This window comes from Gymnodraco acuticeps, unplaced genomic scaffold (genome assembly GCF_902827175.1).
Source record: "Gymnodraco acuticeps unplaced genomic scaffold, fGymAcu1.1, whole genome shotgun sequence".
Lineage (NCBI taxonomy): Eukaryota > Metazoa > Chordata > Actinopteri > Perciformes > Bathydraconidae > Gymnodraco > Gymnodraco acuticeps.
In genome coordinates, this window is record NW_022990023.1 from 4,084,534 (window position 1) to 4,228,712 (window position 144,179).

At 40.7% G+C, this 144,179-nt stretch overlaps 7 protein-coding genes across 10 annotated transcripts in view; 6 read left to right on the forward strand and 1 right to left on the reverse strand.

Moving 5' to 3' along the window:
* Positions 1 to 12,313: 12,313 nt before the first annotated feature.
* On the forward strand, positions 12,314 to 36,803 carry si:ch211-183d21.1. Its single transcript, XM_034214730.1, has 13 exons — positions 12,314 to 12,406; positions 12,517 to 12,793; positions 14,245 to 15,107; positions 15,753 to 15,933; positions 16,520 to 16,659; positions 21,974 to 22,539; positions 23,216 to 23,489; positions 24,156 to 24,351; positions 29,912 to 30,099; positions 31,045 to 31,140; positions 31,559 to 31,723; positions 32,589 to 32,682; positions 35,966 to 36,803. The coding sequence occupies exons 3-13, from the start codon at positions 14,285 to 14,287 to the stop codon at positions 36,027 to 36,029; spliced, it is 2,787 nt and encodes a 928-aa protein (XP_034070621.1). The 5' UTR covers positions 12,314 to 12,406; positions 12,517 to 12,793; positions 14,245 to 14,284; the 3' UTR covers positions 36,030 to 36,803.
* A 1,328-nt stretch (positions 36,804 to 38,131) lies between these two features.
* On the forward strand, positions 38,132 to 59,271 carry nlrc3 (NLR family, CARD domain containing 3). The gene is given in 24 exon segments (XM_034214723.1): positions 38,132 to 38,349; positions 42,004 to 42,172; positions 49,349 to 49,612; positions 49,803 to 50,771; positions 50,774 to 50,862; positions 50,864 to 50,902; positions 50,904 to 51,146; positions 51,149 to 51,406; positions 51,408 to 51,556; positions 51,636 to 51,722; positions 51,900 to 51,983; positions 52,209 to 52,292; positions 52,391 to 52,474; positions 52,574 to 52,657; positions 52,947 to 53,030; positions 53,197 to 53,280; positions 54,314 to 54,397; positions 54,816 to 54,899; positions 55,834 to 55,917; positions 56,098 to 56,181; positions 56,324 to 56,407; positions 57,046 to 57,129; positions 57,272 to 57,355; positions 58,494 to 59,271. Coding segments are annotated over 23 exon segments (3,405 nt in total). The 5' UTR covers positions 38,132 to 38,349; positions 42,004 to 42,048; the 3' UTR covers positions 58,585 to 59,271.
* A 2,922-nt stretch (positions 59,272 to 62,193) lies between these two features.
* LOC117545100 (glucagon receptor-like) lies at positions 62,194 to 65,370 on the forward strand. The gene is made up of 9 exons (XM_034214784.1): positions 62,194 to 62,557; positions 62,761 to 62,917; positions 62,994 to 63,153; positions 63,423 to 63,483; positions 63,602 to 63,671; positions 63,748 to 63,839; positions 64,023 to 64,161; positions 64,279 to 64,320; positions 64,779 to 65,370. The coding sequence occupies exons 1-9, from the start codon at positions 62,469 to 62,471 to the stop codon at positions 64,848 to 64,850; spliced, it is 882 nt and encodes a 293-aa protein (XP_034070675.1). The 5' UTR covers positions 62,194 to 62,468; the 3' UTR covers positions 64,851 to 65,370.
* A 1,413-nt stretch (positions 65,371 to 66,783) lies between these two features.
* On the forward strand, positions 66,784 to 101,338 carry wdr90 (WD repeat domain 90). The gene is made up of 43 exons (XM_034214714.1): positions 66,784 to 67,097; positions 67,552 to 67,643; positions 68,018 to 68,194; positions 68,999 to 69,137; positions 69,263 to 69,433; positions 70,099 to 70,225; positions 70,764 to 70,831; positions 71,190 to 71,302; positions 72,400 to 72,633; positions 72,762 to 72,824; positions 72,908 to 72,976; positions 73,593 to 73,703; positions 74,802 to 74,947; positions 76,028 to 76,085; positions 76,327 to 76,445; positions 76,842 to 77,003; positions 77,090 to 77,220; positions 81,618 to 81,734; positions 82,681 to 82,916; positions 83,449 to 83,585; positions 83,872 to 84,002; positions 84,374 to 84,504; positions 85,255 to 85,416; positions 87,237 to 87,365; positions 87,586 to 87,719; positions 87,810 to 87,850; positions 87,955 to 88,080; positions 88,827 to 88,979; positions 89,910 to 89,992; positions 90,077 to 90,179; positions 90,792 to 90,913; positions 91,510 to 91,666; positions 92,040 to 92,230; positions 92,738 to 92,906; positions 93,356 to 93,479; positions 94,139 to 94,310; positions 95,717 to 95,839; positions 96,443 to 96,611; positions 96,942 to 97,072; positions 99,781 to 99,924; positions 100,400 to 100,516; positions 100,601 to 100,685; positions 100,787 to 101,338. Exons 1-43 carry the CDS (start codon positions 67,085 to 67,087, stop codon positions 100,942 to 100,944), a joined length of 5,538 nt encoding a protein of 1,845 aa, XP_034070605.1. The 5' UTR covers positions 66,784 to 67,084; the 3' UTR covers positions 100,945 to 101,338.
* Positions 101,339 to 102,411: 1,073 nt separating this feature from the next.
* On the forward strand, positions 102,412 to 117,338 carry rhot2 (ras homolog family member T2). The gene is made up of 19 exons (XM_034214750.1): positions 102,412 to 102,661; positions 103,376 to 103,434; positions 104,179 to 104,260; positions 104,387 to 104,430; positions 105,996 to 106,049; positions 106,156 to 106,208; positions 110,300 to 110,408; positions 110,590 to 110,691; positions 110,824 to 110,922; positions 111,014 to 111,122; positions 111,212 to 111,332; positions 111,565 to 111,649; positions 111,802 to 111,947; positions 112,063 to 112,163; positions 113,769 to 113,899; positions 114,020 to 114,100; positions 114,189 to 114,311; positions 115,244 to 115,446; positions 116,076 to 117,338. Exons 1-19 carry the CDS (start codon positions 102,625 to 102,627, stop codon positions 116,191 to 116,193), a joined length of 1,857 nt encoding a protein of 618 aa, XP_034070641.1. The 5' UTR covers positions 102,412 to 102,624; the 3' UTR covers positions 116,194 to 117,338.
* Positions 117,339 to 118,718: 1,380 nt separating this feature from the next.
* LOC117545114 (histone H1.0) lies at positions 118,719 to 120,072 on the reverse strand. Its single transcript, XM_034214797.1, has one exon. It carries the CDS (start codon positions 119,824 to 119,826, stop codon positions 119,239 to 119,241), a length of 588 nt encoding a protein of 195 aa, XP_034070688.1. The 5' UTR covers positions 119,827 to 120,072; the 3' UTR covers positions 118,719 to 119,238.
* Positions 120,073 to 140,802: 20,730 nt separating this feature from the next.
* The window catches only part of rhbdl1 (rhomboid, veinlet-like 1 (Drosophila)), a 48,193-nt gene continuing 44,816 nt past the window's right edge, over positions 140,803 to 144,179 (forward strand). For 3 of the 4 annotated variants that reach the window (XR_004568767.1, XM_034214769.1, XM_034214770.1), the window contains exon 1: positions 140,803 to 141,261. Coding sequence is in view for 3 of the 4 variants with exons in the window: in XM_034214769.1 (XP_034070660.1) it covers positions 141,223 to 141,261 (39 nt within the window). In the remaining variant the exon portion in view is untranslated. Of the gene's footprint in view, positions 141,474 to 144,179 lie in introns of all 4 variants that reach the window. The other variant, XM_034214771.1, reaches the window with a different exon arrangement.

The window sequence follows — 144,179 nt, forward strand, 5'->3', positions numbered from 1 at the left end:
TTTCTGTAGTGCCCGGAGTCTGTCTTTTTATTTATTTTTCCTCCCAAACCCCATCCCCTCAGGAAGCCTTTGCCTCCTGTCAGGTCATCATTGTAAATAATAATTTGTTCTTAATTGATTTTCCTGGATAAATAAAGGTTCTACTACTACTACATTAAACATTATTGTCATTGCTGTGAAAAAGTTCAGTCAGTGGCGTTGCTTTAATTGGGATAAAAGGAACTAGCTGGTTTTAAGCAAACGCTCTGATTCAGGTGCACCTCTATGCTACTTTTTCGGCCCACTTTCCTCCATTTTGTGGATATATTTTGCCTGGGCCAGAATTTTCCCATGAGCCTCCGCATGTAGACAGGAATTTATTACCCAGAATGCCCCACAGGGGAGCACTGTCCCCTGCCCTGTCTCGGCAGAATCAATTAAATATGGAGAGGAGAGGAAAGACCAAGACAGAGATGAGATGTACCTATTTTGGATCTGCAGCGCAGCCAGGAGAGGAAGAGAATATCTCATAAGCACAGGAAATGTAGAGACAAGAGGAAAGGGAAAGATAAAAGTCTTAAGATCCTCACGTTATTTTAGATGTATTGTTACATGAAGTACACATAAGCTCTATTCATACAGGTGTCAGTTTTAAGCTATAGCATGTTCCTACACCTAACTCACAAGTTAACTTTGGTTGAACCCAAGGTAGACATTTGTATGGTGTCCAGACAATATTTTACATCAACAACACATGACGTCGCTAGTATTGATGAAACCACGACAAGTAGTCTGACTCTGCAGCTTCCCTGTAATTATCTTCTGAGCATCCTTATGTTTTCTGGCCAACAATGCTCCTGTCTTCATTATTCAACTTCAAATATCACAGGTAGCTACTCAGCAATAAGACATATTAATGTATGTGTTGATTAACTATACTGACTTTGACTAGCCTATAGATAATAAATAATGTCAAATTAGTTTTATGGAGAAAGATACCTACCTCATAGTTATGTTCAGCTCTTGAGTGAATGTATGTTGTAACTTTAGATCGCGCACTGCCATGTAGTAGTTTGGCAGTTTACTATCAAAGTAAACAGTTCACATGGCTCTGATTGATTTTGAACAAATTGTATTTCTCTAATAACTATTTGTTGCACATTGCAAGTAATGGCATCGTTAAATGTCAGCATATCTCCAATAATACCCTCATAAACCCTAATGCAAACACAGCTTGTCTCAAAGTGACTTCAAGCCCTTGTTGACACAACTCATTGCCATCTTATCAAAAGATGGTGGAAGCTTCTCCTGGCTCCTCTGTTTGTTCTTGCCATCTCCCATCAGACACTACAGAGCGTCAGTAACAGATGGTTAGTGCGTGTTTGTGTACATACAGCACATATGTAGGTCAGGTGCGCCACGGTCGCTGGTTGCCATGGGAACTGGGTATCAAACATAACTGCTATCTCTCGGAGAAATCGACTTGTGGCCAAACTCCTGCTCTCGTACCTCCTCGTGTTCAGATTATGTGAGAATATTCTCTGGGGGGGAGTTAAGATCTTAGAAATAAGATCAGAATGAGCCTGAGGGGGTTTTCCCTGATGGGAGAGATGAAGCACCACTTTAGATCAATAATCCAACACACATCTGGTCAGCCGGTCATTGGTGATGCCTTCACAGCCATTAACCTAAATGTAGTGCTCAACCCTAATCTCACACTCTGACCTGGAACATGATCACCACCTCACACTTGGCGCCTGTCTCCGATCTGTTCTCGAGCGCCTATACATGACCTTGGGGATTCACAGTGAACACAAAGGGATTCTCCCTGCCTGTCTCTGCCGGTCTGCACCCATCTCACACACACACACACACACACACACACACACACACACACACACACACACACACACACACACACACACACACACACACACACACACACACACAGTATGGTAAGCGCACGTGATTGGATGCAGTGAGCTGGTGATGCATGTTGAATGCTGATGAGGTTCTTTGGGTGCGATAGAAAGCTTCCTCTGTGCCTGCAAGACAGAGTGGAAAGAGAGGCGAGAGAGAGAGAAAGGGGGGGGTGGGGGAGAAAACAGACCTACCAGCATAATTTATCAACGTCAAACCCTGCCCTCACCTCCTGGTTAGACACGTGCACGTGAGCCCAATCACATATCGACAAGGAGGAAAAACCTCTACATGTGACTCAGTGATGCATTGCTGCCCGTTCTTATCACATCAGTCATTGTCATTACGTCTTTGAGAAGTGTAGTGTATAAACACTGCAGTACACATGGCCTCCCGTCTCCGTTGCATTGTCCCGTGCCTTTTTCTGTGTTGAACGTAAACACAAACCTGCTTTGTCCTCACAGTGTCCCACTTTTTTGTGTTTAGGCTAATGAGGTGAAAAATTAGCTTGAAGCACACCAGGGAAGCTTTTAGGGTCAGCAGCATGCAAAGCAATTGTTGGTGTGAGATAGCTGCAGGTAGGGCATTGCGTAGTTATGTATAAAAAGAACTAAAGATCGTTAAAAGGCCATTGACATCCATGTTGTCAACAAAAGTTCAGAGGCCAATGTCTTTCAAAGCAGCAAGTCTAGGGATGTTGTATATGCATCTTGTTGTGAACAAATCCCATTAAAAGAGCAAAACAACTAAATTAAGTATTTCCTGATACAGCTTATTGTCAATGCCATAGACTTCCATTGTTTTTCCAAGCTATTAAAAACAAATCAATGAGCCACGTGCTGTACCGACTAATAACTGCCTCCATTATGTTCAACAGGGGCAATTTACTGTAGTTTATTTTCAGTCATGTAAGCCATGTTTTAAATACTCACTAAAACACTGAATTTGTATTAATCCCCTCCAGAAGAAAGTCCCATGTTTCCATCTGTTTGAGCTGCATTTGCTAAAAACTACAGTGGCAGCTGTTTCTAGAACAAGCCTTGGGAAAATGTAAACACTCAGTTTAAATAAATGGACTTAGGGCTGAGTTACATGGACAGTAGTGTGTAGTAGAGAAGATGGGGAACATGATAAATGGGACCAACACTTTTATTAAGGATTTCTTGAAGCACAAAACACTAGAAATAAGTCCTAACCTGATCATTTAATTATTGACGACTTTATATGTTGCCCTAAAATGTGAATAATAAGCTTTTTGTTGTAAATAAGAAACCTTGTCCCCCTAAATGTGTTAGGACACTTGGACTCAAACGCACGACTCAAAAGAGAGTTTGTTCAAAAAAAGTCTTTACTTTGTAAAAGTATAAAGTTCAAACAAAAAATCACTCCTGAAAGGCAAAACGTAGTAAAACAAATTACAAATTAATAAACTTGACTATGGTCACAAAGTACATTAATCTCTTGGCGAGACAAGCTGGCTCTCTAAATGGCACAAGGCACAAGACGAACTGGCACAGGACAAAGGGAGACAGGACTATTTATACATGAGGTAAGGGGGAACAGGTGGAAACAATCAGGGGCGGGGCAGACGCTGACGATGGCGAGAAAACACACAAAGGGAGGAAGTAAGGGGGCCTGAAATGAGAGACAAGAGGTAAGTACAAAATAAAATAGGAAGTGCAATGACAGGACTAGACAGGTGAACATGTGTGCATCTGGACCCGGTGACGACATTACCTATTGACGCAGTAACCACTGTAAGTTATATTCTTGTTTAATTAGACTTCTCTGTTTCATTTATTCGACTCTGTATAAATTGTTATTGTAGCTTAAACGGCTAAATCGCGTTTGAGAGATTTTAAATCTCAGATCTGCTCAGGCGAAACCTGCTTTACAGGTCTCAGCACTCAAGCCTGCATTAATATAGGCACGGCCAGTCTATTGTCGCCCATCAGCTGTAGATAGTTAACTAATTAGAGGGCCGTGGCCCTACAGCTGTGAGAACTGAGCAATCAGGCGTCCATTTTGGGTAGCTCTTTCCTGGAGTGTCAGCTTCAGCCGAAGACTGACAAAGACATTGGAGTCCTGCGGGAGTCAAAGACTGACAAAGACATTGGAGTTCTGCGGGAGTCACGAGGGAGGCAAAGAGGAGGCAAATCCTACTCTGCTTGCGCTGGTGTCTTATTTATCTTTTCTTTAGTTTTCTAGCCCCTCATGCTATAATCATGTGTATTTTCTCCATTCCTGTTCATGTGTCTTCTCGCAATTATCACTGGCCCCGTGTATCTCCTAATCGATATAACCGGCCTGCTCTCGTCTATCCCACGTGCTCCACTGAGATCCAACATCTAGTTTCTGGTGGCCTGTGGAATTGCCAGTCAGCTGTTCCTAAGGCTGACTTCATCTCTGGCTACGCCTCCCTGCAGTCTCTGGATTTCCTTGCTCTCACTGAGACCTGGATTACTCCATCCAACACATCCACCCCAGCAGCTCTCTCCACTGCATATTTCTTCTCCCATACACCCAGACCCACTGGCAGAGGAGGTGGCACTGGTCTCCTGCTCTCTCCCAAATGGAGCTTTTCCCTCTTCAAGCTACCTAACTTCACACCTTCCACCTTTGAATTCCATGCCGTCACAGTAACCCATCCTATACAGTTAACCATTGTTGTTCTCTACCGTCCACCAGGCGCCTTGGGGGACTTCTTGGAGGAATTAGATAATCTCCTCTCACTCATCCCTGAAACTGGCCCTCCCGCTGTACTTCTCGGAGACTTCAACCTCCAGACGGGGAAGATAGACGAACTAACATCTCTGTTAACCGCCTTTGCTTTCTCACTGTCTCCGTCCCCACCGACTCATAAAGCTGGCAATGTCCTTGATCTCATATTCTCAAGGAACTGCGCTACTTCTAACCTCTCTGTAAACCCGCTCCACATATCCGATCACTTCTTCATTTCATTCTCTCTATCCCTTTCCAAACATAACAAACTAATCTCTTCCCATCCTGTACTTGTCCGCCGTAACCTTCGCTCCCTCTCCCCCTCTACCTTTGCCTCGTCGGTGCTCTCAGCCCTCCCTTCCTCTGATTCGTTCCAACTCCTGCCTCCAAACTCTGCTGCAGAAACTCTCCTCTCTACTCTCTCATCCACTCTGGACTCGCTCTGTCCTCTCACATCTCGGCAGGCTCGTCAGTCCCCTCCTGCTCCCTGGCTAAATGATGCACTGCATGCTAATAGAACCGTCCTTAGGGCAGCAGAGCGGAAATGGTGGAAATCCAAACACCGTGACGACCTCCTAACCTATCAAGCTCTCCTCTCCTCTTTCTCTGCTTCGATCTCTCAGGCAAAAAGCACTTTCTTTCAAGATAAGATCCAATCTTCCTATTCCAATCCTAAAAAACTATTTTCCATCTTCTCCACCCTCTTGGACCCTCCAAAAGCTCCTCCCCCCTCCTCACTTCTGTCAAGCGACTTTGTTACCCACTTTGAAAAAAAGGTTGATGATATTCGCTCTTCTTTTTCTGACTCACCTTTACTCACCGCTGGGTCACCAGACCCTCCTTTCACCCACACACTAACCTCCTTTTCCCCTCTCTCTCCAAGTGAGGTTCTTACCCTCATTACCTCTGCCCGCCCTACCACCTGTCCTCTGGACCCTATCCCTTCAAACCTCCTTCAGACTATCGCTCCTGATATTCTACCGTTTCTCACCCATTTCATCAACACTTCTCTAACTTCTGGTCACTTTCCAAACAGTCTCAAGGAGGCAAGAGTAAACCCTCTTCTAAAGAAACCCACTCTCAACCCGTCTGATGTTATAAACTACAGGCCTGTCTCTCTCCTCCCGTTCCTGTCTAAATCACTTGAACGCGCTGTCTTTAAACAACTCTCCTGTTATCTCAATCAGAACAACCTTCTGGATCCGCACCAGTCTGGTTTCAAGGCAGGTCACTCCACAGAAACTGCTCTCATTGCTGTCACGGAGGAACTGCACACTGCCAAAGCAGCATCCCTCTCCTCTGTCATCATCCTGTTGGACCTGTCTGCTGCATTCGACACGGTGAATCATCAGATCCTCCTTCGCACTCTCCAAAAACTTGGAGTTTCAGGCTCTGCACTTTCCCTCCTCACCTCATACCTGAAAGACCGTACCTACAGGGTGACTTGGAGAGGGTCTGAGTCCGACCCTTGTCAATTAACTACGGGGGTCCCTCAGGGCTCTGTTCTTGGTCCCCTCCTCTTCTCCCTGTACACAAACTCGCTCGGATCAGTCATTAGCCCGCATGGTTTTTCTTACCACTGCTACGCTGATGACACCCAATTAATTCTGTCCTTTCCCCGCTCAGAGACCCAAGTCGTTGCACGCTTGTCTAGCTGACATCTCTCAGTGAATGTCTGCTCACCACCTCAAATTCAACCTTGACAAGACTGAGCTGCTCTTCCTCCCGGGAAAAGATTGTCCCACTCTTGACCTAACAATCAACATCGGCACCTCAGTTGTTTCCCCGACTCAGACTGCAAGGAATCTGGGTGTGACCCTAGATAACAACCTGTCCTTCACTGCAAACATCGCTGCTACAACCCGTTGCTGCAGATACATGCTTTACAACATCAGGAAGATACGTCCCCAGCTGACTCAGAAAGCGACTCAGGTTCTGGTCCAGGCTCTCGTCATCTCACGCCTAGACTACTGCAACTCCCTCCTGGCTGGTCTACCTGCATGTGCCATCCGACCTCTGCAGCTCATCCAGAATGCAGCGGCTCGTCTGGTCTTCAACCTTCCTAAATTCTCCCACACCACTCCGCTCCTCCGCTCCCTTCACTGGCTTCCGGTAACTGCTAGAATCCACTTCAAGACACTGGTACTTGCTTACCATGCTGCGAATGGATCTGGCTCTTCCTACATCCAGGACATGGTTAAACCGTACACCCCAGCGCGTGCACTACGCTCTGCATCAGCCAAACGACTCGTTGCGCCCTCGCTGCGAGGGGGACCCAAGTTCCCATCGGCGAAAACACGTGGGTTTGCTGTCCTGGCTCCAAGATGGTGGAATGAGCTCCCCATTGACATCAGGACGGCAGATAGCTTGCACATCTTCCGGCGCAAACTGAAAACTCATCTCTTTCGACTCCACTTCGAGCGTTAGAACTATTAACGAAGCACTTTTATACTAATAAAGGACTGGCTTACCTAAAGCCAGTTGAGTAGCACTTGAAATGTTTGGCTCTATGAAACCTGATGTACTTATATGATTCTGTTTTCTTCAAGGTTGTGTCTTCCTGGTCGAATGTACTTATTGTAAGTCGCTTTGGATAAAAGCGTCAGCTAAATGCAATGTAATGTAATGAACAAAAAGACTTGACTACACATAAATCTAACCTGGGCGATGAACTAATCGTGAAACAATAACATGAACCTGATTAACATGACATAAACAATTTAGCAGACATGACGGGATGTTACAAAATGTTAACAAAATATAGTAAGGTTGGTCTATTACATTGTATTCTGTATATTGCTATGGTGTATTTCTAAGGACACTTTATATAGATATACAGTATAAACTGTTTACATGTATATATTTACCAACCAACTATGTGCCATATGTGCAATATATACCTGGCTGCTAAATCCTAAGAACTGTTACAGGATGTGTATTTTGTAAATTGTGTAATTTTTTATTATATTATAATTATTTATTTTTTACTGTAATACTTGTTTAATGTATGTAACATATGTAACATTAAGCTGTCTGTGTCTCTTTTTCTGCTGTAACAACGTACATTTCCCCTCTGTGGGACTAATAAAGGTATTCTGATTCTGATTTACAGTTTATTTTTATTTTATTGAAGTTTTAAGTTGTCTTGTTAACATGCTGCTGTAAAAAAACAATTTCCCACTTTGCGATCAATGAAGTATATCCAATCCAATCCAAGCTATTCACTCATTGACTCGACATCTCAAACGATTTTAGAAAATAAGCCCAAGGAAATGTGTTAAAAAATAAAAGCCTACCAATATAAAATCACATGGTCTTAAATTATGTCAACATTGCTTCTGTGTTTACATAAATGTCTTCAGGCTAATCCATCTGCATGCAAGCAGAACTCCATGCATTGTGAGTGGATATATATATATATCAGTACAGTATATGGCATTACTGCAGCGTAATATTGCTATATCTCAGCCTGCAGGTGGTCTTTCATGTGGAGTTAGGAACAGGATGTTCTGTGGTTTTATTTGACCGTGCCGGCTCGAGTAAGTTAGTCTCTTACTCCCAGCGGGTGACGATATCCTCCCAATCCTGCTCCTGAAATCCATCTGATGGTTGACTCAGGGATGATGAGGGCGTTTTACACTTCCAATAAAATCACTCAACACTCACATTCAGATGCTGTCACGCTGAAACGAGTGACATGACAGCTCATTTTTCTGGGATAAAATTAAATTAAAGCTTGCAGCCTGCTGTGTTTGTCACCGCTGGCATGCAGATCCAGATTGCTTTGAGGGACTTCATATTTTTAACTGATACACAAAACAAAGAAATGTGTGGGTGCAGGGTTTATTTAGATGTGAAGCTATGTACATTTCTGGACTGATATTCACTTAATTTGATGTATTAAACTACTAGATTGTAATACACTTTGTTCCTGTTGATTAATAGAGTGTCAGGTTAGATTCACATTCCCCTCATTCAGCTGGGATTATTAAATTAAACTCCAATTTATTCTACAGGACAGATGAGCCTGTATTAAATCACCAAATTAATAAAGTTGGTCTCCATGTTTCACTGAGTATATCACCTGCAGGAAAGAGTTTCTTTACCACAAGCAGGTACCAGTGGGGATTCAGATCTGATTAGTGAGGCATGTAAACAAACCAGACAGATGAATTAGATGTACCTTGTCAACGAGGTTGTTGACTCTTGAAAAGCAAGCGCCTTTTTGGCAGAAATTCAATTAAATGTTCAAGTACCTGGAGCAGCAGCTTCATGCACACGCTATAAACAAAATGTGCACATCATTAACATTTCAGCTGACCTTTACTCAGTGTCAAAATATACCCAATCACGTCAGATAGCAACAAATAAACACCAGAAAATCAGAGAAATATCTTCCTGCATGCAGAATCACATATAAACAGTGTAACCTCAGGGAGCTTCACTGATAAGAGGCATTACTGCGTATTTTCCCTGGCTGACAGTTGAATTATGTCCACATAGAAACAGATAAAGCACACAGCCATGCTTATAGGGCCATCTTGTGGCTATACAAAGCATTAGAGTCAGTCACACAAAATGACTATTAAATACAGAACTCAAAAATAGGTTGCATTACAGAGGCTTTAAATACATAGATTATATCAAATCAAATCAAGTTTTATTTATATAGCACATTTATAAACGATTTTTGGTCGAGCCAAAGTGCTGTACATATAATACAAATAGCCTACAGTAGAGACACTTTACAGCAAATCCAACAGCATATATCAGTTAGTCTGTTGATCATACAACATTTCATTAAGAATGCCTAGCATGTTAAAGATGACACATGTATAGTGTGTGATAAACAATGTCTCCACTTCCTTTCAACAAGTAAAAGCAAGTTTATGTAGGGTCTTTTTATGACACTAAAAGCATATTTTGTTCCCACCTCTCTCTCACTTCCTAAATGGATTGTACTAAAGGGAGGCTAATCTCGAGTGAAGATTAATATAGGGGCCTCGGTGTGAAAAAAGGGATTTGTTTTGTGATGTTACGCTTCTTAGACAATAGACATACAATACAGACAAAAGGCTTTCACATTAAGATGCCACAGTGAGCACACATGCAACTTTATCTCATATAGGGATAATAATAGAAAAACAATAATGATAAAAAAAATGTGTGTCCTTTTAATAACCTCAGACACACTAGAAAGCTTTTTCATAGACATAAGGAATTAGGGACAATATTTTCAGTTCCTCATTATGTGACATCTCACATCACTTTCTTGTTACTGTTTCTCCACCACAGAGGCAATTTGCCTGTGAGTGTGTGGTGTTTGACAAATATCTCAATACTGATTGTAATTAAGATAGCTGAATGACTCAAACTGAAATAAACACTACCTCAGCGACTTTAGCTCGGGCTTCTTCTTCTCTTCAACGAACCAAAACAGAGTGCAGATATTGAATAATTTATATTTGTTTGATACTTTACTTTACCACATGCCAAGTTATCATTAATTTGACTGTATATTAGAGATGTCCTCTTTGAAAAGTCATTTAAACCCCACACACTTGGAATAACTGTCACTTTATGGACTGAACAGACTTCCTTGTTTCATTTAGACCAAAACTAATTCAAAAAATTGCAGAATTAAAGTGTAGCACAGTGTTTTTAGAGTAAAAACAACATTCAAGCTACACAAGATTTCAAGATTATAAATAAAAGACTATGTCAAGTCTAATATTACAATATTAATAAGTTCATTCACCTCCCAGGTCAAGTAACTAAATATAAACAACACTTTTCAAACTAATTGTGAGAGTAATACTGATACATTAACAGAAATATATTATGATATGTTAATGGTTATACAATGACTAACTAGTAAAAAATCATGAGTATGTTCATTATTGGTTATTAAAGAAAGACTTAATAAACACATTTTTGTTCCTGAAAAACACAATTTAGCAAACTCTAAAAATAAATGGACTTGTTGCACAACATATTGTAAATTCCCTAAGCCACAGATCACTCATGTGGCAATATTCAGCCTGGTCAAGAGCAGAAATGAAACTTAAAAACTATTGGATGGGCAAAACCATATCCCTGGAACACTTACACTTATGATAAATGGCTTTAACTTGTGTTTAAACAATGTAGTATTTGTCCCTTTACTAAATGAAAATATATTCCTTCCATCCCCAGAGGAGTGAGGCTGAAAGGGTCTGACAGTAACTCAGTAATCTTTTAGCCATGTTTAGGGGAAGTAATGCAACATACTGAATCATTTGTCACACATTCTTCTATTTCCCAAGGGAGGCATAACTCAAGGCCCCGACGATAGTAAACCTATTACTGGAAATGTGTTGGCCTTAAGCAAATGACAATAAGTAAACCATTAATATAGTCAGTTGTGTGTATTCTAATACTGCTAATAGCCAGAGCTTAAAATGCCCCAATGAAACAAGATTATAATATTCTCAAACCTTTTTATTGTAGTATTTTCAATGAGTTGTATCCTGTGGAAACCAAAAATATCTTTGTTTTGATATTTTACATATTTACTTTTTGAGGAAAATGCAATTTTAGGTTATTATGTGTGTCAGTGTAGCCTATTTCTTTATTCATACATTATTAATTAGTATATTCTATTTTCTGCGCCTGGCACGGAAACAGTATGCTATTATTCATGCTCTGTCAACACTGTTGTTTTTCAGCGTCACCGAAAACGCGTTTGCTTCTTCTTTTGTTAACATGTTGATATAGTGTTGTTGTTCTGAGTTTGATTCTTCGTGTTTTATTGCACCTATTGTAATTCGCTTTGGATGAAAGCATCAGCTAAATGCAATGTAATGTAACGTTTATTACTTATTGGAAAAGAGGATACCTAGAATATAAAACCTAATCAAACAGCTTTTCTAAAATGAATTGTGATACAAGTTATAAGAAGTTGGGACCTGTAGGTGTTACAGAAAGAAAGTATTTTCTTCTTCTTTTACCTTCACTTTTTGGAAAAGAGGACCTGTTCAGTTTAAAATATAAAACCTAAAATATTAAAACAGCTCTTCAGAAATACAGAAGAAACCCTGACAAACTAAAATGAGTTGTGTTGAAAGCTATGGGAAGTTATGAGCTTTAAGTGTTACACAGATAAAGATGTTTCTTCTTCTATACCTTTACTTGCATCATGTATTTCTGTTTGCCATGTATATAAATGTTATGTTCATAAATGTTATATGTGGAAATTAGCTCAAAGCTTAAATCCGGCTCATTTACATTTCAAAGTATTATTTTGTTTAAAATGTTCATTAATGTGCATTGACCCGGTTCAAATAAACGATTAAATGACATGAAAATACTTCTCAGAAAAGAGGACCTGTTCAGTTGAAAATACAAAATGTAATATTTTGTTTGTAAAGCTACAGGAAGTTTAAGTTTAAATGTTAAATAAAGATTCCTATATTTAACATTTAAACTAAAGATTATTAGTAAATAAATAAAGATTCCTTTATTTAACATTTACCACTCATTCGCAGGCAAATATTTCTGCTTTATTTTTTACTTTTTGGAGAAGAGGTACCTGTCCAGTTTGAAATATAAAACCTAAAATTATAGTCAGATTAAACAATGAAAATTAAAATGTATTTTTTCTACAGGAAGTAGTGACCTGACAATGGGCGGGACTTCTGCTGTCATTGAAGTCTCAGTGAACCCGCTCTCCCCTAATTCACAAACTGGGGTCAGGGGCCCCCTTCAGGTCTTTTATAAGGATTCTTGGGATGAACTCATTGCCACGGTATTATCTTCCTCTAAAAAACATAAATAACCAGTTTTAGAGTGCAGATATTTCTGTGTCTTTGCAACACAGCGTGGGGGGTCACACTTGTCTTTTAATTGGTTTCTCAGGGTGCTGCTGGTGTTTTATCTTCAGCTGTGGATGGCTGAATGGTGAGCCGTAAAAAAAGAAAAAGAAAGGAAGCTTCCCCTGGCAGGCATCTTCCCCCTCAGTCAGTCTGACCGCCCACAGTCCGGGGGGAGAAAGTGCTGCTTTGTGAATGAAGGGAGCGGCGGAGGGCAGAAAACAAACTTTACCAAAACCATTTCCGACGTTTTCACTTCCAACCGGACACGTTTCGACGGTGCAACAGGCGACACCTGGCCGACTAGCAGTGAAGAAAACACGGTAAGTCACGACGTGTTTTTAGGATCTTGTGTGGCAGTGATAGAAAGCAGATTGACAGGGGGTTTTTTCGACGGAAAGATGCATGCATTGCAGGCTGACCGTGACTGGAATAACTGCCATGAGATGGGAGATAATTCCAGGGCAGAATTTTAACTCCATAGTCTCTTTTTACATCCTAAAACCTCTGTTTTTGTCCCAACGTGGTATGCTTACAGAGTGCATATCGTGCAAACTAATGGAGCTTCTTTAAGGACTAATTTGTGTCGCTATCCTTAAATCTGTGACGATTTTAAGATCTTCAGGGATGAAAGTGGGTTGCTAAACTGCATGTAGTGCTCAGCTTGTTGCTAAAAAATGACACATTTGCATTGTATTTTACATTATGTGCACATGTATCCCGTTTATTTACAGCTAAAAGCATTTTGGCCGTTTCATACAAAACTTCCATCTGCTTTGCCAGTGTGAGTTTCGCAACATTGCATGACTCATGCATAAGACGTGCATTCCCAATGTCACCACAATAGACTCATAGAAGACTCATTCATGATATTATGAGGTTTCTCTTCCAGGGAGTCTGGTCTGCAAGTGGTAAACATAAGATTTGATTACAGTACTGTGAACACGCTTTGGAAACAGTAGCCAGCCCTTTTCTGTGGCTCAGATTGTGTGTCCCTTCAAATGAAATCCCAGTGCTGCTTCAGTTTAATAAACCACAGTGTTGACACTTTTATATGACTGAGCTTTATTAGCTTTTAAGATGACGAGGTTTCACAGGTTTTAAGAATATTTCTATATTTCCTTGAAACCTACTTGCAGATAAACCTGTTTCTGATGTGGAAGAAGGCTGGGTGACAATATCATGATATTTCTGATGTAATACCCCACTTTGTCTGAATCAACACTTTTATATTACTGAGGTTTTACTTTTTTAGCCAAGATTACCAGGTTTCACACGTTTTAAGAACATTTTTATATGTTCTTGTTAGTGTAAACCTTATTGGCAATGATTGTGACATGGAAGAATGCTAGGTTATAGCAAATATCATGATATTTCTGATTCCCACTATTGACATTATAACAATAATAATAATACACTTTATTTAAATAGCACATTTTAAAACATAGTTACAAAGGGCTTTCACATAAAACAGAACAACGGTAAAAATACACAGAGCAAGTGAACTAAACATCAGCATGTTAAAGCAGTTTAAAAATAAATGAAATGTAACAAAAAATAAAAAGCAATTATAAGAAAAGGGAGTTTTTAAATGTGACTTAAAAGAGGTTTTAGGTTTCGCAGGCCTAATCTCCTCACGCAGATCCTTCCGTCGCTAAGAGCAGGAACATTGAACCTACAATATCTAGGGTTGACTATTTGTGCATTGAGACAATATTTACACAATGAGATTTCATCAGTAATGTTTTCTGAGGAATGCAACTTTTTTTTGTAGAAGCTCCCTTGCTGAGGTTATTTCGGAGAAGCTGTAAATCATGGTGGTCAGTCTGGCCTGTGTGGCCTGTCTCTGCCTGGTGGTGGTAGTCCGAGGCGACCCCTGCCTCATCATCAGCGAGATCAACGCTGACAACCCCCGACTGGACACCACTGAGTTCGTGGAGTTGTATCACACGAGTGGACAACGCTCCTCCCTGGACGGCTACACCCTGGTGTTCTTTAACGGAAACGGAAACATAGCCTACAAGGTGCTGGACCTCAAAGGCCACAGCACAAACGACAGGGGGTTCTTCCTGGTGGGCTCGGTGGACATGTTGCCCAAACCCGCCATCCTCCTGCCTCCCAACACCGTCCAGAACGGGCCCGACGCCATCGTCCTCTACCACACGTCTGCATCTCGCTACAACGAGAAGATGAACGTCACCGCCTTCGGAATGGTGGACGCCGTGGTGTACATGACCCGGCGTACTGGAGGGGCAGAGTTCCTCGCTGAGACTCTGACCCCAGGTGAGCCGGCGTTTGTGGAGGATGAATCGACCCTGGAGGGGGACGAGTCCATCGAGAGGTGCCTGCTGTCTGAAGATCGCTGGGGCTTCCAGGTGTCCTCCCCCTCCCCGGGTCAGAGGAATAACTGCACCCCTCCTGCCGCTCCAGCCACCATCCCTGTGATCACCGAGCTGAAGCTGGGAGGAGGGCAGGTGGACGGCTTCGTGGAGCTGACAGAGGCTCCGGCTGCGGGTCCTCTGGCGCTGGTTGTGTTGGACGGGAGAACGGACAGGGTCAGCGTGAGCGTGGACGTGAACTTGGAAACATCCAGGAACGGGTTAATCTCCGTGAACATAGAGAAGAGCTTCATGAAAGGTCAGTGTGCTGTGGGTTTGTTGGGATCTTATGCTGGAAAATGCTATTTTGTTTATGATTGCTTTTGGGTTGAGCTTTCTATTTAATCAGGTTTCACAGGCGGAAGCGAAGAGGAGCTTTGGGGAATTTTGGTACCTTTTCATTTGAGTTTATTTAAAGAATAAGCACTTTGAGATGAACCATATTGTTTTGAAAGGAGTCCTTAACAAAAAAAGACACACATATAGACAAAAGCTCTCCCATGCCTACTAATATACATATCCTGAATTACATGTAATACTACAGCGCTATACACAGTATAAATGAGCAATGCATCAACACATTTAGAAAGAGATGAGAGAAAGAGAAAGGAACCAAAATCATGATTCTTTAAATGAAATTAGAAGCAAGAGCAGGTCGTTTGAAAGTGAAAAGAGATGCTTTTAAGAAATTAAATGATGTGAGAGATTTTAGTGAGCTGGGAATTTGTTTTAATCAGATGGAGCTTTAAAATTGCAAGTCCTTATGGACTCTTAGGAAGAAAAAAAGGGGTCTCGGTGAGCCTCAGGCTATACGATGACCTATATGGAATAAATTACTCTTTTAATTATTCACTCACTTTTGTTTTATTGTAAATTATTTGTTCCTGTTTTGATTTCTTCTCAGGAGATGATTCTGGGGCAGTGGCTATTTACAGTGGCAGAGCCATGGACTTCCCCCTGGGCAGTCCACTGAGCCAGATTCAGCCTCTAGATGCGTTTGTGTTTGCTGGACCTGGAAACAAGCCAAGCGCCAACCTCACTGAGACTCTCATCCCCGGCAGAGAGCCCTACCAACTCAGCAACAGGCAAGACACTAAGAGAGTCTCCTCCATCAAGTAAAACCAAACCAATGTGACTGCAGTACAAAACAAGAGTTGGGGCGCAAGTGTTGCAAAACACATTGAAGCATTTCTCTCTTAAGGGTCAGCTTGTGACCATTGTTCCTCTTTGCTGATACATTTTTTACAGTTTGGTGCGTCATCCCTGTGGAGCAATCGTCACAAGTAGACTTTCTTTCACACTGAGTCGAAGACATAGAAATTGATTTTGAAATTGCAAGTTTAATTTGCACGTCACTGATGAGAACTGAAGGTTACAAAACAATACTGAAAGGTGTTCAGTTACGCTAGCATCATCGTGAGGCTTTACTGAAGTGCAACTGCTTGGAGCAAAATGCTGAAGACAAACATGACAAAGAGAATGTTTAATGTTTAACATTGTTGGCAACAGCTGGAGCTGATGTGGGTTTTATTAGTGTTGCAGTCATTTAGTCTCAAACCAAAATTTATGGACCTTTATTAGAAGCCATAAAGTCAACCAGCTGGTTGCACTCGGATAAAATAAAGGTTGATTCATGGGGTTTGTTTTTTAAATATTTCATTTTTGTTTCAGTTTAAGAGAGGGGGGCTACTATCTGAGTCGCTGTGGTGTGGCCACGTGGGCCAGAGACCCTGGTGTCTTCTGGGAGGCCCCGCTGACCCCAGCTCAGCCAAACCAGTGCCCCTGGCCAAAGATCTGCCCGCACAGCATGGGTGAGTGCTGCATGACTGTTATTTATAGTATATACCGAACATTATTAAGATCTGTATTTGGTTTGATTCAAAAGAAGATTCTTCCTGCAGTTTGCATGCAGTAAGAAAGGGAATAGGTCATGATTGACAGGCAGTGTGAACGCCCATCTGATTCAGACATTGTGCAAATTATATAACGTTTGGCCATGATAAGTAGGCATGAGAACAAGATCATTAAGTAGTGAAAATGACTCAACAGTAAAGAGAAATAACGTGTGGCTGTGAGAAAAACAGGATGAGTCATCTGCAAGGAGAGACTGTTAATGTTGAATACTTGGCACATTAGGAGCTACATGTGTAGGCATGCAATCATGGATCATTTCTAGTAAATGTCTTATTAATCTTGAGGAACAATGGAATAATTCTCAGAAAGACATTCGTCATCATGCCCGTCCTACAGTCTGCTGACCGCGGGGGAAATTGTTTATTTTATCATTGGTCAGGTGAGGAACTAGGGAACTGACACAAGTATTGTGTCACATCACTGACACAAATATTACAAATTAAAGAACTGAGATCTGGTGATGGATGTTGCTTCAATAATTAACCAACATTAAGAGAAATTAAAGATAATAATAAACTCAGAGAATCAGTTTCCTTGTGGACTTCTTCCTCTTTTCCCTTGAAAAGATTTATGTAAATGGATTGGAAACATGCAGCTAGATTTGTCAAAATATGAAAGTGAAAAATATGCAGCAAGCAGCCAGATATGATTTAATGTAGGAACACTTGGATATAGGGCTGCACGATATTGAAAAAAACTGACATCGCGATTTCCCCCCCCCTGCGGTATATATTGCGGTTTTTTTAACCTGTTAAGCCCCAAAGTCCCGGCGGGTACTTTACTTTTTTTTTTCACGACACTGTGTCTCAGGGGATCTTAATATTTAAGAACCTATTAATGTGTTACACCAGATTAACGGAAATAATCTCAGCTAACTGACGATACAAACCATTTTTACCAAAACAAAACACAAGTCTCATAAGAAGCATCTAAATGACCCCTGAGCGAAAAATGCTAACGCACTTTGGCACAGAACTCAAGATAAAAGTACCCTTATTACTTATCGTAGCTGCACATATAAGATATCCGATTAAAGCTGAGGTTCCACAGATTATTTAGGTATATAGTATCATCACTGAGTGATCCGAACTCGGACAGGGGAAGCAAACACAGATATCACAACACGTACCTTTACGTAGCTTCTAGGGGAGATGTCTCACTGTAGCTGTCAATCTGATCAAAAGACGTGTTCAATGGCATTAAAACGAGAAAAACGCGGCTGAATCGGTTAATCCATAGGTTTTTAACGTCTCTGTATAAAAAAATTATTTCATTTATAATCCATAATTCCATATATTATGTAAAAATCGCAGAGCAAAAGTTAGTAGCTAATGGTAGCCACCAGAGTGGTTGCTGTTTCCGGTCTTGGCTATGCGGCAGTCCAGCGCGGTCTAACCATGAGTCTAACACAGTGGTTCCCAAACGGTGTGCCGTGAGGCAAGTCCGGGTGTGCCGTGGGATTTTGTGACAACCATACGTTATTATTGCAATATACAACTACACACAAATAATTACTTTTTAATTTACTATATCAGTACTTTGTAGGTTTATATGTACGTAATCTGCGCGACTTGCGCGTCCACATCTCCACGTGCAGTGCTGCATAAACATGGCTGAGTCAGCGTTAACTTTCGAGGGGTGGAGGTATGCCCATTATTTTGAGTTCGTCCGAAGAATAGACAGGAATGTGACGGTGAGGTGCAAACTGTGTCCAGGCCAGAAGCTGTTATCCACTGCTGTAAACACCACGTCAAACCTCAACAAGCACCTGCAAAGAACACATGCTAAGGTGAAGCTAACGCACACGCTATTTGTTGTTTGTTGATATCACGTAGTCTGTTCTTCTTCTCTGTCTTCCGGTTGTTGTCTGTATTGAATGACAAATACACACTACCGCCGCCTGCTGGTAAGGAAAGTTATTGCCACTCACGCATGCGCAGTTCGTACGTGCTCGGCGAGTAAAGTAATGAGTTACTTTATGTAGATAGTAACGAAGTAGTGTAATATATTACTTTTTAAAAAAGTAATATGTAATATATTACATTTTTTTAGTAACGACCCCATCTCTGGAGTTGGCGTTCTCTACTCTGGTTTACATGAAGAACAACAGGAGGTCACGGCTCTCTGTTGAACAGGACTTGCGAGTGGCCCTCTCCTCAGTGCCACCAAGGATAAAAAAATTCTGCAAGCCCCGACAGGCACATGTATCTCACTAATTTGTAAATCGGCAAAATATTTACGATAGCACATGTTTCAATGCTGATTGCTGAAATGTTACATTTATAATTTGTAGTTCAGGACCATGGACAATGCAGCTTCCTTGCATTGACAGTTCTCTGTGCTGAATTTCTGCTGAGTTTCCTTTGCCTCATTTTTCATTTTGTGACCTGTCTGGTTTAAATGAGTGTGTTGCTGCTTTGATGAAGCCTAATTTGATACAGTTTCAAATTAATTTCTGAAATATTTCGTTAATAAATATTTCACGAGTAATAGGCTATAGTTGTCTTTGTCACATTTTATTTGGCATTAGTAAATAATTATGCACATTTACAGATATTTTACATGATATGAGTGATAACACGTGTTATAAGGGCTATTTTGCACAATAGGTGTGCCTTGAGATTTGTACTTGTCCTTTGGTGTGCCTTGGGCACAAAAAGTTTGGGAACCACTGGTCTAACACACACACATTACCAAATAAGGAGTGACAGTGACGCGTAGCCAAAACCGGAAGCTGCATACACTCTGGTGGCTACCATTAGCAGCTAACTTTTGTGCTCCGATTTTTACATAAAAATTGAATTATGGATTATAAACAATTGCTTCAAAGCCACAGATACATTATCAACCTATGGATCAACCGATTCAGCCGCGTTTTTTCTCGTTTTAATGCCATTGAACACGTCTGTTGATCAGATTGACAGCTACGGTGAGACGATCTCCCGTAAAAGCTCCGTAAAAGGTACGTGTTGTGATGTCTGTGTTTGCTTCCCCTGTTGCGAGATCGGATCGCTTAGATACTATACCAGACCCGGCGCCAGAACAAATCTAAAGGGAGGGCCTATGATTTTCATGGGAGGGCCCACAAAACCGTCACGGCCTGCGGCACAATATATATCAAACAGCAAGGCCAACGGCATTGCGCAAAGACGCACACTTATCGCAAACATACACAAATAAAGGGCAACGTAGAAACCACTTTGAAACATTGTGTGCTTGGCAGCACAGACACTGGTAAATCACGAGCAAGGCACACTGGTTAAGGATGGCAGCTTCCTCATCGCTGCACTCGGAGAGAAATAGTAGAGACGGAGTCGATGAGCTGTTTAGCCCGCCTTGGGCATGGTTTATGTTCCGATGCACTGCACTCGGACATGCTGTGGAGTGAATCGAGTCACCTCTGAGAGGGAGTTGGTTGACAGCTAAAAAAGCTATAATATCAACGACAGCTGACACGTAATAACGGTTCCGTGCAGCTGATCTGCACCAAAGTTCTAATTTCCTTATTTGTTTCCTCGCGTATCTGTCTCTCTCTCCACACACTCTCACATGAAATGTGTTCTTTTGATGCGGCATGCCTTAGCAGTCCTTTATCAGTCTGTAATGCGTGTTTCCAGTCGCAAAAACCTTTGACAGTAAAAGCCGCATCAGATGAAGACACAAGGCTGCGTCTGCTTTTAACGAATCTTCAACAGACCGGCAAAAGTGCGGTTCTTTCCTGAAAACAATCTCCCTGGATAACGATCCAGCTTCACCTGCTTGGGTTTATTAACCCCAGATCATAGCTAACTCAGCCCGGGGTTTGCCGAGGTCAAGCTTGTGACATTAAGGCGTGCTGCTGCAACGGCAGGTGCAGGGTCGCCAGCAGCACCATCGGCTGCAGTTCTTTCATCGCTATTTCGTTTTAATACATTCTTAGACCTTTTAAGCCAATTTTTTTTTCAAACAGAAATGGGAGTCTACAGAATGCACAATAAACAAATCCAGAATAGGCGGCAGAGTGTGACGCTGTGATTGGTCTAAATGGGGACGAATCACAAATCACAACAGACACATGCATTTATTTGACGTAGCCTGGCGCCTGCGATTTTTTTTTAGTTCTGACATCACATACATCGTAGCATAAAAGTTCACAGTTTATTTATAATTAAAAAAATAAAATAAATATATTTTTTAATTTGTATAAATAATAAAAAAACGTGTTTATTCGGGGAGGGCAGGAATGTCAAATGGGAGGGCCTGGCCCTCCCACGGCGCCGGGCATGTACTATACTTAAATAATCTGTGGAGTCTCAGTTTTAATCGGATATATTGTATGTGCAGTTTCGATTAGTAATAAGGGTATCTTTATTTTGAATTCTGTGCTAAACTGCGTTAGCATTTAAAAACAAAAATGAATAAAACCGCACTTCCCTGCGGTGTGAATATCGCGCATATCGCGGTTATCGCCATGACACGGTATATCGTTCAGCGCTACTTGGATACATTGACTTTTAAAGATTAAACACCTTATTTTTATTCTTATTCTTATTATAATTTATTCTTATTATTAAAGCTCCAGAACAGCTACTGAATGGACCTGGTGGTGAGATTTCTTTCTCAACTTCTTTTCCCAAGTTCAGGAAAAGATTTTAAACCTTAAGATCCTCAAAATCCTGACAGATTCTGATTTTTATTTATTACAATATTAAGCATTGGCTGTCCACTTTGCCTTAGGTTACACCCGGAAAAGACTTCAAGGTTAGCCAAACTTTAATGGAAGAGAAAAAAAACGTTTATGTGGGAAATACTTCTTCTAAATTCTCATTGAATTGATTCCTGAAAGATGATACTGCCATCTGTTGCACTTTATAGGTATTGTGTTACTGTCCCAAACATAAAATGAGAGCATTAATATAATTAACGTTCTTAATGTCCCTTTATATTCAAAAAAATTGCTTAATAAGCTCAATCGCGTTTTTGCCAATAATAAAATAGACACCACTCTCAAACATGCCTAAACAAATATGAAGTTATGGCCAGCAGACACTTAGCTTAGCATAAATTATTTGAAACAGCTAGCCTGATCATGTCCAAAAGAAACAAATTCTGCCTAAAATAATCTGTAAAGTTATTTTATTAGCATGTTATGTGTCTGTTAATTCAACAAAAATACCACAGTGAAATTATTCCTTTAACAGCAGCAAATTCAAACTTTTCCTTATGCGTTAGTGACTCCAGGAGGCACCGATTCCCCTCCCCACCTCCCACCCTGGGGGAACAGTGACTTCCTGATCAACGAGCTGAACACGGACACCCCCGGCGCCGCTGAGGACGGCGAGTACATCGAGCTGTGGCACCCGTCGGGGCGCCGGGTGTCCCTGCAGGGCATCTGGATCCTGCTGTTCAGCGCGCACAACAACAAACCCTACAGGGAGATCAGCCTGAGTGGACACTACACCACCTCTAAGGGCTACTTCCTGCTGGGCAGTGACAGGCTGGTGCCGGCCCCGTCGCTCCGCCTGCCCCCCAACACCATCCAGAACGGGCCTGACGCTGTGGCGCTGTATCGAAGCCCCTACGGCCCCCCGTCCGCCTCACAGAGGGGCATCCCCACCAAAGGGCTCATGGATGCGGTGGTGTACCGGCAGAGGGGGTCGGATAAGGAGGCGCAGGATCTGAGTAAAGCTCTGACCCCGGGACAGCTCCCTCTGCTGGAGGACCCCGAGGTTCTGCCCGGAGACGAGGCCCTCAGTCGCTGCAGGGGCCTCTACCCGTACGACCTGTCCGCTTTCTCAGTGAGTGCAGAGGTTTCTCACAGCATGATGAATTCAAACACTTTTTTAGTACTAACTCTGATGTGGCCAAGTGGCAGAAACACAAGATTGTGGAAAACATCTTTAATTAAATAATGTAGGGAAAGGGAAGTTTACTTATTCACCTTTTTGCTGGGAAATAGATGAGAATACAGCTACCGCTCATATTTATGAATATGATGCAAAGTCAGGTTGGCCTAAGTCAGCACAAATATGCAGGCAAAGAAAATAATCATGGTACGTGTAATTTTAGTATGTACAAATGTTAAAATATAGAAACGTACAAATAAATAAACACAAATACAAATTTGACGAAAAAAATCAAAAATAACTAAATGAATAACTTTAGAAAAAACTAATCATACATACAAAGTAAAAATTAAATAAAGAAAAGAAAAATGTATAGAATTTTTAATAAAAGAAAGAAGGGATAAATCCGGTTTGCAACAGACTCAGTGTCAATAGCCGTAAATTGCTTCTATAACTTTCCGGAAATGTATTTTTTTTCACCAAAGGCGAAAGGAAGTTTTTAAACAAAACCTTAACAAAGTGTTTTTTCTGTTATTGCACCCATATCCAAAGTGATGCAGCTGTTCCTTATGGGATTCTTTCAAGACATTTTTAAACCATAAATGTTTAAATTCATCAATCTCTGCAGGTGGCTCCGCCCACCCCTCTGAGGGAGAACATCTGCCCCCGCCCGCCTCCCGCCCCTGAGGGTGTGGTCATCAGCGAGGTGGCGAGCAGCCATTGGACCAATCACAACCAGCAGAGGAGCTTTGTGGAGCTGCACGGCCCCCCCAGGACGGACCTGCGGGGCCTGGTGCTCTCCGTGTTCGATCAGGAGCACAGCGGCACCGTCATCGCGATGCCTCTCACCGGCTCTGTGGACGACGATGGACTCTACGTGGTGGGAAATGTCACCGGAGCAGGTGAGGGCAGGAGGAGGTCTTGTTGTCTTTCCTCTCACTTTATTAATAATAGTGCACTCTGAATAGTCTCTCCCACACACTCTCTCTGTGTCTTTGTTTTCTTATTTTACTTGTTTTGAAACTATACCACTGTTGTGCAACGACACTGCTCATGTGCAATAAACTAGTGCTGAAGATGAATCTGAATATTTTCAGAAATTGCAAAATGGACTTGTGCAATATTTAAATGTATTGAAACACAATTTTTTATAAAGTTTTGAAGCTGGGGAATTATCCCGGCCTGCAAATCATATTCTACAGACTCAACAAAACCGAATTGTTTGCAAAAAATCCTTTAAACAAACGCACCGTAATAATTTAATGTAATTTGGAATCATGATAAGAGTTAGGATTAAAAAAACGACCAATGTTGTGAATCATACCGCAATTGCAATATCAGTAATCAGTTTTTCTTTAAACACGTTATTATTGTAATCACTGCTTGCCTCTTTATGTATACCATAGTTGTATGCCTATTTTAATATGATAACGTGTGTTTTAATAGATATGTTAGCTTATTTATTTTGTATTCATTTAACTTTTTTCCTGTAACAATGTAAATGTCCCTGCTAGGAATCAAGGCTTTCTGATTGATGTCTCACCACGCCTCCCCTCTCTCCTGCTTAGATCAGACGTTTCTGGAAGGTTCTTCAGTGCCGGCCCGAGGAGCGGTGGTCCTGTGCTACGACCTGTTCAGTGTCTGCAGAGCCGGCACAGCGCTGACCAACTCCAGCCTCAAAGACGTGCTGGTGTTCAGTGAAAACCAGCAGCTGCTCTCCTCTCTGTCATCCAGCAGAGGGAGACAAGTGATTCCAGCTGCCAGGTACACAGCATGAATCACTGAGAGCTGTCACGTTTTTTTTTTTAACTTGTACAATAAGTCTTAAACTCAATTAGGGCTTTAATCAAACTGCTGTAGAGGCGTTAACCTTATTATCTTTTCACAGCTTCTTCTCTTTTAACCAAAGATTACCATGGCAACTTGTTCTGCAGTTCTAACTAAGGCACGCTAAGCTAAAAAAAAGACAAAACCCATTAGATTAAAACAAATCCACTCACCTACATACCTGTCAAAACATCGTCAATCTTATTTCTTTAAAAGACAAGACAAGGCAAGTTTATTTATATAGCACCTTTCAACACAAGGCAATTCAAAGTGCTTTACAAAAAACGAAAGACATTAAGAAAATGTGTTTATTGGTTATATTTAGAAACATTTTCACCCCAATATTCATTTCACTATTTGAATTATTCCTAACTTTTGAGATCTATGAAAATCTTAATCTACAGTTAACATTACTATGTCAAAGCCAGCGTATGCACTTTATTTTAGAAACTTTTATTTTGTTTTACTCCTTAAGGGTGCATTCACACCTAATAGTCCGTTTTCTGGTGCGCACCAGACGACAGTTTGTTACATTGTTTCATTTTTCAGAAGGTTCGGTTTGCTTTCACACGGGCAAAACTCAAACGGACTATAAACTTTAAACACAAGTCATGTGCACGGAAATGCTGTTCAACCATTGGTCAGACATTAAGGGGGTAAAAACGCGAATCCCGGCAATTTCTAGCGGAGCCTCCGCCATGGAGCATCGGCACTTTCGGCAGGTTATTCTCATGCTGCTGTTAATCTGGAGATCAACAGACTCTAGCGGCCCGCGCATATGATTATATAATCAGACAGCGTCCGTTAAAAAACATTATAACACATATAATGAGACGTTCTGCAGTAATGAGGGGCGTTTCACCGACGACAGGTGTTCTTACTTTTATGTAGCTGACGGAGAATTTTTACTTTACACGACACTGTTCAACACTTCATTCTGCTTCACTCTTTAACTAAACAACCGCGGATGTCTTGAAAGACTCTTTCGCTAAAGATTTTTTAAGACATCCGCGTTCTTGTGACACGTAAATACTACACTTCGTATGTTTTGGTGCGGACTGCGTTCACACCAGCAATGAACCGCTCCAGAGTTCACAAGCAAGCGCTCCGAGACCACCTATTTTAGCGGACCAGAGTCCGGTTGTTTAGTTCACTTAAGCCAGGGGTGCCCAACCAGTCGATCGCGGGGAGATTCCCAGTCGATCGCGATATGTGTCTAAAAATAGAACAACAATATTCTGTTTTATCGTTAATGTCCTATGACATAATCTTCCTGTGCCAGAATAATGCACTTGAACGCATCAAAGCTTTGTGATTGGCCGGCGTGACCCCATGTGTCGGGGCGTGGCTGGTGGGCAGTGGGCACTATTTCGCTGACGTTGTCCGTGTCAACAGGAGTGACAGTCCGCACACACACAAGACCGCAATTATGGCAGAAGCAAAAAAGCCCAAAATATATAATTTTCACTCCGACTGGGAGGATGATTATTTTTGTATCTATTCCAATTCAAAGTCCATCTGTCTCATCTGCAATGCGAGCGTGGCTTTATCGAAGAAGGGTAATTTAGGAGCGGCATTTCAAAACAGTCCACAAACGCCACGAGACGGAATTCCCTCCTAATTCTGCCCTACGCTCCAAAAGGGGAGGGGCCTGAAAGGACAGCTAAATGCACAGCAGTCCATTTTCACCAGGCCCAACAACAAGAGCAAGGCTGCTACCATAGCATCTTATCGTGTCAGTCACATTCTTGCGAAACACATGAAGTCTCTCCAGGCTTAAATTACTGAGGGGGCTGTTCAAAAATCCGAGGGGGCGACTTTTTTTTCACAACAACGAAAAATACTGGCAATGTAATGAATTGACACACCAAGTTTTTTTCATTCTCACTGCTCTACAATCTCTTTGCTTCTTTATTTGTATTCCGGATTGACCCCTCTCATTCTGTTCTTTTCCTCTGATCTTTAATAATAGATAGTACTTTATTAGATGCCTGCACTTTGTTAGTCACGTTAACAGACTAACATTGATTCCCTCAATTTATAAATGGACAGGCTCTGTAATTATACCATAACCTTTTCTCCTCTATCCCTTAACTCGTCTTCCTATACAGATTTATTATTTACTATCTACTCTAGTCATGTCAGGATTAAATACAAATTAATCTGGTTGATTTTTTATTTTCAGGATTGAATGTTCAAACCAAGACCTAAAACCTGGCATTCCATAAGAAAGTGACTAATATATAAACCAAATGTAATATTGGATCAAATACTACACCAAATGGACAGACACAGATTACAAATCCGTCGCTAGATGTCGCTCATTGTACCAATACGGTTTATATAATAACATATTATTATAGTAAAAGGGCTCGCTTTGGCAAAAACCTGATCCATACAGGCAGCCCTAAATAATAACAGGTAAGCATCATGTGTGGTGCTATCTGTAGTTGTCTTATTTTTTGTCGATTTCATCTTGTTTTCACAGAGCTGTGGAAATGAATTTCCCCCTGGGGACAATAAATCTAATCTAAACTAATTTAATATTCAATCCCACACTTGGCAATTGAGAACATACATTCGTAATTTACCTCGTTTAAATTACTTTTGTTCTAATACTATGGATTTAGTTGACACTACTAGCCGACTTTCTTTTGTCCAATATTTTGCGGGAAGGTACATTGAATTAGTAGCTTCTTATTATACATCCATGGGTAGAAGAAGAAGAAGTAGAGGTAGAAGAAGTAGAGGTAGTAGAAGAAGAAGAAGAAGTAGAGGTAGAAGAAGAAGAAGTAGAGGTAGAAGAAGAAGAAGTAGAGGTAGAAGAAGTAGAGGTAGAAGAAGAAGAAGTAGTAGAAAAAGAAATACACTAACGCTACAAACAGGCACAACACTGTTACTCTGTTTTTACTGACATGTAACATTTTATTTCACCTTGCTCTATGTTTTTTAACGCACATTCCGAAAATGGGGACTTTGCCCGGAAAACAGGGACGTTTTGGTCCCCCATCCGACTGCGTTTACAGCTAAGCACACATGCTTAATTAAGACTACAAGCTCACTTGGGGTTGAGGCTTGTTTACACGTTGCTTGACTGCCTGCCCACATATCTGATCTAAATATAGTAACGTGTGTTGGGGAAAATAATTATTTAAAGTTATTTAATAATTGTGACATTTATTTAACTTTTCGATGGCTGAATGATGCTCAAAGTGAGGGGGCAAATAAAACAACTTAGGGGGCAATGCCCCCTTTTGCCCCCTCGTGGCGCCAGGCCCGAGTCTTTCAAAGACGGCGAAGTTGTGAAAGAAGCATTCCTGGAGGCTGCCGACGCGCTTTTTGGGGACAGTAAATATAACAGAAGCATTTCAACAGGTTTTTGATATAATAAAAACTCAAGTTAGATACCGTTATTAATCAGCTGTAAGTTTTTGTTTGTTTGAACTTATTCATTATAATTATTGTACAAAATGGTATAAGGCAAGGCAAGTTTATTTATATAGCACTTTTCAACACAAGGCAATTCAAAGTGCTTTACAAAAAATGAAAGACATTAAGAAAATGGCATTTAAAATCAGTCATTAAAAAGAAAAGCTAATAAAATAAACATTAAAAGAAAAAATACATGGATAAAAGTTACAGTGCAGTCAAAGATATGAATAGTTCAATTAAAAGCAGCGACAAAAAGAAAAGTCTTAGCCTGGATTTAAAAGTAGTCAGAGTTGCAGCGGACCTGCAGGTTTCTGGGAGTTTGTTCCAGATATTTGGAGCATAATAACTGAACGCTGCTTCTCCATGTTTAGTTCTGACTCTGGGGACAGAAAGCTGACCAGTCCCTGAAGACCTGAGAGATCTGGATGGTTCATAATTTAGCAGGAGGTCAGAAATGTATCCTGGGCCTAAACCATTCAAAGCTTTATAAACCAGCAGCAATATTTTGAAATCTATTCTTTGACACACAGGAAGCCAGTGTAAAGACTTCGGAACAGGAGTGATGTGATCCACTTTCTTAGTGTTAGTGAGGACTCGAGCAGCGGCGTTCTGAATAAAAGTTATAGTCTATTATCAATTCAGGTTAAGTTAAGAAACTAGTGTTGCTTGCATCCTATTTTAAAGGCATTTATTTTTATACTCTACTAAATGCAACAAAAAAAGGGTTTGATTCTATTAATTTTTTTCTTTTTATTGCACTTTGGCAGCAGATTCCTGTAGCTTCAGATCTGAGTTGTCTTATTAGTAAGCCTAATTTATACTTTTGTAGCAACACTACTCAGTTTTACACAAGTAGAAGTGTGTATTTACCTGGTAGTAGGCTGTCAGTAATGGCTACGCCTGGACGCTTGGACTGGTAGATCTCGGCAGACTGGCAACTTTAAAAGTAGCTCTCGGTTCAAAAAAGGTTGGGCACCCCTGACTCTCGGACTGTGTTCACACCGACCCAAATGAACCGCACCAAGCGGCTAAACGCACCAGGGTTCGATTCAACCGGACTATACAAGGCAGGTGTGAACGCAAAATTCTCTATATCCAAAGAGAAATTAATGCTCTGAGCGAAAATATGAATACATCCAGTATTTGTACGCCTTTGACAGGCCCGGTAATGACTTATTTCAGCTGGCATTGAATGATTGCCTACCAACGCTCCCGGCCCTTGCAATTATTGCACTTAATTGTTATTATTGTAATTGTAGTCTTCCACAAGGTTGCTGTGAATAATAACAAAAGTAGTGTTCATTCTTAATGTTAGATGTTTGATAACATGTTAATGACACATGAGGATACTGTGAGAATATTGTGCTGCATGGCTCTCCCTAACGCTCTCGTCTCGTCCTGCCACATTGCTCGTTTGTTTTGGGGGATATTTTTCTGTGTGGTACTTTCAAAATCTAGCTTATTCTTGCTGGTTGAACATTTCAGCTTTACTTGATTAGAGCAGCGTGAAACTGTCAGATAAACACCTTCTTCAGGGGTTATTTGCAGGTGGGGGTAAAGAATTCAATCAGTCACAATCACCTGGCGATGTGACCCCTTCTATTAACCAATTTCCTGCGGTAAACTCTGGATTTCCGATGGTGATTGGCTAGTTTTTTTCCTATTTACAGCAGCAATCATATTCAATCACCAGATAACAGACTGCTTTGTACATAGTCATTTAAAGTTCAGGTTAACAGGGTTAGGGTTAACCCTTTAGATGATTACCCAGGGTTAACAAAATTAGACTCAATGACAAACAGACTCATTTTGTGACATATATGTATTTTATACAGAGTGTAAATATTGCAAAGTGCAGTTAATCATGTTTGTTTATTCAAGGAATCCATGTAGGCTTCATGTTTTGTGTTATCCATTTTAAATGATGCAAAATACATGATGGCCTTACACTCATTTGTGTGCATGGAAACCTTCATTCTGTTTGACTTGATATCTTATTTTTTGCCTTTTTCTTGCTTTTCGCTAACACACAAATGTTTGTATTTAAAAAAAAAAAATGGTGCAGGTCAGTGGAAGACGGTCCCGTGTCGCTCAGCCGGTGTTCGTGCTGCGAAGTGAGGAGCCCCTCCTCCTGGACCACCTCCTCTCCCACTCCTCACAGCACCAACCTCTGTCCCAGCTCCGCCTTCTCCAGTCACATCGACCTGTGCCTCGGCCCCCTGCCCAGCGACGCACAGCCGCAGCCGCCTGGAGGTGAGAATACAATGTAGAAAAATACTATGGAGCAAGAATAGAGGGTGTAAAGCTCATTGAGGCATTTCTTCACACAAAAAAATGCACATACATAGTCTTAAATGGCATAAACAACTTTAAAAGATATAGCTATGAAGTGTGACCTGGTGCCTTGTGACTGTGGAGCTCTCTCCCTATAGTCATCCGCTCTGCAGTCTCTGTAGAAGCTTTTTTTTAAAACTACTGAAAACCTATCTTTTTACATTGGCTTTTGTTTCTACTTGAAATGTGTGTGATGTGTACTTTCAGGACTTCACGTGGTCTATGTTTTGTTTTTATGTTGACCTTACATGTCTGCCTCATGTGGTTTTTGTATTCATGTTTCTGTGGTCTTAATTTTAACTTTTGTTATTACTTGTGAAGCACTTTGAATTCTATTACTGTGAAAGGTGCTATAATAAATAAACATTATTATTATTTTGTTAAAAGAGACACTTTACAACTAGGTACATCAGACTGATTACCCAGGGTCACACAATTAGGCTCAAGGGGTGCAATAAGTGTGGTTTCAGACCTCTGAATTATGTATTTATATAAAGTTTAAACGATGCATAGTGCTGTTGAATGGTAACCATTTCAGTTTATTAAAGGAATACATGTAGCTTTAGTTTTGCCATATTAACATTTCTATGATTATATGCAAAATTCATTATGGCTGTAACGTAAATGGTATGTGTTTCCTGTCTTAATCTTAATTGTACAGTTTCTTATAAAGGTTAAAATGCCCAAACTTTGTCTTTTAGGAAGACAGCAAAAACAAACCAATAAACACAGACCCTAAATGTGTGAGAATTTTAAACCGAACATGTTGGTAATTTTTCTGACAAAATGTTACAGTATCTGTTCGGTCAAAACACAGGAAATGTCTTTTTATAAAAGTGTTATATTTGTCTCTGTTTCTCCCAGAATGCAGTGGTCTGATCCAGGGGAAGAGGGTCGCTGAAGTGGCCGAATACCTGGAGCAAAAGTGTCACTGTGGCATCTCCGCCTTGTATCTGCAAGGTGAGGAACTTCCCCTCAGGATAAATCCATCACATAAGGCAGATTATTTTGAATGCAAGAAATGTGTTTTTTCTGCGAGAACACGGAGATGATTACAGACCTCTGACACTCAGGGGCTCTTGGGGAGAATATGAAAGCAATCAACCTCACGTCACTGTTACCATGGAGCTCTAAAGTTGTCCTAAATATCTGTTATTATGTTCAGGCAGACGCTGTTGGAGAGTACGTATTTAGGATTTCAAATTGTAGAGGCCGTTATACACCTGTGGAAACATATAGGAACTCACTAGCCCTGCTGCGGCTACTTCTCGTGTAACATTATCCGGCAGCGTTCATATATAAGTACTTAGTTGTGTATTTATGGGTTGAACTTACTTGCACATGTATTTAATGAGAGATTGTTCCGTTTGTGCTCAAGGAGCCAACTTTTCCTGTGTGTCTGGATGGCTGCGAGTGTGGGGGAACATCCAGGCGCTGTCGGACCACCAGAAGGCCCTCATCATCCAGACGTCCCACACCAGTCCTTCATCCGCTCAGGGAGACTTCTGCTCCGCTCCAACCACGGGACGCTACTCAGGCACAGGTTAGCACCAACACATCGCCACTGCAACAACAAAAATCAGTTCTTCTTAATGTGCATGTTGTCTAAAATGTTTGACTTCTCCCAATATGACTTACGGGAGATGTATGTGCAGTTCCCTTAAATCTGAGACTCAAATGTACCCCCGCAAGCTTGATTTGGTACATCCCAATAAAAAAAACAGAAGACTGTGCCTTTTCTTGCAAGTAAACATCCAAAATCATATGCTCCTGTCTCCAGGCTTTTCCTTGAGATATCCAGAACATTATACAACGATTGGTTTTAGGGGACACAACACCAATTTCTTTCTTTGTCAATGTGCTCTTAACACATCACCGGCATATCGAACCTGAAACCCTCTGGCGTAGAGCAAAGTTGTCAGTAGAGAGAGTAAGAGTTTGTAATAACATGATTAACGTTTTTTCAGCAAATCTGTACATGGAGCCAATATTTTCCTTCCATATCTCCCCAAACTCCTACTAGATATTCATGTTTTACAACCAGTTGTGCTTTATTTGCCACTGTTATAAGCTAAACAACACAAACAAATGTAAGATGGCAACTACACTAACCATTCACATACTCCTGCTAGCCATAACAAAGTCATCACCTGAGTAAAAATGTTTTCGCTGAATCTCTCTGATGTTTACTGAGAAAAATGCACAAACCCACTGCTCTGGATAATTGAGTAATTGAGAAAGAGTAGATAGAAAAAAGAAGCAGGGGCAAGTGTGGAATTGGAATAGTGGTGTGAAGGCATTTAGGCACAAACATGCAATATCTGTGCTGATTGAAATAGATGATTTAATTGCTATTTAAACGTGTTATCTTGTTTATAGAAATGTAACCAGATGTTTCTTTCTCCTAGCGTCCGCCCTAGGCTTACAGATCGGGCTGATCGTAGCGGTGCTCCTGCTGCTGGGACTGGGCGCAGCTTTATTCACATATTTCTACAGGAGGAGGTGAGCACGCTTTACTTTCCTCTGCTGTCTTCCTCTCTCATTGTCTGCTGGACGTGCAGCATTTAATTCCCTTATTCTCTGATCATTTGCCAGGCACCATCACAAAGCCAGATGATTAACATTTGTTTAATCTTTTGACATCAGAAATGAAGAGTGATGGAGTGTTGTGGACAGCATATTTAGAAATAAGTGTTGGTAATTAAGATGAAATAACAACAATTTAGCTCCATTTGTTGGGAGTCTGGCGCTGCAAATGTGTTGCTTTGTTTCTTTTTCACACAGTCATTGCCATTATTCCCGTCTTTAGACGACTTCTTCAGAAAAGACTTTGGGTCTATCATAGAAAAGTCACACTCAATTTGTGCCTTTTTCTTGACGGGTTGCACACGTCTGAATTCTCAGTGGAAGAAAATATAAAGTAGCAGCGCAAGGGAGATAACATCTTTAGTCATGCAATGTAAAATATTGGAAATGCTGTCATAACAACATGATATAATATACAGTATAACGAAAAATATGCACTATATGCAACATATACATGATTTATACATTTATTTGACTTCTGAGTGTTAGTACGCCAGGAGATGATTAGCTCTTTCTACCGTATATAGACTGAAATAAGGAGTAAACGGCTAATTTAAAACCTACACCACTTCATAACCTACAGCTCTGGAAAAAATTAAGAGACCACTGCAGCATTAACAGTTTCTCTGGTTTTACTAATTAAAGCAGTGCTTCTCAAAGTGTGGACCCCCTAGTGGTCCGTGAGTATATTGGTAACATTTCGCATTTGAAATTAATTAATTAATTGAAGTTTTCCGCACTCTCGCGGGAATATCTCCGCAATGGAGCGAGGTTAAGTTTCACTTTCGATTGCATGATATAGCCCAGCGCAACACCTTCATCACACATGTTGCCACTTGTTTGTACCAATTTCAGGCGATTTGTAATCTGTTCTAGAAAAACGATGTGTTTTTGGATATGTGTGGAGTTAGGTGGTCCGCAAGTGTTTTTTTATTGGTTAAGTGGTCCTTGGTATGAAAAAGTTTGAGAAACACTGATTTAAAGGTATGTGTTTTTAGTAAAACTAAATTTTTCTTTTTATTCTATAAACAATACGGACAACATTTCTCTGTGTTAGTGTTATTCAACAGACACTGGAATGGAATGGCTGCCATAAATGTAGAGATTGAGATTTAAGAAACATTTGGAGTGGACTTCCAGACCTGTAGCTAACCTAGAGCAGGGGTCGGCAACCTTTACTCTTAAAAGCATTTCTCTCCTCCTGCCACCAAACTAAGTTTGTCTGGTGCCTCCTAACATATTTGATAACAGAGCTTATTTAAGGTTTTATATATAATTATACTTTGTTTGTTGCATCTATGAACTTGTTACGTCCCCCTCTAGGGGTAGAGGAAAACAACACACACCAGTTGGAATTGGTATAATTATAAAGGGTTTATTTTAAATAGCCGGGTAAACAAAATGGCAGGCATGCAGCCTGGAACAAACAAAAAGGCCAAAAGAGCACAGGTTGATAAATAACCAACAAAAGGAGGACTCTAAAAAAGGAGTCTAATCGCATACAGGGGAAATAAATACTCATACACTAAATAAAGAACGAAACAAAACCTCACTTTAAAAGTGGTACAACTAACAAAGGGAGCCTGTAAGAAAACACAGCTAAGGTAGAGGACAACAGTCAAACAATACTAAACTAATCTAATCACAACAATACTGACAAACACAGACCACACGAGTTAACCACTGTTAACAGATTTGCACACAAACTAGCGAGAGGCATCCGCTCACACAGCAGAGCCTCCAGAGTGATGATTGCCCCCAGGCTTTGTAGTCATCTCCAGCAGGTGTGCGCCGTCTGTGCGCTGCGATTGGAGTGCGTCGGGCCCGGCGTGCTCCAATCACAATCTTCAGGGGGCGGACCAGGAGATGGCAGCCAATGACGTCAAGGCAACCGCACAGCTAATTTACATATCACACAGATTAACACAGTTAAAACGACCAGGAAGGCAGCAGCCGTAACTATTTATAGATCAAAAATATGCAGAAAGTGTATGTAATTATCCCAGTAGAATATCACAGTTTCAGGAAGTGCGAAATGTCAGCAGCAAGTGTCAGAATGAAAGAGCATGACCTTCTTTCTTGTCTTATCATTTTACACAAATGTAATGGGGAAGAAGTCCATGGTGAATGTACTGTACAGATTTCTCCCACACGCTTACTTATTCTTTATTCTTTATATTTATTCATTCTTATTTACATTACATTTTAATCATCATAACTCCCAGATTGCCTTAAGTTACTTGAAAAACTGTATGAGAAAAGTTTTGTATTTATATTCCTGTCCTCTCAGCTCTGTGTCAATACGCAGCCATTGTCTTGAAATTGCACAATGATTATGAAACCATTGCTCTCAGTCCAGTCAATAATAACCTCCCTGATGCGCAAGGGAAATGGAATTGTAGATGAGATGTGAAGCATAAAGTAGCTTTGATGAAATATGATTATTTTGAGCTTGGATACGAGTAGGTTTCCTGTCAGAATCGCCCGTTGCTCATGGTTGGAATTGAAATGTCTAAACGTTGAAGTGTTTATAAAGAAATAATCCCCTCGACTTTTCATAGAATATCTTTATTGTCATCATACATCGGTATAACGACATTTAGTTGGCATCTCTCACTGCATTAATAGAAATAGACACAAATACATAAAAGCAGTGATACAAGCAGAGGTAGCAGCGATGGCAATGCAATGAGAAGCCAATGAGATTAAATTAAATGTCAACGACGTACATATTTACACATTTTACAGACTATAAAATTAAAATATACCAAGATACAACATTTTAAATATAACTGTTCGTAAATAGATGTTAAAAGTAACCATAGATGCTTACATAAAAAAAATAAAAAAATACATTTAATGGCACTTTTTGTTGGCAATTTTATGATATTTCCCCCCAATTTAAATATTTAGATTTGTTCACCTAAACATTTTTTTTTACATTTTTTGTATTTCTAAAAAAAATGGTTTCCTTCAGATTGATGATAACTGCTAACCCTGGGAGTAACTAACAACATGTCCATAGTATTTACACTTCTGGCTGTACTTTCCCCCTAATAAATGAGGAATCAGCTGATCAAATAACACAGAAGTAAATTAGGCACAGTAGAAGTTTCTTAGCCACAAAAAAAAAAAAAATCCATTCCTAATTTTCTGTCAAAAAAGTGTGTGTGTGTTTTAACGTGGTCTCTATTTCCAGGCGCCCCATGGACTACTACACCATGGAGCTGAGTGAGCACGCAGAGGGACTGTCAGATCTATAATCCAGGCGTCTGGAGGTGCTCGTGTGCGTGGGAGGACTTCATCAGAGGGAGCGGGCGGTAATCAGAGGTTAATCTGACCTAGAGGTTAATCTGACCTAAACGTAACTGATTATGCGGTTGTTAAAAACAGGTTCCACCACAAGTGTCCTTCTGAGTGTCTTTTGAGTGGATCCCTGATTAAATGACTCGGGATTGTCTTGTTAACAGCCTAGTTGTGTCGAGTCTGTGCGGTATATTACATGGCACTGTTGACATTTCGACAGCAATCCATGAATCTAATAAGAAACGCCAGATAATACCATATTTTTATAAAGGTCGATGTGCAACCTTTGCCTGTGAACAGTGCTGGTTACTACTTTTAAAGGAAAAGGAAGACGAAAGGGAGCATTTTCTTTTTAATACTTGAGTCATTTTTGTTGACTTGTTCATGTTGTATTTAAAAATATAAGAACCACCATGCTATGCAGGAAGCTCTATCAAAATAATGACTTTCATCACATTCAGATGTTATAACCAAGATAATATTTGTGACGCTCACATTTAGTCTTCAAAACGGTCCACTTCCTGCTTCGCTCTCCTGCTACATGCTGTAAAAACGTTAGGGCGTGATTGTGTTTTTAATGTGAATGTCTTTAGCTAACATGTGATCAGCGTCTGTAACCACTTTTGTATGCTTACTTCAAGCAAACTGTTTACATTTTTCTTGAATGGAAATTAGAAAGGGATGCGAGAGAGTAAATGAATAAAGCGTATTTGTTTTTGAGAAATGAAAAATTGCTTATTAAGAAAATCAAAAAAAAAATATTTGTGATTTTTTTTTTTTGTGGCTAAGAAACCTCTACTGTGCCTAATTTACTTCTGTGTTTTTTGATCAGCTGATTCCTCATTTATTAAGGGGAAAGTATCCGAGGGTTAGCAGTTATCATCAATCTGAAGGAAAAATATTGTAGAAATACAAAAAAAAACATCTATTTTCAAAGTTTTGATTCAATTATATTTAAATTTGGGAATTAATCATAACATTTCCAATACAAAGTGCCATTACATAATCATCTCAGCCTGGATATGATGTTCTATTTCTAATATTGCTTACCTTGTAATGTTGCATCGCTCATCTGCTGTAGTGCAAATCATTTCAGTTACCTTGTAAATACATTTGAAAAGAAAGCTAGATTTTAAAACGAAATCCTCTTTTGTAAGGGAACCCCCCGCCCCCCTGAAATTATGCTATGTATAAATGTATTTTATTGTAAACTTCTATATTTCTAGGTTGTATGTAAAACGGTACATTAGAAAAAAGAAAAAAAAAGGGAAGGAAGAAATTGCACTCAAAATGATATGTTGTAGTGGAATTAAAAGTGATGTGTTCGCACTGAAGAAGCTACACAATGATGAAAAATGAAACAAAATGTGATGAAGCACGTGTTCACATCAATCATAAGTTGAAATCTAACTGTAGGAGAAACCACAAACTTTTCATGGGTACGAAAAGTCTCTCATAGCAGCAGAGAGAAAGAACATTTGAAATAACATGCTTAATGCTTTTCCACCCTGGGACACAATTTAAATGCTTTATTTGTGTTTCTTTGCCGTCTTATTTTCCTTCCAATGTCATGCACATGTAGCAGGTTTGAAATAAAACACTTCAGCTGATGTGCAATTTGTGCAGCCTCCCAGTCCTTTTTCAGCATGTCCTGTTTTACGAATTACCTCACGCTGCTCTCGGGGCGAAGAAGTACCTACATAATGGTTTTGTTTTTGTAGAAAAGCATTCCCTCTCTTCCCTTCTTCTGTGCAGTACCTACACATTATGTATAATATGTTTTGAGACTTCCTGCCAAGATAAACGTGGAGAGCTTTTTTCTCTACAATTTTCAAAACACCTTTATACTGTAATTATGACCTCTCTGCATGTAAGTGTGTTTTGCTCTTGTAAGCTTACCAATCATATAGTGTGTCTCTTCTCAGGTCTTATTTGTGGTTCAACATCGCCTGCGTTTAAGGCCTAGCGTGCACAAGAACAAGGCAAATGATTTGTTTCATTTTTCACTGTTCAACCTGCAAACCACAACACAGGAAGTCAGATTAGGTAGACAGGAAGGAGCTGCAGCATGACACGCTTTCTCGAGCAGCAGCACTGACTTCAGGACGTTTATTTGACGTTTGTCCTCGGCCAGGTTTCACTCCTTTTTAGATTCCTCCAACTCACACTTTCTCCTTCAGCTGCTTCCAGGACAATAATGGCGGTCGTCCACAAAGCATCCGTGTGGGCAGCGCTTCACATCCTTTGACGCCTACAGACCGCTTCACCAAGCCTGAGGTGAGTTATCTGAGCTTTTCTTATTGCACAATGCACTTTATAACTGTCCCTTTTGACTTCAGCTGTTTTATTATGTTTCCTTTCAACCACAGCCGTGAGCATCCAGGACAATGAATATGGGATAAAATAATTGCCTTACATTTAAAATACAATACATCTGACATATTTGCACCTCATGCGTCAACTGGCTTATTTTTACAGTGTGTTGCTTGAGGGTTTTTTCCCAGACTTGTCTCTTGTAAATGTTTGGTCTCCCTATCACACTAACAACACATTTCTACAGTAACCGTATGTCATTGAGTTGTTTATGGCACTGAGACAGTCTGTAAACTTGGCAACGGATGCGTGCACGCTGTCTGAAGTACATTTGAGTTTTTGAATCGGCTTCCTTTATGAAAAGAGACGTGATCAGCGATAAACCACACAGGAAGGCCTTTGACATTTCTCATTTTGTGTCAGTGAAACCTCAAAACATACTTTTCATTTATATATCTGCAGTTCATGACATGAAATCACACTTATAATCAACCCTATCAGTAGAACATTTACAAAATAAATGTAATACAATATGCTTTGCAGTGATGGAAATTAAACAGTTTAGAACATATATCATATAATGTAGGATGTGTGTTTTAGTTTTAACAGCCATCACCCTAACAGTAAATCCTTCTGACAGTAAAGAGTGCAATGTGTTAAAGAGCCCCTGTTATGCTTTTTGGGGGTTTCCCTTTCCTGTAGTGTGTTATAAAGTATTTTGTGCTTGTAAATGGTCTGCAAAGGCTAAAATCCCAAAGTTCCCTCCCTCCCCTTCCCGAAACGCTACCTTTGGATTCCTTTGTTTACTTACGTAACATAATGACATAATTATGTAACACTCGTGCTCCTACTGGAAAGCGCTCCAACACTTTGTACATGATAGACTAAGGGGCGGGACATCTCTAAGGGGTTGACCAATCACAAGGTGTCCCCCAAGGTTCAGTTCTCGGCCCCTCCTCTTCATCCTCTACCTGCTTCCCCTTGGTCACTTAATCCGCCGTCATGGACTTCAATTAATAATAATAATAATAGCTTCGATTTCTATAGCGCCTTTCAGGGGACCCAAGGTCGCTTCACAAGTAATAGTGCAAAGACAAACATAACAAAACAAAAGACAGACAAACAGAACAACAGATCGATTTAGGGGCCGAAAGCCTTGGCAAACAGATGGGACTTGAGGGCCCTTTTGAAGGCTTCAAGTGTGGGGATGTTGCGTATCTCCGCAGGGAGAGCGTTCCAGAGGGTGGGGGGCTGCCACACTGAAGGCTCTGTCCCCGTAGGTTCGCAGTTTGGTGCGGGGGGGTGGTAAGCAGGCCAGAGTCTGAGGACCGCAGGTTCCGGGGTGGGGCATGTGGGTGAAGGATGTCCGATAGGTACTGGGGAGCAAGGGCATGGAGGGATTTGTAGGTAAGGAGGAGGATTTTGTAGGATATGCGGGACTTGACCGGCAACCAGTGTAGGTGGATGAGGGTGGGAGTGATGTGCTGCCACGGTTTTGTGTGCGTGAGTACCCTAGCAGCACAGTTTTGGACATACTGGAGCCTGTCCAGGGTTTTGTTGGGAACCCCGAACAGGACACCATTGCAGTAGTCCAAGCGGGTGGTGACAAATGCATGAACTAGGGTTTCAGCAACCGACTCCGAGAGTGACGGTCGGAGTCTGGCAATTCCACTGCTTTGCCGACGAAATCCAGCTCCTCATCTCCACCAAGTCCATCTCCGCTGCTACCCACTCCATCCTGACAAACTGCATCACTGAAATAAAATCCTGACTCTAACTCAACTGCGATAAAACAGAAATAATCATCATTGGACCAAAAAAGCTCACCACATCTATCCATAACTTCACCCTCAACTTAGACGGTTTCCCAGTCCAAACCTCCCCTCACATCCGGAACCTAGGCATCATATTTGACCAAACCCTCTCCTTCAACAAATACATCAAACATCACCACACCAAGCCTTCTTCCACCTCAAAAACATCGCCCATCTACGTCCATCCCTCTCCCCCACTGCTGCAGAAACCCTCATCCACGCCTTCATCCCCTCCCGTCTGGACTATTGCAACAGCCTCCTCTATGGTTCACCAAAAAATCCTCAACAAACATCAATACATCCAGAACTCCGCCGCCAGTCAACTCACCCACACCCGAATCCGTGAACACATTACACCCGTCCTCATCAAGCTCCACTGGCTCCCCATCCCCCAGTGAATTCAGTACAAGATCCTCCTGATGACATACAAAGCCCTCCATAACCTGGCCCCATCCTACCTGACTGACCTCCTCCACAGACACACTCTCACTCACTCACTCCCTCCGCTCTGCTGCTGCCAACCTCCTGTCCCTCCCCACCCGGACCAACCTCAAGTCCTGGGGCGGCAGAGCCTTCTCCGTTGCTGCACCCACCCTCTGGAACTCACTACCCCAATCCATCAAAGACTCTTCCTCCCTCACCGCATTCAAAACATCACTCAAAACCCACCTGTTCAACACTGCATTCAACCACTGACCCCCCCCCCCCCCCCCTTATTTTCTGTTTTTGTATTTTTTTTCTTTGTTGTTTTTTACTCTGTCAAAGCGTCTTTGAGTTTCTAGAAAAGCGCTATACAAGTCTCATGTATTATTATTATTATTATTATTACAACAGAGCCGGCCAGCTAACCAATCAGAGCAGACTGGGCTCTGGTTTCAGACAGAGGGTGAAAAGAGGTGCTGCAGCACAGGCAGTATGAGGAAAATAAAGTGCTTTTTGGAGACATGTCACAGTAGAGGAACACCCATACTAATATGAAACCTGGAAATGAGCAGAAAAGGTTCACTTTAAACACCTTGGATCATGAATACATGTTGTTCTATAAGTGCTATTATTCAAGGCTGAATCATTTGAAAACCGTTTGACGTATTTCTCAGTTTGTTCGTTTTTTGTCGGAGTTTCTTATGAAAAGCGCTGCATTACATTTAGCACATGAGAAAAAGAGCCTTCAAAAGGGATCGTCGCTCTGGTATCAGCCATCTGGCGCCTCTTGTAAATTAATGATAGATTCTCAGTGCATATGCAGAAAGATGAATAGCCATCTGTTGATTAAATCTGTCTCTCTAAAATAGATGTTAACATTATCAGTGAAAGCTTTAGAGTAATAAGTCCATAAATCTAATTTTGTAAGTCATCTGTGTGGCTTTCAAAAGACATTCTGAATCAGTTTTGCATCACCCAATTGCAATATAAACTCACATTTGGAGCATTAATTAGACTGAGGACTGACATTTCAGGTTGAAATTAAGACTTGTTTTCAATATTAATTATACATTTTAGTCCATGAAAGGTAAGAAAATCATCCAAAATATCTATGAGAGTTTCACAAAGTCCTAGGTATTGTCTTTAATGTCTAGTTTGTTCAGTTTATAACCCAAAGATTTTCAGTCACATGATACAAAACTGAGAAAAGCAAGAACATCTCCATATTTGAAAGGTTTAAAACAACATTTTCATGAAAAACAATGACTTGATCAAAATAGGCGATAATGCTTCTGAAGATGAACTAATCGTTGCAGTTCTAGTTTGTTTCCTCACCTCTTTTTATCCTCACTGTAAGTAATGCTGTTTTTTTATTATGTAGACTAAACCAGGAGCATCTGGTGGGCAGAACATATTCAGATTCCTCATGGAGAGGAGGGCCCACTACGATTCTATCCTGGATCGAAGCAAACGCATCACGTGGCAGGACGACTGCTACGTGGACCTTCAATCGACACCCTGCTCCGTCTCTTCAAAAGCAGAAACAGAGGGTACGAGTTTCAGAATCATCATGTCCTTATGTTACCTTTTTGGTTCATTTCCTGTGTTTAGAACTCCTTTAGATTAGATTAGATTCCTTTATTGTCACTACACAGAGTACAGCGAAATTCCAAGCATTCCCGATGGTGCAATCACACATAACAGACAGTATAAGTATAATGTTGAATATACAAGCTACAACTTTTAATATATAATAATTATAAAGTGACTATAAATTGGACCTAAGATACATTGAACAGTACGCTTACAAAACAATACAACATTACCATACAAATACAAGAACAATACGGTCAAGGCAGTACAAAATGTAAACAAGTCAATAAGTAAGTTATTGCATATGTATTTATCAGTGCAGTTGATAATTACAAAACTAGAAATAAATATGTGTTCTATAAAAACGGTATGAGGTAGAATATAAGGTGCAGTTGGATGTAAAAATGTACTTAGTTGAGCATCAATTCAGTTCAGTTCCATTAGTGCTGTGATTGTCTGGCTGTGTTCATCTCACGTATGGCACATGGGGTAAAAGCTGTTCTTATGTCTATTTGTCTGGGATTTGATGGACCTGAACCGTCTTCCCCTTTATTTTGAGTTATCCCAACTGTGGAGGTTGGATGGAAAGGCTCATAATGGTGAAGATTGCAGTGTTTGATCAGAAACAGGTGTATTGCCAAGTAGGTTAACAGTACACATACGAGGAATTTACCTTGGTGTGCATACATTCACACAGTTAAAGTAGATACAAAGTAAGACAGACAACCACAAAATGTAATAACAACGTTTGAAGCTATTGAATGTTAAGATATAGAAAAGTATCCTTTCAGTCAGATGAGTATAATCATCTACCAGTAGGCATAATAATAATAATAATAGCTTCCTTTAAATTAATCTATAATAAGTTAAACAAGATAAGTACCACTATTTAATTTACAATACACCCAAAGAAAATGAACTCCACTTTGATTTTATTACATTACATTGCATTTAGCTGACGCTTTTATCCAAAGCGACTTACAATAAGTACATTCGACCAGGAAGACACAACCTTGAAGAAAACAGAATCATATAAGTACATCAGGTTTCATAGAGCCAAACATTTCAAGTCATTTCATTTCATTTCAAACCTTTATTTAACCAGATTGGTCCCATTGAGATCATAGATCTCTTTTTCAAGGGAGACCTGCAGCATATAGGTTCCACATGAAACATAAAACAATAAAGGACATTATACATTATATTTACATGATACATTTACATAGTTATAGACATTTACAAGTGGCCATAGTATCAACGAGCATTTCATTTAGCCTAGCTTTAAAAACATGCAGAGGAATGAGATTGCTCAGTTTCAATTCTTGCTGAAGACTGTTCCAAGCAAATGGAGCTGCGCACATAAAAGCTGTCTTACCTAAGACAGTCCTTGCTCTTGGCACATCTAACAATACTACATCATGCGATCTCAGACAATAGCTGCTTGCAACTCTCTGTGTTATCAGAGAGCAGATATAATATGGGAGTTTACCCAACAAAGCTTTATAAATAAACGTGTACCAATGACTGAGCCTCTTTACAGTAAGTGATGGCAGACCTGCCTTGGCATACAGGGTACAGTGATGAGTAAGTGCTTTACAATTTATGACAAATCTCAGTGCGCTGTGATAGGCGGCATCTAACTTGTTCAGGCAATAGGCAGGTGCATTCATATACAACAAATCACCATAGTCCAGCACAGGTAAAAAGGCTTCAAAAGAGAAACAGGACTTGTTTCTGAAAAAGAAACCTAGTCTAACCCTCAGCTTTTTTAAGCAGGTTATTGACATGAAGTTTAAAAGTAAGACAATCATCAAGCCAGATACCTAGGTATTTATAACTGGTAACCACTTCAAGTACTTGTCCAAGTGCTACTCTACTGGCTATAGATAAGCCAGTCCTTTATTAGTATATAAGTATATAAGTGCTCTGTTAGCAGTTCTTTGTTAGTAATTCTATCGCTCGAAGTGGAGTCGAAAGAGATGAGTTTTCAGTCTGCGCCGGAAGATGTGCAGGCTTTCTGCTGTCCTGATGTCAATGGGGAGCTCATTCCACCATTTTGGAGCCAGGATAGCAAACCCATGTGTTTTTGCTGATGGGAACTTGGGTCCCCCTCGCAGCGAGGGTGCAGCGAGTCGTTTGGCTGATGCAGAGCGTAGTGCACGCGCTGGGATGTACAGTTTAACCATGTCCTGGATGTAAGAAGGGCCAGATCCATTCACAGCATGGTATGCAAGTACCAGTATCTTGAAGTGGATTCTAGCAGTTACCGGAAGCCAGTGAAGGCAGCGGAGGAGCGGAGTGGTGTGGGAAAATTTAGGAAGGTTGAAGACCAGACGAGCCGCTGCATTCTGGATGAGCTGCAGAGGTCGGATGGCACATGCAGGTAGACCAGCCAGGAGGGAGTTGCAGTAGTCTAGGCGTGAGGTGACGAGAGCCTGGACCAGAACCTGCGTGGCTTTCTGGGTCAGCTGGGGACGTATCCTCCTGATGTTGTAAAGCGTGTATCTGCAGCAACGGGTTGTAGCAGCGATGTTTGCAGGTGAAGGACAGGTTGTTATCTAGGATCACACCCAGATTCCTTGCAGTCTGAGTCGGGGAAACAACTGAGGTGCCGATGTTGATAGTCAGGTCAAGAGTGGGACAATCTTTTCCCGGAAGGAAAAAGCAGTTCAGTCTTGTCAAGGTTGAGCTTGAGGTGATGAGCAGACATCCACTGAGAGATGTCAGCTAGAACGACGACCTGGGTCTCTGAGCGGGGAAAGGACAGAATTATTGGGTGTCGTCAGTGTAGCAGTGGTATGAAAAACCATGCGGGCTAATGACTGATCCGAGCGAGTTTGTGTACAGGGAGAAGAGGAGGGGACCAAGAACAGAGCCCTGAGGGACCCCTGTAGTTAATTGACAAGGGTCGGACTCGGACCCTCTCCAAGTTACCCTGTAGGTACGGTCTTTGAGGTATGAGGTGAGGAGGGAAAGTGCAGAGCCTGAAACTCCAAGTTTTTGGAGAGTGCGAAGGAGGATCTGATGGTTCACCGTGTCGAATGCAGCAGACAGGTCCAACAGGATGATGACAGAGGAGAGGGATGCTGCTTTGGCAGTGTGCAGTTCCTCAGGACAGCAATGAGAGCAGTTTTCTGTGGAGTGACCTGCCTTGAAACCAGACTGGTGCGGATCCAGAAGGTTGTTCTGATGGAGATAACAGGAGAGTTGTTTAAAGACAGCGCGTTCAAGTGTTTTAGACAGGAATGGGAGGAGAGAGACAGGCCTGTATAACATCAGACGGGTTGAGAGTGGGTTTCTTTAGGAGAGGGTTTACTCTTGCCTCCTTGAGACTGTTTGGAAAGTGACCAGAAGTTAGAGAAGTGTTGATGAAATGGGTGAGAAACGGTAGAATATCAGGAGCGATAGTCTGAAGGAGGTTTGAAGGGATAGGGTCCAGAGGACAGGTGGTAGGGCGGGCAGAGGTAATGAGGATAGAACCTCACTTGGAGAGAGAGGGGAAAGGAGGTTAGTGTGTGGGTGGAAGGAGGGTTCTGGTGACCCAGCGGTGAGTAAAGGTGAGTCAGAAAAATAAGAGCGAATATCATCAACCTTTTTTTCAAAGTGGTTAACAAAGTCGCTTGACAGAAGTGAGGAGGGGGGAGGGGCTTTGGGAGGGTCCAAGAGGGTGGAGAAGATGGAAAATAGTTTTTTGGGATTGGAATAGGAAGATTGGATCTTATCTTGAAAGAAAAGTGCTTTTTTGCCTGAGAGATCGAAGCAGAGAAAGAGGAGAGGAGAGCCTGATAGGTTAGGAGGTCGTCACCGGTGTTTGGATTTCCAACCGTTTACGCTCTGCTGCCCGAAGGATGGTTCTATTAGCACGCAGTGCGTCATTTAGCCAGGGAGCAGGAGGGGACTGACGAGGCTGGCCGAGATGTGAGAGGACAGAGAGAGTCCAGAGAGGATGAGAGAGTAGAGAGGAGAGTATCTGCAGCAGAGTTTGGAGGCAGGAGTTGGAACGAGTCCGAGGAAGGGAGGGCTGAGAGCACCGATGAGGTAGAGGGGGAGAGGGAATGAAGGTTACGGCGGACAAGTGCAGGATGAGAAAGATTAGTTTGTTATGTTTGGAAAGGGGTAGAGAGAATGAAATGAAGAAGTGATCGATGTGTGGAGCGGGTTTACAGAGAGGTTAGAAGTAGTGCAGTTCCTTGAGAATATGAGATCAAGGACATTGCCAGCTTTATGAGTTGGGTGGGGACGGAGACAGTGAGAAAGCAAAGGCGGTTAACAGAGATGTTAGTTCGTCTATCTTCCCTGTCTGGAGGTTGAAGTCTCCGAGAAGTACAGCGGGAGGGCCAGTTTCAGGGATGTGTGAGAGGAGATGATCTAATTCCTCCAAGAAGTCTCCCAAGGCGCCTGGTGGACGGTAGAGACAACAATGGTTAATTGTATAGGGATGGGTTACTGTTGACGGCATGGAATTCAAAGGTGGAAGGAGTGAAGTTAGGTAGCTTGAAGAGGGAAAAGCTCCATTGGGAGAGAGCAGGAGACCGGTGCCACCTCCTCTGCCAGTGGGTCTGGGTGTATGGGAGAAGGAATATGCTGTGGAGAGAGCTGCTGGGGTGGATGTGTTTGAATGGAGTAATCCAGGTCTCAGTGAGAGCAAGGAAATCCAGGGTCTGCAGGGAAGCGTAGCCAGAGATGAAGTCAGCCTTAGGAACAGCTGACTGGCAGTTCCACAGGCCACCTGAAACTAGATGTTGGATCTCAGTGGTGCATGTGGGATAGACGAGAGCAAGCCGGTTTATAGCGATTAGGAGATGCACGGGCGGCAGTGATAATTGCGAGAAGACACATGAACAGGAATGGAGAAAATACACATGATTATAGCATGAGGGGCTAGAAAACTAAAGAAAAGAAAACACCAGCGGTAATTAGCTCAATCAGAGTACGATTTGCCTCCTCTTTGCCACCCTCGTGACTCCCGCAGGACTCCAATGTCTTTGTCAGTCTTTGACTCCCGCAGGACTTCAATGTCTTCGGCTGTCTGACGCTGAAGCTGACGCTCCAGGAAAGAGCTACCTAAAATGGACGCCTGATTGCTGAGTTCTCACAGCTGTGGGGCCACGCCCCTCTAATTAGTTAACTCTCTACAGCTGATGGGCGACAGCAGAGTGTACCTGCCTATATTGTAATGGAGGGTTGAGTGCCCCACTGAGACCTGTGTAACAGGTTCACTTGAGCAGATCTGAGATTTAAAATCTCTCAAAAGCGCCGTTTTAGCTACAATAACTACAGAACAATTATACAGAGTAGAATAAATGAAACAGAGAAGTCTAATTAAACAAGAATATAACTTACAGTGGTTGCTGCGTCAATAGGTAGCTGCGTCAATAGGTAGTGTCGTCACCCGGTCTAGATGCACACTGATTAAACTGAATATATCATTTCTGATTAATTTAAGTTATTTTAAGGTTATTATCCATTATTACAGCTTTATCTGTAGAGCATCAGGGCTGTGTTTAATGAAAGCTGAAGAAAGAACAACCTAGCTTTCATAATTGAAGTTTTTAATTAAATTATTCCAAATGTTATTGCAACCAAGTAAGGTTTTATCAGCTTAATCTTTTACAATAAGATTTCTTATTAAAGACCAGGACTTTTTTTTTCTATCATCAGCTTCAGGAGGATTCTTGTGTTGTTGTTTGGTGACACTAAGCCAGGTGGTAATTCAAAGGGAATTGGTGAAAGTTGAGAAGAGAATAAAAAGGATTAGATTGGGAAAAAAACAAGAGTAAGAGCAGCAGATGTTGTAAAATAAAAACCTCAAACGGGGATGTGATGTCATTTTGAGCTTAATTTAGGCCTATTGATGAATTTCACGGTGATGTTTTCAACCCTTTTATTCAGCAGTCAACAGTTTACTTTGGTTTAGCACTCCTACTGAAGTATCCGCCACAAACACTATAGAAAAAGTATATATTTTTAGATATATTATTTTGTATTTAGTTTTCAAACTATGACCTACTGCTCAGCACATCCACTCACGAGTTTCCTGTGAGACTGGTGAATAACTTTGATCTGCTCTTAAGAACCTGAAAATGCCAAATAAGTTGTAACCGAAACCTGGAGATTTACAGTTTTGTATTCAAACATTAATCTCATTAACTCATTAATTTAGAGAGGAGAGTCTTGCTCTGCTGAATAACCAAAGGTCATCTTTAGGATAATGATGTCCTGATACATGAAACCAATGTTCCTCGCAGATACACATTTTGCAGGTTTGTACATCTATCAAATTGAAGGATCCATTTCTATTTTAGTAGCGTTTGAAATAAAGCTGATAGATGGACATTCTAGGGATTATTTTTAAGTTACATGAAGTTTTGAACACTCTTCTAGTTGTATATGTTCAAATGGGTGTTTTTGGATGCATAATTGAAGACATTTTAAAAACAGAAATTCGCACTTAAGACAAAGTCAATCTGATTGGCATTAGTTTTGCATTTATTTGATCAATACCATCATTTTGGAGAAAAATTAAATACAGGATGATGATCACCTGGAGAGATGCTTTGTGGACATTATTGTGGTTAGAGGAAAGGTCAGGGGTTTTAGGATTAGTCCTGTGAACATCTATCTTGCGGGTTGCATTAGAGGAAAGGTCAGAGGGAAAGTCAGGGGATTTGCACACACAATATCCGCCTCTCTTGGTCCTTCTGTGTTTTCTTTTTTGAGTGACGTCTGACATTTTTCATTCATTGAAAAGATTGTGAAAAAAAAAAAAAATGGAAAGAGGAACAGCTTGTTATTTAGAATGCTGATGTTGTGAAACGTGATAACCCGACAGACAAAAATGGAAAATAAAAAAATGATGCATTAAATATTCATCAAAGAAGTGAGATTATACATTTTGTTTTCCTTTTTTTAGAAACAGAAATGACCAGAATTTGCACATTAATTCTATCATAGTTTTCAGTGATTGACAAAGAATGAATGAAATCTGAGAATAAGACAAACATGAACAGAGGAAAACGTGCTTCTCTTATAAAGCACCATGCAAAAAGGTTTAGGAAAATAGACTTTTTTTAATTATCACATCATCATTTCAGTTTCTATGTCTTAAGAGTATCTGCAATATTTCGATCTAGAACTTGGCTGGATCCAAAAGCACCAAGACCAGCTGCAACGCTTCATCACAACCTCCTTCCTGGAGGAGATGATGACACACCTGCGAAAGATGGATGTGTTGAATTCAGCTGAAGAGACGAAGGTCAAGGAGGCGGGCCGGCTGCAGGACCAGGTCAACATGTTCACATCCATCGTCTCTGGCAAGGACTCTCAAGGCTCTGACGCTCTGCGGGCCTTCGTTCAGAGCTCAGACTCTCAGGTGGCCCAGCTCATCATCAACCACGGTAAGGTGCTTGAGATAGCATTTTGGTATTCGTTATTGTTTTTGTAAAGGCTGAAGATCATCCAGTAAAAACTCATTGGAAAGCACTTTGCCCCGGTCTTGAAATAAGAAATGCTCTATTAACACAATCCATTTCCTGTTCTCACAAGTTGGTAATTGAAATACAAATAACCTGAACCTATTTTCCACAGAATCCATGGTGAAGGAGCACAAAGAGGCACTCCTCCGACAACACGAGCAGTACAGAGACCGAGATTCAATCATCTGCCCCAAACTGAACATCTCCTCCAGGACATTACTTCTGGTTGATGGACTTTCCGACATACAGCAGAAAGAACACGACTTAATGCAGGTCGGGGCGACTCGAGGAAGGAAGAGAAATCATCTCAGACAGCTTGGGCTGACCAAACTCTTGGAGCCTTTGACCCGGGTTAGTTTACCCCCGCGGGTCTCCCTCACAGTCGGGGTGGCTGGTATCGGCAAGACAACCTGGGTCCGACACTTCCTCCGACAGTGGAGCCAAGGAGCCATCTGCACCGATGTGAGCTTCATCTTGCCTTTCACTTTTTGCGAGCTGAACTCCCTGGAGAAAGTCTCTGCTGAGAGGCTGGTGAAAATGGCTTTTCCTCATCTAACGGACCCTGGTCTGGTCCTGAGCAGCTCCTGCCGCACACTGCTCATTCTCGATGGTTTGGACGAATTTCGCTGCACCTTAAATTTCTCCGATGCAGCTCCTTGCAGCGACCCAAAGAAAGAGGTGTCCATCGATGACCTGGTGACTAACATCATCCGGGGGAATCTGCTCCCTGACGTAGCGGTGTGGGTGACCTCCAGGCCTGGGGTGGCCTCACTAATCCCCGGAGGATTGGTTGACAGGGTGACTGAAATCCCAGGATTCAGCTCAAAGGACATCCAGCTCTTCCTAAACCACCACTTCTCCGAGAGGGATTTTTCCAGTAAGATCTGGGCGCACTTGGAGTCCAATAAGATCCTAATGGTGATGTGCTACATACCTTGCATTTCGTGGATAGTAGCTGACACTCTGATGTACATCATGCAGAGTGAAACACAGGAAAGCCTCCCCAGGACGTGTACCGAACTCTACGCTCACTTTTGTTCCATGAAGGCAGAAGTAGGTGAGCCAAGGGGCCGGGAGCCAGTGAAATGGAGCAGCTTCACGGGACTAATCGCAAACTGCTGGGAAACCTTGGGCGTCTGGCGTTTTACGGGCTCCTCAAACACAAGTACACCCTTCAGCGAGCAGGACCTCCGGGCCTACGGGATAGACCTGAATGTTGACCCAGTGCAGTCTGGGGGCTGGAGTTCTTGTTCGGGAGGAGTCGGCCTTGTCCACGACATACCGCTTCACTCACTTGACTCTGCAGGAGTTTCTTGCAAGCTTACTTTCTACCACATCTCCTCCAAGCGGGCACTCTTTGGACTTATTCTCAGAGAGCACCATGTCTTGGCCCAAGATCGGTTTCCAGAACCACTTCAAAAGCGCCTTCCAGCACTCGCAGGCAGGCAGAGGACGGTCCACCTGGACGTGTTTGTGCGCTTCCTGACAGGCCTGCTGTGTCCGGCGGCAATAAAGCCTCTCGCTGGGCTGCTGGCCCTCGGGAAGGACGATGGGAACCAGAAGGCATGGGCAGCGGGGTTTCTACAGGGTCTGTTGGTCAGTGGGGGGGCGGTGGTGTCCCTGCGGTCGGTCAACCTGGCTTATTGTTTACAAGAGCTGCAGCACACAGAGCTGCTGCGGAGCGTGGAGGAAGACTTGCAGCTGGGCAGCCTGGCAGGGGAAGCTAACTCGCGCTCACTGTGTGGTGCTGGGCTACCTGCTGCATGTGTCGGCAGAGTGCAGCGAGCAGACCAATCTCACCGGCTCCCTGAACTACGCCACGGTCAAATGTTTGCTCCCACAGCTGCTGTACTGCAGCTTTCTCAGGTCAGATCCCGAAAGCACCATCTCCCAGTGAACTAAAACTCAGGAGAAGGGTAACACTTTTAACGTATCTACTTCACAGGTTGGAGAACAATCACTTTAAAGATGATGTCATGGAGCTGCTGGGAAGCCTCCTAAGTGCTAAAGACTGCCATATTCAGAAAATAAGGTGCGATAACACTTGTTTTTTCAGTATGAAGAACATTTATCAGTTCTGAACCACTGTAGTTTGAACTTGAAAGGATTTTTGACATGAATAGTTTCACTTTTTTATAACAAGTCTGTGTCTTTTTTATGTTGGAGACAGCCAGTGTCATATTTTAACTTTGTTTACTCATTCCTTCAGTTTGGCAGAGAATGCCATCAGCAACAAAGGTGCCAAAGCTCTGAGTCGAGCGCTCTTGGTGAACCGGACGCTAACGTCTCTCAAGTGAGATTTGTTTGTTTGCCTTTGACCTATAACAGAATTGAATCAAGTGACAGGCACAACCTTTGGAATTCAATTCATTTTCTGCATATTGAGCATTTCTTTAGATCACAAATCTGTCACATTCAATGCAGCTTTAATAATAATAGTCACAATTTGTGCTGAAGTCTTCATATTTTACAGTTATGTATACTGTCCTTCATCTAACCAGCTTTTTTTATAATTCAGTCTCCGGAACAACAACATCGGCTCTAAAGGTGCGAAGTTCCTTGCAGAGGCTCTAAAAATGAACCAAGTCCTGGTATCCATCAAGTGAGTATAATTGGCGTAGTCCATAGAGAAATTATCATAACAGTTGCCAGTCTAACAACTGGAGTTGATGTAATTGCTCAATTTCCACCACTTCTCAGCTTCCAGAACAATTCCATTGAAGAGGAAGGTGCTCAGGCTCTCGCAGAAGTGCTGCATTGCAACCGCAAACTGGTATCTCTGAAGTGAGTGTTTCCCTTTAGTTTTTTAAGACATATTTTATTTTATAAGTTTTTTTTGCAGAGAAATCACTTATTTTGCCCTTCGTGCATGTCATTATTTAGCTTACGGAAGAACATGGTTGGAGCTGGAGGAGCCAAAAGGATTGCAGAGGCGCTGAAGACAAACCGGACCCTCACAAAACTGATGTAGTTATTCAAAGATAGACTTTTTCACTGCACTCATATTAATGATATAATGTGTAATTATGCAATAACAAATCACTTCCAATCTAATGCATATTTAATACATTTAAGACATACATATTCTTCGTTATCTATGTTCTTTCCTCTTTATTTCGTGTCTATTTTCAGGTTTTCAGTAGTTAAGCTCAACAATAACATGCTGCCAGATATTTTCTTATGAAAGGTTTTTTATTACACAGCCTATTAGGGGGTCACATACTCATCGTCATTAATGATTTTACTTATTCTGCAGTCTTTGTAGTAACCAGCTCGGGGACAAAGGAACAGTGGCTCTCGCCGAGGCTCTGACAGTGAACCACACGCTGCTGTCGCTGCAGTCAGTACCTCCTGCTTTCTACCATTATCAATTTCCATTTGAAATTCCACTGCTAATTCATTTTACCATTGTTGGTTGTAACACTATGGCTTACATACTGTGCAACAATTACGCAGTTTGTCTTGCCAGTACTTTACTTCTGTTTTTTTTACGTTTGTTTCGACAGACTTCAGAGTAACTCCATCAGCAACAAGGGGATGACGGCGTTAACCAAAGCGCTCCGGCTAAACCGTGGTCTGGTCTCCTTGAAGTGAGTATTGAGCTTTGGCAAAGACAACTCTAATAATTTTATCAAAAGTCCACCAGCTCTTGAAACCAGCTGATTCAAGACGCAAAATAAGGACGTGTTTTTTTAAAGAGAGAACAGCACTGTCGCAACCAAATATAACAACAAAAACACCACAGGTTGACCTTGTTATTGAGGCACATCCCCTAATAAACCATGGCACGTACTCTGGTCCCCTCACATAGTTTCACAGTCTGTCTGCAGTCAGAAGACGGTTAGCTCACATCCGATCCCTCTCTCTTAACCACAGGATTTTAATTAGGGACCATCAGTACATTTCCATTTGAATAACAAAAAACACATTTTATATTCGATACCTCTACGATAACTTGCCCATTTTTGTAAAAAAACACGCTTAAATATCTAATAAATGTTCCTTATGAGGCACAGCTTTTTTGATAACCAATTAATTTGTAATTTTATTTGAGTTTATTGGTGAGTTTAAATGATTCTTTTTGTTAAGCAATTTAAATAAGAACTTTGGACTATGTTTAATATTTTATGTGTCATTATGACTCCATATCAATACAGAACTGTTAAACCCTTTTTATAGGATGTATATGAATGCTGTTATGAAAATTCAGTTTATTTCAGTCTTGTTTCTTTTCAATAGTTTCTAAAGCTATTAAAAATAAACTTTGTCCTACTTGTCCAGTGTAGAAAAACACAAATTGGTCACATGATATTCAAGCTATTGAAAAAGTAAAACATTAAAAAAAACTGCTGATTTTTTTCACCAAAAATATTCACTTCCTTAGTTAGCTTAGCTTCAGAACTCCAGAGGTGATTAGGTGGACTTTGTTACCATTGATTTTCAGTCTTTTCTAAAATGCTAAGCTAAGTAAATGCTGGCTATTGCTTTATATAACCTTTACAGATGTAAGAGTGCTATCATTCTTTTTATTGGCATTATTAAATACAAATAACAATGGGAGATTGTTGTGAAAACTGTAGTTTCTTATCCTTTCTTTGCCATATGTTTTTCTGTATCTGATAGTTTGAGGGAGAACTCCATTGGGGTCGAGGGGGCGAAGAACATGGCCCAGGCCCTCCATGAGAACAACTCGCTTCAGGACCTCGAGTGAGTCACCTTATTATGATTAGTGTGCTCTGTAATGCCCTGCATGCCACTGCTCACAGAATGTCAAGTGCCCACCCACTCAACCCCAGCCTGTGCTAAATCACAAACCCATGAGAATACTGCATGAACACCGTGAAGAATGATGGTGTTATTCAAAAACTGAACTTCAAGGCATAAGTCAACTAAATTGTCATTTCTTTAAATGCCTTTTCCCTAACTAAATAGTTGCCTCTTCAAACTTCACAGCAGCTACATTTTATTTGCAGACATGTTGAGCAAACAGTAAAAGACTTTGATTAACACCACATTGGCACTATTTTATAACACCTAACTTGAGTCATTGGGTATTGTGTGATTGTTTAACTTTATCTACTTTGTATATGTGTGTGTGTGTGTGTGTGTGTTATTTTTATCCCAGTCTCACAGCCAACCTCCTGCACGATGAAGGGGTTCAAGCTATAGCTGGTGCGATCAAAGTGAATCGAGGCCTCACCTCTCTGCAGTAAGTCAGGCCGTTTAACACAAATGCAAAAACACACACGGACACACACCTGAGCCTGCGAGTAGTTAAAGGATCAGCTGCGTTCGCTTTGAACATTTTCCCAAATGGCATAACATTTGTACAAGAATAGAAGAAAAAGATCGAACGTTTTCAAAACGTCTCATTGTGAATAAAGTATGCACCGGTAACAAATGCAGAGATTTTGTCTCAGAAACATTTGAAAGAAAAATGCAGAATAAATAACTTAGCTTTATTTTAATGCATAAGTAGTGTACCTTTTAAAGCTGGTCTAATTAATATGTTTGTACTTATGGAAATTACTACATTAAAGGGTCACTCGGAGTGGTGTCAGAATATCTGCAGTTCCCATCAGCAATACCGAGATTTTAGCGTATATAAAGTTTGAGTAGACAACGTACAAGTTCACTCGTTTACATCTCAAATTAGCATTGTCTTTAGTCAATTCATGCATTTGATTTTTTAGTAAAGAACCTTTTAAACCCAACAGTATGTTTCTTTTTTGGAACCACGAAGCGAAAGCCAACGTAATGTTAGTAGCATTATCTTGACTAAAACAGAGCATGAAAAAACAAGAAAAAACAAAGACCAACTTCTTTTCTCAGTAGATGAGATAACATGAACTCGAAATGAACACTCTTATACTGCTCAATTTGTAAAACTCTTTACTAGCAGCTTCGCATAATTAAATGTATAAGGTGATTACATGTTTTGATGTTTACCGCTTGTTGTGCTGCCCCCAAATGGTAAAAAAATTAATAACGCGGGTTTTGAGAAAATCATTACATCTGAATCACAGAACACAATATTGTTATCGCAAATGTTTCCTTGCATGTATTGTCCTTACATGTGACATGTAAAAAAACCTGCATACAGTATCTGCCTTATGGTTGACTTTCTGTGCCTCTGTTTACAGTCTCCAGTGGAATTTCATCAAGTGCTCTGCCACTAAAGCTCTGGCCAACGCTCTCCTCACTAATGCCACAATTCAGCTCTTGGAGTAAGGTCAATGTTTCAGAGCCGTTTTCAGCCTCATGACCACATTAAGTTAACTCGCCTCTCTGTGTAAAAATTATTAGGATTGAGATGACTGATCGTGGTCTCATGAGCTACTTATGTTATGTGTCATTTCAGTCGTAGCTATTATTCACAGTTGTCACGGTATGTGTCTTTGCCGCAGTCTACAGGAGAATGCTATCGGGAATGAAGGCGTCGTCTTTCTTGCCGAAGCCTTGAAAACCAACATGTCTCTGCGTACATTGTGGTTAGTATTGCATTTATGTGCCATAATTGATCAATATCTTGGTATTCAACCCGAAATAAAGAACAGAAGTCAGTCTTAAATATATATAGAAACCCTTTTTTTCTGTCACTTTTCCATGTGTTCACATATTCTGTCTCCATAGTCTCCAGGGAGTCTCAGCGAGCACAATTGGCGCCCTGGCAATGGCGGAGGCTCTAATGAGAAACCAAACTCTGCAAACACTGGAGTGAGTCAAACCTTTTCTTTTGTTTGAAACTGTTTTCTTTGCTTGTTTTTATGCAGTTAAAATATTGTGTAATAAGCCAGCAAATTGAAATCAGCGGTTTTCAATCTTGCTCCTCTGTAGTGTTTCTGTTTCAGCTCCACAGGGAGCTTCTCAGTGAGGGTTTATTTCAGTCTTTATGAAAAGCTTATCCTTATAGAAATTAAAATATATCAGAGTCGGTAAGTATTGACACAAACAACTTGTTCTAAAAACACCACAAAAGAAAATATACCTAGCAAAATATAGTATACCTGGCAAAATATAGTTTAGAATATACACAGAAAAGTAGTATGAATAAGTATCATCTGTCTGTTTTTCGAAAAAGGGCTACAAAGGAAAATTGTTTATGAGGAATCTAATTGTGAACTGATTCTGAAGGATGGGACACCACAAGCACAATGTGTCTCTTTGTGAAGCTTCCAATCTCCCAAAGCCAACTTTAACATTGCCCAGCAGTCACTTGTGTCATTGATGCCTTTCATCTTTAATCCGTACAACCTCTTCTATTAGGGTTTCTTTGTTGATGCTGCCAGTGGTACAACACACTGCCAAATGTACAAAAAACGTTGTGCTTTGTACTTAATGATCCTCTATTTCAGTCTACGAGGGAACAGCGTGGGGATGGAGGGAGCGAAGGCTCTGGCCAACGCACTGAAAAGCAACAGAAGCCTCAAGTCTTTGAAGTATGTTCTGGCTCATGAGCCATGTGAATCAAAATGTCCTTTTTTTTTTATTACTGGACTTGTTTTGTTCCTTTTAAATTCAGCACTTTGCAGTTATTAAAAAATAAATAGACATTTGATAAATGATTGTATGAATCATCAGTCTGCAGGAGAACTCTCTGGGTATGGATGGAGCCATATTCATTGCAACAGCCTTGAAAGGAAACCACCAATTGACGTACATCAAGTGAGTAGACGGTAGTATGTGTGTTTGTGTCATCTCAAGGATGAGTACATGCTGTTATGCTGCTTATACTTTAAGGCAGTGGTTCCCAACCTGGGGGGCGCGCCCCCCTTGGGGGGGAGCCAAAGATCGCAGGGGGGGCGCCAGGCCTCAGATGATTTGAGGCCAAATATCATATTTAGGCAAGGCAAGGCAAGTTTATTTATATAGCACTTTTCAACACAAGGCAATTCAAAGTGCTTTTTTAGACTTTTTAGACTTTTTATTTATTTATTCTTATTTATTTATTTATTTTACATATAATTGTAACTCAATACATGATTGTCACTAAAAGCCTTGTCTCTACATTACAATAAAATGTAAAAAATAATTGATTAATTAATTTGAATAACAATTCAAGTTAGTAGCTATTAAAGGCATAAAAAGACAGACATTTATCATTTTTTCTTTAATATAAATGTTTCTTCTGCGCGTTAAGTGTCCAAACCGGGCTTGTCTGGATAAGCACATTTTTAAAACATGTCATTGTCCATGCCGCTTTCAGTTGGATTATTTGTCACAGTTGCTCCGATCAGATCGGTCTCCTCCATTTTATAGATTATTTACGACTTTTGAATCCACATAAACACATCGGCAAAATCCGGCTTACTTTGAGCATGTGTTTTAAACAGTTTAGTCCCTTTGTGAATTGTTTCCACTTGCGCCGTCCTTTAATTTCTTCATACAGCGGGAATCCAAATGAATTAATCCTGAGTCCAATAACCATCAAAGTCACTCCAATAGTGCTCCTTAATTACGCTTTCATCCTCCTTTAACAAAATACATCACATTCATCCAGTTTGTGACAGTAGTTGTAGCATTTTTGAGACTTTTAAACTTGAATTACCGCTGTTGCGGTAATTAAAGTTACTGTTCAGATGTGTGTATCTCACACTGCACTGTAACTTTTATTCATGTCTGTTATTCATGTTTTACTATCTTTGCTTTTAAATGAGTGTTTTTAAATGCCATTTTATAATATGTTTCTTAATGATCTTAATGTCTTTCATTTTTGTAAAGCACTTTGAATTGCCTTGTGTTGAAAGGTGCTATATGAATAAACTTGTCTTGCCTATACTAAAACATGTAATTTGTTCTACAGTCTGCAGGGGAATGGCATTGGGGAATCGGGAGCAAAGGTCATCTCAGACGCTATACGAGCCAACGCACCGGGCTGTGTGGTCGACATCTGATCAAAGAAAAGAGCGGCACCTACTGTGGAAAGTTGCACGTGTAAAATAGAGAGAACAGAATGCAGTGTTATCACATATAGGTGTATGTAATTAAGTCAAAGCTATTTGTGGGTACTAATTATCACTCTGTAAATGTTTCACTGTATTTTAAGATAGATGTTAACATATTTATTATGACATTATTGTTGAGGTAGCTGTTGCCATAAGGGATGAAACAAGACGTGACAAGGGTGAAAATATTTAGAGTGGCACCATATTTCAATTTAAAATACACTCAGCATCCATGATAACATCTCTTTTGTTAAGTCATTTTGTACATTTGCTGTATTTGCACAAGGTCATTTGTTGTATAGCAATAAAATGGACACTGTCGAGCAGTTTAATTCCAATTATTATTATGTCTCGAAATAGCCTGCTGTGCTAACATCAGGAGATTCACAATGAAATACTCATGAACACAATATTTAAAGAGTTCTGCACTCATGGCATGACAGAAGTACTCAAGCACAAAAACATCAACGAGAGTTTTAAAAAGTTTCTTGGAAATGGATGCGACTGCTTTTGTGTCTTGTAAATACATGTTCTTTTATAAAGTTCGGTGGCATTGAACAGTGACGCAGAATAGAAGAAGTTTAGAAAGTGTATTTATGTTCACGAAAGCCAATAAACTAATGGAAATAAATCACAGTGCTGAATGGTTATTACAGTATAACTATTATAAAAGCACTCGGCTTTTATCAACACAAGAGGCCCTAATCGGTCCGAAGAGCCTCAGAGATGTGTGTGCGTGTATTTATGTTGCTCATGTTGGATATACACATGTATGCATAGAAAGAGAGAGAAAAAAGTGAAGTCCATCATCCTCATGTTTATGTCTTTTGATTAACACAGCAGTAAAAGCTTTAAATGGTATTGTGAAGCTGACAATTGAGCAGCCCAGACCAAGCAAGGAGGCAGAGGCAGCACGTCCCAAATATAACCCGGTGTGGGCATTTATTGCAGCATGAACACAATACACACAGCCTCAATCCTGCTGCTGCTGTTCACGTGGGCACAGCCTGCAGCCACCAGGATCTCACACACACTACCACCCAAACAACAAAACCCCAAAGCCTAAATGCCCAACCCAACAGGACACAGGTGAGGGGGGAGGAGACAACACAGGGCACCAGGTGCACACAATCAACGACAGACATGGGGAAAGGGGAACACTTTTCAACAACAAAAAACTAAACAACCCGTAATGGAGGCCGAGATCTATGAGCCCAGAGATCACCTCCGTGACAGGTATCTATGACAACCATCCCTATTGGGAACGGCATCCCGCAGTAAAAGAGATTTCCTATAAAAGGCATGTGCAATAATAATAACCATTGAGAATCATTATAATAATAATATCAATAGTACACAATGTTATGTATGCAGCATTTCACACTTCAAAACAAAGTTACTGTTTTATCAAATCCAAACACTTTATTTGTTGCAGTTGCACCATATTAGAATAAAATAAATATTTATAGGCAGCAGTTATTTGCACCCAGGTGACCATAGTGAAGTGATATTTGCATACGCTTAACCGATTGACAATACTTCAGCGGTAGCTCCATACTTCATGTGTGCTGGCTCATACTAAAGAGTTTTATTTGGCTGGGAGTACTTTTGGGTTTTGGCAGGACTTAGCAGTGGAGAGGGCGTTCTTCTAAGGCTCAGGTATTCTTTGTAGAGCTGTATGTGGCTTGAGAGTCCAGTCTTTTTGGACAGACGTTCAAAATGGCGGCCAGTGGTTCTGATCTGTTGGAGGTCAGCAGTGTACCAGGGAGCAGTGTGCACAAATGAGACTGCACGTTTTCAGGGGGGGCAGAGCATCCAGGGAAGATGAGAGACAGTTGCTGTAGTGACTCACCAGTTCAGCTGGGGTGGAGGAGGAGGATGGGGGTGTACTGGGGGTGGGAGGTAATAAGGGAGTTAAGGTCTCTGGGGTCGATGTAAGTGACAGTTAAATAGATCATCTAGATGAAGAATGCAGTGGATTTCACGCTGATTGGTTCACATGTTATAATCTTAATCAAAGTTCTGTTAAGGATCACAAGGAAAAATGTAACTTCATTATGTCATGGCACTTTCATGGTTACATTTTTTTCACATTGTTCAAGGCAGTTAATTAAAAGTGGTGTCGGGAAGTTCCATTTCTGGCCTGAGTCTTTTTCACTAAGTGTTCAGCTCTTCTCCATTTACATTAGCCATGATAAGTGAAAGTCTTGAGAGGGATAGAATCATGTTGAAAAGAGATGTCAATGCATGCTGTCTATAGCCTATGATGTGCTCTCCATTAAATCATACAATTACTTGTATTAAGATGTTTAGTCATATTACAGCTATTGCAGCATAATACATTTCTCCAGGAACATGTATTATTTTAATGTATTTATTTATTGCCAAAATGTGGCAGAAAGAGTGTGTACTTCCTGCTTTCCCATTTGGCACAGATCAAGATAATGACCTTACATGTGTAAATATATTTTTTTCTTTGTGGGGGTCTGCCCCCAAAAAACAGTTTTAAGTCCTGAGAAAGTCAAATAAGACGGTGTGTAAAACTACACTGCCCAGCCAAAAAAAGTAACCACTTTGATTTAACTAGGCCAGCAGGTAAGGACTTTCCACTGGATAATAACTGAAGTATAAAAGAATGCATGACTGAAGTGATGGAGACCATGTTTGAAGGCAAACAAAAAGAGGAAATAACAGGTCAAGCAAATCCCCCTCTCAGATTCCACAGCAACCAGAAGAACATACTGGCTGGTGATTTGATTAATCAGCTTTGTGATGGAATACAAAATGCACAGTGCATTTCCTTAGCTGTGGGTGAGTCCACTGACAATGCTCAGTTGCTGGTCTTTGTGAGTTTTTATGATGAGGCAAAGGGGGAGTTTGTTGAAGATGTGTTGGGCCTGACGAACCTCAGTGGACACAGAAGGGGGCAAGACATTTATAAAGCAATAATGGGAATGCTGAATGAAAGAGGGTGCAGCTGCCTTTATTCATAACTGTGCAGCTCTTACACTGCGACTCTGAGGGATCAAGCACAGACACAATAACAATGAAAACTGCTGCATACAGATTATTTTTGTTTTTGCAACCTTGTGTTAAGTATCTTGTTGCAATTCTTTAAAGGTTTAAATGACCGTAATAAACAGACCTTTGTCTTATTGAAATAATTTTTTTGGACCTTTAAGATTTGTATTTGAGTGCCCCTGATATAGTGTATTTATAAATTCTGATCCACACAAAGCCTTGTGTGATGTGAGCCCTGATTGAAGATAGGAATCCTATTTGATTAACCTGTAGACTTCCTTTTGCATGATTACATACTTTTACATCTATTTGATCCTTCATGGTATCTATTAGTGAATGACCACTGTGTTTTTCTATTTCTCATTAATATTGTATATATATTATGTTATGGACCCCTGGTGTCTTTCTATTTCCTGGTATGAGTCTCGATGTTATTCGTTTTTTCCCCTGCTGTTTTCTGTCTAGCAGTTGCTGATAATTTGAGCTGATTGCTGCCTTTTTATTGCCCTGTCAAAGGATTTATAATCTGGAATCAAAACATTTTTCCTGGATTTGCACTCACCTGAGGTGCATTATCAGAAGCTGCAGTGAAAAGACCTGGTGGATTTTAAATCAAACAGCACAATTTGAAATATCTTGATTTTGTAAATCACAACCAGTTGGTAAACCCAAATGATTATTTGCAGATACTACATCCCTTAATCTTAATGCCGTTAGTCAATAATAGGTGGTAACTTTAGTGAAGCAATCTGTTTTCTTCCCTGAAATTGACAGGTTTTGATTTGTCTTCACAGCTGTGGTTCAAACAACTGATGTTGAGCTTCAGGATGTTGTACACTTTCGGCTATTCCTTGTCGCTGTTTACGCTCATAACGGCTCTTATTATTCTTATGAGCTTGAGGTAAGCTGTCAAACAAGAGAAGTGACTAAAGGGTTATAAAACAATGGCATTACAAAACAACACAAAAGATGCAAAATCAAATCTGCCTATTTTAATTTGAAGATGCCAACAAAATCAAGATCAGAGAAGCAAGATAAATATACACATTTAATGCCCTTGATATACCAAATTTAAACGTGGGGTATTTGTATGTCTCCTGACAGGAATCTGCGTTGCACCAGGAACTACATTCATGCCAACCTCTTCCTGTCTCTCATCCTGCGAGCTGTATCGGTCATTATTAAAGACACCATGCTTGACCGCCACTGGGGAAGAGAAATCATGAAACAAACTGATGTAAAGGACATGCTCAGTGACGAGGTGGGTTTGTTGTTATTTGTTGAAGTTTAAACATTAGCCTTTTGTAACTTGTATGTGTTATTTCCATCCCTTTTAGGCTGCTATTGGCTGCAGGATAGCTCAGGTAGTGATGCAGTACTGTGTCCTGGCCAATCACTATTGGTTCTTTGGAGAGGCCATTTATTTGTACTCTGTGCTTATTGCCTCAGTGTTCATCGACAACAACAAATACTTACCTTACATCTGTCTTGGCTGGGGTAAGTACCTTCTCTGGGATTCATTACCTTTATTTCTAATATGGCAAAACATCATATATTTATATCAATTTGAATATAGTAAAGCATCCCCTGTAACAGCAGTGTAGATAAATAACAATCAAGTTTTTGGTATTATGAACTCATTAAATCAGGTTGATACCACATCCATACTAGATTTCAACAAATGTTTTAGTATGTTTACTTATCAAACCAAATGTTTTTAAAAGCACCCACACTGAACCCTGCAATATTTTCTGATTTTGTCGCAGGAACTCCACTTCTTTTTGTGGTTCCATGGGTGGTGATGAAGCAATTGAAAGAAAACAAAGAGTAAGAGTATGTGCAGGTGGTTGCCCTGTTTCCATCTGTTCATCATTACATTTTTGCTTTCACAGATCCATATTGGAGAGCAGATCAATTGTAACAGCTGTGTCTTTTCTCGTGTCAGGTGTTGGGCTGTCAATTCCAACATGAACTACTGGTGGATCATACGTTTCCCCATCCTTCTTGTTTCACTAGTGAGTCATCATCTGACATCTGTATAATATGATTGTCTACACAGAACATAGTAATTAACATTACGATTTTCAACAGATCAACTTTCTGATTTTCATCAAGATCTTGAAAGTCGTTCTTTCAAAATTACGAGCCAGCAGCCAAAGCAGATTTGCGGATTACAAACTCAGGCAAGTTGTCTCAGCCTTTTTTCAATGTCGACGATACATTTCATATTTTCAACTCTTAACATTCTCGCTGTTACAGCATTTCAATGGGATTTATCTGTATAAATAAAGGTTACAAAAATAAATATAAATAAAATTGTGATGGTGTTATGACTAATTGCTCTGCTGTTTGTTCTGTCCTGTTAGGCTTGCCAAGGCAACACTCACCCTCATCCCTCTGTTTGGCGTTCATGAGATCATTTTCATCTTTGCAACAGATGAGCAGACATCAGGTGTTCTGCGATACATTAAAGTCTTCTTCACCCTTTTTCTCAATTCATTTCAGGTAGGTTTAATTCAATCAAAGAGAGATGCTTTCTTTGCCAATATATCAAAAATAATGTCTGTTGTGATCCTGCATAGCAAACGTAATAAACAGGACGTTTCTGTGGTTCCTCTGCAGGGCTTTCTGGTGGCTGTGCTTTACTGCTATGCCAATAAAGAGGTGTGTTGTTTCATCTCATACTAACATTTTCTATACCATACATAGAAGGTTCTCAATGTCACATTATCTGAAATACATATATTAATCTATATGGAAAATGTGTGAAAAAGTACGTCTTAAATCATATTAAAACATTGTTAATAATCCTGATAATGGGGAGATGAGATCTTTATTGAGAAACCCATCTAGGGTCGTCAGGTTGAGATGTACAGCTGGACAGATCATTAAAGAATGCATTAGAAGGAAAAGCCCATTGTTTTAGACATCTACTTGTGGGCAGTGTGTATTTGATTTGATAAATACCGTGATAAATTCCTTCATTTTTTCAGTATGGACTGGAAAATGTCATAAAATGTTACACCAATTAGTACAGTCACTCTGAAATGGATTTTATTAATACCATAATGAATACTATTGTGAATGGTATTTGAAATGGCTCACCTCCACTTTGTTTGCAGGTTAGGACAGAGCTGAAGAGGAAGTTTCGCAGCTGGAGGATAGAGGCTGAGGTTGTTTGCTGTGGACAGTGACTAGCTGTTTTTGGCTCTCGTGTGGAAACGTTCTCCAACGCCAAAGTGACAGAGCGCAACAGATCCTCCGTAACGACCATAAGAGCAATGACTGATGGTTCACCGACTCCTGAGAGTTCACTTCTTTCTAGATGCCAACTTCAACCAACTTCACCACAGCCTAAAGCTTCTTTGCTGCAGAATCCATCAGTGGAGAATCGAGACAATTCTATGCAGCATTTGGACCAGGAGGACATTGGACAATCGTCAGTGGCAATGCAGGTGTCCTTCCTCATTCACCTTCAAGACCCTGTGGAGTCACTCCCAAATGCTGTAAATATGGACTCAGATTGAATATGTTTTGGCATTGACTGTACATTTTAAGATGATATTTGGTCTGTTGTGACTTGTGAATACTTAAAATTGTGAATAAGTAATTGTTATATGAGTTGTACAATTGTGAACTTGTGATTATTTAAGACTTGACTATCTTTCATACAAATGGAGTATAGAAATTAAACGTATATTTGTTTACACTAAATTGTTTAATGTGTGATTGAATATGTAGCCCCTGTAGGTCGCTGTGTAACCGGTGTCGTTAAGCGGTCTCTGCGTTGTGTTTTGCGTTGTTCATGGATGACCCGAGCCAGCATACAGCTTTGACGATCTCCGTTTTATTACTGACAATCTGACAACAGTTATAATGATCAGTTTTACATTAGGTTTCCCTCACAGTGACTCTTCTCACGTGGAACATTTACAAAAAGGGAAAATCCAGTCTCTGTTTGTGTTACGTTATTATGAGAGTGCTCTCATACTTGTTTGATTCTGAAATTGTATATTTATATAAATATAGATGTGTGTGTATATGTCTGCATCTGTAGCCTGTTATTGTCTCATTATACCGCACTGTGAATGAATTAAAAGTAAATATATAAGTCGTCATGAACACATCTGTCCATCAGACAGAGGGCTGCTGTGCCTCCTGTCATCATTAATGGACGTCTCTTTAAAATGACCGCTCAGAGGAGAGGAGTTCTCATTTCTCTAACCGCCTGCTGCTTCCACTCCTCTCTCCTCGGTTCCCCTCCTCGACTCCTCCGCTCGCATCTCCTGTGGGCGGGACTAAGTCACGAGGATAGGAGTCGAGGAGGGGAAATTAGAGAATTGAGAAACTTTTAATATATGGGGGGGGGAAGTCCTTGCAACAATAATCTCCTGAGCACAGAGACCACACTTCAGAGGTTACGTCCACTGATCTCCGACCTTGTCAGGTATTGAACATTCAATAAAATGTAGAACACAGAATGACTTAATATAAAACACAGAATTTGTGTGTTTATACAAAATGATTTACAAATAAATCCCGCTGCATATTTACAACTGTTAGCCTACAACTGGATAAGATATATATGTTGAATGAACAGAATTATAGGATTATAGTAATCAGAAACAGTGTCCTGAAAAAGGATATAAATGTCAAACTTTAAGTCAATCTACACCTGAACTATATGCACTGTCTTCTTTATAACAAATATTGGGTTAGCCTTTTTGCTTTCATATTACAAAAAACAGTGGTGTAAAGTAAATAAGTACATTTACTCAAGTAAAATGTACAATTTTGAGAGACTTCTTTACTTCAGGATTTATTTATTTGTGCTACTTTGTACTTCGACCCCACTACAATTCAGGGATAATGCAATGGTGTACTTTACTCCACTGCATTTATTGAATACCTTTAGTTACTTTGCACATTTCTTAACAACACATTAATAAGACCAGTTAGATCGGGTAACTTGCACATCCTACCCTACAGCACTTTTATTTAAGTACAACATCTGAATATTTCTCCAACCTATGCTAAAATAACACAGTTTCTTCCTGAATTGCTTTTTTGCTCTGTGAACTCTATTACCCAGAAGCACCAGGAAAAGCAACGTACTTACGTCATGAGCGTCGTGCTGTCGTTGGCAACGGCGGAGGCTGGAGCGGGAAGGATACAACTCTAGCAGTTGTCAAATCAAAACTGTTGTTAACTCGCTTCCCGGGAGAACTGGAAAAGGTCTCTTATCTCCAAATAATGTGAAACTAAATGTGTTATCATAGTTCTTCACTGTGGCATTCTGATAAGGAGCTTTACTGTTAATTTAGCTGTCTGTTTGCTAGCTAACCTCTCTAAAGCCCCACTAGCTGCTCGTGTTCTCAGCTGCAGACACTGAGACATCAACATCTCCTGTTTGAAGCATTGTGTATCAATGGCCTCCAAAGGTAAAATTAACCTTTTTAATTAAAGTATTGTCCTGTTCACTTGTTAACTTATAACGCAAATAGTATACGTTGCTAACTTATAATGTCAATAGTTTACATTTGTTACTTATGAGTTGGCCTATCAAAGTACATTGACTTCAATTCTCAATGTTAATCTGTATATTATTGTTGATATTCCATAGAGATACTTTAGGTATACATATTTCACTGTTGATATATACATATGTACTGTTCTTTTTTGTTTATGTATTACTGTTAATACATGTATATCTGCTGTTTTTAGTGTATTTTGTATTTCATTTAATGTTGAGTTCATGTGCAATGCTGCTGTGACAACATCATTTCAAAAACTTGGATCAATAAAAGTATATATTATCTCATCTTATTATGCAACCAATATTGTAAGACAACTTGATAGCTTAATGCTGTTATTCACCTTGTTTTGACTTCCCAGGTTGGCAGCATCCTTACGTCAACATATTCAAACATGTCAGGGTTGAAGACTGGAAACGGTCGGACAAAGAGGGGGAAGTGTCAACATGCACGGTAACCTTGCTGCACACTAATGTTAGTTAATGCCGTTAGTCAACCCAAGTTATACTTGACCCCCAAACTATCTTTTATATCCCAATCACTCACTGCTGTAGGATTGATAAGTGACTTAAAAGTGTAGATTTGTCTATGGTAGCTTTGCATGAATTTCATTTCAGCTAGCGACAGGTTTTCACACGGGATAGAAAACCCTCAATACAATTTTTTCAAATCCTGCAGCATAGTTCCATTTTCTGTAGGCTCAGTATGTAGAAAAAGTTATATTTATGCTAAATTAACTGCGTTTCATCCAAGGACAGACAAATTGACAGATTGATTTGGTTTTCTGAGAAGAAGAATTAACTTTATGTCCTTGATAAATCTCCTAGGACAAGCGCCTGAAGTGCTCAGTGTTCAGGATCAGAGGTCCTGTTCCTGCCAACAGCTTCATCAAGATACCCAAAACCATCAACCAGTCTCTGGGGCTGACCGGTCGCTTCTTCTACCTTCTCTTCAGGCCCACCCCCGGAAAATACTTTGTGGTCCACCTGGATGTTTCTGTCGAGGTATCGGATCAGATTTCATTGATATGTTTGTGCTATCTTAACTGTAAAGGAATATTTGAGTCTTGTTAAAGTATATAGAGTTTAGTGATTTGTCCTCGGGAATCTGTTTAATATGGTTGAAGTGTATTCCTGCCTGTAATGTGATCCATAGCTTCTCAGGAAGACACAGGTCAAGAGGTCATCTGATGTCTTGTGGGGGAGAAGCTTGGCTCATGTGGGTTTACAATGCAACGAGTCTTTGTCTCGACATCTGGCATGCATTAAAGGAAAACCCGCGTGTTTTAGGGCCCTCCTCTTCTTCATGTATAGATGGGTGCTTGGCGCTTTTGGGCAGAGTTGGCTGGTATCTTGCAGGGAACTGTAATATGCTGTGAACTCTCCGGCCGCTCAGGCTCTCAATAAATATCAGTGTATTGACAGGCGAATCCAGTTTCACTCATTTCATGATTGGCTCAACATTGCTGCAAAGAAGTTTTAACTTCACATTAACGATATTTCATTTTTTTTAAAGGTCCCATGTCATGCTTTTCCGGTTATTACCCGTCCCCTTGTGTGTTATGAAGGTTTCAGCATAGATTCTGGTACTTTAAATCATGTCCCACTGTTGGATATAATTAGCTCTCACAGTGGGAGATGTTCATTGGTTTTATATAACTCTTAAAAATAAAACCACAGCAATTTCCTTAATTGCAAAATATTCAACAACTATCTACTATAAATGCCGCTATGGTGTACGTGAAGATTTAATTGATTTAAAAAAAAAAAAAATGTCTTTCCCTTTCTCTCTTGTGCTTTGATATGTAGGAGGGCCAGGTGGTCCGTATCTCTTTTTCCAACATGTTCAAAGAATTCAAATCCACGGCTACCTGGCTTCAGTTTCCTTTCTTGTGCGGAGCTGCAAAGGATTCAGTCTATGAAAGCACAGCTAAATCTGCAAGACATGGTAAGATACAAGAACAGCCATACTCATCTAGATATGATCCATTTGTTGCATGCCTTTGCTGATAGTTCGCTGTATTTTGTATATAATGTAAATAATCTTGCAATATTTGTGTTTCTGTGGTCCAGGCTTAGTGGGTCCTGCTCCCACGTCAGTGCGTTGGACCTGTCTGACGCTGGATCTGCAGTACACTCTCTCCGTCTACCTCAACCGCTGCTACAGTCAACTCAAGAGCATTAAGCTTTGTGCCAACATGGCAGTGAAAAACATGTTCACCAGCAACCTGCTGCTAGATCCAGGTGACACTAAGATGGCATAGATATTAACAGTATTATTATATCCTCTTTGTTTATAGTTGTGTATATCTCTGGTGGTTTTATACAAGTAAGCAAGATGATGTCATGTGAAAAAAAAGATAAATGCTGTTCTCTAAAAGACACTAATATAAAGAAATCGTGTTGATCTTAAACCCATTGCTTATTCAAACCATTTCATTAAATAATCTTAATTAGCAAACAACATTGATAACCAAGAATATTTAGAGCACACTTCAAATCCTTTAAGTGGAAAACAAAATCTTCTCATACCCATCATTCTGCCCACTGATACAACATGTGCAATATTATTAATTATTAATAATGTTCTATAATAACGTTCAATTACGTATCTGCCACTACGTTTTTTTGCACTACTAAATACTGCTTGTCAATTTACAGTATTTTACATTAATTATGTGACCGTCTGTTTCCTGTAGATATTTAATTGCTCTTTTTACTGCACTGTTAGTGTACCGTTTTATTATTATGCTGCTGTGTTTATTGTATTTTTGTAACTCTGGCACAACAATTTCCTTCGGGATAAATAAAGTCCTATCTTATCTTATCTTATTCCTCATTAGACTGCAACCTCAGATTTCTAGATAGTGTCCTCTTAGTGACTCCCGTATCACATCTTTACTCAACAGGTCTTTCCTTCAGTGAAGCCAAGCTGATGGGTCTGGTTTCTTCAGAGGGAACGGGTCCCGTCCCCAGAGACATGTCATTTCCTGTTCCCAAAGGAGGCTCCTGGCACGACCTCTACGATCACATCAGGTATGGTAACCTCACCTGGAAACTCAATGTACATCGCTGATATTATTCTAAAAGCAGAATCTACCCTGAACTCCTTTTTGTCGTTTTTGGGGCCGTGATGTTTGGTAGTTTATTTTGAAACAGTTATAATCCCTGTTGCCTGTCACTGATGTTAACAAAACAAAGAATAGTCCTGACTCTTCAAATGTCAATGTATTTCATTTCTACTCCAGACTGGTGACAACATATTGGGCTCTCTAGTCAGTGTGCTGCGCTGGTTGTTTTTTGTTGTTGTTGTCTTCTTCTCTGAGTGTATTGGCTGATCAAAAACTTTTAAGGTGCCACCTACAGTGTGTATATGCTGTGCTTGTTAAGTCAATGAAAGCAATTTGGCTTTGTATTATCGACCAAATCAGCTATAATTTCATTACCAGAATAAAACATAACGATACAAACTTCCCATTATTGGCTATTTATGCATTTGGGAAACTGCAGCTGCTGCTTTCGTCACAGTTTACATCTATTTAGTCTCTCATCTGATCTCATCCTTCCTCGACAGGTTTCCCTCAGAGGGAACGAAGCTACCCTTTGACTCCATTCAAAAAGACCCTCCCAGGCCCGAGGCTAGTAAGTCATGAACTATCACACTTCTCAACATTCATACAGTATTTAAAGCTTTTTTACTGTCTTTGCATGCCATAGTCTTGGCATTTTGATTCAAACTTAAAATGTGTTTTGCACCATGATTTTCTCTGTATTATTTATTATTATTATATATATATATTATTATGTATTATTTCTCTGTATTATTGTTGTCTATTTGCTTTAATTTTATTGTAGATTTACTAACTCATCAAAATATATAAGAGCCATTAGGGATTTATTTGTATTTTGATTGCCATACAATTACGCAGGATCAAAGCTGTTTGGACAGAATCCATGTCCTCTCTTGTAGCTGTGGTACTGCATGTTCTCTCTTCCCCAGGTTGTGTCTCTGACCAAAGAAGACCAATTAGAGAGGAGCCTTGCTTTGTCAGCCTCAGCAAACCAGTTCAGGACCGAGTGTCCCTCATCCAGCAGATCACCGCTCCAAAATCAGTAAGACTTAAGTGGGGTTGCACAATTAATCAACATTTTATCAAATCGCAATATGTGCTTCTTAGTGCAATTTATGGCTCACCAACCTTAAATGTTAACACAGAGAGAGATCAATAAAACACAAACACAAATATAGTTGAGATTAATTATTATTCAGTTTCGCAACAAACAAATAATAATGGGGAAACATTTACCTTGCTGCACAGCAACCAATCGCAGAAATGCCCCCAGAGTAGAAGTTTCACATAGGCATATATAGCTTCTAAATGACGCACACACATGAGAACAACATGCAGCCAACCACACAAACATCCTTATCACATGTATATTCCAGATATCGAAAGGTCATTATCTCATGACGTCTTTAGGAGTCTTGCAGGATATTGAACCTACCCAACTAACAACACTTAACTCAATTCTATCTGAGGAAGACCTCTCTTGCTGACACCTAATAATTACGGAAGAGGCGATGGGTCCTCTTCTCTGGAAACCCAACTCAAATATACATTTGTCTTAACTAACCATGTGACTAGGCATAAGACTGATATAACAAGACGATGGGGCCTCTCTGACCTATGCATCAGCTCACTTTAAATGAATACATCTATTGATAATTCAAAGACCAAGGATTATTAGCAAAGAGACTCATAGCCCTCTCTAACTCTGGAGACTGAAATTCAATAACACACATGATATAGCTTACCATGTGACCTTACTGAATAAGCCAGAAATACGCTGTAATAAGAATTCTGCCATAACATGCTAGTGCAATATTCTTCACTTTGAATTAAGTAGAATCACAATAATCCTTGAATACATTTTTTAATGATATTAAGTTATGATTACAAAATATTCCCTCCAATATTGTGAACCAAATTGCAATTGCAAAATCAGTCAAAATATTTGAAATTAATCTATTTTTTTACAAATCATGCAGCCCTAGACTTGATTACCTTTTTAATAAGGTATTTAAAATCGAATCAGCTTGAATTTTGTCCCTGAAAATAGGGCCGACTTTAGATTTGTTTTGAAATGGTAGAGTTTCCTAGGAGGCTGCTATATGTTTCCTTCTCAGTGTCCTCCTTCTGTCTTCTTAGATCCCAAGGAATCAACCCCCCATGGTGGTGACTGAAATCCCAGAGCTAGGTCTAGTTTCTACTCACCACAGTGATGATTCCCTCGGCCAAAATACTGACCAGCATCAGCAGGAGACAACTAGTTCAGAGCAGTTCACATCCAGGCCCTTCTGGGACACCGATGACGGGGGCGTTCATGTTCACCTTCATCCTGAGGACGGCTTCATCCAACACGGGGAGGAAAGTGAACTAGAGGTGAAGCTTGTTTTCACTAGATCGTACATTCAATGTAGCTTAACAGCAACAGAAAAGCCATTATATACCACAGTCCTCTCCTGCTCACCATGTCAGCGTTGTAAACACTCTTCTTGTTATATTCCCAGTTTGCTTGCACTCCAGTTCCACGCCCGGTGCATCTATCATCATCCAACGAAAGCAGACAGCAGGTGAGGGAGGAGATCAGTACAAAGTGAAACCAGATCCATCAAAAGTTTGAAGCTCATCACTTTTTCTACTCTCTCTTCCTTAGAAGCTGCTCCCAGACCCCATTCTCAGGCTCAATCGAATCATCGGCTTCGGAGGAGCCACTACTAAATATGTATGCTGTGAAGTAGGGCTGCACGATTTGGGGAAATAATCTAATTGCGATTTTTCTCATTCGATTTGCGATATTTGTTTTTAAGCGACCCAACGGAAGTTTATTGTAAAATGCGGCCATATCTCCGGCTAGGAAGGTCGCATCAACGTGCTCCCGTCTCTAGCACCCCCGCTGCCCGAGCTACGAGTGAAAGAACTCAACTTACATGAAACTTCCATTGGGTTGCTTTAAAGTCGAGCTTCAGTTTAAGATTCACCCTGTAATAGATGTCAAACATGTGATGGAGCATTACTAACCTGACTCGGATGGTTTATTTCACCAAACCATCTAGGAAAGCTCCATTGGAAGCCATTTGGAAAGGGCAGGCACTTTCAAAAATACTTGGCAGGTGATTGGATCAATCTGTCTGTCACCTTCTATCATGGGCCACTTTTGATTGATTAACAATGGCTGGTACATGTGGAGCACATCACTTCTGATTGGTGTGGATGACTGACACACCAAAAAAAAAGGGAATGTTAGATTCTCATCATGCTGGACTCGTGTACAGTTTGAAAGGGTACAAATGATGCATTGATGCCATGGAGTCTAACAACTGGACTTCTTTACTTTACAGGCCCTGTGGAGCAAATCGGGTGATGAAGTCGTGTATCCGTGTCACGCAATCATCGTCTCCATGAAGATATCGCCAAACCAGCAGAGATTCTTCATCGGACACACTGATAAGGTAACAACTCAGCATCTTAAATAACATCACACAAGTCCTGGTCTTTGCAGTTAGATTCTGTACAATCAAGATTTTACAAGAACTGAAACAGGAAATATTTGCTGCCAACTTCCAGCTTCATAATAAAAAAACAAAAACAGATTTCACTCTGTTTTCGCTTAAAATAACTCATACTTTGGTCTATTACAAAGTATTCTGTATATTCTATATTATGTATGCTAAAAATAGTCTATATAAATATATCCTTCTTCTTTGAATATGTTTATTTACTGTTTATTTTATAACATTTCCAACAGGCATCAGTTTGCACATACTACTTTAAAACAGATGAGTAACTCTGTAGTTGGGGTTAAACTGGAATTCCTCACCAAATAATTTAAAGAGCTGTACGGACATCTTTAGTTTTAAGAAAATATAATGAATTAACTTATATGCAAAGCCCTGTAAACATGGTGTAACAAAATAATGTCCCAATTTAGGATCAACATAGTAAATCTAATCCAAAGAGAGATTGTTTTTTCTAGAGTTTTTGTAACATCTGATTATATATGCATGGCGAATAAATGGATCTTGTATGCACATGCTTCGGTATTATTCCTGGCGCGCGTGCTCTCTCTCTCTTTCTCTCTCTCACACACACACACACACACACACACACACACACACACACACACACACACACACACGGTGCTGCCCCTCACACACACAGGCTTCAAATCAAGTTGCATAAATGCTTGAGCTACGTCATTGCAAACAAGCAGAAAGCGCTGCTTCTCTCCCTCTCCCACACACACACACAAACACGGCGCTGCCCCTGACACACAGTCATTATTACAACAATACACACTTGCAACTGATAACACTGGCAATGATTTTATATTAGACTATTTAAAAAAAAATCATGCTCCAAATAAGTGGGGGAACAGCGATCCCCGGCGTCCATCAACCACTACAGTACACCACTGCCCACATCCCTAAAAACGGGGGTACGACGGAGCTGATCCAGATTTACTGCCGATATGACGTAATATCGGAAACGTTTTTTCTAGAGTTTTTGTTTGTCTTTTTCTAACATCTGTGCTTGTGCTCTCTCTGTAGGTCTCTGCTCTGGCTTTTAATGGCAACACAACACTGCTGGCCTCAGCACAAACCGGCAGCCACAGTGTAGTCAGAGTGTGGGATTACCATAAGGGAAAGTGCCTGGCCATGTCCAGGATTCATGCTCATTCATTGTCCTCTCTGAGGTACCCAACTGCATAATATACTGTACTGTACTCTGTCACACACACCCACAGATATCTTTCATTATCAATGAGCTTTAAGCAGTAGAGAGGCAAAGTCCCGCCCATCTACTTCCGACCCATGGGACCTTATTTCGGAAAAAGTATGTATTGAAGTCAATGGGGAGAGAAAGATTATCTTTCGATCCCGTTTGAATTGTGCCACAAATTACATATGATGTTTGTCAATCTTAAACAATTATTTGCATGTCAAAAAAAGTTTGTTGTAAAACTGTTGAAATATAAGACTATGAAAAATACGCAACTAGAAAGACTACAAATCCCAGAATCCCGGTCCCGCATGCTGGCTCTTATGAACCGACTAACTCCCCTTGTGTGTATGTACAGCTCTCAACACGCCCAGACGTGTAGTGATTTTCACCTCTTTTAATACTTTCCGCCTCATTCTGAAAGAAGAAGTGAAATGTTTCAACGTGACGGCCGTCTTGGTGTTGGTGCGAGACGGGAGATGTAGTTCATTGAGCGGTTTCACACAAAAAAAGTGTTACTTCACAGTTTTACGACACATTTACATTTTTTTGACTTGCAAAATTATCTTTTAAATTGACAATCATCATGTGTGTAATTCGTGGCACAATTCAAACGGGATTGAAAGATAATCTTTCTCTCGCCATTGACTTTAATACATACTTTTTCCGAAATAAGGTCCCATGGAGCTCCCCCGGAAAGGGAGGGACTTCGCCTCTCTATGGAGACTCCTGGATGCCATTTATTTCCTAAAGAATTACCTCATATCTCAAAATAATGACTAAGTCTCCCTATATAATGAGAAACTTTCTCAAAATAGTGACTTGTTCTTCTCAAAATGAAAACTCGGTAGCTCAAAAATAACAACCTGTGTGTATAAAAATAATGACCAGGAGTTCTCAAGAGACTGTCAATGTCATCATTTAGAGAAGTCTCTCAATGTGAGTCACTGTCATGCAAAAATAGATCATTATTTGCAGAAAGTTTCTTACCATGCATACAAAGTTTATGATAAGTTACTAATATTGTCTTTTTTGTTATTTCTCCTTTTCGAAGCTTCTCATACAGCGGTAGTATTCTCTGTGGAGTGGGTAAAGACAGCCACAATAAAACTGTAAGCGCTACAAATGTAAATTTCTCACATAAAAATTCAGTTTTTCTAATATATGTACAAGTGTGATGAGCTTTAGCTGAGCGTAATCTGAGGAGAGCCAGGGGTATCATTAGATCTTGATGAAAAAATGCTAAGCAACACTTTATATCATTACTAAGGCTGAAAAATATTTTAAATGACAAGTTATTCTCTTAATAAGAATCAAGCGACAAAGCTGTGAGCTGACTGTCTGTGTTTGTAGATGGTGGTCGTCTGGAACACTATGAACGTTAGTGAAGGTGGAGAAGTGAGCATTATAGCCAAAGCTCACACAGATGTGGACATACACACCATGAAGGTGGCCTTCTTTGATGATACAAGGTACCCTCTATTTAGATTTTTTGGTAGTGTACTTGATTGCATGTTGCATTTCTGCGCATATATCAACTTCTCTGTTAAGATTCAACTGCTCTGCCCCATTTAATTATGTCATGACAGCCAATGGTCCACATCTTACACATATAGAGTATCATGTCATGTCAGGATGCTGCAGCGAATAATAGGAGGAAGTTTATTTTCCAACTACATGTATAGAATGAGAAGGTCTATTAATCTTGCAGAAGGTCTTGCAAAGTGTTTTCGAGTCCACTCTCACACTTAGTAAAGAAAGGTGTAAAACCCCGGTGAGAGCTGTGGAAAGATGCTAGCTGTTCGAGCAGGAGAAAAGTAGGCCTTGTGAAGACTTGTCATTAAATAATAACTCTGTGCTGGTTTCAGGATGGTGTCATGTGGTCGGGATAATATCCGTCTGTGGAGAGTGAGGAATGGAACGCTGCGCTCCTGTCCCGTCAACCTGGGTGAATACCACTCACTGGACTTCACCGATGTGGCCTTTGAGGAGGGAAACTCTTTCCACCAGCATCTTGATGATCGAACACTGTAAGAGAGCAAACCAGTCCTGAAACATCTCATTTAACACCCAAATCCTCTGAAATCATGATTATTAAAAGATTCTTTCTTCCTAGATTTGCCAGCAGTCGGAGTGGCTACATCTTTGAGATCGACTACAGCAGAGTGGTTGTTAGAAACGTCAGGCGGCTGTTACCTGCTCAGCAGCAGCATGCAGACCACAGGGAGAAACAGACTTTTAACTCAGGTCTGTGCTTTTATGTTTTAACCCTTGTGTTGTGTTCAAAAGCTGTTACCTACCGTTCATGGTGTTCGCGGGTCAATTTTGACCCATGATTTATCTGTCCAAAACACACAAAAAAATTACTATCATCCAATATTATTTTAACTACATCATAACTAACTTTTATAATGCATTCATAACCGAACAATCCTGTTGTAATTTAATGTTATGGCCCAAAACACATTACACCACATATTGCACACCTGCATGTGTGAGTTCAGGTTCAAGTGTTAGTGTACATATTCTTTGAGAAAGGTCGAGTTCCCGTGGGGGGGGTGGCAGAGGGAGGGGAGACCAGGTGCATGTTGGGAAAAATTATTGTTACAGTTGATGAAGGGGGTGGGGGGTCTAAAGTCAAAGATGAATCTTGATTGGGCCAAATTTGACCTTGAGTCACCCAAAACAATTCTGCTGGGTCTCCCCAGACCCGAACACCAAATTATACACTTTTTTAGAGACCTTCAGACTTGGCCAAAATCGTCAAAATCAGTTTTGTAGTGTTTATATATCTGTTGTGGAGGATATCATGAATCAATCAATCAATGTTTATTTATATAGCCCAATATCACAAATGTTACATTTGTCTCAGTGGACTTTACAGTTTGTACAAAATATCAGTATGACAATACGACACCCTCTGTCCTTAGACCCTCACATCGTACAAGGAAAAACTTCCGAAGAAAACCCACAGTTTAAAGGGAAAAATGGGAGAAACCTCAGGGAGAGCAACAGAGGAGGGATCCCTCTCCCAGGACGACAGACGTGCAATAGATGCCGTGTGTAATTGAAAAGATAATACATTTGCAACATAGGTAGTCCAAATGTTTGGAAATGCATGTGTGTATAATAGGAAGATGAATCCACGAGGATATCCATCCAGGACCTATGATCCAGGACCACAGCCACGACTCAAGATCCAGGGCTCGCGATCCAGGACAGAGGAGCGCAGGATCATCCATGACTCCGGATCCCGGCGTATATAGACACCAAAAGAAAGACATTTGGGGAAGCTGGGTTAATCGGAACATGAGTACACAGGTATAGACAGAGAGAAGGAAGAAGTAAGATGTCCCCCGACAACTAAGCCTATATCAGCAAAACTAGGGGTGAATCTAATCAGCCCTAACTATAAGCTTTCAAAAAGGAAGGTCTTAAGCGCACTCTTAAAAACGGATAGGGTGTCTGCCGCCCGAACACAAACTGGAAGCTGATTCCACAAATGTGGAGCTTGATAAGAAAAGGCTCTGGCTCCCATTGTACTTTTAGAGACTCTAGGAACAACCAACAACCCTGCATTCTTGGAACGCAATGCCCTAGTAGGACAGTAGGGTATAATGAGTTTCTTTAAGGTAAGATGGCGCCTGCCCATTAAGGGCTTTGTAGACAGAAGAAGAATTTTAAATTCTATCCTGTGTTCTATAGGGAGCCAGTGTAAGGCAGCCAGAACAGGAGTAATGTGGTCCCTTTTCCTAACTCTGGTTAGTACACGAGCTGCAGCATTTTGAATCAGCTGAAGCTACTTGACTGACTTCTTGGTACACCCTGATAATAAAGAATTACAATAATCCAGCCTTGAAGTAACAAATGCATGGACTAGTTTCTCTGCATCGTTTTGAGGCAAGATATGCCTGATTTTTGCAATGTTACGTAGATGGAAGTAGGCGGTCCTTGAAATTGATTTTATGTGGGCGTTAAAGGATAAATCCTGATCAAATATAACACCAAGATTCCTTACAGTCTCACTGGGGGCCAAATTAATGCCATCCATAGTTAGTATATCCTTAGATAATTTGTTTCGTAGATTCTTCGGGCCAAGTACAATAACTTCAGTTTTGGTCGTGTTTAACATCAAAAAGTTTAAGGTCATCCATGTTTTTAAGTCCTTAAGGCAGTCTTGAATTTTATTTAAATGATTAATTTCATCAGGCTTGATTGATAAATATAGTTGAGTATCATCCGCATAACAATGAAAATGTACAGAATGATTCCTTATAATATTGCCTAACGGAAGCATATATAATGTGAACAAAATAGGTCCGAGCACTGAGCCCTGTGGCACTCCATGGCTAACTTTGGTTTGCGTGGAAGATTCATCATTGACACGTACAAACTGAGAGCGTTCAGATAGATAGGACCTAAACCAGTCTAAAGCAGTTCCCTGTATGCCAACTAAGTGCTCTAGTCTTTGCAATAAGACATCATGGTCGATACTATCAAATGCAGCACTGAGATCGAGCAAAACAAGAATAGAGACACGTCCCTTGTCAGAGGCTATTAGAATGTCATTTGTGACTTTAACCAGAGCTGTCTCTGTGCTATGATGTGTTCTAAAGCCAGACTGAAAAGCTTCAAATAAATCATTGTTTTTTAAGTAATCACACAACTGTTTTGCGACCGCTTTCTCAAGAATTTTTGAGAGGAACGAAGATTGGAAATAGGTCTATAATTGTCTAAAACCTTTGAATGATTGTGGAACATAGCCTGATAATAAAGACATATTCATAATATTTAATGAAGAAGTGCTAATTAATGGAAAACTTCCTTCAACAGCTTAGTTGGAATTGGGTCTAACATGCACGTTGATGGTTTAGAAGAGAGAATCATTGAATTTAATTGTTCAAGGTTTTATGGCTGAAAAGCATTCTAGTTTACTATCTAGTGTAATATTAGAACTTACGTTTCCGGGAGCTGTTGATAACACTATACTGGTCAAAGGCAAGAGTTCATTCATTTTGTTTCTAAGAGTAACAATTTTATCGTTAAAAAAGCACATAAAATCATTACTACTGAGTGCTATGGGAATAGAAGGCTCAATCGAGCTATGGCTCTCTGTCAGCCTGGCTACAGTGCTGAAAAGAAATCTTGCATTATTCTTATTCTCATCTATTAATGAAGAGTAGTAGGCTGCTCTCGCTTTACAGCAGTGCTTTCTTATATTCATTGAGAGTAATATGCCAAATTAAACGAGATTCTTCAAGTTTAGTGGAACGCCATATCCTTTCAAGTTGTCTCGACTTTTGCTTTATTTTGCGGGGTTTCGGCATTATGCCATGGAGCTAATCTATGTTGTTTTATTTTCTTCTTTTTCAAAGGAGCAACCAGAGTCTAATTTTTATTCGCAGCGATCTGTAGCACTATCAACAACATGATCCAATTTGGGGGTGGTTGTACATTTTGTATAAGTTTCCTCCCCTACATGCAGACATGCTATCGAGTTAAGTATTGGTGGAATCTCTTCCTTAAACTGTGGCTATAGCACTAACAGATAGGTTTCTGCTGCAGGAGCTTTTGACTAATGCTTTGTAGTCTAGTAACAGTACTTCAAAAGTTACTAAGAAATGGTCGGATAAAGCAGGATTATGCGGTTCGACTAATAGTTGCTCAATTTCAATACCATAAGTCAGAACAAGGTCGAGAGTGTGATTATAGCAGTGGGTTGGTTTATTTACACTCTGACAAAAACCAACAGAATCTAATATAGAGATTAAATGCAACAGTAAGGCTATTTTTATCGTCGTCAACATGAATATTAAAGTCACCTACGATAATTACTATTTCTGTTTTAAGTACCAAAGTTGATAAAAACTCAGAGAATTCAGATAAGAATTCTGAATAAGGACCTGGTGCACGGTACACTGTAACAAATAAGATTGGCTGCAAAGTTTTCCAGGTCGGATGCGTAAGACTAAAAACGAGACTTTCAAAGGAGGTATAATTTAATTTTGGTTTAGTATTGATAAGTAACTTGAGTCAAAGTTTCATGAAGCCTTGTTCCGATAAAAAAAACTAAAGGGTAGTTATTATATCATTTAACTTGAAACGGGTCACGGGAGACCCGACACAACATAAGTGTTAAAGGGGACCTACAGTATCATGCAAAATGCACCTTTTTTGCCCCCGCGTGGGCCGAATATTCGCTGCTGATTACTACCGAATACCCGGAGCCCGAAAAATGGTATTCGGGACAGTCCTAGTTCCCGATGTGACAGGAGACTCACAAAGTATCCGGAAAAAAAACCTCTCTCTTTTCCTCCTTACCCACATCCCTAAAAACGGGGGTACAACGGAGCTGATCCAGATTTACTGCCGATATGACGTAATATCGGAAATGTGTGGCTTTTTTTTTTTTTAAAGAAATCAGCACTTCTCTAACAGGGCTGAAATAGAGGGATATGAGGCATGGCTGAAATGGGTGATCAGTTTGTTATTTTAAACAAAACACTTCCTAGACATGTTTTTTATGTATCTGAGACCTATAATATATGCCTAAAAATAGTATAATAGGAGACCTTTAAAACAGGGGTTGGGTAGAGGGGGAACAGCCTTTTAATGTCATAATTTTGTGTGTGTTTGTGTTTCAGGTCCAGGCATTGCCATCAACAGCATCAGTGTGTCCTCATCATTTTGCGCCACAGGTTCTGAAGATGGCTTCCTGAGACTCTGGCCCCTGGATTTTTCCGCTGTCTTCCTGGAGGCTGGTACGCTCAGCGGGGCGTGGATTAATATTTCCCTGCATCAAAATTATAATATCTTACAGCTCCCACTCCACTGGGAGTGATGCATGCATAGGCCTTGTATAATCTTCAATATATTTAGACAATTTATAGTTTGCATGGAGGAGATTTCATTATCCTGATTGATTTCAGTAAACATGATCCACATAAAAGTCTCTTTCACCTCCGCAGAGGGCCGCAATGATATAAATCTTTAAACAAACAAAGCTATTACAGGGTGTCCGCGGGGTCTTAAAAAGTATTAAAAGTTGATAAATCAATTTAGCGAAAAATGAAGGCTATTAAAAAATATTAAACGGCACTTTCCAAGGTATTACATTTTGTAGCTTGTTTTCAATAAGTATATAAACTGTCCAAAGAGGTTGTATTCTACAGTCTGCCTGAATGTAATCATTGCGTAGGTGTGTAGTGTGATTCTGTGTAGTTTATTGATGGCATCCCGTTGGGTTTGACGTCATCTGAACAGGACATCGCACGCTCACTGCTTGATAGCGCGAAGGTCCGTTTACGCCGGTTGTTAAGCAACATCGTTATGGGGAAATGCAAGTTTGCGTCCAAATGGTTGGAAGATAAGGAGGAAGGACAATCAATACTGTTTATAGTCAATGTGAGGTAAAGTGTGTCGCCAAGGTAACCGGTTAAAACTCCAAGTGGCGATGAGGTCTTAAAATGTATGGAAGGGTCTTAAAAAAGGTCTTAAAAGGGTATTACATTTGACTTCAGGGTTAGGGTTATACTGCATATACCCTGTGTTAACATAAACCTATAATAATGTCTGAGATAACTTGAAAATTAAACACAGTTTTGGAGATTTGCTACATTATTACATCAAAATTGGATCATTCTGTGAACTGACCTTCCTAACTATGAGATGTATATGTGCTTCCTCTCACATGGCCTTGTCTTCCAGAGCATGAAGGACCTGTGAGCCTGGTGTCAGTCTCTTCTGACAGCCTTCAGGTGCTGGCAGCCACCTCCACTGGTAACCTGGGTTTCCTCGATGTGAGCAGCCGCGGTTACAACACGCTGATGAGGTCACACACTGACACGGTGCTCGGCTTCAGCGTGGATGGCATCCGCCGGCATCTCACCTCAGCCTCCTCCGACGGCACCGTGCGCATTTGGAACATGGATTCCTTGCATCAGGTCAATAAATACCACATTTAAGAGTTTTCAGAACAAATGTTCACCTAATAATCAGCTCCTACTGTTTGAATGTTCTGATTATAATCATTCAACAGGGATTTCAATGTGTTGAACCAGACAAGAGGTAAAAATTAAATATATTTCAAAAAGGTGGCATTTGGCTTTATATCAGCTGTCCTTTCTCTGTTGAAGCAAAGCCATGCCGTGGTCGATGTTTGTTTCCCGTCAGACTGTTTTGTGCTTTAGAAAACGAAAGATAGTTTTTAAAGTCATATGCGTTTGTTTGCAAAACTGAGCATCGAACTCTCTGTTTTGATAAATATGTGGAATTTTGAAGATATTATTATTTTACTATACACTCCTGTCCTATCTGTGGCAAAGTGGTGTAACTCATTTAGGTTATATCAAATAATGTAAAGGTTTGCTTTGAAGGCGCTCCACAAATGAGTATAGTTAAACCTCCTTTCCCTCTGCTTTTGTTACCATTGGTTTACCTTTACCTAACTGAATGTCTGTTGTCTCCTGTGCTTAGTTGTATGATTTCGCATCAGAGGACAGCCCCTGCTCGGTGGCTTTCCATCCCAGCGAGCAGGTCTTCTCTTGTGGCTTCAGCTCCGGCATCGTCAGAGTCTTCGACATCTCCGCTGCCAAGCTGCTGGCTGAACACAAGTACGTCTGAACTAACGTCAAAGCTCAAGCTCCCCCACTGAGAGCACTTCTTTATCTGGGATTCTAAAAGCTTGTGTGGGTGCAGTAACTATAATATTGTATAGCATGTGAAAATACATCAGATGGACCTCATGCACTTACAATTTCAAACAAGGACGTTTTTGTGGGTTTTTTGCGATGCATTATTGAAAAGCTTTTAGACGCTGTCCTTCGAGAGAGAGCGTATTGACTGCTTTTATTCTCATGTTCTTTCTGTTTTTTCTTTCTTCACAACAATAAAATACAGGCAGCACAGAGGTGAAGTGGTGGGTCTGGCCTTCTCACCGGACGGGGAGTTCATGTACAGCGCTGACTCTCAGGGCTCTCTGGCACTTTACAACGCCTCAGAGGAAGACCTCAACGTGATCAGAGTTGTGTGTATGTGTGCACACTGTTAGAGCCAGTCTTTGTTTTGTAAAAGTGGCCAAATATGTTCACCTAATTGTGACCTCTGTAGTCAAGAGTCCCACAGTGCCAGACTCTTAAGAGACACAGACATGGGCAACTTGTGTGAAAAACGCCGTTGAGGAAGCTGCGACACACACAACATTGCACAAACACACCTCAGTTAGATTCCATAATTACAATCATTAGAAATCTCACAATGGAAACAACACTTTAAAATATAACACACACGTTCTGATATGTTGTGTATTATCAATTGATATTGCGAGTTTCTCAATCACCAGTTTGAATCACAGGCAGCCATGTTCAGCATCATATGATTCTCTCTGTTCCTGATTGGCTAGGTAATGTGGTGGCTCGAGGCACTGAGCACGCTCCAGACGCTCTCGCTGTGAGCAGCGACAGCTGCTGTCTGGCTTTCATCGGCCCCTCGGAGTACATCGTCACCATCGCTGACTCGCGCTCTCTGGATGAGGTACCTTACACAACGTCGGCATCACACCATTTGTCCCAACGCCCATTAAATTAAGATCTGGTTCAGTTGTGAAGGAATGGTGAGGGAGCATCATCCTTACCTAAAACTAGAGCTTTAGAACAGCTCACTCTAAGTTTGGCAGAGAGCGATGTTACGGGGATGTGTGAAAGTGACTTTTTTGCCAAACAATTTAATTTTCTTTAGCTGGCTAACTAGCTTACCTTTTCTTTCAATCCTTACGTTAGCTATAACTTACTCTTTGTAGTTTATTTTCATAGGAATATTGTTACAGTCAATCATAATCATCTCATAATCAATATCATCTTCACTGATGAGCAAGTGTCAATCAAAAATTAACTTTTTGAATTTTTTCAGTCACCTGTACAGAGAGACACAAATATACACATACAAATTATATAAATAAGGGTACCAAAAAGAGAAAATACGACAGGTAGTTCCTTGGCCACCCCATCCCTCTTGCCCTTCCACATAACAACTACATGTGGCTTGTTTGCAATTGTAATCCAAACGGTTCATCTAAAGTATTTTTGCATTTAAATTAACCTGTTCTTTGAGTCATATAGAAAAAGAACACTCAGTTGTTTCTGTATACACCATACATAAAATGATTAACCAATATGTAATATATCCGACAACTTATAATGTTAATATCCCCTGAAATGTGGAGGTGATGTTGTTGCGAGTTCCTCTGTCTTACTCTTCCTGTGTCCCCCTTCCACCTCCCTCTAGTTGCTCCATGTAGATGTGAGTATTTTGGACGTGCAGAGCCCCCGTCTGGATTCTGCTCTGAGTGTCTGCTTCTCTCCGGCCTCCACTGAACACTTGTTGGTCGCCACATCTTCTAACAAGATCCTCTGGGTCAGCACCAAGACAGGCCGCCTGCTCCGAGAGGTAACAGGGCTAAGCCTTTACACATTAGCAGAACATAAACACTACTCTGCAACCAACCAGAATACTTACACATCACTCCTATTCTTACTTCTCTTCACTGTCTCCCAGTAAAACTAAATCTCTTAAAATACTTTATGTTATTACTTTTTATTACATGTAATTTGTTAGACACTTTTATCCAAAGCGACTTCCATACTCAATACTGTGGGCAATCCCCACAGGAGCAATGTGGGGTGAAGTGTCCCAGGGACACAACGACATGCTGACTGCAGTGGGGTGTAGTCATGGACTCTGACCTGAGTTTCAACAGTCACATTAAAACAGTTACTAAATCAGCCTACTATCAACTAAAGAATATATCTAGGATTAAAAGACTAATGTCACAGCAGGATTTGGAAAAACTTGTCCATGCTTTTATCTTCAGTAGACTCGACTACTGTAATGGTGTCTTCACAGGTCTCACTAACAAATCTATTAGGAAGCTGCAGCTGATTCAGAACGCCGCTGCTCGAGTCCTCACTAACACTAAGAAAGTGGATCACATCACTCCTGTTCTGAAGTATTTACACTGGCTTCCTGTGTGTCAAAGAATAGATTTCAAAATACTGCTGCTGGTTTATAAAGCACTGAATGGTTTAGGCCCAAAATACATTTCTGATCTGCTAAATTATGAACCATCCAGATCTCTCAGGTCTTCAGGGACTGGTCAGCTTTCTGTCCCCAGAGTCAGAACTAAACATGAAGAAGCAGCGTTCAGTTATTATGCTCCAAATATCTGGAACAAACTCCCAGAAACCTGCAGGTCCGCTGCAACTCTGACTACTTTTAAATCCAGGCTGAAGACTTTTCTTTTTGTCGCTGCTTTTAATTGAACTATTCATATCTTTGACAGCACTGTAACTTTTATCCATGTCTTTTTTCTTTTAATGTTTATTTTATTAGCTTTTCTTTTTAATGACTGATTTAAATTCCATTTTCTGAATGTCTTTCATTTTTTGTAAAGCACTTTGAATAGCCTTGTGTTGAAAAGTGCTATATAAATAAACTTGCCTTGCCTTTGAACCTGAACACCAACGCACATCCCACTGCACCACACGCCTTATGTCTACAAATGGATTAGCTGCTTCCTAAGGTGTTAACAGGCTAACTTTATACACCAGACAGATTATTATATATAAATAAGGACACATTTATAAAACCCTATGATGCCTTCTGTCATTATTCAGTCTTACTCTAAAATTCTCTACCACATGGCAGGTCTTTTAAAAACTGAATTTCCCCCTAGGGGGATTAATAAAGGTTAATCTTCTTCTTATCTTCCTCTTTTACAACATTGTCTTATTTTTCTGCAGGCTTTAAGTTTAATGTGTTTTATAAAGGGTCAACTTTAATTTATTTTTGTGTCAGTATTTGTATTTCTCCCTTTTTAATTAAAAATACCTCGTAATGGCTTATTCAGGGTGTCCGCGGGGTCTTAAAAAGTATTAAAATTAAGGCTTATCTTATATGTTTTTGTCATGTTTCATCTTGGCAAATGTATTTATTAATTTATTCAACAACGTGTTATATAAATAAACGTAATTCTATGTTATGTTAAGTACTACAAATCAATACGGGACTTGTTGAGAGGGTCTGAGAGGTAATTACCTGAAAGTACTTTCATGCTGTGTCTGCTGTAGGAAATGTGTAAAATATTATCTGTAAATAGAGTAGACTAACATCAGTGAGAGTGTTAATATGTACAGTTCTGTTCCTACGCAATCATGTTATTCTTTTTCAAACCAGTGTTTGTTGGCGACTGTCTTATTCTGTCCCGACAGGTGTCCAAGGTGCACAAACACCAGTGCTCGTCCCTGGCTGTGAGTGAGGACAGTCGGTTCCTGCTGACGGCGGGACACAATGCTGTCAAAGTGTGGGATTACAACATGCAGCTCCATATAAACTCACAGGTCGTTAAACATTTTATAGTTTACGATAAGTATTAGTCACTGGAAAATAAACTACAGATTCTGTTGTATTTTAAACAAACAATACAAATGATTTTAACAATGTAATGATGTCGTAATCTGTTGCATTCAAGTACATTGTCTTAATTTTGATTGATCAGTGGGAGTATTAGTGTTTCATGTTGTTTAATAATGAACTAAAAGGTGTGTTTCTTTCACCCAGATGTTTATCGGACACAGTCAGCCAATCCGCCAGGTGGGCTTCACCCCCGACCAACTGGGCGTGGTCTCAGTGGGAGACGCCATTTTCCTTTGGGACTTCCTGGCACTTCCTGTCGACTCTTTGACTGACAGCCGGTAGTAATCCCTGTAGCATGTTTTTATCTGTGTGTTACACCGTGTAGTTTTATTGGCAGAATATCTGAAACCCTCTGTCCTCACTCACAGTTCACCTCTGGTAATAAGACACACCCCTGCTCCTAAATCAGGTAAATGAAATGGAAATGTTGTATTAATGCTACATACAATCAAATCAGATTAAATGGATTTCAATTGTTTGTTGTAATACATTGTTTGTCTTGTGTTGTCCTAGTTCAACCACACACTGAAGTGAATGGAGTTCGGTTGTCCAATGGGATGCCTCGACGCACGGCTCCTCTTCCCTCCTCTCCGCCACCACGACTCGACATCAGCACCCTCGACCAAGTTGACCAGGGGGGTGAGTTATTTTTTTTCCTATTTTTAAAATGACCTACAAACACACCCTATCTACTGTTATCTGTATGGTTAGCTTTGAAAGCACTTGTAGCTTCATCTTGCTAAATTCTGTCCAGTAGCACAAGAACAAAATAAGACAAATCTACCTTACCAAAATTATCCTCTTAAATGAGTAGATTTGTAACTATTCATTAAACCCTAATCTTGAAATATCACTAACAACACTTATTGTGTTTCCTTGTGTGGAAAAAAAAAAAAACTGTTCAATTGTAACTGCCATTTATGAAGCTCTTCAGCAGTTGACAAAAGCACTTTCCTTTGATACGTCATTATGAGGGATTCAAACACTGTTGACTTGTTTTTACCTGAAGGAGGAAAAGGTTGAACCAAATGATTATAGTGTTCTTTCAGGATTATTCAGGGGTTGCCTTTCCGGCTCCTATATGAGTTATTTTTTAAAGACTGGAATTATTTTCATGAGCTTGTTGATTTTATTTGCATATACAATGAAGTATGCCTGCTGACGTAGTGTATAGATATACAACAAAATGTCTAATGAAATCTCCAGTTTAAAAACAAATGTCTCATGCCAAGCAACACACTTCTTTTAGAAACACCAACATTTACTCACAACACATGTTTCAAGAGTGCATGTGTTGCTATACTTGTAGCTTGTATACTTGAGCTTGATGATGATCATGTATTGTAACCCTGAGTCGTCGTTTCTCACCTGTTTCCCTCCTGCAGTTTTGGGCTCCTTGTCGATATGTGATGACCCCCCAACAGTCCCCCCCGCTTCAGTTGCAGACCCTTCCTCTGACCCCAGACCTCCATCCTCCTTCCTGAGAGTCACAGAGCTGACCCACACATCTCCACTCAACTCAAGTCTTACGGACGCTGGTAAAGCGCCTCATTGCATTGTTCTGCATTAAAGCTAGGATTAGTCATGTATTTAATGGCGCTTTTCCACTGCAGGACCTAGCACGGCTTAGCACAGCTTAGTTTGGCCTAGGCCAGGCTCACTTTAAGCTGCGTTTCCATTATAGTTTAGTAACTGGGGTAGTAACTATAGTAACGCAGTGTAGGCGGGGCCTATGGGGATCTTCCATTTAAAGTGTTGTTTAAAACTCAGTTAATGCTCATTCACTGGCACTTCCACAAACAACAACCAACATAATTATTACATTCAAATGAAGTACATTATTCAAGTTTACATTAACTTTGGAGAATAACACGGGAGAAATGAGCGGAAGCGCTCTCTTTTCCTCTCTCTTTCTCTCCTGACAGCCTGTCAGTATCCGTCTCATGCAGCTCACTGATCCAGTAATGAGGGACCCGACAGTGAAGAATAAACATATATCTAACTAGTTTAGCTTGTTCCAGAGGTAGATCAAATAGCTAAGTGTGTTAGATCTAACTCTTAGTGTGTGTTTGGCTCCGCTCACCGGTCCGTCACAGCGGGCGGAGCTGCAGGATTTCTGCTTCACACACTTTGCAAACCGCTATTTTATTGTCTTTTTCGGACACCTTAAAATACTGTACTGCCAGACTGGTGGTGAAGCCATTTTGGCGAGCTTGTTTTGCTGCGCACAGAGAAAGGTGTCTTGTATTTTACGTCATGTGATCGGCTCTCCTGATCGGCCTTTATAGAGAGCACCGATCGATCGGCAGAGAGTGAATATCGGCCGATAACGATCGGCGGCTGATCGATCGGAGCATCCCTACTAACTACCAAAGCTTAACTTTTTCTGCAATTTGTTTTTCTTCTTAATGGCACAATTGTCCTTTCTCAAATGTATTTATCTCTAATTATGTGACATTTCCATATAGTTGAGTTGAAAGGAAAGAAGCCAGTACGTCCTGATTGTTACAGGCACTTTATTCCACGCTTCAAGACCTCCACTCTGGATCAGGTAGAAAGCACTTTGTATAATGACAGCAGTGATTGGATGTATTGGTTTGTTTGCTGTCCGGTCTTAATGTCCTCTCTGATCCAGGCTGCAGTGGCTCCTCAGGCAGGAGAAGAGGGCATAAAGCTGAAAGCAGTCATCGGCTACAATGGAAACGGCCGTAGCAACATGGTGTGGAGCCCTGACCGAGGTTATTATAATATACTATTATATTAAAAGTAAAATGAGGAATCGGTCCGTCAAATCCAAGTGCTAAATATTTGTTGTTATACAAATCAGAATACTTTATTTATCCTGGGGGAGAATTGGGTTTCATGTTGCTCTATTTAGAATAAACTAAAAATATAAATATGAACTTAAGAACTTAACCACATTGCACTACATCAAATAAATATGTAAACATATGTATATTCCAATACAGTTTTGTATTAATAAAGATATCAATGCTGGAAACCAGGTTATTGCTTTAAAGTGTTATGCAGTAATATTCCTAGTATTAGTGAATAATAAATGTATAGAGAAATTCTCAAATCGCGACATGAAGCTCTATATATGTATCTATACTGTATATATCTTTATTTTTGAATATATATTTTTTCTCTTAAAGGTTATTGTTAATGTTGAATCTCATTCTAATCAATGTTCAGATTTGAAAAATATGAAATATAGCTTTTAAACTTAAAATGCTTCACAGTCTAACTTCTAACTAAAGCAAGATTTAATAGAATAATGTATTATAAATTGATTTACACAAATGTATTGGTTATTGCTTTGCCTGATCAGGAATGGGTTTCTGTTGCAGGTTTGTTTGCGTACTCGTGTGGCTGTGTGGTGGTGGTGGAGTATCTTCACACAGGAAGTCAGAGACACCTGCAGGGCCACAGCGAGGAGATCTCTTGTCTCGCAGTCACACATGATGCACAGGTACGTTTAGTTCCACACTTCCCAGTTATTTGACAGTGATTGGCTTAACAGGCGTCAGCCGGTAAGTTCAGCAGGAAAGAAAATTGGGTACATTAGCTGGTTGACCATTCCATTCAGGCAATGCATTACACCGTCAGTCCATTCTCAACAGCGGACAAAAAAGGGCATGTCTGCTCAGGAGAAAGATTGATTTTGACACTTTGATATACTGCTGTTTTATTCATTGCTGTGGGAGCACTTTGTGTTCAGCACTTGCCATGGGAGGGTGTTACCACTCAGACTTCTTATAGAACAGAAGTTGACACTTTCGATGTGACGATTAAGTTAGATAACCATGGACCAGGGTCGTTAATGTATTAAAGCAAGTGGTTCTATTTCAATTGATGTCTTTGTCCAACATAGTCTGTGGGTTTCTAAAAGTCTTCTCAAAAGCTATTGGATCTAATGTCTGTGAATGACATTTCCACAAAGCTTGGGCCCAAAGAAGTCAAGGATTATGAAGCAGGCTTTCTCGTGTTCGGCATAGTTAGTCCTGAGTCTAATGGAGTTGTAATATAAATTGAAAGTGCTGTGTGTATGTTTTGCTTCCTGTTCAGACGGTGGCATCAGCAGCTGGAGGCAGTAACGCCAGCAGGAGCCTCATCTGCATTTGGGACGTCCAGAATGGAACCTGTCGGAGTACCATCTCCTACCACAGGGGGGCGGTGCAGAGTCTGGCCTTCTCAAGGGACGATCGCTTCTTTCTCTCTGTTGGTCAGTCAAATATGAATTAGATTAAAGTGGCAACCCTTAATATTGTAGTCCTGTTTTGATATGGAGCAGGAAATGTAGTTGTATACTACAGGTCCCAGAGTACCATGCATAAAATATAGAGTTCGGGAAGTTAGTTGCCTTTTTATAAATCATAACTGTCCAATGTGATTTTAATGCAGCAAATGGCTTCAGCAAAAGTAGTTAGTTACCTTGAAGCAAAGTTAGAGTACAATCAAATTGCATTTCCTGTGAGTAATTCATAGAAAAGTTTGACTTGTCTTCTGTCAGTTACATTCTTAAAATTAGGACAATGTTTCAGCCATGGCCAACCACGTGACTCTGCTTCTACTGACCCCTGATTCTCGCCCCGTAGGAGACTTCTCTGAGCCAGAGGTGGCTCTGTGGAGCAGTAAGACTTTCCAGCTGCTGTCCAGTGTGAGTATGTCGGGGCCGCTCCATGACGCAGCGTTCAGCCCCTCCGCGGCCGGCCAGCTGGCCTGCGTGGGCCGCCAGGGGGTTTTCTTCTGCCTGATCCACACACAGGGTTCAGATGTAGACCTCAAGGTAAAGGACCACAGAGAAAACTTGATTCATAATTGATGATCCACGTTGTTGCCTTGAAAAGTGTTGAAACTATCTTTTTAATAGGACTGCACAATTAATCAGCATTTTATTGAAATGGTTATATGGGCTAGTGCAATATGCAGTAAAGTATATACAAATATCAGTATTGTTGATTGTGGTGTTGCATAGATGTCCCGGCCTACAAATCACATTCTAAAAACTTGATTAAATACCTTTGTTTGGTACGGATCCTCTAAATAAAACACACCATATCATTATAAATAAATTCAATGACAATAAGAATAATGATGCAAAAATGATCAATCCCTCCGTTATTTTTGAATCATATCACGATTGAAATCTCCGTTGAAAAAAATCACCATCAGTAATTCTTTCCATGTCGTGCAGGCCTAGCATAATACGTCAGAACTAAATATTTGATTGGGTAAGTATTTGTTCTGTACTTTCATTGTTGGGTAATGATTGACATCTCCCTCATACTCCTAGGTGCAGAGGGTGAAAGCCCCCTCAGAGGTGGGCGAGGTGGAGCTGACGGCGCTGTGCTACCACACCGACTCCTTCCTGTTCACCGCCACCAATCGAGGACACGTTTGCGTCTGGGACGTAAACACACAGCGCTGCTTCATGACCTGGGAGGCCGATGAGGGAGAGATTGGTACGGATAGATCTTTTGGTTTTTTCTAACAATCTAATTTGGATAACATTTTTTTTTTGCTTAATACTTTATTTTGTTCTTACAGTTAACACATTCACAATAGTGTTTGACTACTAAACGTTTGCGTCGTTTACGTTTTCACAGGGGAAAAATCTTACCCACAATTCCTTGGAAAATGTTCCTCTCAATGCCATGTTTCCATAGTTACACACTGACACTGTCCAACTGTTACTATGTCAGTGTGAAGCTAAAACATCAGACTAGACTGCTATAGGAGTCTGCTACAAAAGTGTTATTCTCCTCAAGCTATTTGTGTTGTATTCATGGATTATTTATTTTTTTAAATGCCTAAAACATCACTTTTCATCATTTAGAATTTTTTGGCGTGCATTTGTTCCGGTCCGGGGTTTCTACCAGTTGTAATGGGATGATTTGGTGTCTTCATGTAGGAGTGCTGCTGTGTCGGGGGAACCATCTGTTGACGGGCAGCAACACCCGCTGGTTGCGTCTGTGGGAGGTAGAAGCTGTTCGGGGCGTGAAGCCTCAGGAAAAGGTCTGCAGCGGGGAAGACAGGTCTGTAGCTCAGCTTTATTCTTCCTGTGGAGATCCAGACCGTATACATGTTTCTTTACCTTGTGGCATGAATGCATTGATGCCGTCCGGATACAGTTTACACACACAGTGGGACACCTGCGTTGTTTCATTTCAGTCTATATAACATTTTGCATAAGGGCAACAATAACATAATGGTATAAGGTCATAATATATGTCTTTATACATTGAACCTACCATTGTACCTCATCATAATGGTATAAGGTCATAATATATGTCTTTATACATTGAACCTACCATTGTACCTCATCATAATGGTAGGTGTTTTCCATTTGAGATACAATAACGGCACATTTAGGGTAATTCATGGAAAGATGAATGTTCCACTCCTCCCAAAATTCAGTCAATGTAAAGTAGCTGGAGCATCGTGAAGAAATGTGTTATTTCTTGTAATTGCTTTTGAGGTACTCACACTCAGTATGACAAATAAGTATTTATATTTGTGGAGTATATTTTGTACTAAATATAGTGGTTTAATGCCGTTTTATGAGGCTTTGCCCTTCTGCTAGACCTGACTGATTGATGTTAATGATTAAACGAGCAACCAAAACAGTGGAAATACGGTTCCATTTCATCCTTAAGTAACGAGGTCTGCCCATTGTTGTTGTTCTGTCCCTCAGTGGCACCTCGGTGGTGTTGGAGCAGGAGATAATGCTGGACGGGACGACGGTCAGCGCTGCATTTGATACCTCGATGGACATGGGCATCGTTGGCACCACAGCGGGAACCCTCTGGTACATCAACTGGTCGGACTGCAGCAGCATCCGGCTGGTCAGCGGGCACAAGACCCAGGTATCAGGGAGAGATCTGTGAAACAAAAAATAACCGTATGTGTCTTGTTCACCTTGTTCCTTATAGTTTCATGGCATGGTCTGCATTAATATGACTGCTATAGCTATAATAGTAAAAACAAATTATATTACAAATAGAGTATCATCCCCAATTCAAAACTGTTGCTGTGAGTAACTGAAATAGGAACTGCATATCTTTTCTTAATCATTTTAAACCTCAAATCTGAGGTTTTTAGGTCTCAGTCTCAGTTTTACTGTCCACCACTTAGCATACTTCAACAACTATGAGATGATTTCATGAAATTCTATATTAACATTCTGTCACTCCCCTGAAAGTAGATTTTCATGGCTTTTATTCAAATCTAAAAACAATTATCGTAATGACATTCAGTCCAGATATATATTAAATATACAGACTAAATCTTGTTGAGTTTGGTGAACCTCTGAAATCCAACGCCATCATTTGTTCAACATTTTTATTATGGCCAGATATCTACAAAAACAATTGGTATTTACACCAGCATGAGCTGCTAAGTATCACATTATAATTTCATTCAAAGCACTTTCTCATGACCAATCTTGTGACTTGATATTTGCCTAAACTATTGCCGTATTCTTTAAATACTGTACATGAAGGTGAATGTTATTACCACTCCACTGAAATGCTGCTGAAACTGGAGACAGTGATTCACTCATTCTGTATTTTCTGCTATGTGAAAATACCAATGGATGTAGTGGGAACCTGTATGAACAGCCTGTCAATCACACATAAAAGTGAGGATATGGGGATTTCATATTACAGGCAGTTTGTAGCTCTTCAGAACATAGGGGTGTGAATCATGAAATCAAATCAAAGAAACCGCAGGGAAGCAATTACCAGCTGTTTCTGTCATTCAATGTACTGATGAAAAAGCCATCAGCACGATGAACACCAATTTATTTACTAATGTTCCATTTCGAGCTTCCGGTTTTCTGTCCAGACGATGAAATGAAGTTTATAACTAGATGCGACATTTAATTAGTGTGTGTGTGTGTGTGTGTGTGTGTGTGTGTGTGTGTGTGTGTGTGTGTGTGTGTGTGTGTGTGTGTGTGTGTGTGTGTGTGTGTGTGTGTGTGTGTGTGTGTGTGTGTGTGTGTGTGTGTGTGTGTGTGTGTGTGTGTGTGTGTGTGTGTGTGTGTGTGTGTGTGTGTGTGTGTGTGTGTGTGTGTGTGTGTGTGTGTGTGTGTGTGTGTGTGTGTGTGTGTGTGTGTGTGTGTGTGTGTGTGTGTGTGTGTGTGTGTGTGTGTGTGTGTGTGTGTGTGTGTGTGTGTGTGTGTGTGTGTGTGTGTGTGTGTGTGTGTGTGTGTGTGTGTGTGTGTGTGTGTGTGTGTGTGTGTGTGTGTGTGTGTGTGTGTGTGTGTGTGTAGGTGAATGATGTGGTGTTCAGCTCTGACGAGAGACATTTTGCCACCTGCAGCGAGGACGGCAGTGTGAGGGTGTGGTCGGCGCCTAGCAACGAGCTGGTGGTGCAGTTCCAGGTGCTCAACCAGGTGAGGAAGTATTCTGAGTTAATGTAATGTATGGAAGGAGCTTGTTGCTTTTTAACGGGCACCTCCATGGAGGATCTGAGACTGTACATCTGATGGTGAAATTGGAGAATATCAGGGAATTTTACAAAAAAGACAAATATAGCAGAAGAATTGTGCTATGATAGTGTTGTGTGTCCTTTCTATAGCAGACGCTCATTTGTATATTTTTATCTCTAAAGCCCTTTCTGAAAAATTGATTTAAATATTACCTTATTGTTTTACATATCTGTATGTTATTTAGCTAATTATCTATCCTCATTGCACATTTCTAGGCCTTTTTTTGTGTACATATTGTATTTTATTCTTTCTTAAATATATGAATGTCTCTAGGAAATCATTTTCCCTAATTTAAATTATTTTTCCCTTTATTTATTTTTAAAATCAATTCAATGATCTCTCGGGTAGAGATTAATGTTATATTAAGTGAAGGAATTACACTGATTGGCGGTCTCCCATTGTTTCTACTCCATAGCACATTTAAATATTGTGGTGAAACAAAAATATATTCTGATTTGATCATAACATTATTCAAATATTGCCCCCCTGTTCCTCTCTGTGCCTCAGGCCTGCGGCTGTGTGTGCTGGAGCCCTTCTTCCAGCACCGAGAGTGCATGTGTGGCTGGAGGATACAGCGATGGGACTCTGAGGATCTTCAGGCTTTCCTCCTCAGAGATGGAGATGAAGCTGCATCCTCATCAAGTGGCCGTCACTGCCATCCAGTACTCAGCTGACGGTGAGAATTTACTGTACTGTATTTAATGTATTTATTTATTTATTTTGATGATTGTGCTACTGACTTTTGAGGAATAACTTCATGCTGTAACTGCTGTAACTGTCTTTGCCTTAGTCTTCCTTGTCTCTGTTTAGTTCTTTTAGTGAATCTTACATGCCTTTTAACACTTTTGAGAGAAGAGCCATGCACCTACAGAGTGAAAACCGCCCTTTTCCACTTCACCTTGGCCAATTAACACAAATAATAAATACAATCTTGTAGTACTTGACTGATTTCAAACTATTGCACTATTGCACTTATTTGAAGCTAATAACCCGAACCCCCCTACAGGTCATGTGATCCTTTCAGCGGGGAAGAATGGTCTGGTGGCTGTCAGCAGCCCGATGAATGGAGCAACTATTCGTATAATCCGGGATCACAAAGGAGCCCCGATTACCACCATCCAGTGTGTGAATGAACAGGTGAGCGTACTGAATGAGAGCAAGTAATAAAGCTTGAACACTGCTCTACATGGCAGCCATCAGGAACACAGAGGGAGGTTAGAGGTTAGAACAAGCCCCCAGGAAGTGCGCCTGAGTCTGATGAGAATATTTGTTGTGGCCAAACGGCGGTACTACACTTCCTTTAGGTTGCTGGGCCCGGAAACACTTTTTCCCATTGACTTACATTGGGAAAGAGTGGTCTGTAACTCGTTGGATAATTTTTTTTAAACTAAATAAACAACCCAGTATGAACACTTGTATAGACCTTATTAAAAACATTCGTTCCTCAAGTTGTAAAAATGTGCTAATAACGTTATTCTGAGAGTTATTTCCCTCTGCATTATGAACGCGCATCTAACCCACGGGACCGCGCCGCCCGGCACGTTCATGTTACGTGTTCAGTACTACATGAGTTTCTCTTTACCCATGGATGCCCAATAAGAACGGACCCATATCGCCTTACTGCCATCCCACGGAGCTGTAGTAATGGATATATTGCACATGTTTGCTGTAATTCATCATTTGTAAAATATTATACTACATGGGCTGTATGATGTAAATCTTGTACCGTAAATGTTGTATTAAATAAAGTTAATATTACCGACGTTAGATTAACGTCCCTGTAGCTTCTTATTGCACTAAGAAGCTTATTGCACTGTATATATATAGGCCTATATATATATTTCATGCTAAATGAAGCTCTGTTGGATATCACTAGATCCTGTTACAGCGTAATATAAGTACATAAGGATTGATGTGTACATTAGCATAATTACTAGCTAGCCGCTAACTGCCGCCTCGTTAATATCAAATCCATCATAATAACAAATCATTACCATGCTGTCATGAACGCACGGTGCTGTTACGTGTACGCAAATTGACGTGCTTGATGTGAACGAGCATTTTGGTTAAAGTTGCGCATGCTCTATGAGCGCACATACGGGTACTTCTCAGGCATGCTGGGTAATCTGTGACGTTTCACTCTCTCAAAAGTTGGGCCATTTTATCATCATGCGCCAATGAGCAACTCTCATAGGAATGAATGAGGCCCCGCCTCCCACGCTGTATCCAGTTCTTATTATACATCCATGGGTTAGAATGGCCTCCGATTGGATACAAGTCAATCGAATAGGAAATATGATCCTGAGAGTTCACAGTTTTTTTTCTGCACCTATCGTTTAAACACTACACTACTGGTTTTATACGATACGATAATACTTTATTTGTCAGATCAAGTCTGAAATTTGACTTGCGTCACAGCAGCTCCACGTCCAAACATCAACAGACAAGTATCCAGACACAATACATGAAACACAAACGACAAACATTTAACATAACAGCACAATCAGTGAGAGAAAACATGCTCAAAGAGCCTTCAGTGTGCATTTGATCTGGGATTTAGCTCTGTATGATCACTTTAAATAAAAGTGCCATTGGTCATTTGTAGGGATGTAACGATATATCGAATATCGCGGTAAATAAATGTCTCAATACCGTCGTGAGACTGACAAAATATAACGCGATTTAAAAAAAAAAAAAATGTTACGGTAGGTTACAACATGAACATAAAACATCAGATAACACAAAAGGACATCGTATTTACAGGGCTACATGTACATACCTAGAGACATTGACAAGTACCAACAGTATATATATCTCTGTCAATAAGCCTCACCTTCTTGGCAAAAACTATTGTTTTTGAAGTGGTGGAGAGACAATGCACAGTTTGACCCACTTCTGTCACCCATGGCCAAAGCATATCTCTCTGTCTCGGCAACATCAGTACCAAGCAAGAGAGTTTTTTCCACAGCAGGGGATATTGTAAACGCCCAAAAATCCCAGCTTCTACCTGGAAATGTGGACATGCTCATATTCCTAACAGATAACCTTGATGATGGTGAGTGAGTGAGTTAGAGTTGAGTTACTTGAAAAACTAAAGTGAAACTTGATTTATTCTATTGCAGGGTCTGATTATTATATTGTTGACACTTTAACATACTACTATCCTACTAAAATGCTTTACAAATCTGATTTATTATTTAATAAAGAAAAAAAAATTCAAGTAAAAAAAAAGAAAATTCACATTTTTTTCCCTTTATTTTTCAATATCGTGATAAATATCGTACCGTGAGTTTTTGGTATCGTTACATCCCTAGTCATTTGTCGTTGCTGCTATATTGTATTACCATGTCATAAATACTTGTTTTCTGCTCTTGCTCTTTTGCACTTTTTGCATATCATGTATTTTGTTTTTGCTATGTTTGTAAAATGATTCTTAAATATTTTATGTGAGGGACTGCAGATGGAAATGAGCTCAAAGCTAAATCTGGCACTGTTACGCTTGACACATTTTAATGTTTTCAGTGTTCATTACTGTGCATTGTCCCTGCCAAATAAATGATTAAAATAAATACAAATGTATTATTGTGGCTTTCATGCAGAATTTTAAATCAATAGCAGCCTGATTTTCTATTCGAGAGGCATTGATGATCTTTTCATATGCACTTCAATTGATCAGATATTGTATGTTGGAGAATGAAGTGGCATCTGGCTCCTCGAGTACAAGTGCTCTTGACATGTTTCCTGCTTTCATCATATACAAATGATTATCTGACATTGATTCACATGTGCGCTCTGGTTTCCTTTGTTGCCATTTTCTGACGCCTGTTTTATCTCCTAATCCTCAGTGTAAGAATCTCAAACTCGAAGGAAAGGAGATGTGGTTGGCTGCCAGTGCTGACAGACGCGTCAGTGTGTGGGCTGCTGATTGGCTGAACGACAAATGTGATCTACTTGACTGGCTGACATTTCCTGCTCCCGCCTATATCGGGGTACAGTTTGTATTTTAAGTAGTAGTACATGGTAATGACAAAAAATGTACCTCCAAATGTCGAAAGATACTCTATCTTCCATCTAAAATAAATTCATATTAGCCTTCATTACTTATTAACATGAATTTTTAAGGCTGTTATTCAACCCCTAACCCTATTCATTCAATACTCAGGACTGTCTTTGCTGAATCTAATGTTATTTGTAATTTCACAGGATTCAATTAAATGAGCTTCTTGATTTGGGGTCTTAGCTCAGGAAAGTGACAGGCTCAGCCCTTCGAACCTAACACATGTGCATTTAACAGCCTATTTTATTCTAAATTCTAGGTGTCTTTTGAGATTTTAACGTTTTTCTCAGCGTTCTTTCAGCATTTTGTTGCAGTGTATTTAGGATATTTCTACCGAATGAAGCTCAATCTAAGTTTGACCTTTGCACATCTAATACATGTAAATCTGTAAATATTTGATGCTATAGGATGACAGCCCACCTCCCAGCCTGGCTGCCTTCTGCCCCGCAGACCCCGGCCTGGTGGTCTACACCGGCTATGGAGTGGAGAAAGAGCTGTCGTTCTACAGCCTGGCAAAGAAACAGGTACAACAGCTCCCCCTGCTTCCCTCCTCTACCACTGTGTGTGATGTTTCCTGTCACTGTAAAATGATATTTCTTTTACTACAGATAATCAAAACGATTGCCCTTCCCGACTGGGCCACATGCTTAAGCCTCTCCTGTCACAGCCAACTCATAGCTGTGGGATCAAAAGGTGAACTTTTTTAATGATGTGTCACCATATGGTTCTAATAATGTGTTATATTAAAGAAGGGTACGTTTTGATGTCTCACTATATATCTAATCTCTTATCAGGGCGGGTGTTGAAGCTGATCAAGTCGTCCAGCGGCAGGTTCCAGGACTTCCTGCAGCACAGCGACTCGCTGCAGACGTGTCGCTTCTCGCCTTCAGGAAAACTTCTCTTCACTGTAGCTTATAATGAGATCCTGCTGTGGGAGGTGCAGGACCTCTGAGGGCCTTTTTCACCCTCAAACACTTGTAGGTGTATCCTCTTTCCCAGGTGCCTAGTTGAAATGGGTTTTTTCTGTAGTTTTATTGTTCCATATTTATTTATTTCTTATCAAGTCGAGCTATAATTTGTAGAGAGGTTTTTTTGTAGATATGCCACATAGATTTTTTTTACGTGCATTACAATTTTTAAGAGATTGATTTGTATGTCCAGTTTCTTGTCATTTTTGACAATTTTTGTAAGGTTTTCTTACTGTAAATTTAAGATTTGTATAATGATACGTTGCTGTTATTTCTATTGTTTTTCAGTTGTAGATAGAATGATGGTTTGTGGGCTGCTGAAGGATGGTATGGGGTTTAAATAAAAAGCAGCATGCAAAATAAAAAACTATAATGCAAGATGACTTTCACAATGATTGGATGGTGCACACACACACACACACACACACACACACACACACACACACACACACACACACACACACAAGGGGGAGGCTGCCATAGTCATTGTTTCTGGCACTATAATAAACATCATTTGTGAGGGCTTAAATTATCCTGTCTATTTCTTCTCTTGTCTGTGCTATGAGATTGTTATTTAATACACATAACTCCGTCTCCTTGTGATCTCCCTGAGGAATAGACACTATAATAAACCCTGATTTTAACCATCTGTTGCTTTTCCTAAAGCAACACTAGAGGTTTGAATGAGGAAAGGCCCCAGTAATTCAAACAGTAATTACTCAAATGATGTTCACTTACATGAATGTGTCTTAAAGATTCAGGCAGAGCACCATTATTTTTGGTAATAATTACATTAAATAAGACATCCATCTTTCTTATCGCTGCTTTTTCTAAAATAGAAATCAAACAAAATATTGGCTACTTCATTTATTTTATATTTAAACAGCAAATTATTAACCAATAATGTTTTGGTTAGTAACATTTTGGGTGTAATGTACAGAGGTGGAACAAGTACTCAGATCTGCTACTTGAGTAAAAGTAGAAGTACCAGAGTGTACGTACTCATTCTGCAGATTTGTCCATTTCAGAAATAAATATATATCATATGTTTTGATTATAATGATTGATCATTAAAGTGTTATCAAAGCTGGTAAAGGTGCAGCTAGTTTTAATAACTTTGTATACTGCAGGGTATCCTGTGAATCTACTCCAGGTGTAACTAAAGTATGTTTTAATTGTTGATTATATTTCACATCATTAATCAAAATCTGTAAAGTAACTAAAGGTATAAAATAAATGTAGTGCAGTAAAAGTACAACGTTTACCTAATCGTAGTGGAGTAGTATGGAAGTACAAAGTAGCATACAATGAAAATACTCAAGTAAAGTACAAGTATCTCAAAATTGTACTTCAGTACAGTACTTGTGTAAATGTACGTTTATAGATAGATACATAGATACTTTATTTGTTTTATAGACTACAATCAAACCTCATTCAATACAATGTGGTGTAAACAGTGTCTGCAGGGTGTCCCTTTGCTCAGCAGGGGGCATGTTTCCCCGCCTCCTCTCTGTGAACCGGAATGATATGCTTTCACCTTGGTGCATATCGCTGTGGAGAGCAGCCACACGTTTGATTTAATCTAGAATTTGACATTCAAATGCAAGATAAATGTTACTGTAGCACCGCAGCGTGTCGGACTGTTCGTCAAACAGATAGGAAACATGAAGCAGGACGTCAGGATTCTGTTATTGGGGGAACGTGAGTCATTTCACTGACAGCTAACCACAAGCTAAAAGACTAGCAAACATTAGCAGTTTAAGCTAACTTGGCAACTTGTCGCTGAATTTACCTCGGGTACTCCTGGTGGCATGGTGTCGAAAACTGTCCTAATATGTGTATCTGCACCCACTGTATTCTATGTTATTAAATTATATGTTTTTTATGAATTGGCCGCTTTCCAAGTGCTGATTTCCGCAATGCTAACTAACCGTTAGCTCAGTAACTTCTGAACGGTTATTAGTTAGCTGCCATAGAGAAGTTAGTAAACATGTTTTATTATTATTTGCTAAATTATCAGCTGCCGTCCACTGAAATATACATTACCCAATGGACAGATATAATGTTTATTTAATTTTCTGATATTTGAGTTATCCGTTAGTTTGAGACTATTGACATGTAAACTAACATTAACATAACGGCTGCTACTAAACTAACAGTCAAAGTAGGAAGAAGCACTCAGACCTTGTACTTTAGTAAAAGTAGAAGTATTCAGATATTGTACTAATAATGAGCTAGTCAGTCCATATCAGGGTTTTTATGTAAATTATAACATAAGGACTAGCCAGCTAACTTTCTACAACATTTATTTCTACAGTAGGTGCTGCCTTTTTTTCTTTCACACAAGCCAATTTGGATCATTTATTCTTCCTCTGTGAGCCCCTCTCATCCTCTTCATGTTGTTATTTCCAACAGCCAAGGTGGGGAAGACATCACTCATCATGTCTTTGGTTGGAGAGGAGTTCCCAGAAGAGGTAAGTGTCAGATTAACTATGTATCCCTGCTGTACCTAAAGGAGTATGTCCATGAAAACGTGGGACATTTACACCAGCTGACTCTAATATCTATAATATGATTTGCTAATTATAGCCACAGTTACTCTATTGTAGCCACTTCAGAGCAAACTGGTTTATTTGTGTGCAGTGAAGACAACTAATTGTTGCTTGTTGATGTTCACGCAGGTCAAGCTATTTCAAGTTTAAATTCCTTTGTTGTTTACTCGACAATATCCTCAGCTTTTCTACTATATTTGCAAAAATTACTTGCAGGCTAAGATATATGATATTACAAACTGTTATTGTTTTAATCCCCTTTTTGACTAGAATCACTGTGTTGATATCAAAGTAGGTTTTTATCTTTTAATTGTGCTACTTGTTACTTGTTACTGTGGTAGTACTGGGGTAGTATTGTCTATGGAAAGTTTTGGCTTATTAAAGTTTTATTGCACTTGCTGGCAAATATGTAACACTTTATATACAAAGTAGTGTGCTACTTTTCAAAAATGATTTGGAGGAATATTCTATTAATTCATATAATGGCTAAGGTTAACACATTTTCATCTGAAAGTGAAAATACCCCAGCATAGTTTTCAAAAAACAGAAATGTGTCATTTATTTTGTCCATGCTTAATGAAAAATCGAAGATGTGTTTGTGTTATTGGAGGCTGTAGCCTGATTTAGGGACGTTTGACAGTTTATCCATGATGTAATCTCTGACAGGTTCCTCTCAGAGCCGAGGAAATCACCATCCCTGCTGATGTGACTCCAGAGAAAGTGCCCACACACATAGTGGACTACTCAGGTAACATGACCTGAACGCTAACAACAACATTACTCAGTCCTCTGTGTCTGTTTGTGTTTGTGTGTGGTTTGTCAAACTGGATTGCTCTGACTATGACTTAAAACAAATGTTGTTTGCCCTCAACAGAAACAGAGCAGAGTGATGAAGTCCTTAAAAATGAGATCATCAAGGTCAGTACATCAAACAGCAATAATCTGGGTAGGATTTTCACGGCGGCCATGACGGCCATGGTCGTCGTAGCCCCTCTGTCTGGCCGTTATGCCCCACAAATAATTGTACGTCCTACGGCCACCATGGCCTTTGGGCCCCTCACACTGTTAAAATCTCGAAGTTGCTTTAAAACATTACATTACATTACATTGCATTTAGCTGACGCTTTTATCCAAAGCGACTTACAATAAGTGCGTTCGTCCAACAAAATACAACTTGAAGCGACAGAACAGTGTTTTCTGAACTGCATTATGCTGCGTTCACAACGCAGCATAATGCATAATTCACATTGCTCTAACCGCTGGAGTTTCACCTCGGCTGTCAGCTGTGTTTACTCCTGTCATTCAAACAGAACGCGCTGGAGAGGGGGCGGGGCTTATTTCCATGTAAATACTGTGGTGGAAACCAACTACGACAAATGTAACCTATTTTACAGTGATTTAATTGTAATACACGTTTCAAAAGGATGCTGAAGTAACTACATACTGATACCGGTTAGTAAAAAAACTGAATTAATGCTTTGACAAGTCTGCAGACAAGACGGCAAGCGAAAAATCTTTTAAAATGGGTGTTTTCTGAATGGATCAATCAGGCTAAACTAACCTGCAGCTGCTCCGTCCACACTCACAACAACGTCCTGAAGACAGAATTAAAGCAACGATTGTATTCAGTTTCTGAACAGAGCTGTGAGGAGTTGATTAAAGAGACTCTCTACACACACACACACACACACACACACACACACACACACACACACACACACACACACACACACACACACACACACACACACACACGCTTCACTGTGCACTGCTGGATGATTTATGTGCAGAGTTGGACCCTTGAAGGCTGTTTCTTCTGCTCTGAAATGGAGTATATGTGTTACATATTAATAGAATTATAGATTTTTGGATTTGATTTTGGATTTGTGAATGGTAGAAGTAGTAGATGGAAAACATACCAAACACTAATTAGTCAAAGTAGAGTATTTTATTTTATATACGGTAATACTAAGGAGGCATAGGCCTATAGGATGATATAATGTTTGACATTATTGATATTAAAAAAGTGATTTGTTTTCCATGTCATTCGTGTGTTTTTCTTATCAGAAAGTGAAGTTATTTATTTGTAAGCTCCAAATCCAAATGTTTCCCTCAATGTCCTTTGTGCCCTGGCATGTGTCCTTTGCGCCCTGAAAAAATGTGTGACACCAAAGGCCAAAGGCCTTGCCCCTAAAATGACGAAAATCCAAGCCTGGCACTAATGTCATCTGTTTGAACAATTTCAATTAATGGACTGAATTGGCTAATGATTATTGATATTCCCTCATTTAGAATAACAACTTGGATCCAGATAAATGAATATAATTATAGATAATAATTTGTTAAGACATAGGTTATTTGTCTACAAGGCCTTGTATTTACATCATTCATGTCAGGAACATAAACATCCATATCTTTTTCTTAGTTGTTTTCTAGCTCAATGTATTCTTCTTGATAAACCTGTTCTTTCTTCAACAACACAGGCTAATGTGGTGTGTGTTGTGTACGATGTCACCAACGAGGACACGATAGACAAGGTAGTAACCTGATACTTGGTTTACATTGTAACTTACTGTATAAGCATTCCACATACTATGTATAACATTGACTTAATTTTTGCCTGTCTCTGCTTTTGTTCTTCAGATTAAAACTAAATGGATCCCTTTAGTTAACGGAGATGCAGAGAAAGGAAACAAGTATGTATCAGCTGTTTACGGGTGTATGTTACCTGGTCTCTTATATGTGATGGAACTTTGCACTCCTCCCTACTGTTAGCACGTAATGTTGGTAAACTTGGTAATCTTGGATTTGTGCGTGTTTAAGTAGCGCAAAAAAACACCTTAAAGTATCAGCACCATGCCCAATATGGGAGCGGTGGGGGTTTGAGTGCATGCAGGAAAACACTATTTGATTGTCAACTGATTCACATATTATATTGCAGGAATACCTGTCTGTACACAATAAACCATGATAGTGTTGCAATGAGAATAGAGATGCACCGATTGATCAGTCACTGCTTAATATCTACACATGTGAACAGGCCACAATGACACAGCCACACATACACAATTTGCAGGTGAAGAAGACATAAAGCTTGCAGCCTGATGAACACCTTTTGATTTCAACAGCTTATATGAAATGAACAAAACAATTTTTTTAAACAATGGAATTGAACCTGTATAGTGAGACAAAAACACCAAGAACAATCTATACATACACCTTCTAAATAAAAACACCAGAGTATATAAAAACACCAGAGTATATAAAAACACCAGAGTATATAAAAACCTGAAAATGAGATCATATTTTGGCCACTTTTGCCCCTTTCACACCAACGCGTTTTCAACTCCGGCTCGGAGCTGGAGCCTGAAAAGTACCGGTTTTTCCTGTTCACACCGCAGAGGCGCCGCCTCTTAGCTCCGGAATCCGGTTCACTTCCAGCTCCAAAAAATTGTCGGTCTAGAGGCAAGAGCTTCGGAGCTAAGAGGCGGCGTCGCTTACGTCTCTCATACGTCGAGGCGGGTTGAAGTAGATGCTGAAGACCACAAAGAAGTCTTGCATTTCGCATGTGATGTTTGTAAAGTTCCAAGTAAAGTCGTCCCTTGTAAAGTCGTCCGATGCCTTCCATTTCGTTTCGTAAGAGGATAACCAAAGCGAACAGCGCTTCAATACAATCAGCCATTGTTGTTGTTGTCGATGTGAGGGATTTCCGCGCGGTTTGGATTTTATGAAGCAGGCACGTAAACGGTGACGTCATGACGCAGCAGCGGCAACTCTGGGCGGTGTGAACAGAGCGGGAGCAGAAAAGGGAAACCGGAGCTGAACCAGAAAAGCTCTAGCTCGGAGCTAGAAAGGGAAAAGCGCTGGTGTGAAAGCCGCATGAGTGATGTCACAACAGTTTTGTGGGTTGTGCAACAATCAGCCAATAACGAATCGGGTAACCTTTAAGTTTTGTTGACCCTAATTTTATTTTGAATATGGGTCTTTGGCGACTCTTCGGTTGGTGGTAGAGTTAGGGGGGGAGTTTGTAGGTGAGGTAAATGGAGAAGGTAGTTGGTTGTTATTTTTTTGTAATCCTAATTCCAAGGATATGGATTGCGGGAAAACCTGGGGTCCAGGACAAAATCCAATGTGAGAAAAGGGGAGGGTTGAAGGAGAAATGGAGGAGGGAGTTAGGGTGGGTGGAGGGGGGAAGAGGAGGGAGTTACTGTTCTCAAGCTTCCTCTCACTCTATGTCGCTGTCACACTTCTGGTGCGTCCAGCTCCACACATCCTCCCCGTAGTTCTCCGTCACCTCCATATTTTCCATCTCCTCTGTGGCGTTTATACTTGCCTCAGCTTCCTCCATCTTTGCCCCCCTTGCCCTGTCCTTCTGTGGCTTCTGGCTTTGCATTTTCTGCAAAGGGATGACCTTTTCCTCAGTCGCCCTCTTGAAGAACACGTCCTGCAGGACTTGATGTTCATCCTCCACCATTCTCTCTTTTGCCTCCCAGCTCAGTTGTTCCTGAGCCAGGTTTTCCTTTTCCTTTTGCTCTCTCCTCTGGTCTTTAAACTCTTGGACTTCCGTCTCCAAGGTTTTGTTCCTCCTGGTCAGGTAATTCTTCTTCATCATCTCCTGCTTTAGCTCAGTCTCCCAGCTCTGGTGTCGATCGGCCAGGTCTTTGTTGACCCTTTCTTCCTGCTCCTGCCTGTCGTCTTTCAACACTTTGACTTCTGTCTCCAAGCTTTTGTTCTTTTTGGCCAGGCGGATATTTTTGTTCATCACCCGTTTCAATTTGATCTCCAGCTTTGTAGGCTCAGTCTCCAAGCTCTGGGGTTTATTCTTGAAAAACTTTTCCTCCTGTTGTTTCAACTGGTCTACCAACTGTTTGACCACATTTTCGGAGCTCAGGTGTTTTTCAGCCAGGTCATTTTTCTCCATCTCTTTCAGTTTCATCTCCATCTTTGAGAACTTTTCCTCCAGCTCTCTCTTCTCCCTGCTCTGTTTAAGAGCCAGGTCTTCTTTCTCAAACTTCTTTTTCCAAGCATCGTCTTCCAGACTTTTCACCATGTCATTTTCTTTGCGCATCCTGTGGGCAAAAGTCATCTTCTCGCAATCATATGCATTGCGGAAATCAGCCAGGCCGTATATCTTACCATTTCTGCAGTGGATCTTGTTCAGGGATTCTTCCACTGCATTTTCGTGGTCATCTGCTCTGGTATTACACCTGTTGTTTGAATAGCTTCTCCTATCCATGGCACAGTCTGTAGACTTGTGTTGGGGTGGAGATGTGTGTTTTCTGTAGGAGACTGTAAGGTTTCTCTGATCCAACTGAATGCTCACCGATCTGGAAAGAAGAGGGACTGCAGCTCTGAGAGTCTGCTATTCAATACAATACAAAACCAAAGCCGGTGTTATGTCACGTGATGATGTCACTGTTTGGCTTTAGTTTGTTAGTTTAAGAAATAACAACAAAATAACATTTGTGATGCTTATAGACAAAACTTAATAACATCCTTTATGGCTGACAGAATGTTAGCATTTCATTACTTTTTTAAGAAAATAAAAATCTTTGTGGTTCAAATACTTTACAATGAAAACGGTTTCATTTTCATTCATTTTCTTTTTGTTGTTTTGAATCAATGGTAACAAGCCTTTATTTTATTTTTGTCAATTTATTGAACATGTCAGAAACAAAACATACAACAATAATAATAATAATATATATATATATATTCTTTTTTTTTCTTTTTTCTCACTCAATAATTATAACAAAGTACAAAAAATAAATAAAATACATTCTCAAATAGTCTCTGTCATGTTCAACAGGGGCAAGAAGAAGCTTTAAAAAAAACGTTTCTGGTCCTACCCCCTCCAGCATACATTTACCTTATAAATAAATTATTAGGTTGTTTGTTTTTTACAAAACAATCAGAAAGAAATGACTTTTACAAGACTTGTACAATATTTCAGTGCATCATTACAGTTATTCCACAGACTAACACCTTTTGATGTGATGCAATGAAGTTTGGCAAAGCCTCTTTGCTAGCACACACCTTCCCTGTTAGTGGTTTTATTTTTGTAATTCTTTTTTTCATAAATAGTGTGTTTGTGTGTGTTTCTACTTAAAAAGACTCCCTCTGGAGGGAACTTTGGGATCTTAGCCTTTGCAGACCATTTACATGCACACAACAAACCTATATAACACACTGACTACAGGGAAGGGAAAACTCCAAAAAGGACATTAAGTCCCCTTTTATAATATATAGCTAATATAATATTTATAACGCAACATACTTCCACTATTTCACTCCACTGAAAAACAAAAGGTCAGGTTATATGTCACTGTAACACCCACCGTAGCCCATCGGCAATGTGCTTTAAGACTTAATTAGTTTGTAATTTGCACACATTTAGTCAGTCACCGTGTGGGAAAACTGAATGTTACTTTCTCATGCACAAAGAAAGGTTATTGTATTTGCTGCTGTAAAAGAGCAATAATCATTAATCAATGATGTGTTTCTGTAAGAGAGCATTGCTGACAGATTTATTGATTTTTTTATTATTATGATGTCATGCATGATATATATTTCTGGAGCACTTTAATTTAGAATGAGTTTTATTGAGCGATAGTCCTGTAACTTGGTGCAGTTTTGGAGAAATGTAAATTATTTAAGTTGGTTAATAGTGTTTCCAAATTAAAGTAAACGTACATACAAGTTTTTGTGCACTTTCAATTATAGTTCTTAGACAGACTGCGATCGCTGAATCTCATATTGAGCGTTACCCTGTCTCCATATGTTCTAGAGTTCCCATCATCCTTGTGGGGAACAAGTCTGATCTGCGCTGCGGGAGCTCGATGGAAACCATTCTCCCCATCATGAACCAGTTCTCTGAGATTGAGACGTGTGTCGAGGTGAGACTGAACGGTTGCTAATCACTGCAGCATGTACACACCTGCTGACCTTAACATCGAGATACACACATGGCTGCTTGGTTTCAAACAAATATGAACACATTGCACACTTAATATGACCTCTAGACTGCAAATGTAATTGTACCTTAAATGTTCTTTCTCCTGTTTTCTTCTCTTCAAGTGTTCTGCGAAGAACTTAAAAAACATTTCTGAGCTGTTCTACTATGCACAGAAGGCGGTTCTGCACCCCACTGCCCCTCTTTATGACCCTGAGGACAAACAGGTCAGACATTTTGGATTTGTTAATATAACTATGGAGTCAGCATGTGTCTCTTCTTCCCATTTACATTCTGTATGCACATGCAAATGATTGGTTGAATAATACAACATCAAAACATCCAATATGTTCCTGCAGCTGAAGCCCCTGTGTGTCCGAGCCCTCAGCAGAATATTCTCCATCTCCGACCAGGACAATGACCGTATCCTCAGCGACGCAGAACTCAACTGCTTTCAGGTCAGCCAGTTAAATCACTTAATTAACATAAGGTCTTCTCAGTTATTATTTGACGCAAAATATAATAAAATCAATCCATCTTTATTTGTAGAAATCCTGTTTTGGGAATCCTCTGGCACCTCAAGCCTTAGAAGACGTGAAGACTGTTGTTTGGAAGAACACCAGCGATGGGGTGCAGGACAACGGCCTGACCCTTAATGGTAAAAGAATAACAACCTGTGTCTTTAAACAGAGTTGTTGCAAGGTCACACTCAGCTAATTCCCATGTATTCTATGTCCTCTCTTTCAGGTTTCTTGTTCCTTAATACATTATTTATCCAGAGGGGCCGACATGAAACCACGTGGACCATCCTCAGGAAGTTTGGTTATGACGACAACCTGGAGCTCACTGATGATTTCCTTTATCCTGAGTATGTCACTACGTTACTGTATCTTTCAATTCAGATAATACATTTTTATTTTGGTGATAACTATAACATTACAACAGGTGGTTCTGCATTAGTATTTTAGAATAGATATACCTGTCCCTGCGTTCTCATCAGATTTGCCGTATTTCTCCTGCATTTAACTTTTTTATGTTTGTGCATTTTTGTCCCTTATGCTGAGGTATTCAAGTATTTTGTTCTTCATTATGTTTTTAAGAATCCAAGTTCCTGTTGGCTGCACCACAGAGCTCAATCCTTTAGGTTACCAGTTCCTCCAGCGGCTGTTCGACAAGTATGATGAAGTGAGTAAGAATCCGAGCTGCCTGTCACAATATCCCACTGCACAGTGAAATGTTATAATATATGTAAATATCAAGTTACTACTATCAGTTTTCTACAAATTCAATAATGGAGGTTTCCTTGTTCTGACAAAGATACATGTTTTCCCTCTCAGGACAAAGACTCAGCCCTGTCCCCAGCAGAGCTTAGGAACCTGTTTTGTGTGTGTCCTTACATGCCGTGGGGGGCCGAGGTCTACCTGGCGGTCCCCACCACAGACGATGGCTACATCTCCAACCACGGCTACCGTTGTCAGTGGACGTACGTACCTCACACAATTGTTAATGATTTTTATGAGCTTGCATGCATTACTATTGCACTTTTCTGCACTTTTTTTGTTCAAAGGTCACATGTATGTCAATCCCTTCACATGCAGGCTCTCTGCGTACTTTGACATCCACCGTTGCCTGGAGCATCTAGGATATCTAGGCTACCCTATCCTCACTGAGCAGGAGTCCCAGACTGCCGCAGTCACAGGTGTGTGTTTGTGTCTTTTAACTGAAGGGAATCCCACAAACAGCATATCAATTAGAAAGGTTGAAATGCAAAATGTAATTACCACTTTTCCAGGTAAATACGTTTCTGTAAGAGGATTGCTCTTCTTAATCCTGTCCGCTGTCACCTTATAGATGTACGTTCTTGTACATCCGACCTTGAGATGTAAAGGAACAGTTGTTAATTGCATGTATGTCCACACGTTTGTGCATGCACGGTTTGAAATATATTGCACTTTCCACACATATTATACCTTTTTGTTTTGTGTAAGCATTAACTAAAAGAACAATGATTACTCATTTAATTATTTTGTTCTTATACGGTAGTGGTGTCTCTGTGCAGGCTGTGTGTGAACTAGTGTCAGTCTGAAGCCAGTTTGTAAAGAAAGCTTGGAAAGATTTTTCATCAGCTGGGGCTAACAAAGTTCAGTTTTGACTGATGAACAATTCTCAAGTCTGGCAGTATAGAGTTTGACGGATGAGAAACACATATCCTAAATGGCTATCCTACAAGCCATCATTGCTGTTGATATAACTTCCCTGTGGCAGTAACCCCAGGCCATACTACAGTTTTTGTATCATTAGTGTTTGGGATACGGTGATTAAACAGGCGGGAACAGACTCATTGGATGTGTGTAGAAGTGCTAAAAAAAAAAACAGCTCATATGGCAGGTTGTTTTTCTAAGCGGGAGCAAGAATTGCATCCTCTTCTCTGGCCTGGTTGGCCTCCAACCTCAGGCCTATTAATAGGAATGTCTATCTATAAAATATTGTCTATTGTAATTTAGACAACTTCTATCTTTCTAACTTTGCCTTACGGTCAGTGAAAGCTGGACAAATGACAGGTGGAAGACTTGTGTGTTCTTGCGTTAGTACTTATTAGGGATGCTCCGATCGCCAATTTTGGGGCCGGAATCAGTATCGATCGAGTGGGCGGGGCCTATGGGGATCTTCCATTTAAAGTGATGTTTAAAACTCAGTTAATGGGGCTGAGTTAATGGGGCTCATTCACTGGCGCTTCCACAAACAACAACCAACATAATTATTACATTCAAATGAAGCACATTATTCAGGTTTACATTAACTTTGGAGAATAACACGGGAGAGATGAGCGGAAGCGCTCTCTGTTCCTCTCTCTCCCTCTCTCTCCTGACAGCCTGTCAGTATCGTCTCATGCAGCTCACTGATCCAGTAATGAGGGACCCGACAGTGAAGAACTAGTTTAGCTTGTTCCAGAGGTAGATCAAATAGCTAAGTGTGTTAGGTCTAACTCTTGTGTGTGTTGCTCCGCTCACCGGTCCGTCACAGCGGGTGAAGCTGCAGGATTTCTGCTTCACACACTTTGCATACCGCTATTTTATTGACATTTTCGGACACCTTAAAATACTGCCAGACTGGTGATGAAGCCCTTTTGGCGAGCTTGTTTTGCCGCGCACAGAGAAAAGTGTCATGTATTTTACGTCATGCGATCGGTTCTCGCGATCGGCATTTTTAGAGAGCACCGATCGATCGGCAGAGAGTGAGTATCGGCCGATATGGAGCATCCCTCGTACTTATATCTAGTGTTTGTGCTTGTTTACATGTGCAGTTACACAGGACAAAGAGGTGGACCTGGAGAAGCACCAGACACAGCGGTCAGTTTTTCTCTGCAAGGTGATTGGACCGCAGGGGACAGGAAAGACGGCCTTCCTGCAGGCCTTTGTGGGTCGCAGCGTTGAGGTATGAAACCATCTGCTAGTCTGGAGAGAATACAATATTAAATCTGCACTCGTCAACATTCTTGAGGCTAAAAAGCGACTGTTTGTTGTTGTTTTTTTCTCTCTCTTTTGCCTTCTACAGAATAAGGGAAATCCCAGCAGTGCCTTCTCCCCCTATGCAATAAACACTGTCCAAGTCAGCAACCAGGAGAAGTACCTCATCGTAAGTACCTTCCATCCTAATCCTAATGCTGACTCTTCTCCTCTGACCCTGACTAAGGACTGTGACCTTCACTCTTCTCTTTATGCAGCTCAATGAGGTGGATGTGGAGGTGGAGTTCCTGAAGGCATCGGACGCCTCTTGTGATGTCGCTTGTCTCATGTATGACGCCAGTGACCCACATTCCTTCGACTATTGTGCCAGTATATACAAGGTCAGTCACAAAAGTTCCCCTGACATTGCTGGAAATATTATTTAGAAAGGTTTAAATGTGTGCCCTTTAGATCAGCTGTCCATCAGTGTGTGCTGGTCTTTCCACACAGTTTGTTTTGCTAATAAAGCATTATTACAGCTCACTTTGCTTCCCTTTAGCAGTTTCTAACACTGACTTTAATTAAAATAGCTGATTCTGGTGAGTATGAAATTGTATGTGTAAGATATACTGTATTCTCACTTAAACAAATGATGGAATGAAAATTAAAATGATTTTATTTGCCTGCTATTTATTTTAATTTCATGGTGCTTTGTTTACATAAACCTTTTTTTTTATAATCCAAACAATTTCTTTCACTTTATTACTGATACTTGACACAGGAAGAAATGGATGTCTCTACTATTTAATTCAACTAAATAAACACGTACTAACGGTACGTCCACACGGCAGCGTGCGTTGAAGCTTGCCGGTGGGCGTGTCTGGCGCGCGACCAACAACCAACAACCAATCACATTAATCTCCCGCCCCGGATACACAAGCACACGGTTTGATTGGCTAGTGCTTGTACTGGCATATTATTTGATTGGCTGACGCTTCCGTTGAAGCTTGAAAAGTTGAACTTTTCTCAACTTTCGAAGCGAGCAACGGAGGCAAAGCGACGGAACCACAATGCAGTTCGGCAAAGCCTGACGTCACCCCATTCAAAGTGAATGGGAAGCCTCTCCGTTGAAGCAACGCACGCTGCCGTGTGGACGGGCCGTTACTGTAACCTTTCCAACTTTGAAAGATCTGTGTTATTATAAATCAGATTTTTCTTCAGTTTGTATACATTTATTACGCATTGCAATAAGCTTTACTTGACATTCATTATTTAAAAATGTATTTTTTCTCTCACAACTGAGCTTTACCTCTTTATCCAATGTGTTACTCAGCAACACTACATGGAGAGCAACATTCCATGTGTGCTGGTCGCCTCCAAGGTGGACCTTCCTGAGGTCAAGCAGTTCCACGGGATGACTCCGGCCGAGTTCTGTTATAAACACCAGCTGCCTCCCCCGCTGCCCTTCTCCAGCCTGTTCCTCAACTCCACCAGCAAGACCATCTACTCCCGGCTGGCGTGGGCAGCAGTGTATCCGTACGTCATCCACACACAAACTACTGGTCTTGAGATAATTGTGACATCAGAATCAAAATCAGGTTTAGTGCCAAATTTGACACATACATTTGTTTTGGTGTGTAATGGTGCGTAAACAGAGGAAGAGTAATAAAGTTGTAAAATAAGTAGATATATAAGTATTATAACAACTATCATATAAATAAAAATAAAGATGTATTGTTCACAAGAAAGTTAGTACAACAAGAATATGACAAATTACCATAAATGATAATATAGAATATGTGCACTGTACTAGATTTGAAGTAGAAAAGCTGTGCAATTTGAAAATATTATAGTATTTTACAAAATTGTGCAATATATATATATATATATATATATATATATAATGGTAAGGTTGTAAGGGAAATGGCTCACAATGTGCCTTAATGTAATGCATTGTGTCTTTGGGATGAATAAAGATCCTGAGGGTCCCAGGCCTTGTTGAGGACATCCTTGAAAACCTGTAAAATGTACAGATGAGTTACATGCAAATGTGGTTTCATACGTTTAGTGATTAAAGGTTCATGTGGTAGAGAAGCTAGACGTGTTGTTCTCATGGTATCAGCTGTTGCTTTGTACCGCTAATGATTTCTCCCTCCCATCTCCAGACACCTGAATGGTTCAGACATGAGCAACACGTCGTACTGGCTGAGAGTGGCGCTGGGCTCGGCTGTGGTTGCAGTTCTGGGCTTTGCCATCTACAGAGCCGTGGCCAGACTGAAATGATCAACAACCAGCTGACGCTCCATCCATCCATCAAGACCAAACCTCAGAGACCAGAGTCACATCATTTTACTTTTCACCTCCAAGCCTCCCAGGAAACTCTTCATATCTCTGCTCTTCTTTACCTTATCCTACCCTCTGAGTCAGGTGATCGCAACAAATCAATCGGAAGATAGTGGTCATATTATTGCCCTCGCTGCTTTTTTCGCCTCACGTTGCCCAACCAGGTTAAGTAGGAGCTAACCTCGGTGCATTGATACACAAAGAACTGGTCACATCAGGTGCTTTATCAGAGAAGAGGAAATGCAGGAACACAGTTATTTCATCTATTGCTTTTCCCCTCAATTATATGTGAAATGTTAATGGTGAGATTGGAGAGGTTTTTATGTACATGCAGTGTTTATTAAGTATAATATACAAAAATGCCAAATTGACTAGACTGAAGAACCAAAGGGCAACACATGGAACATTTTAACCTAGCATTCTGATTGGCTGCCACTCAATCACCGCCAATGAACTCACACTCTTCCCTCTGATACTAAATGTTCAAATCTGATTTGCCAAATGACTCCAGCAGCAATGACAAGTCATAGCATGTTATTAGCTCCAAGGCATATTATTTTTGCCTATGAATGAAACATTTGAAAGTGTTTAGCAGTAAGGCCTCCAGTGATGAGGAAGAAATGTGCATGAGGAGAATGGTTTGTTTATGCATCTGAAAAAAGTCCAAAAATATATTCTCATAAGGAGACGAGCAAACCTTTAAAAATTACAAAATGTTAAACGAAAAATCTGGTGGAATTAATCTCTGCTTCCAATCAGCTTCCTTCTGTTCATATTGAAATGGTTGATTTTGATAGACTGAAATAGCGTGATGATCTGTGATTTCATTCTATTCACACACACCTGACACTGTGCATTCACTTTGACCTTGTTACATAATCCGCCATTGCATTGTTTTCCGACAGGAGTCAGTCATGTTATGTACGTGCTCTTGCTCAGTTCAGCTGGGGACCTGCTGTTTCTGCAGAATACACTTCTGTGACTTTTAAAATATGGCTGTTTTTCTTACTGAAATTGAACTGATTTGAGATGATTAATAAAAGACCAGACTAGACTGGGTGGGACCTTTTACCCAAATGATGTTATGGGTGTTGGATGGAAGGTGATTGCTGTGCTTTAAGTTAAAATGCCTGACATTTGGTGCTTTCTTTTTACCCCAAATTCAGTTTTTTAATTCCTAGCAGCTAATTGTAATGGCTGATCAATTCTAACTGGATTTTGTTTTGTATTTTTTTTATTTCCAGAATTTCATTATTATTATTATGACTTTTTATCTCATAATTTCGACTTTTTTATCTCATAATTATGACTTTTCATGGGGATTTTATTTTTTTCAAGTGGCGGAAATGGGCTTCCATACCTACACTATTATCAGTCTTCGAAAACTTGACGGTGCACTTTATTTTCCTTTTTTTTTTTAATGTACCGCATTAGTGTGTACCATGCTAATGAGGCATTACTAGTTTAAAGTGATGCTAACGGATCAATTTTGTTCTAAACACCTATAGGCTACTTGAGTATTGTTATTGTTCCAGATACATCTTAATCGCAAAACCTTTGTTCCTTAAGTTGTTTTTCTGCTGTGCTAGTATGTTGGATTACTGTGTGTTGAAGCAACAACTACTACTTCTCCACATGGGATGTCAAAAGGCGAAGACCGCTTCTCTTGGCACCCGGATGTTCCAGTTAGGTCACTTCAACAAGGTGTTTTAACATTGTACACCTGTATAAAGAAGACACAATGACTAACACTGTACAGAGGGTAATTTGTGTCTGTCATCTTGACTTTCATCAGTTTGACTCCAGTCTGTTTGTGTGCTTGTCCCAACTGCAGTGGAGAGGAGTAGCCTGTTCTCAAAAGACACCACAAGATGGCAGTGTTGCATGTCATTCAGGTGAGAGGCAGGGAACTGATGGCTGGGTGTGTCAACAAAGCCTCCTCCTCACTCTGGGGAAGGAGGATGTTTAGATTTTGAGTGTATTTTGATATTCAAGAACAACCAGGGTGTAAAACTATATACAAAAAATGCACCTTCATTTCCTCTATTTAGGGCAGTTTTTGCACTTAGATGTTTTGACCTTTTTTTTGTTGATCTGCGTTCATGTCCATCTCTTCCTTGTTTACTACGACTTTATTCCCTTAAGGGACTTTATTCCTGTGCACTTTTACTTCCCAACCGATTCTCTATGGTATACAAGCGTTCACTTCGTATCACAAAGTGTCCTAGAAAGTCCATCCCTGCCCTCAGGACTAGGTTGTTAAGCAGTTAACACTAAAGTCTAACTTATAACATAATACCTTTCAGTCTTCACCGTGTCTTTATTTTGTGTATCCTGCCTCAGCAATGCAATATAATCCCTCATCTGAGGCTCCATAAAATATGCGCACAAATCCCTCCATCCAATTGGCTAAGTGTAATTACGCACGCGTAAAACGCGCACAATAAGTAGACCCACACATGTTGTAGAAGATGACAAAGGTTTATTGAATTACAGTATAAACAGTCTTTAAAAGTGACTGATCACAGTGGGATGTTGGTAGAGTAGGAGTCGTCCGAACATGAGGAAATATACAGAATGGAGATTGAATGACAACTATAGAGCCTTTAAAATAAAATCTAGCTGACGTCCACTGCCTGTGGTCTGCACATTGAAAAGGTTCAACAATGATCACCATTGTCACATTTGTATTTTCAGTATGACCCCGTGCACTAACAATAACTATTCATAAGTTCAGCTGTATGTACATGTTCTTCCTCTTCAGGCAGACCCCAGTTTCGCCTTTTTGTCTCCAAGGATCAGACAGAAATTAACCTTATTATTAACGCCAAATAAAAACGCTCAACATTAATTCTACAGCGTGTATAGTGCAATGAAGAGAACTACTGGTATAAACAGCATAAGTTTTCATGAGACCTTACAAAAATAATACATATACGAAAACATGTCCTTAAGTATTTACAGTGACTTTATAATAGTGTCCTTTTACTTCTTTTTCGCTGTTTTGGCTGCCTTTTTGGGTGTTTTTGCCTTGGGCTTGGCGACCCTCTTGACTGGTTTCGCCTTGGGCTTGGGTGCCTTTGCCTTCTTAGCTGGTGCCTTTTTGGCTTTCACTGGCGTCGCCTTTTTCACCACCTTTTTCACTTTCTTTGGAGCTGCCTTCTTGGTTTTCTCCGGAGTCTTGGCCACCTTCTTGGGCTTGGCTGCCTTCTTGGGTTTGGCTGCCTTCACTGCCTTCTTTGGTTTGGCAGGTGCTGCTACCTTGATGGACTTCTTGGAGTCCTCTGGTTTGGTCAGCCTGAAGGATCCGGACGCACCGACGCCTCTGGTATGGCGCACAGTCCCGGCTGCCACCATCCTCTTCAGGGCCATCTTGATCTGCACATCGGCGTTTTCGCCCACCTTGTAGGTCTTCCTCACGTACTTCTGGATGGACTGCCGGGACGCGCCACTCCGGCTGGCGTCGTTCACGACGGCCGCTTTAATCATGTCCGAGTACTTAGGATGAGACACAGGTTTCTTAGGCTTGGCTGTCTTTTTGGATTTGGCTGGAGTTGACGACGTTTCTGCCATGGTGACTTTTTCTTTGGAGTTGGTTAACAAACAAAAAGAAAGTCCAGGGGGTGTAATTTCACCCTGCTCAGCTGGAGCGTCAGCAACGGAGAAATAAACGCAGCCAGAAATAAAAGCTTTCCCTTAGAAAGTCCGAGTTGGCAGACAATGCCCCCCTTACAAGAAAAAAAACGATATAATTGTTGTCCACACAAAGTGACGTGTCAGTAGCCGTGATCTCTTAAGTGTCTTATTCCACAGGCGCCTCGATGAGCCTATGAAGCCTATCTGCGGACGTGATTGAGAACACCAACTGCCAGCAGCTGATCTAGTGGACTCCATGGAACTGGCGCCGTCCCGTTTGTGTTTCTTCATCCTCCAACTTCTGGCAAATATAAAAGCTACGGCTGAATATTGACACACAAAACATTATGGGCTGATAGCAGAGACATTGGGCTTCACACCGAACCACTTTTCCGTATTCATCCGCGCCGGTGAACAACTTTTATTCCAGGAAAACCCGCTGGAAGTAACGCGGGCTGTGAACAATTTTGCACAATTCGCGTTAAATTGACCCAAACAGACGGAACCTCGGGCCAAATCATCCAATGCATATCGAAATTGTATCTATGCTCAAACGGATGCACGCACTTCGGTCGGATTCCGTCTTCGTTTTTGCTTTTAATACATCGATACATTTTCCCAACTAACACAGTCCGGCCATTGACTTTGAGTGACGTGGTTGAGATTATTTGCTGTTAAACCTCCTATAAATTAAATGTCACGACACCTAAGTGACAGGGGACACTTGGGATGATAATGTGGCTTTATATAGGTTGAAATACGGTGGATGGGTTTACTGTTATTTGGACAGAATTGCTTATAACCGTCACTATGGCAGTCGCCACTCGAGCTCCATTGTCAGGAAAGTTGCCAACACCTCCAAAGATCAAGGACTCTCATATTGGATCCTAAAATGTATCAGAATATTTTTAATAGAAGTGTAATTGGCTGCTGTGTGTCCAGGTGTGAGTCCAGCTGTGAGGGGGACCGCATCCGAAAGCCGAGTCCTTTAATATAGGGCGCAGTGATGGCTTTCTTTTGTTCAGGAACTGGCGCATCACAGCTCACTCAATAACAGCGTTCACATTTGGCTTTCCCCATTTTTATGAGGGTCTATGGTGTTGGTGCTGACCTTCAAAAAACTCAAAATGTACTAACTTTACCCTAATTCTACTGTGTTATTCCTTATTTTAATAGCAGGTCTGATGTCCCTCCCTGCAACGCCATTTTGATTCCTATATGAAAGTCACATCCACTGGAGTAGTGTTTTTCTCGACTTTTTTGACATGGTAATCTTAGTAATGGACACTATTTTTTTCAGATAATAACCGTTTTTCTGTACTCATCCACATCAATGGTGCAACAAAACACCAGTAGAGTGTCCTCACAGTGCAGAGTGGAGTGGAGAATCAATGAACTTTAGTTAAAATAACATTATGCCTAATTACCTTTATATCCTACCAGAGTTTTTAAAATATGTTTTGTGGGTGATAAATAGTGCAAATAATAAAAATAAAGTTGAATTTAGAGAGGAAAATATCTCTACTCCACTCTACTGTATCTCCAGCTGTGTCCTCACACTGAGTTGATGTTTAGTTTTTTGGTGTTTTAAAGGGAGGTGGGTGAGTTAGGTGGGTTAGTATAGTGAGTGGGAGGGATTGAATGAGTGAAAAAGGGGAGGGAGGGAGGAATGAAGGAGTGAGTGAGTGGATTGTTTTCACTGAAGAGGGAGGGAGTGGATGAGAGGGTGAGTACTACAGAGGACACGTGCATTATAGAAAGAAGGAGGGCGGGTGTAAAGAGATGACCGAGTGAAGGAATGAATGAGTAAATACAGCTGGAGTGACTGAGTGAATGCAAATATTTTTATTATTATTTTATTGTGAATAATGGAGGGAGGAGCATAATGCAGTGCGCTGCTTTTATTCTTATTAACAAACAGTAACAGTAATGTCTCTTTATGGTCATTTGAACCACATTGTCACATTGTTTGCTTATCAGGCCATGTGCTGCAGGGACAGCTTCTGGCTTGTTTTGGTAATTTTGGGATGTATTGTAGATACTGCTTCGTTGTTTTTGTCACCGATGATCCGGAGTGGTGTGTTTTTGTCCATGGCCGCGTGTGCCTCGTTTAGGAAGCCCCCCCCCCCTCCCCACACCGTTATTAGACCACTCCCTTTATCCACCGACAGAGGGACCTCCTCCACACTGACTGCATTTCAGAGTGATTATCAGTTTAATCAGATGTCACTGAATGACCAGTGTATTGTATAAGCCTGCTTGCAGAGCCTCCCTTTTGTCAAAGGATAGCGATAATTTGACATAATTAAGAGTTATCCAGTGGTTGGTCTTAAATTGTCTAATTATACCCTAGTGGTTTGAACAAATGTTTTCAGTGTAATTCCGCATTTTTCACATTATAAACACTTAGTAGATATGAGATTTGCTTTCATTTGAAAAACCGCAAATAAGAAAAACAGCATCTTTTATACAAAAGTCCCTTGTCAAAAGCATTTAACATAATATTAATTATAATTATTCATTATCAGGCTTGAGCTTGGGATTGTAAGCAGTATTTTTTGTTAAAGAATGTCGATAAGGCCTACCATGCCCGGCGCAGTGGGAGGGCCAGGCCCTCCCATTTGACATTATTGCCCTCCCCCAATAAACACGATTTGTATTATTTATTAAAAAAAAATTTTTAAAAAAAATTTTTTTTTGTTTTTATTATAAATAAACTGTGAACTTTTATGCTACGATGTATGTGATGTCAGATAGTAACTAAAACAAAAAAATCGCAGGCTACGTCAAATAAATTCATGTCTGTTGTGATTTGTGATTCGTCCACATTTAGACCAATCACAGAGTCACACTCTAATCTATTCTGGATTTGTTTATTGTTTATTGTGCATTCTGTAGACTCCCATTTATGTTTGAATTACACAATGGACATCAGAAATTGGCTCAAAAGGTCTAAGGATTTATTAAAACGAAATAGCGATGAAAGAACTGCAGCCGATGGTGCTGCTGGCGACCCTGCACCTGCCGTTGCAGCAGCACGCCTTAATGTCACAAGCTTGACCTCGGCAAACCCCGGGGCTGAGTTAGCGAGCCCAATCCATGACTCATTAAGGCGGCCGCCACCAACGCTGTCCTCCGAGGCACAGCTCCTTGTGCCCCTACCGTCACCACCTGCGTTGCCACACCCTGTACCACACCCGCCAGCATCCTCCTCCTCCTCCTCCTCCTGCTCCGTGCCGGTGCCTCCACTACAGATGCTACCTTGCAGCACACCGCTCAAAGACCAACAGCCCCAGATGATCTTGGGGTTAATAAACCCAACAGGTGAAACTGGATCGTTATCCAGGGAGATTGTGTTCAGGAAAGAAGCGCACTGTTGCCGCTGCATGGTACAACAACAGACCACGGCTTGAATATTCGTTAAAAGCAGACGCAGCCTTTTGTTTCCTCTGTAGACAGTTTAAAGTCAATACGTCTTCATCTGATGCGGCTTTTACTGTCAAAGGTTTTTGCGACTGGAAACACGCATTACAGACTGATAAAGGACTGCTAAGACATGCCGCATCAAAAGAACACATTTCATGTGAGAGCTTGTGGAGAGAGAGAGAGAGATACGCGAGGAAACAAATAAGGAAATTAGTACTTTGGTGCAGATCAGCTGGCACGGAGCCGTTATTACGTGTCAGCCGTCGTTGATATAGCCTATAGATGTTTTAGCTGCACCAACTCCCTCTCAGAGGTGGCCACGATTCACTCCACAGCATGTCCGAGTCAGGCAGTGGGCTCTTCCTATCGCTGTTTGAGTATGCAGTACAACAAAGATGCAGAGTTGGCCAAAATAATGGACAGCATTCCCCACACAGTAACATACACCTCTCACGACATGCACAATGCCATAATAGAGCTAACAGCAGTTCATCGTCTCCGTCTATTTCTCTCCGAGTGCAGCGATGAGGAAGCTGCCATCCTTAACCAGTGTGCCTTGCTCGTGATTTACCAGTGTTTGTGCTGCCACGCACACAATGTTTCAAAGTGGTTTCTATGTTGCCCTTTATTTGTGTATGTTTGCGATAAGTGTGCGTCTTTGAGCAATGCTGTTGGCCTTGCTGTTTGATATATTGTGCCGCAGGCCCGCAGCACATGACGGTGTTGTGTGCCCTCCCATGAAAATCATATACCCTCCCTTTAGATTTGTTCTGGCGCCGGGTCTGAGGCCTACCCATTTGGTGTCATGCTACATCATTTTGTTGCTTGTTGTAGACTTTGCCAGCTTCCATACTGTTTAAAACACAGATGTTTCCAATAGATAACTTTTAGAATTGTGAAAAACCAAACAGATATTGTCCTTAAAAGTTTTAATTATGCCCCAGTGTGTGTCTTTTTAGGATTGGTGTTTACTCGGCTCAGAAGAGTAGTTGAATGATACCAGTTGAATGACAGACATATTTGTACTCACTTCATTTTAATGGAATATTATATGTGCACTGTTGCTGCCAACACATTGCAACCTAGCTTCCTCAGTTGTATATTTAGTCATGTGTGAGTCTGAAATATACTGTATATCAGCTTACATAATGTTTAACCCAGTGATGGTTTGCTTGTTGAGTGGGAGCTATATTACACGATATTTACAGAAGACAGCCACACCATCCTGTCAGGAGCGTATTAGCACTGCACCTCTAAATGTATCTGATTCCAGTTTGTCATTTTAGCTGCCTAAACCACCTCTCAAGTCTTGTCCTGTCTCTGGCCCAAAGCTACTGAAGGCCTCAGTGTGCTCCATATCAGGGCTGTGGATCAAAAAGGTCCAAATCTATCCGGCGCATGATCGCACTGTTCTCAGTTTAAAGCATTCTTTCGGAGTTGCCCTGATTTGAGGACTGTCTCGTTGTGTACTCTGGCTTTGGAATTCTGATAACATGAGATTCAATCAGATATTTTTTATTTACTCAGGTAGCAACAGAAGAGGGTATGGAGACAGGGTTTAGATAAGATGATTTCCGCTTTTTTTTGTGAGAATCATAATGAGATCTCACAAAGTATTCACTGTTTCTTCAAAATATATTTTTTTAGACCGCATCAGTCTTATTGTGCATTTTATATTATAAACACTTTGTAAACTAGAGCCTATCCTACGCAGTCAAATCCAGAGATAAGAGCACTTTTAGTAAGCATTTACTTCGTAAACCTTCAACATTGATATGGGTTCATAATTGCAAAATAAATACAATAGATACTAATCCTGATTGTTTTATTGTTCAAATCATTGTAGGTTACTCCTTCACAAACAGTATATTGTTAAAACGCTAGTATAGAGTCAATAGCTCTTTGATCGACTGTGTGTGTATCCAAAATCAGAAAAAAATAAGATTAGTGAAGTATAGGGATTTTCAAACAAGATGTTTTTTCATTTTTGTTGTTTTTAGCAACTTATCTGTTTCCATCAAATACCTCCAATCGGTTTTCATCACTATACTGTGTACTTGTTTCTCCAACCATCTGACAGGGTGTAACAGTGAATCCATACAGCAGTGATTTGAGTCAAACTAAAAAGGAGACCAACATAAAATATATACTTGTTATAGTAGTGACAACAATGTCTGAATCCATAGAAAAAGAACTGTTTAGCTTTGTAAAGGAGGCAGTGTTCACCTGTTTGTCAGCAATATTACCTTGAAACTACTTGTCTGATTTGTATGAAACTTATGTCAAGGTTTAAGCAAGAGCCCATGACGAACCTGTTGCATTTTGGAGCAAATCCAAATCGGATACACACGTTGTTTTTGACTTTCTTCAACATGGCGAGATAGGGGATTTGGCCTTGGTGGAGTTGTGTGCTCTCATCTTCCCTTCTTGCATATACAATTAGCAGTGACTGTGAACAGTTTTAAAGTGCTCTTGAGCTGGACATCGTTTAGTTCTGCTGCCCATTACACTGCCACAGATAACACCGTTAATGTCTGGGTGATTAGACCGGCACTTAATTAACAGCGTGCCATGTTGAGACAACAGAAAGTGAGGACAAGGCATCGACACACTCGTGGTTTTAATACTCTTGCCCTCAGGCCAGCTGGGGTGTGAGGGAGCTCTGTAGTTACTGTTGGTGTGTGTGTTTCGACAGTTGTGACAACACTTGGATGTTGGAGCAGGTGTCAGCGGCCATGTGCTGTGCTTACTGCTGCATAACTGATTCAATAAGCACATGTCAGTTTCGCCCACACCAAGGCGCTCTTTGTAAATGTCTTACCCCCCCCCCTCCCATCATCTCTTTATGTGGAGCAGGTAACTATTTCCACAATGTCAGCTGTCTAACCATCATTCGTATAACAGGCCTGTCAATCGGCGCATCGTTCAGGGCACCTGTGAGCTGTCAGTCAAACAGCACACTCTACTCCATTGTGTTGTGTTGTTGTGTCTCATGCTTAATTATGACACAGCAATTACGTTGTAACCGTTAAAATTGTGTTTTTAACTAAAGGTGCTCCATTGAAAGTTATTATGTTCATTTTAGTGGATGCAGAAAGCTTATCAAATTATCTAAATACACATTTGGATTATTTGTAATAGGTTATGCGATCTACAAATTATAGTTAACTCATTTACGTGGGATTAATAGGGGTAGAAATTGTTTAGACTAGATTAAGGGGTGCATAAATGTTTATAAATGAGTTACATTTACAGTGCACTCTCTTAGTAGTATAGGTTTCAATAAAATGTAATCTTGAAGATACTTTTTTTTAGACTGAATATCTTTACACTTTAGAAAGAGGCTGCCAAAAGCTCAAATGTTTACACATCTATGTTAATTACTTAAAAAAGGATGGTAGATTAAGTAATGGTGATAATGTGTGCAGCTTTGTCAATGTTTACATGTATACTACAGAGTTGCTGCATTATTTCTAGTTGTTATCTTTGTATGTACTATCTATGATTATTCCCCCATGTGACCTGACCAGACTCCTATCACTTCTAATGTGATCTGATACATTACAAGAATGCTACATTTAGCCCTAATGCCGACATGAACCCTTGCCCTGCTAATACTTGGAGACATGAGAAACACAAGCTGCTCCAACATGCTGCCACTAAACCTGAGCCATGTTTTATGCCTAGACTTCAGGATGATCATCAATAATAACGATCAGTTAAGCCTTTAGTTAATAATTAAGTTATCTTCCTCAAGACATTTATATAGGGAAGTTCCTCCTATGTAGGTGAAATGAGGCAGCTATATATGTTAGAGAAGACCTACAGTTGTCTTTACTCTCTGGTTTAGTACACACTATAAATGGGCCCTATGCAATGTCTAAGTGTCTCTGAGTTAAACAAAAATGTAGCATTGTATGGTTAAGAAACCATTTTATGTTGCTGGCTTTGTGATCTATTTTCTGTCAGTGTCTAAAACAGGGGTGTCAAACTCAATTTAATCGTGGGCCACATCAGCATTAGGGCTGCACTCAAAGGGCCGGTTGTAACTTTAAGACTATATAAAATTACATATATAAATATAATGTATTATACATTATTGCCTCTGCATTGGATTATTATCAGATAGGCTAATAACTTCATAATTAACTACGTCTGAAAGCAGAAGTCTGGGGCAAATAATTGCAAGTTAGTGAGAATGTCACAAAATGATTTAAAAAGAAAAGCCAAATTCTGGAATAAAAGTAAAAAAAGTGACATTTAAAAAAAGAAAAAGTGACATTGTGAAAAAAGGAAGTGACATTTTGAAAAGAAGTAACATTTAAAAAAAAAAAAGAGTCAAATTCTGAGAAAAAATGCATATTTAGAAGAGAAAAGTCTAATTTGAGATGCATTGTGGGACATGTAGTTTATGGGCAACGTGCTTCTGTAAATCATCATGTAACCGTATAATAAACATATCATATTCTTTGCAAGCTCTTGTGGGGCCACAGAAAATGAAGTCACGGGCCGGATTTGGCCCCCGGGCCTTGAGTTTGGCACCCCTGGTCTAAAATGAGGAAAGGACAAGTTAAAGTGACAACAAAACAACATCCTGCAGAGAATTGAACTATTTTAGGAAAACGTACAACATTAACTACTGATTCTTGTAAAGTGTTTCTATACACATATCCAGTGCTGGAATTGGGCCGGTACTCACCGGTACGCAGTACCGGCACTTCTGGTTCTGACCCATGGAGTACCGGCACTTCTTGCTCAGTACCGGCATGCTGGCGGTACTCCGGTACTCATGCACCGTGCCAGTACTCAACACTCTCCCGCCGTTCTTATTATACATCCATATATATATATACAGCCGCCCGGTACTCAGTAGATGCGTCATGAGGTGCCGAACGGACATTCTCATCGCTCTAACCGCTGGAGTTTCACAGCGGCTGTCAGCTGTTTACTCCTGTCATTCAAACAGAACGTGCTGGAGAGGGGGCGGGGCTTATCTTCTCCATGTAAATACTGTGGTGGAAACGACTTTGTCAAAATTAACCTATTTGACCGTGATTTAATACACGTTTCAAAATAATAATAATAATAATAATGCCGAAGTAACAACATACTGAAAACTGTTAGTAAAACCATGTTTTAATGCTTTACAATTTACATACCTAGATGCACGTGTGTTGTGTTTATGCAGTGCAACTCCCACCCAGTGGGTGGCTATGTAGAGTGATAGAACAGAGCAGGCACGCCCCCGAGAGAAGGAAAGCAAGTCACGTCACAAATTAGCATTTCTAAAATGTTAGCATGGATTAATAAAAGTGCAAAAAGACAGCGGTTGTCGCCGGAAGAAACTTCAAATACAGAGAATGCTGTACCTGTGTTGGAAATTGTGTTTGATGGGGAGCTTTCTTTGGTTGATCCTCCTGCTCCAAGTTCTAGTGCATTAGCATTAGCACTAGCTCCGCCGCCTCCTCCAGAGCCTCTAAAGTTAGCTGCTGCTGGCTCAACTGCCACCACCAACACCAGGCAAAGCGATGCACCTGACTGCTGGACAACGGACCAGGTGCAATATTTTTGCAAGACCAATGCATGGCTCCTTCTTAAAGATAAGAAGCTAGGATGTCGGATATGCAGAGATGTCAAATATTTGGGAATACACGCTGGACAAGGACTGAAACTATCAACTGAATGGGGTGAGTGTGCAGTGTCTCATTTCGGTGTTGACAAGGGCAAACAACAAGCTAGCCTGAGAAAAAAAATCAAAGAACATAAAGAATCACCAGCCCATGTAAAAGCTGCTGACATCCTTACATCTGCTTCACGTGAAACTATTCAACATCAAGTGCAGTCTATGCATAAATCTGAATTAGACACCACTATCAGAGTTTTCGAACGGCATATAAAATTGGCAAACATAGCCGGCCATTCACAGACATGCCAATTGATTTGAATGTACAGAAACTGAATGGGCTGAACGTGGGCAGGGTTTTGCACTCCAATAAAACCTGTGGCGAAATCATCGACCACATAGCTCATGAGCTGAAGAAAAAAAATGGCAAAAGACATTACAGAAAACCAAAGAAAACTCTGTGTTTTGGTCGATGAATCTACCACTATTAGTGGTAAAACGGTGCTTGTTGTGTGTCTACGCTCAGCATTAGCTGATGCTGAGCCCGAAAACGTTTTTTTGGGAGCTGATCGAGTTGGATGGAACAACGGCTGATGACATCACAAAGGCGTTAATGGAGTGTCTTGGAAGAGATTTTAACGAGGACTTTTTAGGTCAGTGTTTCGTTTCTTTTGCATGTGATGGGGCTTCAGTCATGCTAGGGAAGAGAACAGGCGTTGCTACCCAGTTGTGTAGTAAATTCCCAAGCCTGTTTGTGTGGCACTGCTCCAATCATCGTCTAGAGCTGGCAGTTGGGGATGTGGTCAAGGAGGTCTCAGGGCTCAATCATTTCCAGATCTTTTTTGACAAACTCTATTCCTTGTTCCATGCCTCCCCCAAAAATCAGAGGCAGTTAGCGCATTGTGCGCAAGCAGTCGGACAGCGTCTCCTGGTGATAGGGGCGTGTTTTGGTCCATCCGCTGGGTGGCTTCAAGTGAAAGGAGCGTCAGAGCAGTCTGGGAAAACTACCGAGTGCTTCATGATCACTTCACAAATGCTGCAAACGACACGAGCAGGGATTCCAGAGACAGAGCAAAGTACAAGGGCCTGGATGATGTGCTCACATCTGCAACGTTTGTCAGCAATCTGGGACTGATGTACGATGCGCTCACAGAGCTCAGCGACCTCTCTCGGCAACTCCAAAAAAGAGAGATGACACTGCCTACAGCAGATAGGCTCTTAACTCGAGAAATACGAGTTTTTGAATCCATGGTCACCATGCCTGGCCCACACATGACTATTTCATACAGCTCTAGCTGAGAAGTCCTTCAAGGGTGTTGCCCTGCGTGAGAATGGCAGGCTTGTACAGATTCATGCAGGTCAGTTTTTCCGCAGTATGGTAGAGAATCTGAGACACAGAATGACTTCCACAACCTCCTCTCATGTCAGCACAAGAGAAATCCCATTACATGGCCGGGAGGCCCGGGACAATCAGCTAATCCAGGACATGAAAGTTATCCATCCTGGAAGTTGGCCTGAAGAGGAGTTAGACGTACAGTATGGGGACGTAGAGGTGCTACGTTTGTGCGAAGTGCTGAAAGTGGACAGAAGAGAGAATGTTCAGGGCTTTCGCGAATACAAGGAAACCAGGGCATCCCGTACACCTGCTGCCATGGAGCCTCTACTGAAAGCAGTCCGAACCATCGCTGTCTCCACTAGTGAGTGTGAGCGGGCATTCAGCTGCATGAACGATATCCTTACTGCAAAAAGGAATGCTCTCTCTGTCAGCCGACTGTCCAGCCTGGTTTTCATTAAATGTAATGGACCATCACTAGGACAGTTCAATCCGGAACAGTATGTGAGGTCCTGGCTGGCAAAGGGAAGGAGAAGTGCTGATGAAAGAGCCTGTCCAGCTCCAGCCCCTGATACTGATGTCCCCAAGGCCTTCTGGAGCCTTTTCTAACAATGTGAAGTATATTGCAAAGCAGCTCACCCAGTGAGAAGACTTTTGGCATAATGTGCCGATTTGTACAGATCCTGGAGATAGAAGGACTTCAGACCAACCAGGGAGTTATCTGATCAGCTTGGTGTTCAATGTAACTCTTTACCATGGCTCAGACTTTGTTACTTGCAGTTACAGTTTCTCATTTTAGATTGTGCAAATTTTGCATTTGTTTTTACATGTTCTTTGTTCATGCTCTTTATCATTTTTCTGAGTTGGAAAGTTAGATTGCATCATAGTTTACTTTATACATATTTGTATTCTTCAGTGGTGAAGTATATTGCAAAGCAGCTCAGCCATGTGAGAAGACTTTTGGCACTTTTTCGTTTTTCGTTTTCTGAGTTGGAAAGTTAGATTGCATTCAAAATGTACAGAAATACTTAATTTTGTTAAAGCTTTTATAAAAAATGCTTCTGACCAGAGCTTTGTTTCCTTGTCATTAATGTTGAACACCACCAGAGGGGCTCTCACCTGAAAGGTCTCTGCTTCATGTGTCTTCAGCAGAAGATCTAGACTTTGATTGCTATATTTTCAGTTAATATTGACCTTACTGAGCTTTAGCCATATCCGCTGCCTATCATAAAAAATGTTAAGTACAGTGAACCTTTCTAAAATATACAGTAGTAAAGAGACAAACCCACCAGCATTATAGTAGCCAAATTCTTGTTTGTGAGCTGTATATATAAAATTGACTTGAAAAAGTTGCTGATTTTAGAGTACTGGCACCTTTTTCATTCCAATTCAAGCACTGCACATATCTCCATCACTGCAAAGGACAGCTGCTAAGACAAGAACATTTCACCACAAACCTACTAATGGCGCGTTTCCACTGCAGCGGGTAGCTCGCTTTAAGCGTGCCGAGCCGTGCGGGGCCCGTTTTTGGTTGCGTTTCCACTTGGCTTAGTTTTGGCCCGGGGCTACTTTTTCACCTTTTTTCTGGCCCGACTAAATCGTGGTTCTAGGGCCAGGAACAATCAGGCTGAGTCGGGCTGAGTATGCTAAACTAGAGAGAGAATCGCTGGCAAGGGGGCTACAACTACAACAAGATGAACATATTTGACCGTGATTTAATTGTAATACACGTTTCAAAATGATGCCGAAGTAACAACATACTGATACCGGTTAATAAAAACCATGAATTAATGCTTTGACAAGTCTGCAGACAGACGGCAGGCGAAAAACCCTTTTAAAATGCGTGTTTTCTAAATGGAGCTTGGCTAAGCTAACGTTATATATGCTCCGACCGTCCACACTCACAACAACGGCCTATACAGACATAAATAAACCAGCGACTGTATTCGCCATGACACAGGCAGTCTGTGGTTTGTACTTGTTTAACTTTTGTCTAGTTTCTGAACAGATATGAAGAGCTTTGAGCTCTGAGTGCTAAGAGCTAACGGCTGTGTTGTTTTTCTGGGGCTCTCATTGAAGATGACGTCACGGCTCCGCCTACACTGCGTTACTATAGTAACTACCCCAGTTCCTAAACTGTAATGGAAGCGCAGCATTAAATAGACCCTCCAGAAAAACGCGATTCTGCGATCGCAGAATTTACCGCATAATCAGCAAAATGGCGCAGATTTTTAAAAGGCCGCATATTTATCAAAAGGCCGCATAATCCCCGCATTTTTCCACACAAAGTTGAGGGAAAAAAAGTGAACTCGTCTTGACGTGAAGTGATGATGATGATGACGCGACGTCATCAGCTCTCGCATCACAGAAGGTAAATAACACCGTAGAGTGAACGTGTGGAGCTCACACGAGAGAGAAAACACCAAGACGAACATTTCTGCTAAAGACCCGGGCAAAGCAGTACCCCGATGTCTTGCACGAAAGTGGAGGGAAACTATTCTGCACCCCGCGCAACTGTGTGTTGGAGTATAAGTCTTATTTTCTTATAAGTCCGAAAATGCTTTCTGCTGCTGCGGACAAGAAAGCCAAACAACTCACGTTCACCGAGGCATCAACCTCCAAAACCCTTTCGAGGGCTACAAGAAACGAGGTGAGAAGCCTACAAGATTGAAGCTGGTCAGATAACGAACATGAAATGAAATGAAAACAGAATGTTTAGAGAGAGAGAGAGAGAGAGAGAGGAGAGAGAGAGAGTATCAGAGAGGAGAGAGAGAGAGAGGAGAGAGAGAGAGAGCAGAGAGAGAGAGAGAGAGAGAAGAGAGAGAGAGAGAGAGTAGAGAAGAGAGGAGAGAGAGAGAGAGAGAGAGAGAGAGAGAGAGAGAGAGAGGAGAGAGAGAGAGAGAGAGAGAGAAACAAACAAACAAACAAACAAACATTGAATGTGTTTAATTGTATAGTAAAGGGGTTTAACGTTAGCGGCAGGTTGTGTGTGAGAGAGAATAAATAAATAAGACATCCCAATATTTATGTATTTCGCAATTTCACCGCATAAAATCACATAAAACCCTGCATGTTTGATCGCATAATCAAGGATTTTAGCCCGCATAATCAAGGATTTTTGCCCGCGTTTTTCTGGAGGGTCTAATTAAAGTGAGCCGGGCCTAATAAGGCCCTATTAACTGTAATAAAAGTGTTACCAAATTCTACACTTTTCGAAAATAACCCTTAACACTTTTAGTCTTTAGAAAACTGTGAGAATTACCATATCATTACCAGTTCCTGTGCTCTTTTTATTAGACTAAAATGCACAACATTTACCAAATGTATAGGCAGAAGTATTTTGGCTTTAAAGTCCCCTCATAACTGGTAACCTATGATCGAACCTGCATTTAACCAACAGAGGGCAGTAGCAGCTAAAATATAAGTCATTCATTGTGTTATTTGCAATCCATATAACTAAGACTTTGCTTAAATGTAATAACTGCAGCTTCACAAACTGAAGAGATATAATTAAGTCAAACAGTTATATGAGGTAATAATACAAGTTCAAACAGTGAATGTAGGCTTTAAAGACACTAAGTTATGTTTTTCTTATTATGTGGTGTCCTTAAAGTGTCCTAATGAAAGTTGGTTGTTTAGTTTAACTCATTCCTGAATCCAGCAGCAAAGAAAGCCTGTGTTCAACAAAACTACAAATGGCACTGTGGCACTAAAATGTTAAAAATAATAATTGATGTTTTTGAAGGCAGAGATGCCTCGCTATGAGATGTTAAAATTACAGAAATGCTAATATACCCCTCATTCTTTTCAAATTCATTTTCTTTGGCTTTCCCTTTTTCCTCTTAATTCTCTCGCCTTTTCAACCTCCTTCCTCTAACGCTCTGCTTCCCCTTCCTTGCTTCTTCCGCTTAATGTGCCCAAGAGATCTTCTAAGTGGAGCAGTTTGAACTAAAACTGTCATTCAGTGACCTGATTCATATTTTTCTGCAGATTTTCATCATGCGGGTGATTCCCTCTATTGCACAACCACTACTTCCTGGCATTCAGCGGCTTGAGCGTGAAGCACCATCTATTTTAATTCACATAATTAGTTGAGGCTAGCAGACTCTAGAAGTCCCCCAGAACAACTTGTCTTCTTAATTTATAAAAGATTAGGTCAGCTAAGAGAGCAATGGAGCTACACTGTGATCCGGCACAGTGACAACACGCTGAGTGGTAATTGTATTTTACAGACGAGCGCCATTCTTTATGAGCGTTATCATCCCTTGACCTCACAATGATGTGGTCAGGTCCTTTGGTTTGAATTGAATTCCCTCTGTTGGGCTCTCAGGCTCTTTACTCTCCTCCTCTGTGTGTAAAATTACATTTATTTATTGTTGTTTTCTTCATAGTGTCAGACTACAGGAGTATTTCCATTATCACAGCTCTCCAAGTCACCTGCATGATCAGTCAGAAGCATCCTAATATCCTGTGGCTCTTTTCGTTAGGCCAACCTCAACCCTAATATAATAAACAACCCCTTTATTTAGGCTCTCATGAGGTAACTCCTGGATATTGCCATCTGTAGTGGAACTTATATGGGGAAGAACCATAGGGAAGAACTTAGTAATTCTGTCTATTGAGTTGTGTTTTGCTGAATATAAGCTAGCAAGGCTCGGAGAATATTATCTTTGCTGGGAAAAGGCCAGACTAAAACTTCTATGAATAAATGTGTAAGATATTGTTTGATTGGTTTATTTACGTATTTTGCTCCAAATGGCCTCATTTGCTGACAAGACATTAGTCAGCAAAAACAATTAAGGATGATCACATAATAGACCAAATCTTCAAAATACTATTTTATCTGTTATTCTATGAAGAAATATTACAAATTGATTTGCATTCAATAGAAAAGCATTTGAAAATGTTTAAATGTAACATTAGGCTATCTAGATTTCAATCAATTTCTATAAGTTTGCTACATTGCATTGCTATTATATATTTAAAGATTATTTGTGAAACATATATGAGACCACGTTGAATCACTAGCTTTGTTTTGCTAACATCTAAATATGTAGAGTAAGCAACAAGGCTGAATGTCACCCAAGTTTAAAGACGACTGGAAAAATGTTTTGAAAAGTTTTGGCGCAACAGAAATGCACAATAATTAGTGATTCAATCGTGGAACTTTTCAACCCTTCGTTTAGATTATAAAGTTGGAAGCGCTCATTCTCCTCATCAACAGTTTCCTCTAGTTTGCATAAACATAATGCTGCATAAATGAGCGTGCAGGCAGCCCTCGTGCTAAAACCCTGGCAGAGCTTATGCATAATGAAGACGCACTGAATTCAGAGCTTTAAGGCACGCATTTATAGCTCCTTAACATTCGTTTTCCTGACAGAAACACAACTATCCACATACAGACACCCATAAATAAACACCTGCCTTCTGGACCTCGAGGTCATTAAGCTGGTGAGGAAGAGTGCAGACTGGCGGTCTAATTAATGCCTCCCTGAAAGACCTTGTTATTCTCACACTGAGGCTAGACCGGTGTTTTGTCTGCCGCTCTCAGGCCTTGTTAAAGAGGCGCAAGCTGCCTGGGTTCGTCCTTTCGTCTGCATCCATCCACCGGGGGGGAATTCAACATGAAGGGTTTAGTCAGGCTCAAGGGACACCATTCAGCTGGGGACGCTTCGGGCGGCAGAAGAGCGTATTTCACTGGAGGCTTATCTCGCTCTGTCAGTCAGCTGGATAATGTCACTTGGTGGCAGTTTAATGGAAACAATGATAGTCGATGCTGGCGTGACGCGCGCTGCGGCTGTGAGCCCTGTTGGTATCATGTTCATATATTTGGGAATGTTGTGTACCTGCGTCTAGTGCCGATTGGCTTTCTTTAAACAGGCCCGATTTCATTTTTCTTCGGTTTTCCCTTTCCTGGCAAGTATAACAGATTTGTGTGCATATAATGGATCTGCAAAGGCTAAAATCCAAAGTTTCTCTCCCTCACACTCTGCCCCCCGCCCCCCATCTCCCCTGCCTGAAACGCCTCCATTGGATTCCTTTGTTTACTTCTGTAACATAGTGACATCATTGTTACACTTTATATTGGCTAGGGCACATTGTACGTGATAGGCTATGGGGACATCGCAAGCAGTTGGAAAATCACAACAGATTCAGTCAGCCAACCAATCAGAGCAGACTGGGCTCTGGTTTCAGACAGAGGGTGAAAAGAGGTGCTGCAGCACAGGAAGCATGAGAAAAATAAAGAGCTTTTTGAACATTAAAGCATGTAATTATATCACAGTAGAGGCACCACATACAAATATGAACCTGAAAAGGAGCTTAATAGGCCCCCTTTAAAACAAAGCCACGCCTGTGTTCTGCCGATGTTCATACAGCACGCAGACTGTCATATATCCTTCTTCAGTTTTCTGACGTATAGCAGAGCCTGAGTGTTTATTCTTAAGAGGGTTTTCTGCTTTCATTTCTCTGGATTTTTCTTTTGCTTGCGATACTCCTTAATCATTGTTTGATTATAGTCCTCTGAGGTTACCAAGGCAACAGTTTCATTGTGGCTGTTACAATCCGTCTCACTTATTACAGTTTAGCAATTATAATTGTGACATTATAATTAGATTTATCTCATACATACTCACAACTAGTATTGGAGACAATTCATCCGAACTGATTTTGAGTTGAACAAAGACCGTGACTTCAGTCCTTCCTCACAGAGAACTTCGGGAATCCTGACATTATTATAGGGTTGTTATTAAGGTTTTGTTTGAACAACACTGTCAGACGGGCATGGCGGGAAGTGACAAAATGAAAGTCTGGGAGCTCTGCCATGTGCAAGGTGGCCGAGGCCCAACCCATTAGGACACATACAGCCGGGGCTTCATATATTCAGCAGCTTCAGCCTCAGCCATAAAAACTGTAATGCCAAGGTCCAGACATTTTTAAATAAAGCATTCAAAAGCCTTTTGGACTGTAGGAAAATGAAAGTGTAAACATCTGGTGCAATTCAATCAAACAATCAATGTTTATTTATATAGCCCAATATCACAAATGTTACATTTGTCTCAGTGGACTTCACAGTTTGTACAAAATATCAGTATGACAATACGACACCCTCTGTCCTTAGACCCTCACATCGTACAAGGAAAAACTTCCGGAGAAAACCCACAGTTTAAAGAGAAAAATGGGAGAAACCTCAGGGAGAGCAACAGAGGAGAGATCCCTCTCCCAGGACGGACAGACGTGCAATAGATGCCGTGTAATACATTTGCAACATAGGTAGTCCAAATGTTTGGAAATGCTTGTGTGTATAATAGGAATATGAATCCACGAGGATATCCATCCAGGACCACAGCCACGACTCAAGATCCAGGGCTCGCGATGCAGGACACAGGACCGCAGAATCATCCATGACTCCGGATCCCAGCGTATATAGACACCAAAAAGAAAGACATGTGGGGAAGCTGGGTTAATCGGAACATGAGAGTACACAGGTATAGACAGAGAGAAGGAAGAAGTAAGATGTCCCCCGACAAACTAAGCCTATATCAGCAAAACTAGGGGCTGAATCTAATCAGCCCTAACTATAAGCTTTATCAAAAAGGAAGGTCTTAAGCGCACTCTTAAAAACGGATAGGGTGTCTGCCGCCCGAACACAAACTGGAAGCTGATTCCACAAATGTGGAGCTTGATAAGAAAAGGCTCTGGCTCCCATTGTACTTTAGAGACTCTAGGAACAACCAACAACCCTGCATTCTTGGAACGCAATGCCCTAGTAGGACAGTAGGGTATAATGAGTTCTTTAAGGTAAGATGGCGCCTGCCCATTAAGGGCTTTGTAGGCGTGAAGAAGAATTTAAAATTCTATCCTGTGTTCTATAGGGAGCCAGTGTAAGGCAGCCAGAACAGGAGTAATGTGGTCCCTTTTCCTAACTGGTTAGTACACGAGCTGCAGCATTTTGAATCAGCTGAAGCGACTTAACTGACTTGTTGGTACACCCTGATAATAAAGAGTTACAATAATCCAGCCTTGAAGTAACAAATGCATGGACTAGTTTCTCTGCATCGTTTTGAGGCAAGATATGCCTGATTTTTGCAATGTTACGTAGATGGAAGTAGGCGGTCCTTGAAATTGATTTTATGTGGGCATTAAAGGATAAATCCTGATAAAATATAACACCAAGATTCCTTACAGTCTCACTGGAGGCCAAATTAATGCCATCCATAGTTAGTATATCTTTAGATAATTTGTTTCGTAGATTCTTCGGACCAAGTACAATAACTTCAGTTTTGATCGTGTTTAACATCAAAAAGTGTAAGGTCATCCATGTTTTTAAGTCCTTAAGGCAGTCTTGAATTTTATTTAGATGATTAATTTCATCAGGCTTGATTGATAAATATAGTTGAGTATCATCCGCATAACAATGAACATTTACAGAATGATTCCTTATAATATTGCCTAACGGAAGCATATATAATGTGAACAAAATAGGTCCGAGCACTGAGCCCTGTGGCACTCCATGGCTAACTTTGGTTTGCGTGGAAGATTCATCATTGACACGTACAAACTGAGAGCGTTCAGATAGATAGGACCTAAACCAGTCTAAAGCAGTTCCCTGTATGCCAACTAAGTGCTCTAGTCTTTGCAATAAGATATCATGGTCGATAGTATCAAATGCAGCACTGAGATCGAGCAAACCAAGAATAGAGACAAGTCCCTTGTCAGAGGCTATTAGAATGTCATTTGTGACTTTAACCAGAGCTGTCTCTGTGCTATGATGTGTTCTAAGCCAGACTGAAAATCTTCAATTAAATCATTATTTTTAAGTAATCACACAACTGTTTTTGCGACCGCTTTCTCAAGAATTTTTGAGAGGAACGGAAGATTAGAAATAGGTCTATAATTGGCTCTAAAACCTCTGGATCGAGGTTGTGCTTTTTAAGAAGCGGTTTTATCACTGCTACTTTGAATGATTGTGGAACATAGCCTGATAATAAAGACATATTCATAATATTTAATAAAGAAGTGCTAATTAATGGAAAAACTTCCTTCAACAGCTTAGTTGGAATTGGGTCTAACATACACGTTGATGGTTTTAGAAGAGAGAATCATTGAATTTAATTGTTCAAGGTTTATGGCTGAAAAGCATTCTAGTTTACTATCTAGTGTAATATTAGAACTTATGTTTCCGGGAGCTGTTGATAACACTATACTGGTCAAAGGCAAGAGGTCATTAATTTTGTTTCTAAGAGTAACAATTTCTTCGTTAAAAAAGCACATCAAATCATTACTACTGAGTGCTATGGGAATAGAAGGCTCAATCAAATGATGGTACTGAAACAGGCAGAGGCACTGTTTGTCACCCAGCTGAATTACACTGTTGTTAGTGAACCTCACAGGGAACAGTGCCAAAGACGAGAAACACCAAAATGCAAACTGAAGTAACCACCGGTTCCCAAATCTGACAACGTCTTCAACTCCAGTGCCTTTTTTTACGAGTTAAGATTTACGTTCCCTTGCTGCTTCCTTCCCCTCATTGGCATTGTCCTGAAGAGGAGGGGTCACTGCGGATTTGTGCGGAGAGAAAACATATTTTTAAAGGGGATTTCAGTGAAATCAAGCCCTGCCTGCCGCCGACACAAGTTCCTTTTGATCACTCGTATGTTCTGACCTTATTGCTCTGCTCCCTGCGTGCCAACCTCATTATTATGCATTAGATTAACATAAAAAGAGCCTTTGTTCTGGAATTACTCATAATGAAGTGTTGTACGGAGGATTGTTTAATTGTCGGAGTAGGAGCTCATTGGAGCCATCCAAATAGTCTAATTCAATTTGTGCATATGTGTTTAAGGGGTGGGAGTTTGCTTGATTGTGCAGCAGCGCATGCAAAGTGCTAATGTGTCTGTGCTTATAATTAGCACAGACATGTAAAGGGCTGCAGAGACTTTTCTTCGGGGGCATCGGTGCTATGGATATCATTATTAGTTTGATGTTGGCTTCTTTTGTCTTCTGCAGCCCTAAAAATGATGTTCACATGGTTAGGATTTCACCATAAGCCTTAGTGTTAGTAGCTTTTGTCTTGTTTACTGTGTGTGTGTGTGTGTGTGTGTGTGTGTGTGTGTGTGTGTGTGTGTGTGTGTGTGTGTGTGTGTGTGTGTGTGTGTGTGTGTGTGTGTGTGTGTGTGTGTGGTGTGTGTGCGTGTGCGTGTGTGTGTGTGGCAGTAGTAAGCGCAGAGCCGCAGTGGGAGCCCATCCCCTGCTCCCTCCCTGAGACTCCTTACTCGTAGTGAGGTTGAGGAGCCGCAGCCCATCGCCACTCCTTTCCCGTGTACAATTGGAAGAGAGAGGCCACCTCCCTCCGCTGCCTCATTGGTATGCAGGCGGCGCAGTGTGTGTGTGTGTGTGTGTGTGTGTGTGTGTGTGTGTGTGTGGTGTGTGTGTGTGTGTGTGTGTGGTGTGTGTGTGTGTGTGTGGTGTGTGTGTGTGTGTGTGTGTGTGTGTGTGTGGAGGAGAGGGGAGAGAGAGAGAGAGAGAGAGAGGTAGCAGTCAGTGCAATGGGATAGAGGAGAGCGAGAGAAGGAGGAGAGTGAATGCTGGATCTGCCTCGCTTGCCTGTCGTCTGCTGAAGCTGGGTTGTACTGCCTGCTCCACACTGCACCGGCACACAGCAGAGTCACGGCCCGTTTGAATCACCGTCTGTTCTCTCAGCACCACCGTGGACCCCCACAGCACCCCCCAGCAAAAGGACAACCAGGGACAGAGCTCACCACGCTTTCTCCATCACCAAAAGGGGGACGCAGCAGATTTCACCAAGGAGCCTGACGCTACAATTTAGGCACTAGCTGCTAAACCTCAACCAAATCCCCCCTCCACCTTGTCCCATCCTTCCCAACACTCCTCTCTCACTCCTCCCTATGCCCTTGTCCTCGGCGGCTCCTCTCACCTCCCTGGCCAGTATATGGATAGAAGCTCCCTGTTTCAGCTCATACAAGAGCAGGTAAGCGAGTGAGAAGGCAGGCGGCAGAGGTTTCTATGGTTACGGGCTCCTGGCCACCTCGCCGTCTATCCAGGGATTGAGACGTGGAGGCTTTGGCTGGCGAGCCGATGTTAGGATTGATAGCAGGGGCTGTTTGCACGGGCAAAATGAGGGCGTGAGACAACACGACGGACGCAAGCATCATGGAGCCATGTGTGCCCAGAGAATGTGAGGTCAGATCATGAGCCACAGCAAAGGGGGGGGGGGGGCACATGTCGTGGTTTATGGCAGCTGCTATGTGCATGGATCTATCTGTCTGTGCCTGTGATTTTTCCTTGTCTTTCCTCTATGATTATCCCAACCCAAAATCTTATCATCTCAGCGTCACAAAAACCAGAGATCGCAAGATTATTTGGCTTTTTCATTTCCAAGGGTCGAGCTCTGAAACAGTTCCTGTGAAAGTCCAGTTGGCGGTTTTCTGTAAGAATAGAAGCTATTATTATTTGGCTTTAAACTTTTTTTCCTGCTTCTTCAGCCCTGCTCTGGAAAGCACCATGTTAGTGGCCATATGTTGGCTCGTGAAAAATGTTTGTCTTGACATCTGGTTTTCTCAGAGTCCTCCATCCAAACTGCTGTTTTGCTGTCCAGCCAGATCTATGTTTGAGTTGAGGTTTGGTCTACCATCTCCAAAATTAACAAGCCAAAATGGATTTGAAGGCAGAAAGCAATGTCTATAATCGGCTACTGCTCCCTAAAGACGTGTGTATCTCCAGCTGTTTTTCATGTCTTGCATTTAGCTCTAAGCTAACGTGTCTTGTGTTTCTGATGATGAACGGGGGTTTCTGCCTGATCGACAGATGCATTGGGCAATCATTCTGTCCAAGAGGGAGGAATCAATTATCAGCTGCAGGGGTTACAGGTCACGAGTGGCCCATCAGAAACACATTGATCAACTCACTCAAGAGCCTTGGAGAGATGTGTGTGTGTGTGTGTGTGTGTGTGTGTGTGTGTGTGTGTGTGTTCACCGTCGCATTTTTATGAATGTGTGTTTTCATAAAAAGTCGAGGAAGCCTGTGTGGGTTGAGTGAGAAGATGCTCTGTGGTCACACTAGTGAGTCAGTCATGTACTGTAAAAGCACTTCAGTGATAACAACCACCTAGTATTACCTCAACAACACATATTCTTCCACAGACACATTTCATGCGGTATCAAAGAGGCTGACTCATCTGTGTTAATATCGTTTTCCATGTAGCAGGTCATTGGGCTGCGGTGGAAGCCAATACACTTCCACACTGTAAACAGTGTTTTATTGATTGTGGGGTTTTACTCTTGCTTGCGCCAGTATGTTCATATAGACAGTTTGCAAAGGCCTCAGTTGAGCAGGCTGCAGTCCTATTAAGCTCAAGTCTAGACCAAATCACTCACTCTGGCTGACGGCAGGCTTTTCCTGCCTTTGGGACTCCATGCAGTGGACTTTGATTTAGAAAAGGTCTCTCTAATTAAACTAGAAAGAAGTGAAAATCTGCAGCCAACAGCTTTTGGACTGGAGACAGGCACGCTTGTATTTAGGAAAAACATGCTGCCCGTATAAACATTGGGTACATTTTTTATCCAGGAAAATGTTTTGCTGAGCATGGCTATCTTTTTTTAAGCTCTGGCCACCATATTTAATCATCACACTTACTGGATGTTTCCCTCAACCACTGCAGTGTCCCACCGGCCTCTAAGCACATCCACAAGAACACCTGGAGGTCAAGTGCTTTGCTTGAGGGCATCCCAAGTGCTGCCATTTGGAAAGGACAAGGATTACTCTGTCTCTACGTTGTTGTTTTTATAGTCTAGGGTTTTTAACCTGCATTACACCTTCTCTATAAACATGTTGATTTGAGCTACCACTGGCCAGCTTCAGTCAAACACAATAATGGCACTTAACTTCCATGCTCTAAGGGTTTTTTAGAATTATTACTATATTACTCGGTTTTGCACTGGAAGAAAACTGGGCATTTTTTGTTTATATGAGTGCTGCAGGTGTAACACCCCCCTATATCACAGCCGTGTCACAAAGAACCACATGGAAATGCTGCAGAGGGAGAGAAGAAGAAAGCAACAGTGGCAACAGGATTGAGTTTTTTATTAGTCTTTGTCTGCAGGAGGTTGCCATGCTGAGCTCAGGTTATTTCTGGCCTATGCAGGCTCACACATGATCAGAGCACTCTCTCTGATAGTCTTGCAGCACCACTGATAGGGCAACTTGATGGTCGGCACCACTAAAATGCTATCAGGGAATTTCTTCCTCTGTCATTCAGTTCTTATCTGGCTTATTTATATCCCTCCTCCCACAAGGACTTCTGGGGTTCTGAATACTATTTTGACATATGTATGTCAAGTTTTGAGAATAAGGCTCTCACACACTGTCTCCTTTGATCATTCTCTGATGCTGATTTGCATTGAGCTGTATTTGAAAATGCCTCAGGCTGTTTGTAATGTGTTTAAACGCCAGGAAATGTAGTCAGATGATTGTTTGCATCAAGGAAAATCCCCTGGGTGTCTCTCCACTTGAGGAGAAGGGAGTTTTGATCGTATAGCTTTCACATCGCAGTGGAAACATTTGAGTGTAATGAACGGCACAGCAAATCGCACATTGTTATAATTACAGAGTCAGTGGCCCAGTTGTTGCTGAACACCAGTGAGTCCTGAGGGCAGCAGAAACAATCAAAAGGGTTTATCTGATGCCATGCAAATATGTTCTGGCTACCCTGTAAATGCACCACTGCAGATACAGCAGCCCTGTTAGGCACGACAGTCTGGTTCATTGAGACCAAAGAAGTCTGTAGTTTTGGTTCTGTGACATTGGGTTAGTCAGTGGGAACCCGACCGGTGCTGGTTCTTATTTCTAACCTTATGGAAGTTATATCATCATCATCTCCCAAAGAGTAGA

What these genes read in the sequence shown, in the direction of transcription:
- LOC117545100 (XM_034214784.1), top strand. Translation starts at nt 62,469, where the DNA reads ATGTTGAGCTTCAGGATGTTGTACACTTTCGGCTATTCCTTGTCGCTG. An exon ending in AGGACATGCTCAGTGACGAG is followed by an intron (nt 62,918 to 62,993) that starts GTGGGTTTGTTG and finishes CATCCCTTTTAG; the next exon opens with GCTGCTATTGGCTGCAGGAT. An exon ending in TTTTTCTCAATTCATTTCAG is followed by an intron (nt 64,162 to 64,278) that starts GTAGGTTTAATT and finishes GTTCCTCTGCAG; the next exon opens with GGCTTTCTGGTGGCTGTGCT.
- LOC117545114 (XM_034214797.1), bottom strand. Translation starts at nt 119,826, where the DNA reads ATGGCAGAAACGTCGTCAACTCCAGCCAAATCCAAAAAGACAGCCAAG.
- wdr90 (XM_034214714.1), top strand. An exon ending in ACCTGGATGTTTCTGTCGAG is followed by an intron (nt 68,195 to 68,998) that starts GTATCGGATCAG and finishes TTTGATATGTAG; the next exon opens with GAGGGCCAGGTGGTCCGTAT. An exon ending in AGATCACCGCTCCAAAATCA is followed by an intron (nt 71,303 to 72,399) that starts GTAAGACTTAAG and finishes CTGTCTTCTTAG; the next exon opens with ATCCCAAGGAATCAACCCCC.
- rhot2 (XM_034214750.1), top strand. Translation starts at nt 102,625, where the DNA reads ATGAAGCAGGACGTCAGGATTCTGTTATTGGGGGAAC. An exon ending in AGATTGAGACGTGTGTCGAG is followed by an intron (nt 110,409 to 110,589) that starts GTGAGACTGAAC and finishes CTTCTCTTCAAG; the next exon opens with TGTTCTGCGAAGAACTTAAA. An exon ending in TTGTGGGTCGCAGCGTTGAG is followed by an intron (nt 113,900 to 114,019) that starts GTATGAAACCAT and finishes TGCCTTCTACAG; the next exon opens with AATAAGGGAAATCCCAGCAG.
- si:ch211-183d21.1 (XM_034214730.1), top strand. Translation starts at nt 14,285, where the DNA reads ATGGTGGTCAGTCTGGCCTGTGTGGCCTGTCTCTGCCTGGTGGTGGTA. An exon ending in GATCTGCCCGCACAGCATGG is followed by an intron (nt 16,660 to 21,973) that starts GTGAGTGCTGCA and finishes CTTATGCGTTAG; the next exon opens with TGACTCCAGGAGGCACCGAT. An exon ending in GGGAAATGTCACCGGAGCAG is followed by an intron (nt 23,490 to 24,155) that starts GTGAGGGCAGGA and finishes TCTCCTGCTTAG; the next exon opens with ATCAGACGTTTCTGGAAGGT.